Genomic DNA, 138,609 nt, shown 5'->3' with positions numbered 1-138,609 from the left:
TCTGTGACTCAATGGTGCAGAAGGAGGAGGTGGAGTTGGAATATATCTTGCTCCCCATTGCCACTTGCAGGTTCTCCCCTTTATCACCATCACTCAGTAACTCCTCCTCCTTTTTTGAGGTTCATTTATTACTAAATTAAGATTCTGGTGGCTGTTCTCTGTCAACCTAGCAGACACTTTCCTTAATGAGTTCAGTGCCTGGCTCACAGTCTTTCTCACCTCCCCAACACCTGCCCTCATAGTAGGGGACTTCAACACATATACATAGATACTCCCTCAGAAATCCCAATCTCCTAGTTCCTCACCTTACTCATTTTCCATGGCTTAGTATTCTTCCACTCCACCATGGCTACACCCAAAGATGGTCTTGGTCTTGCCATCATCCACAAATGTTCTACTTCCATGATTGTGAACCATGAAATTCTTTTAATTGATCACAATCTGTTGTCATTCCATCTTTCCTTTTGCTTTTCAACTCTTTAACCATGGTGTTCTCACCATGACCTCTAATTCCTCCACTCTTCAGTTCTTTTTGGAGGCCATCACACTTGCACTGGCCACATTCCTCCCTTACCCATCTGACTCCTTAGTAAACTAGTTCCACTATACACTGTCCTCAAGTCCATTGTCCTATCACTAATCTATCCTTCCAAGTCTCAGTCTTAGATCACCCCCTCATCCTTTGTCTTTGTTCCTACTTATGTGCCGCTAAACAAAGCTGAAGAAAATCACCAAACCTTGTTGGCTGGGTCCACTACAAATTTATGCCACATAATCTCAACTTGCCCTCACTGCTGCTAGGGAATCCTTTTATACCCTGATTAATTCACTATGTCATTGGTTTTTTCAAATCTCTTTCATTCCTCTTCAAATCTCCTGTGACTTCTCCTTCCCTCCTACCCTCTCCGCTAAGTACCTTGCCTCATATTTCACTTAAAAAATTCACCAAGAGCTCCCCTACCCCTCCCTCCTCATCACATAGTACTCAGATACCTTCCATTACTATCTCCTCCACCCATATCTCCTATCAGGGGATCCTTCTTGAAAAGCAAACTCCTCTGGGCAGAGCCAAGATGGCAGCTGGAAAGCAGGGACTTGCCTAAAACTCTCCTCCAGGACCCTCCAAACACCTATAAAAATGGCTCTGAACAAATTCTAGAACTGCAGAACCCACAAAATAGCAGAGAGAAGCAGGGCTCCAGCCCAGGACTGCCTGGATGGTCGCCGGGTAAGGTCTATCGCATGGAGCTGGGAGCTCATCGGAGCAGAGCCCAGCAAGGGCTGTGCCCGGACCAACCAGACTGGGAGCGGGGTGGATCAGGCTGTAGTGCACTGAATCAGTGAGGTGTGGCAGTTACCAGGCTTTTCAACCCACAAACACCAAAGACAACAGAGAAGGTTAGTGGGAAAAACTGCGGGGACAAAGTGAAAGGAGTTCGAGGTTGGCCACCTCAGCGGAGATGGTTCCTCTCTGAGGCTGCTTCCAGAGCTACAGCTGTAGTTGCTTCAGGCCCCAGGCCCACCTGGTGGGAGGAATTAAGTGGCAAATCAGAGTGGGAGTGCAGAGCCTGCTTAGATCTGAGTCCCAGTCTGGGTTGGCAGTTCTTGGGGGAGGAGGAGCACTGGTGTGGCAGAGCTTGCTGTGTAGAAGTAGCTGAAAACAACAGCGCAGCCCCTCAACCTTGAGACAAAGTACTCTCTACAAGCAGTCATACCCCGATGAAAAACTCAAGGGTCAAGTAGTTGGCTGGGAACATGAACAGGCAGTGAAAACAGACTCAGATTCAGACTCAGACTTTGGAATCTTTCTTTGGTGACAAGACCAAAATATACAGCCAGAAGAAGTCAACAAAGTCAAAGAGCCTACATCAAAAGCCTCCAAGAAAAACATGAGCTGGTCTCAGGCCATGGAAGAGCTCAAAAAGCATTTGGAAAAGCAAGTAAGAGAAGTAGAGGACAAATTGGGAAGAGAAATGAGAGTGATACAAGAAAACCATGAAAAACAAGTCAATGACTTGCTAAAGGAGACCCAAAAAAATACTGAAGAAAATAACGCCTTAAAAAATAGACTAACTCAAATGGCAAAAGAGCTCCAAACAGCCAATGAGGAGAAGAATACCTTGAAAGGCAGAATTAGCCAAATGGAAAAGGAGGTCCAAAAAAAACACTGAAGAAAATGCTAGCTTAAAAATTAGATTAGAGCAAGTAGAAGCTAGTGACGTTATGAGAAATCAAGATATTATAAAACAGAACCAAAGGAATGAAAAAATGAAAGACAATGTGAACTATCTCTTTGGAAAAACCACTGACCTAGAAAATAGATCCAGGAGAGATAATTTAAAAATTATTGGACTACCTGAAAGCCATGATCAAAAAAAAAAAAGAGCCTAGATATCATCTTTCAAGAAATTATCAAGGTGAACTGCCCTGATATTCTAGAGCCAGAGGGTAAAATAGAAATTGAAAGAATCCACCGATCGCCTCCTCAAAAAGATCCCAAAAAGAAAACTCCTAGGAATATTGTTGCCAAATTCTAGAGCTCCCAGATCAAGGAGAAAATACTGCAAGCAACTAGAAAGAAAATATTTGAGTATTGTGGAAGCACAATCAGGGTAACACAAGATCTAGCAGCTTCTACCTTAAGGGATTGAAGGGCTTGGAATATGATATTCTGGAGGTCAATGGAGCTAGGATTAAAACCAAGAATCACCTACCCAGCAAAACTGAGTATAATGCTCCAAGGCAAAATATGGATTTTCAATAAAATAGAGGACTTTCAAGGTTTCTCAGTGAAAAGATCAGAGCTGAATAGAAAGTTTGACTTTCAAACACAAGAATCAAGAGAAGCATGAAAAGGTAAACAAGAAAGAGAAATCATAAGGGACTTACTAAAGTGGAACTGTCTTGTTTACATTCCTACCTGGAAAAATGATGTGTATAATTCATGAGACCTCAGTATTAAGGTAGCTGAAGGGAATATAAATTATCTCACATAAAAGTGGCAAGAAAAAGCAGTTCTGTTGGAAAGGAAGAGGCAGCAGGTGAGTGGGAATGAGTGAATCTTGCTCTTATTGGATTTGACCTGAGGAGGGAATAACATACACACTCAATTGGGTATCACCCCACAGGAAAGAAAGAGGAAGGAGATAAAAAAAGGGGGGATGATAGAAGGGTGGGCAGATAAGGGGTGGAGGTAGTCAAAAGCAAACACTTTCGAAAAGGGACAAGGTCAAGGGAGAAAATTAAATGAAGGGGGATAGAATAGGAGGGAGCAAAATATAGTCAGTCTTTCACAACATGAGTATTGTGGAAGGGTTTTGCATAATGATACATATTTAGCCTATATTGAATTGCTTCCCTTTTCAAGGAGGGTGGGTGGGTGGGGAGGGAAGAGTGGAGAGAATTTGAAACTCAAAGTTTTAAGAGAAGATTTTCAAAAAAAAAGTTTTTGCATGCAAATAGGAAATAAGATATACAGGCAATGGGGCACAGAAATCTGTCTTGCCCTACAAGAAAGTAAGGGAAAAGGGGATGGGGGAAGTTGGGTGACAGAAGGGAGGGCTGACTGGGGAACGGGGCAATCAGAATATATGCCATCTTGGAGTGGGGAGAGGGTAGAAATGCAGAGAAAATTTGTAATTCAAAATTTTGTGGAAATCAATGCTGAAAACTAAGAATATTAATTAAATAAATAATAATCAAAAGAAAAAAAAAAGAAAACCGTAAAAAAAAAAAAGAAAAGCAAACTCCACTGCTGGCACAAATGATCCCATTCCATCCCATATTCCTGCCTCTATCATCGCTGCTGTTGTTCAGTTGTGTCTGACTCTTTGTGACCCCATTTGGGGTTTTCTTGGCAAAGATACTGGGATGTACAATACTACTAAGTGTCTGAGGTAAGATTTGAACTCATGAAGATGACTCTTTCTAACTCCAGGCGCAGCACTCTATCCTCAGCACCACCCAGCTGCCTTATCATCACTATCCTCTTTACTGATCTTCAGTACTCTCCCTATTGACTGGCTGCTTCCCTATTACCTACAAACATACCTACATTTCCCTATCCTCAAAAAAACCCTTGTTGTGCCTTTGGGCCCTTTGCAAAGACCGTCCCTACATGAAATGCTCTCCTTCCTTTCTTCCATCTCTTGGAATGCCTAGCACCATTCAAGGATGAGCTCAAGTGCCAACTTCAACATTGGGTCTTTCTTGATCTCCCCTCCCCCTCAAGTTGTTAATGCTTCCTCCTAAATTACGTGGTATTTGCTTTGTATATATTTTGTCTAAATCTGTGGACACATTATTTCCCTCGCTTTCCCTTCCTTGAATGTAAGGTTTTGACAGCAGGAACTGTCTCATTCGTGTTTGTATGTGTGTCTGTATGTGTGTGTTTCCCAGGACCTTACATAATGTCTGGCACAATGAGGAGGCAAGTGTCACTGGATTGATGAATACATGGAGGGGAGACAAAAAATAATAATAATAACCCTTACCCTTGCTTTTATTGTTTTCTTTCTTCCCATCCTCAGGTCAACTCTTTGAGAAGACTACCTGCATTTGTGCCTCCATTCTTTTCTTACTTAGCCTTCTGCCATCTGGCTTCTGACTCCATCATTTACCTGAAACTTCTCTCTCCCAAGTTTCTAGTTATCTCTTAATCACCAAATGTAAAGGCCTTTCCTCAATCCATATTTTTTGACCTCTGCAGCCTCTGACACTGTTAATCACCCTCTGCTTCTTGATGCTCTCTTCTCTCAAAGTTTTCATGACACTACTCTCCTGGTTCTCCTCCTACCTGCCTGACCACTCCTCAGTCTCCTTTACTCACTTTTTGTCCTAGTCATGCCCACTAACTGTGGCTGTCCCACTAGGCTCTGTCCTACGTCCTCTTTTCTTCTCATTAGCTTCCATGGATTCAGTTATCTCTCTACTGATGATTTTCAGATCTACATGTATGGTCCTAACCTCCCTCCTACACTCCAGTGTCATATCTCCAATTGTCTATTGGACATCTCAAATAGATTAAACATTTTAAACTCATAAGCTCATTATGCCCCAAATCCCTCTTCCTAACTTCCCTATTGTTGTCAAGTACACTGCCATCCTTCCAGAACCCCAGGCTCGCAACTTTTGTTTTGTCTTGTTTTCAACTTCTCTCTCACCCTTCCCCAGCCCTCATATCCAATCCATTGCCAAATTTGGTCTCTTCTGCTTTCAGAACATCTTTCACATGTGTCCTTCCCTCCTCAGACACTACTACCACCCTAGTGCAGGCCCTCATCAATCCTGGTCTATCACAATAGTCCGTGGTTGGTCTCCCTGCCACGAGTCTTTTTCTGCTCCAGTCCATCATTTGCTCAGCTGCCAGTTCTCTTCCTAACATGTAGGTCTATGTCTTCCTTCTCTTCAATAAACTCCATTGGCTCCCTATTACCTCCAGGATCAAATATGAAATTCTTTGTTTGGCTTTTAATGTCCCTCATAATCCAGTCCCTTCCTCTCCCCCACCTCTACCCCAAGTGCTCATCAATCCAGTGACCCAGGCTTCCTTGCTATGCCAAACATTATGCAAAGTCCTAGGAAAATAAAGACTCCCCCCACCCCCACCCCCGAAAATAAAACTTTACATTCAATGAAGGGAGAGTGAGAGAAATAATGTGCCCACAGATTTAGATAATACAAAATATATATACACAGTAAATACCAAGTAATTTAGGAGGAAGCATGAACAACTTGGGAAGGAATCCAGGAAAGGCTCGTGTTGAAGGTTGTGCTTGAGTTGACCCTTAAATGAAGCTAGGCATTCCAAGGGATGGAAGAGAGGTGGGAGAGCATTCCAAGGCCGGGACAGCCTCTGCAAAGGGCCCAGAGGCGCAAAAAGGATTGTCAGTTTGGCTAAAGCCTGAAGTGCATGACAGAAAAATGTGAAATAAGCCTCAAAAAAATCTGACCATGGCTTTAAATGCCCAACGTAGTAGCTTGTGTTTTATCCTAGAGACAAAAGGGAGCCACTGGAACTTCCTCAGCAAGGGAGCAACAATATTTAGACCTGGGCTTTAGAAATATGTCTGGCAGCTGTGTGGGGGATGGATTGGAGAAAGGAGACCGGAGGCAATTAGAAGGCTACTGCAGTGGTATTCCAGGGGCCAAAAGATAAGGGCCTGACGAAGGGTGGTAGCTTTGTGAGTGGTTAGAAAGGGACAAATGTGAGAGATAAGGAGGGTGAATCCACTCTCCTCCCCCTCCCTCCCCTGCCCCTCACAATCAGTTGTCAAATCTTGTAGATCCCTCCTTGGCCGTATCTTTCTCATCTGTGCCCTGCTCCTTGTTTACACCGCTGTCACCCCTAGTTCCAGCTCTCCAGATCTTCTCCCAAAACTATTGCAATGGTCTCCCAACTGGCCTCCCTGCCACCAGTGTCTCCCTCTGAAGATCCATGCCTCATGCTTCCTGGCTTCTCTCAGGTCCCAGCTAACACCCCACCTGCTCAAGGAAGCTTTTCCTGACCCTCTTCTAGTACCTTCTCTCTGTTCACTACCTCCAGTTTCTCCTGTATTGACATGTTTACACATAGTTGTTTGCATGTTGTTTGCCCCATTAGACTGAGCTCCTCAAGAGCAGGGACTGGTCTTTGCCTTTCTTTGTATCCCCGTTACTTAGCACAGTTTCTGCTACACGGCAGGTGTTTCATGAGTGTTTATTGACTGACGTATCTACCAAATTAATCTTTATAATGCATAAGTCTGTCTGACAGGGGAAAACTGCTGTGGCTTATTGTTTCCATGAGCAAATACACAATCGTCAGCCTGGCATTTAAAGAGTTCCAAAATCTGGCTCCAGCCAACCTTCTTTACAATTATAGGTCTTCACATGCATGTGCTAACCCAAACTGGATTAATTTTTTTTCACCACTTTTGCCCTATCACCTCCTGTATCTGAATAAGCAGTCTGCTCATCTCTACCTGTTGGAATCTTTCTATTCCTTGAAGTTCTGTGTCAGCTGTCACCTTCTCCGTGAAGCCTTCTCTGTTCTCCTGCAGAGAAAGTGATCTCTCCCTTGTCAAAGTGTTTGTGTGTGTGTGTGTGTGTGTGTGTGTGTGTGTGTGTGTGTGTGTGTGGGAACCATTTTATCTGGCCCTCCTCCGTCTCTTTCACATTCTTCCTTATGCATATATCATGTTCTATAGTTACATTACATTTAGTTTGGTGTATGTGTTTTATTCCTCTTAAAATAATATTTTAAACTCTTTAAGGGCAGGAGCTATCTCATGCTTATCTTTATGTCTTTCCAAGGGCCTAACATAGTGTTCTTCACATGAGAGATTAATAAATGTGTGTGTGGAGGTATATTGCAGAGATGGGAGAGGAAACTATGTGTGAATAATAGCTAGCATTTATATAGCACTTTAGGTGCTATATAAGTGCTTTACAAAAATTATCTCATTTGAGTCTCAGAACAACCCTGCAAGGCAAGTGCTATTATTATCCCCCATTTTACAGATGGGGAAACTGAGGCAGACAGCAGTTAAATAACTTGCCCAGGGTCACCCAATTAGTGTCTTGAGCCAGATTTGAATCCAGGTCTTCCTGACTCCATTTCCAGCATTCTAGCCACTGTGCCACCTACTTGCCTGTTGAATATGCTGGCACTATAATTGAAAGTGTTGATAAGTTTTGATGAATTATGTTACTTTTTTCTTTTTACAAGACATGGGTCTTTGGGTAGGGGAAGAGGAAGGGATATATTCAGAATGAATGTGATGTAAAAACAAAAGGCATTAATAAAATAAGATGACATTAGAAATATTTATGGGAGGAAGCGGGGAGAGAGAAGAGAGATGAGTAAGGGCACATCGTGTAGGAGATAAGATCATCCGCTATTATCAACTTTGAGAAAGAGGGGTAGGATTAGGGGCTTTAAAGTGGGGGGATGTTTAGAAGAACTGTATTTAATAAATACCTGTTGTTTAAGAGGTAAGCATGTCCATTGTGCCCCCGAAATACAAGGTAATTTTGTCAAGAGAGCATTGGCCATTGGCACTTTGGCTTAACTGAGTGAGCCTTGATACTGTCACCATTACCACCTGCTAAACCTATAGAATATACTGTAAGAGACTTTAGACAGCATCTAGCCAAGTTGTCTCAAACTAAAATTTCCTGCCTTGAGTTTATAGCGCTAAACTCTTTGTACTACTGCTCCTGCTCCTGCTGCTGCTGCTGCTGCTGCTGCTGCTACTCTTGCTACAATACTTATTTCTACTACTGTCTAAATCTTCATTTCCCTACACAGATTTGTTCATTTGATTAATATTAGAGCATCCACATAAATCATTAGTATTCCTACATATAAACAACAGCAGGAAGAGCTAGAAACAGAAATTTCAAATTTCATTCAAATAACTACAAAGCTACAAATTTTCATTCAAATAACTACAAAAGACGGTGGATCTGTAAATTGTTCCAGCCATTCTAGAAAGCAATTTGGAGCTATGCCCAAAAAGATATCAAACTGTGCATACCCTTGACTCAACTATGCTACTACTAGGCCTATCTATACTTCAGGGAAATCAAAGAAAGAGGAAAAGACGTATACATGCAAAAATATTTATATCAGCTCTTTTCATGGTAGCCAAAAATTAGAAACTAAGGAGATGTGCCCCTATTGGGGCTAAACAAATTATGGCTTATGAATTTAATGGAATATCATTATGCCATGAGAAATGATGGAATGTATAATTTCAGAGGAGCCTGGGAAGCTTTCTAGGCACTGAAGCCAAATGAAGTAAGCAGAATTGGAAAAACAATTTATACAATGTTAACATTTAGAGAAAAAAAAAACTTTGAATCTCTGATGAATGCAATGATAAACTAAGAGTCCCAAAGAATGAAGATGAAACATGCCAGTGACTTCATGACAGAGAAGTGATAAACTTAAAATGTAGAAAGAGACATACATTTTCAGAATGCAGCTAATGTGGAAATTTGTTTTACTGTACTATGCAACTATATATTGAGGCCTTTGCTTTTTATTTTTTTTAATTGTTCAGTGAGGGATAGTAAGAGGGATAGATTTAAAATGCTTCTTAATTGAAAAAATGAAAATAATCATTAAACAAAAAAATAGAACAAATTTTTTTTCTGTTATCTCCCTTGAACTCTTCTTGGTGGTATTAAAAACTGTCCACCACCTCCCTCCATTTTTTTCTTGATGTCTTCTTTTCCTTTGCCTTCTATGATGCTACAGTCTTGTAGTTTTAGCCCTAACTTTCTGACTCTTCTTTGTCTTCCCAACTGGTTCTTCATCATCCTTTTGTTCTTTAAATTGGAAATGTACCCTCAAGGATCTGTCTTTGACTCTATTCTCTTTTCTCTCTGCACTCTCACTGGTGAATTTATCCATTCCCATGACTTTTATTATCATTTCTATTATATCAAAATTTACATATCTACTTTCTCCCGTGAGCTTCATTTTAATATTTCCAATTGTCTACTTACGCATCTCTATTTGGATATTCCACTGGAAGCAAACTCAGCATACCCAAACTGAACTCTTTATCTTTCTAACAAATTCTATCCCTCCCCCAACTCTCCTACTTTAGTTGAAATTCTCCCAATCTCATAATCCTGGAGTCATCTGAGACTTTCCCTTCTCCCTTATTCACATATTGCTAAATCCTGCTCATTCTACCTTGAAAATATTTCTCTCTTACTTCTTCCTTTCTGTTCCCACTGCCAACACCTTAATTTAGGCCCTCATTACACTTACTTGCAATATCATAATTAAATTCAAGAAATATTTCTTAGATGTTTACAATGTTCAATGATTTCTCAGGATTCTTAGGATTCAAGTGTGAAAATCAACACAGCCCCAGACTTTAAGTAGTTTACAGCTTACCCAAGGGGATGAAGAATCAGTATAGATTATGAAGGATTGACAGAGACATCCATTCAAACTGCTTTTGAGAAATCTGAAGTGGGAGAAAACTCTCAACTATAGTGATCATGGAAGAGCTGGTACCTTAACGAAACCTTGAAGGAAAAAAAATATCAAAAGCCGTTCATCCAAAGAATTGGAAATTGAGGGGATGCCCATCAATTGGGGAATGGCTGAACAAGTTGTGGTATATTACTATAACGAAATGTTACTGTCCTATAAGAAACGATGAGCAGGCAGATTTCAGAAAAACCTGGAAAGACTTACATGAACTGATGCAAAGTGAAGTGACCAGAACCAGGAGAACATTGTACACAGTAACAGCAATACTGTATGATGATCAAGTGTGAATGATTTAGCTCTTTTCAGCAATACAATGATCCAAGACAATTCCAAAGTACTCTTGATGAGAAATGCTATCCACCTCCAGAGAAAGAACTGAGAGAATCTGAATGAAGAGCTAAGCAAAATATTTTTCACTTTCTGTATTTTTTCATAATTTTTTTTCATTTGGGTCTTCTTTCACAACATGACTAATATGGTAATATATTTTGCATGATTGAACATGTATAATCTAAAAAAAAGAGAAAAAAGGAACCTCCTTTTGCTTTGTTTACAAAACTATAGAAAAGAGCCCTCCATCCACACCATTCCACCATCTGCCCTGACACTGTCCCCACTTCTCTCCAAGTGAAATAGCAACAGCCTTTCTACCAGACCTTTAAAAATCATATTTCTAGTTCTTGGGGCAATCAATCCACTCAGTTTTGGGATGCCTTTCAACTGACCTGTTTTGGTGATTGATTGCAAATTCCATGTCTACTCTATCTAGCTGAATCCAAACCACACCAATATCCCATCCAGTTAGCCATCCAGACCCAGGCCATTTGCTCTCCTCCCTGCCGCCCCCCACCGTAGCTTTTCATCTCTTGCCTTCAACTTATTAAGCAAATCAATACCATCACTGCTTTTGGAAAAGATATATCAAGCATTCTACTAGTAGATCAGAGTGATGGTCAGGGAAAGCATAGCAGAACAAGAATAAGTTATACAATGGCAACAATACTGCGAAACCAAAAAACTATGAACAACTTAAGAACTCTGATCAATGTAAACCTCGACTGTGATTCCAGAGGATCAATGAGGAAGCATGCTATCTGCATCCTGACAAAGTGGTAATGGACTCGGTACAGAATAGATTTTTAAAAATATTCTCAGTGCTGGAATTCATTTTGCATGACTGTGCATATTTTATAAGAGTTTTGTTTTTCTTTCTTTTTTAATGGGGATTGGGGTAAGAGGAAGAGAAATTGATTTTTGTTAATTAAAAAATAAAATATAATTTTAAAAATAGAATACAAATTGTCTCTCCCCACCCCCATAGAATGTAAACTCTTTGAGGGCAAGATCTGTTTCACCACTTAGCACAATATCTGGTACATAGTAAGGATTTAATCGATGCTTTTTTTATTCATTCATTCCACAGGTAGAGAAAACAATAATAATTTTAAAAATCCAGCTGTCCTTTTGACTAGTCTTTACACTCTGTAATCCATCCTACATGCAATACTGGGCCTTTAGGTGGCACAATGGATAGAGAACCAGCCCTGGAGTCAAGAGGACTCAGACACTTACTAGCTGTGTGACCCTGAGCAAGTCACGTAACCCTGTTTTGCCTCAGTTTCCTCATCAGAAAAATAATCTGGAGAAGAAGATAGCTAATCACTCTAGTAACTTTGCCAAGAAAACCCTAAATGAGGTCACATCTAGTCAGACATGAAGGAAATGACACAACAATGCAGTACTATGCTCAGGTTATTCCTCTACTCAAAAACCTTCTTGGCTCCCCATTGCCTATTGAATATAATCTAAACTTCACATCTTGACATTCGATGATGTCCATAATACATTTCCCTTCTTACGCTCTCCTTTATAGGGCTTTTCCTCTGAGATTGTCTTCCATTTGCACTCTACATATTTTGTACATACATAATTATTTGCAGATACATAGTTATTTGCACATTGTTTTCCCCATTATAATGTGAGCTTCTTGAGAGCAGGGATCCTATTTTTGGCTTTCTTTGTATCTCCAACACTTAGCAGAGTGCCTGGTACATGTTGTTCAGTTGTGTCCAATTCTTTGTGGCACTATGGACCATTGTAACTTGCCAGTGCTGTCCGTGGAGTTTTCTTGGCAGAGATACTGGAGTGTTTTGCCATTTCCTTCTCCCGTGGATTAAGGCAAGCAAAGGTTAAGTGACTTGCCCAGGGTCACACAGCTAGTAAATGTCTTGAGGTCAGATTTGAACTCAGGTCTTCCTGATTCCTTGCCCAGAGCCTTATCTACTGAGTCACCTAGCTGCCTCACATAGTGAGTATCTGGCACATAGTAAGTGCTTGATAAAGGCTTGTGGATTGGTTGACTAATTTATCTATCCAGCATTGTCTGACACTATTCCCCTTTACGTATTCCCACCACTACTTAGGTAGGTTAGCCATCCTCCGTTCATCTCTGTAACTTTGCTCATGGCGCCCCCGTTTCTGTAATGGACTTAGCTCCACATCCCGCCCATTAATGTCTATCGAAGGCCCTTCCTTCAAACCCTTCCTTTCATAATTCCTACCCTCAGTTGAAAGTGTTCTATCATAAATTTCTCCTATCAGTTTTCTCTTATTTCATTCTACCTTGTATCATAATTTCATAGGTCTTTCTCACCTATTAGGTTATAAACTCCTAGAAAGCAGGATATGTGTTTATCCCTAGCATAAAGCACAATTCCTTGCATATGCTTAACAAATGTTTGTTTACTTGAAATTGACTTGGGTACCTTGGTGACTACCAACTCATCTGAGCAAATCGTTTTGTGTTCTCTAATCTAGTCCAAGCCCCTTAGTTTATAGGTGTGGGTACTAGGGTTTAGAGGGATGGGGTGACCTGCCCACGGTTATACCATAGGAACTGCGGGGATGAAATTAGAACTCAGACCTTTTCTCAATCTAGTGTTTTTTTTGGTTGCCTTGCCTTTGAACATCCCTGAGCCTGTGATAAAAACACTTTTTAATCCTTAATACATTACAGAAATGTCAGCTATTATTATCTATGTCAGTAATAGCAACTACTCTTGTTATGGTCAAATCCTTGAATACCTACTATTGGCTTCACACTGCCTGCTTCAGCAAGTAGCTTAGCTCTTGCCCCATGAGAGCTGAAGTGTGGTATTTCACAGGAACAGGAAAGCACGTGACTCATTGACATCCTGTGACTTTGGACGGGTAATTTGGCCTTTCTTGACCCCATGGATAAATGGGAAATGCTAATTTCTCCCTTTTACCTATTGAGGTACTGTGAAATGTTAAGTATATTCACTGTGGCATCATTTAAAAAGTAAGATGTTGCTATTAGTGAGTTTTGCTTCTAACAGCAAAATTCCCAAATGGGAGAAAATTAATAAAACAACTTAACCCTAGGTTGGGGCAGCTAGGTGGCATAGTGGATAGAGTATTGGACCTGGAGTCAGGAAAACTCATCTTCCTGAGTTCAAATCTGGCCTCAGACACTAACTGTGTGACCCTGGGCAAGTCATTTAATCCTATTTGCCTCAGTTTGCCCATCTGTAAAATGAGCTGGAGAGGGAAATGACAAACCACTCCAGTATCTTTGCCAAGAAAATCCCAAATAGGTTTTTGGACATGACCAAAATGACTAAACAACAAAACCCCAGGTTGCACACTTTGATGTAGGTAGGCACAGAATTTAGAACTGGAATATGGAGGTCATCTAGCCCAGCCTCCTCGTTTTACAGATGAGGAAATTCAAATTTAGAGACAAAAGTGATTTGCCCAGAGTCACACATCTAGTAAGCTGCATAACTGCAATTTGAACCCAATTTAATTCAATTCTAAATCTATCAATGCTCTAATTCTAAATCTATCGATCTTTTCATTATATGGTAGCAAACTGGGATTTAGAAGATATGAGTGCCATTGGCTCTCTACATAACCTTCAGCAAGGCAATTAAACTTTATAGCACTTGGTTTCCTCTTCTGTAAAACCAGTGATTTGGATTCATAGGTTCCCAAAGCGGGTGATACACTTCCTGGTAGGTGCTGCAATAATCAAGAAGGGTGGTAGTAGTTTGAAATGAAGCAAATTTCAAAACAAAACAAAAAACCCTTAAAGTGTTAAAGAAAGTAGATTTCTAGCAGGGCACTGAGTAATTTTTTTCTTTTTGAAAAGGGAGCAGGTAGGCCAAATAAGTTTGGGAACCTTTGGATGATCCAATGATCTCTAAAATCGATTTCATCTCCAAAGTACTCTGATTGTCAGTAGTTATGTTGGTTTCTTCTTGAGGTGATAGGAAACTTAATAGGCAGTTTCTATTTGAGTTTTAATTTAATCCTATGTAAGGAAGGTTTGCTACTAAAGGTTAAATTCAGGGCAAATAAGTCTGTGACTTTCTGTCAGGTGTTTTGCAATTGTTTAAGCTGATGTGAGCCTGATCTGGAAGCCTAGATCTAAAGTGAGGCCACAGGAAAAGAATGTGAGACAGCTAGATTTTAGATTTGCCAGAAAGTGGTTGACACCCGACTTTAAATTCCCTCCTTTGCAGCCCATTATTAAGAAATTTTTTTAAGTTGAATTTTCAGACTTCTAGTCTTGCTCAAAGTGGCATGATTTATCCTGATCTCTAGAATGCAGGTAATTATAGCACCTACCTCCTGGGGTTGTTGTGAGGATAAAATGAGATAATATTTATAAATCATTTTGCAAAATTAAAGCACGATATAAATGCTGGCTATTATTACTATGTTACATATTGCAGCATTGTGGTTATCTGCTTGTCTCAGAAATAGAAAATGAACTAAATCTCAGTTATTTGACAAGATCCATTTCAGAAAGTCATTCAGAAATATTCATACCTACAAAATATTAGATGTATCCTCCCACCTTGGCCTCAAAGGGCAGAACAAGGATGTGTGTAGAAGTGGGAGGCAGATTTCTGTTCAATATAAAGGAAAAATTCCTTAGAGTTAAGAGTTGTCCCACATTAACATGGCTTGCCTTGGTATGCAGTGAGTTCCTTGTTACTTAAGATGTTCTGGTAGTTGCCCTATAGCACTTATTAAGAATGATTTAAGGAAATTTCTACTTTAGACAGGGGTTCAGAATAGAGAACTTCTAGTTTCCTCTTCTAAATCCAAGGTTCTATGATTCTCTTAATTTATTTAGTATGTTCAACACTGTGGGTATCATTAAAAAGAAATATAAAACATGGAATGTTAGAGCTAGAAAGGACTTTAGATCATAGAGCAGAGGATCTTCATCTTTCTTGTGTCATGGACTCTTCTGATAGTCTGGTGAAGCCTATGATCCCCTTCTCAGAATCATGTTTTTAAATACATAAAATAAAGTACATAGGATTGCAATTATATTGAATACGGTTAGCAAAATATATTTAAAAGTTCATGAACCCCAGGTTAAGAATTCTTTTCATAGAATCGTAAGATGGGTCTTTAGAACAGAGAAATAATATGCTAGAGGGAGGAATGTGCTTAGAGTCAGTGAATGGGGGAGGGGGAAGCATTTTTAAGCACTTATGAGGTGTCACAGCACTGGGGATACAAAAATAAGCAAGAAAAACAGTCCTTGCCCTCGAGGAGCCGACGTCGCAATAGGGAAAGGCAAGACCTAAGGAGGAACAGTGGCCAGGGAAGTCAGAGGCAATGGTGATCAGAGTCAGGCATTAATGGACTGACATTGACACAGAATCAGGTGTAGAATATAGAATGTTAGAACTAGAAGAGACCTTGGAACTCACAATGTCAGAGCTGGAAAAGATCTTAGTGATCATTTAGTTTGGCTTTCATTTTATAAGTGAAGAAACCAAGACTCAGAGTGAGGAAACATGTTCTTTGCCCTCAAGAAATTTACAGTCTAGTTGAGAAAACAGAAAAGAAAAAAAAAGCAAACAAGACAATGTAACCAAGAGCTAAATTGTGAGGCGCAGATTACAAAAGTGGGGGCAGAAAGATTAGTGAGGATTATACTGGCCAAAGAAGACTTCATGGAACGGTTGGGACTTGAGCCGAATCTTCGAGTCTGGAAGCGAGCCAAAGTCACCTATTCATTCATTTCTCTTTCATCTATATTATTAGTGGGATTTTCATTTTGTTGTTGTTGTTCAGTTGTTTTAGTTGTGTCCAACTCTTTGTGACCCCAATTTGGGGTTTCCTTGGCAAAGATACTAGGGTGGTTTGCCATTTCCTTCTCCAGCTCATTTTACGGATGAGGAAATTGAGGCAAACAGAGTTAAGTGACTTGCCCAGGGTCATACAACTAGTAGGCTTCTGAGGCTGGATTTGAACTCAGTTCTTCCTAACTCCAGACCCAGCACACATCTCCTGGAGTCTCTAAATGTGAAGAGGCTCGGAAATGTCACCCATTCTCCCATTTCCATATCAGTTCTGTTATTTAGAAGGCTCCTTAGAGTGTTGCTAACATCACTTGCAGTTTGAATACAGTTGTCAGCTGGCATCTCTATTTCTTGAAGACCTGTCATTGAAATGGGACTATGTTCAAGAGATGTCTTCAAACTTATTCTTTCTTGTGTGTTATCTTTTGTGTTTCTTTTAAACCATCACAATTACTTTATGATACATCTAATCCTTGTCTTCCTTGGAACAGAAAAACAATTCAGCAAAACTGGCCACAAAGCAACTTTATTGGAAAGCAAATGCATTTCACTTATATACCTTCACTTCTCTACTGAGAGGAGGGAGGTGTGTTTTATCTTCTGGTTTTTGGAGTCAAAATTTGTCATTGCAATTGACCTGATTTTTGCTACCTTTTAGTCTTGCCTTCAACTGCTATTATAGTCCATGGATATAATCTTTTAGCTCTGTTTACTTTGTTCTTTATCAGTTCATAAAAGTCTTATCATGTTTTTCTGAATTCCTCATATTTGTCATTTCTTATATCACAGTCAGAGTCTGTTATGTTCAGATGTCATAATTTTTTCTGCCATTCCCAATCAATGGGTATTTACTTTATTTCCATATTTTTGCTATCCCTAAAATGCTAATTAGTATTTTGTATGTGGGAGAACTTTCCCTCTGCCTTTAACTTCCCTGGGATATTGGATTCTAGATCAAAGTTGTTTTACAAAAAGGTTAGACCAATTTTCAGCTCCACCAATAGTGTATTAGGATGCACAATTGCTGACAATTCCCATCTTTTATCATCATTGCCAATTTGATGGTCGTGAGGTGAAATCTCAGAGATGTTTTTGTTTGTAGTTTTCTCATTATAAATTATTTGGAGCATTTTGTTTTGTTAATAATATGCATTCCTTTTTCTGAAAACTGTTTACAAACTGTCTACTTATCTAATTGGGAACCATACTTCTTGAAAATCTCTTTCCCAACTCTAATGCCCCTAAAACCAAAAGTTTGCTTTCTTGAAACATTCTATGCCAAATCACCATCCTAAATGAGTGAAAGAAAAGCCCCTCTCTAAAAGAGAAAGATTCATCATCAGTGTTATGCACTAAAATCAGTTTTTATGCTACAGGGAGGAAGAGCTGTCACCCCTCCTCTATGGATTTCAGTTTCCTCATCTGTAAGATCAGAAGTTTGGTTGGACTAGGGTCTAGATGATCCACAACAGTGGTGTCAAACTCAAATAGAAGGAGCCACTAAACTGTACATGAAGATCTCTGCAGGCCTCATATTGACTGAGAAAACCACATTAATATTATCTGATTTCTACTGTATTTTTATTTATTTTATTAAATATTTCCCAATTATTTTAATCTAGTTCAGGCTGGCACTCAGGAATGTTGTGAGCCCAAAGGGCTGTGTGATTGCTACCTCTGTTTTACAAGTCCTCCTATATTAAAGAAGTTTTAGGAGAGAGCTGCTTTCTTTAAGACTTTGTTCGAAGGTCTGTCCTCTGGGAAAGGGCCAGGCTTTTTCTGTTTTTTTTTCCCCCAAAGAGCAGTAGTTTGAAGTTGCAGATGCACATTTTGGCTAAATGTAAGAAAAATTTAAGTTCCCCAACTATTAAGAGTTTTCTCAAAGGAGAACAGGCAGCCATGGGATCTAATGGCTTTTTCCTCATTAAGAGACTTCAGAGAAACCTAGAGGACCACTTTTTGGAAATGTTATAGATATTTCCAAATATGGACATGTCCAGGTCACTTCTAACTACCGACCATCATAAACAGGGCAGGTGAGCCAACCTTGCTAAAGCAGCAGGGCATTCTGAGGGAGAGACAGGAGGCAGCATGTGCCAGGCAAGTCAAACAGCCACCACCACTTTGGCCACCACCTTCCCCCAGACCCTGACAGGACGGGCCAGGACTCTGAATCCAGGAGCCTTGGGGACAGCAATGCTTCTAGTCCAGTGTCTGCAGCCATCATCCTAGAAAGCAACATCTGTGGAGACATAGCCTGGCAGCTGCTCCTGCAGGTGCTATGACCGCAGCTACTGAAGACCTCAAAAAGAAAGTTCTTAGCACCAAAGTCCTTGGCATTGTCAAATGGTTCAGCATCAGAAAATGGTATGATTTTTCCAGAAGTGACATTAAATATGAGGTGTTACTATAGACTTTGCCATTGCACTCTAAGGAACATGGGATTTTTCCCTCTGACTTGCAGCTGAAACCCATCTTATGTGTTGTCTCTCCCATTCGAATGGGAGCTCCTTCAGAGCAAGGACTATTGTGTTTTTCTATTTATGTGTACTTTGAACATAGTAAGCCCTTAATAAATCCTTCATGCATGCATGCATGCATGCATTCTTCTAGCTTTGAGGTCACAGGGTGATTCTATCTATGATTCATAGAATTTAGAGCCAAAAGGGACCTTAAGGATTACCTAGTTGAATTCTTAACGTTGGGTTCATGAACTTGTTTTTTAAAAAGATTTTGATAACCGTATTTCTGTATACTTGTTTTCCTTTGTAATCCTATGCATTTTATTTTATACATTTAAAAAATATCATTCTGAGAAAAAGGACCAGTGTGGACTGCCAAAAGAGCACATGACTCACAAAAGGTAAAGGACCCCCTTATTCAGTCTAACTCCCTCATTTTACAGATTGAGACACAGGTGAAGTGAGTGGCCAGTTAGTTCTAGGACCAAATTCACCCCCTTGGTTCCTTAGATTCTGTGTCCAGGGATCTTTGTATTACAACACTGCTGATTCCTCTACATCAGTCCTAGATCTGGGAAGGACAGGACTGAGAGACAAAGTCAATTCCTGAAGGAGGAGAATTGGAGGAGAGGAGAGAATTGTAAAAAACAAACAAACCAACCTATGACATGCAGTATATATGCTTGGACAGATGCTGCAAATGAACCTGGGAGTTGGGTCCAGGGTTAAACAAGAAGAGAGTAAGCTGTATTGCATTGAAATGACCCTAAACTTCTCCCTGAAACAGAGGCCCCCCTTTTTTTAATGCCAGTACCAATGTTGTTGCATGACTGTGTCATGAAACAGTAAGTAGTTTCTGAAAAATTAAAAAAATTAGTATCATTCAGAGGACAATGAAAATGTAAATGGGTGGATATGAGCAGGCTGCAACACACAACAACATTAGAATAACTGGATTAAAAGATATCATCAAAGCAGCATATGAAAAATGGACTGGTCATGTAACAAGAGCAGAGCTGACAGGCAGCTTATGTACTCCATTGGTATCCTTATATCAGGAGAAAGTGAGAAAGGCCCTCAGCATGTTGGATGAATTCCCTATGGTACATTTATGGGAAGACATAGATGAGTCACAAAGGCAAGCAGGCATGGATGGATGGGTTGTGATCTGCATTTTGAAGGGAATGTCCACATAGATAAAATCACAGATGCATCTGTGATTTGAGAGTAAACTATACTGAATGTAGACTTGTTTAATGTCAGGTTTCTTTGGAGGCTTTGGAAGGATGGGGCTGAAGGGAAATGCAGAGCCAGGAGAAAGAAGCAAGGACTATCATTTAGAGAGGTAGGTAGCTATTAGTTTCTCAATCAATCATCAAGCATTTATTAAGTACTACTATGTGCTAGGAATTAGTCTAGGTGCTGGGGACACAGAGACAAAAACAATAGTTTCTGGGCTCAAGGAACTTCTATGCTATTGAGGGTGAGGGTGGGGAACATGTAATATCTCTGTATAGCAGTACATAAAAAATCAATAAGAGTTAATTTGGGAGGGGGGGGAGAAGAGCTAATAACTGAGGAAAACAGAAGTTTCCTGTAGAAGGTGCCAACTGAGTTTTGAAAGAAAGAAAAGATTCTGAGAGGTGGAAGTGAGAAATAAGTGCTAGACACTGAGGTCTGAGATTATGGTTGGCTGGAAGGACAAGGGGAGTGAACGTATAACAAGATTGAAAAGGTAGGTTGGTGTCAAGATGTGAAGGTTTTTCAAAGCCAAATAGAGGAGTTTATGTTTGACCATAAAGGTAATGGGGAATCATTGGGGTTTACTAAGCAAGGGAGGGACTTGGTCAGACCTGCGCTGGAGGAAAATCACTTTGTCAGCTATGTTTAGGAAGAATTGGAGTAGGGAGTGACGAGGCCAAAAGACCAATTAGGACGCTATTGTAATAACTAGGTGAGAGGTAAAGAGGACTGAACTAGAGTAGTGACTTGTGTGAATAAAAAGATGAAGGGTGCCAGAGGCTGTGTGGGGTGGCAATAATAGAGGGCAGGACTTGGAATCGGGAAAATCTGGGTTCAAGTCCGGTTTCTAATACACGCTAGCTTTGTGACCACGGCAACCACTTAACGATTTAGTACCTCTATTTTTTCAAATGAGCACCAATAAGAGGAAGGAATTTCGACAGGGGGAGTTCCCAAGATAGTTTAAAATCACAGATTTAAAAAAAAAAAGGCTCTTCAGACTGATTCCAAGATGTGGGGAAGCAAAGGAACCTTTAACATTGTCTCTTCCCCTCTCCGGACCTCTGAAATGAGGGACTAGAGCAAGACGACGTCCTTTTCAGTTCTAAAATTATACTCATAGAATTTTATAATATAACAAGCTTATGCTTCCTATAGTCTCCTGACTAGGAGTCAGAAGACCTGGATTTCTTAATCGTAGCTCTGCTAGTGAACTGTTGTATGGCTTTTTGGATATGTCCCGGTCCTCTGTCTTATCCTGTTTTCCTATCTGCAAACAGAGTGTTGCAGTAGTTCTCTGGGGCCCCTTCCAGCTCTGACATTCTGTCACATTTGCCTTAGGGGGTTTGGACAGAGGGTGCCTGCCTCGACAGTTTCCATAGCTGCGAAAGCTAAGGAGCCAGAGGCGGTAAGGGAGTGTCCAGGTGAAGGGAGGAGGGGACTCGATGCTCACCGCAGGTGAGGACCTGAGGGGTCGTGGGGACTAGGAGGACCGGGAATCCGGGCGCCCTACAAACTCCGAGACTGTATTCCCAGCACCTAGAATAAGGCATGGGCTTTGCCACTTGGCCGACAAGCATCGGGACAGGAACGGTGAGCGCTCAGTACGTGCCAAGCCCGGCTCTCGCCCGCCGCACGTCCCCCGGGATTCCAAACCGAACGACAAGCACCCCAAGATTCCACACCCAAAGACGCGTCCTCGCCTCTTTCCCCACCTTTACTCTTCTTTTCCACTAGCAGTGTGAATGCTCCAAGTCCCAATCAAGGACCTTAGCAGGTTTCCCAGCCTCCAGAGGCCCCGCCCACGGGGCGCCAGCCAATGGGAAGCCAGGCCGGTGCTCACGGATTAGGGGGAGGGAGGGCCCCCCATGCGCTCGGCCAGCGCCGGGGCCAGCTCAGAGAGCAAGAAAAGCGAACCTAACCCGTCTGAGCCGCTGCTCCGGACCTCGCCAAACGCGGCCGCCGCGCGCCCGCCCGCCCGCCACAGCCAACCGCGCCGCCTCCTCTTCTTTCCCCCCACCCCCCATCTGGTACACTGTCCCAACCCGAAAGTCCAGTTCTGCGACCGGGCCGGCGGCGGCGGCAGAAAGAGAGCGAGACCCAGAGAGCGGGAGAACGAGATGACCCAGGAGTACGAGAAGTGAGTGAGGGCGAGGGGAGCACGCGCCGGGGCCCGGGGAGGCCCCAGCCGGGGAGCGAGCCTGACCGGCAGGAGGGGGGACCCTCCCCCCGCGGTTGTGCCAGGGAAGAGGTCCCCTGTATGAGGGCCTTTCTTCGTATCCTTGGCGCTTAGCATTGCGCTTGGCACGTAGTAAGAGCTTAACAAATGTGCGCTGACCGACTGACTGACCGACCGTCCTGTCGGGCTAGGGGGTGGCCCTGGCCGTGAGAGGTAGGTAGAGTGAGGAGACCCAGCCGGGGAAGCAGCCTCACCTCCTCCTCTTCTTTTTTCTTTTCTTCCTCCTCCTCCTGTCAGCTTAGCCCGGCTTGACTTCCCACTCGCGGCCCCGGGGCAGTGCAGGTGAATCGGCGGGATGCGGGGGTTGAGGCTCTGGCCGGCCGAGGGAGGAGGCTGCTCTCCGCGAGCCTCCCTCTCCCTCTCTCTCCCCTGGCAGCTTCCACTCTGCCCTGAATCGGGGGGTGGGGGCGGAGGACAGCCCGGGGGTCCTCTGTGGCGCAGCCCCGTGGACTTGGTCGGGGAACTTGGGTCGTGGTCCTGCCACCAGCCACCCTGGTGACCTTGGGGGGTTTTCTCTGGGACCCCAGTTTTCTTCTAAGATGAGGAGGTTGGACTAAGATGAGAGGGCTCTGAAGTCCCTTCATTCCCAAATCCCATGATCCCGTCGATCTCGTTTCCCCCAGTCTGGGAAGAGCCTTGTCTAGACATCTGCCCCGAGGGCACAGCACCCCCGACCTCCTTCACCGTCCTCCTCCCCCCATTCCCAGGCTCCGGTGCTCTCCGGGCCCTTTGATCCCGGAGTGAGTTGGGTTGGAAGTCGATCGCCTTAGACCGAGCGCACGCCTGGTGCCTCTGTGGCTGAAGCCAGGTGTCTGTAGGGTTGGCGGTGGATGCCTTTTCACCTTTTTGACTTCTCTCTCTGTCTCTCCTCTTCGCTCTCCCCCCCCCCCCTTCCTTATTCTTTGTTTAATTGAAACGACTCGGGAGGAGATTCTTGGCTTTGGGGAAACTCGACACCTGAAAGGCGTTGGTCCTCCTCCTCCGGCTTCTCCTTCCTTATAGTCTAGTCCTCCTTCATCTCCCTTTAAATGCTGAGTGTGGAGAACAATCAGTCTGTGTGTCCGGAGGAGCCTCTGAGTCCCAAAGCTTCCCTTTCCACTTCCACCCCAACCCCCATTAAAAAAAAAATGAAAAAGAAAGAAACTTGGCCTCTAGTTACAGGGGGACAGGCACTTGAGGCTTCTGGCCGTCCTTAAATAGAATCCTACAGCATTGCTCTCTGCGAGCCACATAGCCACCCCTCACCCCCCCTTTAAAAATAGAGTTCAGGTTAAGGCATAGTGAGAGAAGCTGGAAGATAGAAGCCTCATTACACGAGACACACCTATTTTATTCTATTCCGTAATGGCTTGTGTTGTTGTGTCATTTGAAAAAATTAGTTGTACTCAGGCCTTTGGTGATTTTAAATCGATGAGCAGGTAGGAACTGCGAAAATCCTTTCCCCTCGTGCTGCCCTTCCCTCTTGTGCTCTGTAGAAGCTAATGGATTTCTTTGAGACGCACCCCACAGCTGGACAGGTGGACTTATCCAGGTAATCTGATGTGGCTAAATATATATATTTAGCAAATGAATGGCAATAGAGAACTATTCTGGTGTACAGATATCACTAGGGATGACTTTTTTGTGTTTTGGTGGCCTCATTCCCTGGTTTTGTGAGGAAGAAACAATTGCTTAAAAAATATTTGCAAAGTGCTATGGGGCTTATTTGGTTACTTGCATCATTGGTGGTAATTACAGTTTACTCACATCTACAAAATGAAGAGCATAAAACTTCTAAATCCGGATAATTAGTTAGAAGGTACTACATTTCCAGAGATGTTTTTGGATTTCCATTGGTTAAAAAAAAAAAACAAAAAAAAACCCTTAAAAAACCTCTATATTTCTCTAAAAAAGGCAAATAGCTTTTTCTTTAAATTGCCATTTAACATAGATTTGGCACAGGCATTTTTGAAAGCTTCTCATCTTTTTTTGCACTCCACTAGGAACCCTAAGTTCAATATGTTATAATGGATTCTCCAAATTTGTCACAAAAACTGGTAAACAAATATTTCAGTGTTTTGGTGAAGTCTTTGTTGAATACTTATAACTAACAAGTAAATGGAATAAAGCCTTTATTATTTATGTTTGTGTTTATTAACTTATAGTCTCAGTCCTAATCACCAAGGCAATCATTGAGGCATTTAGCTCACATTGTTAAATGTGAAGTATTTTTTGTTAAAAATATAAATGTGAAACTTGTTTGTTTTCTGATGAATGAAAAAAAAATTGAGAAGAGGGAGAGAAAGTAGAGAAGGTAGAAAAACTAGCATTTCAGGAATGGAAGGATCCTATGCTGTCATAACACTTCTGAAAGTTATTTTGATTATTAATAATAGGCTAGTTATATAAGAATAATCACTGTAATATGTGACTTAGTTCATTAGCTGTAATCAGCTCTATTATTGCTCAGGGAAATGCCCACTCTGTACAATTTTAAAGTTTAAAAAAAAATTTTCGATATGTTTAACCAAAGTTTATTTAGAAATAGACAATACACTGCACAAACTTCCTTCCCAACTAGCTGGCAGTTCCTAGTATTTTATGCCGGGGTGTAAGTAAAACAGTGATTTTGAGATTTCTATTTCATCCCAATTCAGGAGGCAGCATTTGAACCCAGCTCTTCCTGACTCCAAAGTCTGCCCTTTATTCACACCACCATGCTGCTTTCACCCCCAGTCCCATCCCCATCCCCCAACCCCTTCAAAGATGGTCTCATTTTCCCAAATGAATCTATAGCTCTGTTTTTTAAAGGGTTTGGGTGGCTGCCAAACCCTACACTTTGTTGATAGCTTTAAAAGATAATCTTTCTACACTCACTCTTAAAGTAGGTAGGTAACCTTTAGGCCATTCACACATTTCATTTGAGTGTTGCAATGAGAAATGAGTCTTATAAACACCTGTAATGCTTAAATTTGCTGGTTCCCAGATTAGTGATTATTCAGTATAGTTCTTAGCATTTTCGCTTTTAAATTTGTTTTTCTTCTTCAAGAGTCTTCTCTTTACACTTCTGTGGGTTTGGTTTTCTACTTCTTGGATATTTGCAGTTTGTTTCCATTATTAAATAATGCCAACTGTATAATAGTTGAAAATGTTTACTTTTCAGATTTTTTGGAATCACTGGTGTTTGTTTTAATCTGCTAAAATAAATTTTAATTTGCAGTAGATTCAAAGCACAGGGAGAGAAGAAGACTTTAGTGTAGATTATTTTACTACAATATTAAAACTTTACAGCTGTTATCTGGTGTGATAAATGAAGGAAGAATTTTTTTTAAAAAGACATTTTTGTGTTAGAAAAATCTCTCAGTAGCTCTGAATGTAATGTTATAGGTTATTGAATGTTTATCTCTAAGATAGTTGAATTGTCTTGCCAGAAAATTACACAGCTTTGCTGATTTACAATCCCCTTTGGCCACATTCCATGTGGAATCTTCAGGGAATCAGCAGCATAATATAACTTTCTCATACACCCCCAAGGATTAAATGAGGTGTCTATTTTCCTTTCCACTCCTGCCCCAATAACCGTTTTGTGGGAGAGGATAGGAAATTGTTGAAGGCATGGAAATCAACAGAAAAGAGCAAAGAAATAAATTGTAGCAGTGTCTTGATAAAACTACTCAGATCCTAAGAGAATATAGTTGTGACTATATAGTGCCCAAAGGAAATGAATGTCCTATTGTTGTCATGCTATGTCCTTATGTCTGTTTATGTAGAGTATTTGAATAGCAAGGCATTCTCTTACATGGTTTGGCAAACTATCCAGTTTATGTTGGGTTCCAAGTATAGGTTAGCTACAGGTTCCCATGATGTCTAAACACTCTGTGTTTTAGTGGGTGGCCTCTGGGGCTACATTTAAGTGGGCTGTTCTGTTTGATGATATCTGGCCTTAAATTGACTCACCTGGGTTTATGGGGCAAAAGAATTTCAAGATTTTCTTCGTGATTTTTAGTTGCTTTTTGTGTCTTATAATATGCCCAGTGGTTTTATTTTTCTAATTTTTGTTTTTAAAGCAAAAGGCCAGTGTTGGTTCTTCAGAATGAAACACTCTATTCACAGCGTCGACCTTACACCAGTGAAGATGAGGCTTGGAAATCTTTCCTGGAAAACCCTCTTACTGCAGCCACCAAAGCGATGATGAGCATCAATGGAGATGAGGACAGTGCGGCTGCTCTCGGCCTGCTCTATGACTATTATAAGGTAGCTCTTTCTCCTTGTTAAAGGCTTAACAACAGCTGAAGAAGCACTCGATTAAACTGCATATAAAACAGTAATTTGCTAGTAGAATGTAATGCAAGTTGCTCTGCAGTGACTATAAATAACCTAATGAGTACTTTGAGTTAATGTGGTTCAAAGCTGAAAATCTGCAATCAGAAAATCAAAGGATTGTTTTAAAAACTTATGAAGTCACCAGCTGCCCTAGGACCTATCTTTACAAGTGAAAGATGAAGCTGTTACAAAAGATGATAGTAGGTTGGTCCTATTGATATACATTCTGCAGAAGGGAGTCTTTAGCTTTGGTGACAATTGTCAACCAACGAACAAGCATTTATTAAGTAATGTACATCAGGAGATGGAACTTTGTGGCACAGTGAAAGAGTACTGCCTTGAGTCAGGAAGACCTGAGTGCAAATCCAGCCTCAGATACTTACTAGCTGTGTGCCCCTGGGCAAGTCACTTAGCCCTGTTTGCCTCAGTTTCCTCATCTGTCAAATGAGCTAGAGAAGGAAGTGGCAAACCACTCCAGTATCTTTGCCAAGAAAACCCCAAATGGGGTCACCAGGTGTGGGACAGGACCGAACAAACAACAAAAAACCAGAAACTCTACAAAGCACTGGGGATATAAAGACCAAATAAAATTTACACAGCTACTGATTCCCTGTATATTGGGTGTGGCATGTGGACTGTATAGTCCAAAGAGGACTGTAATTCTTAAATGTGGTGTCACTTTGTTTAACTTTAATCAAGGTGACTTATTTTTTGATGATACTATGTCTTCTGTTGTGTTTAAAGGAGCTCTGGATTTCCAATATTGTCTCTGACATAGGACAGCTTTGTGATTATAGGCAAGTCATTGAGGTTACTCTCAGTGGCCTAGATCATTCTCCACAACTATGAATTACAGAAAAATTGTTGTTGAGCATTGATAGGAGTTTCTAATACTAATGAAATCACAGCTCCAGTCTAAAAACAAATTGGCATTCTACACTAAATATGAAAGTCTAATTAATCCATTTTTGTTGTTGTTCTGGGCTTCCCAATTCTTACCAATTATAGTGTATACTGTTGTCCGCATTTAAAGACATGAAGGATCCGGGGATAAGCTTAATGGCACAGTAATTCTATTCCCTGCATTGATCTTCTTTGCTGTCCTTCATCTGAAGATGATACTACTACTCATCCATCAGGAGAGCATATACTTTTAATTATTTTTCTTGCAGTGGTAATTAAAATTTTTTTTCTAGTTCAATTTTAAGCCACAAGGCTTTGACCTGAGTCCTCTTCTCTCTCTCCCTCTCTCTCTCTCTCTCTTTCTCTTTGCTCTCACTTGGTGACCTCCCTCTCTCCATGCTCTCACTTGGTGACTTCATCATCTCACGTGGGTTTAATTATCATCTCTATGCTGATGACTCACATATCTATATATCTAGCTCCAGTTTCTCCCCTGAGCTCCAGTCCTGTATCACCAACTACTTATTGGGCATTTCAAACATAACATGTCCAAAATAATCTTTCTACCACCCTTCCCACCAACCAACACATCTGAAATTTCCTATTTCTGTCCTAGGTACCCATATCCTTCCAATTATCCCTGTTTGAAACCTATGTGTCATCTGTGACTCTTCTTTTCCTTACCCTATATATCCAATAGATTGCCAAATGTAGTTTTTAACCTTCACAGCATCTCTCTCATCCTCTCTTCTCTACTCATACAGCCTACAGCTACCATCTTAGTTCAAGCCTTCATCACCTTTTGCCTGGACTATTGCAATGGCCTCCTAATTGATCTCCCTGTCATGAGTCTCTTCTCGCCTTCACATAGCTGCTAAAGTAATTTTCCTAAAACATAGGTCTGACCACGTCAGTCTTCTACTCAGCAAAATCCTCTGATTCTCTATTGCCTCCAATATTAAATAAAAATAAATTCCTCTGGCATTTGAAGCCTTTCACAACCTGGCCCTAACTTGCCTTTCCACCATCGTTATATATTCCTCCCTTTCCCATTCCAACCATGATGGCTACATCCTCTCTCACTGTGCTTTTACACTGGCTGTCCACCATGCTTGGAATGTACATTCCCTTTTAATCATAGCCTCATAGAACCCTTTATTTCATTCAAGAAGCAGCTTAAGCACTGTTGTCTACATCAGAAGTGTCAAAAACATGGCCCACGACCCTCCTAAGTGTGGTCAGAAACTGATTAAAATGGAATTGGGAAATAGAAAATAAATAAAAGCACAATAAAACATAGATAATGTTAATATGTGGTTTTCTAAGTCAATAGATACCTTCAGGGATTCTTATGTCCAGTTTTATTGGCCCTTGTTTCTATCTGAGGTTGGCACCGCTGTTGCACCTGAAGCCTTTCTTGATCCCTCGCTGCTAATGTCTATCTTGTCATTATTTTTTACTTATTCCATATATATTTATTCTGTATATACTTATATCATCTCCTCTAATAAAGTGTAAGATCTTTGAGAGTAGTAGTGGGTGTTTGTTCTTTTCATTCCTAGTGCTTAGCATAGAGGTGGGTACTTTAGTACATGCTTCAGATAGATTGAAAGAATACAAGCTTCTCAAGGCCAAAGACTTTCTTTTCTGATCTCTCCAGATGCTTACTCCTTGTGTGACTTTGGGCAAGTCACTTAGCCTCCTTAGGCTTCAGTTTCTTCACCTTGACAACGGGAGGGTGGGATTTGTTTTTAACCTCTGAGGTTCGCTCTAGCCCTAGATTTGTGATCCCAGGTGTGTGGACACCAGGTTGTGTCTCTTTATCCCAACAGAGTGCCTGGCACACAGTAGGGGAACGATGGACACTTGTCAATTGTTGGTTGTTTTTATTTATAGCAGCCAAGCCATTACTAGAACCTCAATCCCTTGAGTTCAACTCTCTATCTTTCCTCTACCCTATAATAGCTTTGCTTTAATGTTCCTATGGGTTTATTGTTGTTGTTCAGTTGGGTCTGACTCTGTGGCTTTTCTCATCAAAGATACTGGAGTGGTTTGCCGTTTCCTTCTCCAGTGGATTAAGGCACACAGAGGTTAAATGACTTGCCCAAGGTCATACAGCTAGTAAGTGTTTGCAGCCAGATTTGAACTTAGGTCTCCAGGCCCAGCACTCTTGCCATGACGGTGCAGTGGTGAGCCATCATGCTGTAGTGGCCTCACATCCTTTGTGTAGTTTTATCATCTTGTCAGTGAGTAGCAGAAGCCATGAGACAAAATGTCTTAGTGTGAAAAATCTGCTTCTAGTACCACATTCTTTTCAGTGGTAGAGTAAGATTCCCTTCCCCCACTTTGACTTGGGAAAGACTTTTTGGAGATATAAAGGTGGGGAAGTGAATTTGGAGATCTGAACATGAAATTTAATGAAATTCATTCCTGGCACCAGGTGCTGAGTCTGTCTTGTTTTCTGGATTGGAGGTTATGGATAGGGTTTTGTTGTGGATCTGGAAGAAATCTTCTGAGAAATGGTTCTTGGATAAATTTTTGCCTGGGGAGATTAGCCCAGAAGGATTCTTTTGACATGGAAGTTCATGTGTATATACCTTTCTGATGCCAAGTTTATTAATCCAGTCTGTGAGAAGAACACAAGTTGTTAAGATGGCAATTGAGTTGTGTGTTTCTAATAAGAAAAAACCTAAAACTTTAATGCTAGAAAGACTGATATGAAACCAATAATTACATGTGTGTGTATGTGTGTTTGTTTGTATATCTATGCATGCACACTTAGAAGGTCCTATAGATATTTTGAAAAATCTGTGAGCCTAGGGAAGGGTCAGGTCTTTAGTACTGCTTACTAGGCAGGCCTCTGAGGTAGGAAGGGAAGAACTAGATGCTTTTAATGACCTAACTTATTTATTCTCAGTTAACTAAATAAGCATCAATCACTGTTGTATAATATATTTCAGAGCTTTACTGAAGCTATTTGAAGAACCCACTTAAGAATTAGCACATAGTTTACAAATGGAAATCTTTTAAAACTATATAATGGGGAAAGAAAAAAGCGGAAATACAGCTTTCCATATCTTGGGTTATTGTGTGAATCTCAAGGATATTTAAGGAAATTAATCATTTAAAGGCCAGGATTTAGGCCTGAGAAGTAAATTGTTTACATGACTGACAAGTTCTACTCCTGTGCCTGCTCCTATATTTAACTTAGTCTTAGAGGAATGGTACTAGAGAAAATTAACTGAGAAGTGAAAAGTTGACAGATCTTTGGTGTGTAGAAAAGTTTTCATTTCATAGAACTTCATTGTATTTTCTGTAATTATGCCATGTCAGTAAAAGTTTTTAAATGGCATTTATGCACAGGAGGTAAAATTTTCTGAAAAAAATAGCTTTCTCTTAATAGAAAAAAAAATAAGAATATCTGCTCTGTTCTAGTGATCTGAGCTTATTTGACCACCAGGGAAAAAAATGTCTTTCTCATTGACTGGGCTCCCCAGAATAAGTAGTGCTTATACATCAGTACCTTATTGGAATCATAGTCTTATGAATATGGATGCATACCCTGTGTGCTTTTAAAAAGGGGCCTAGCATGCTGGAGGTCCTTCTCTGCTTCTTTTAGTATTTTGTGCATTCTGGTATGACTCAAACTATCCATCTATTTTTCTTTAGTCTTGAGCTAAGTATTACCTAGTATAGTGAAAAAATAATAAGCTATATTTAAGCTAAGCTATAATAAGCAGCTAGGAAGTCAGGAAGACTTGAGTTCAGATTGGACCCCAGACACTAGCTGTGTGACCCTAGGCAAGTCACTTAACCACTGTTTGCCTCGGTTTCCTCATCTGTAAAATGGGGATAAGAATAGCAGCTACCTCCCAGGGTTGTTGTGAGGATCAAATGAGGTACTATTTGTAAAGTGCCTGGAGCATAGTGGGCATTGCATAAATGCTAGCCGTTTTTGGTGTCGTTATTGTTATTATTATATCTTTGTAGAAGTGCAGTGGTTAGGAATCCAGCCTCAAGATCAGGAGGATCCAGGTTCAGGTCCTGTCTCTGACACATCCTGAAGGTGTGACCCCGGGCAAGTCACTGAACCTCTCATTGCCATAGGAAACTCTAAGACTAGAAGATCCAGAGAAGGTGCTACTTTCCTCATCTAGGAGTTCTCCATATAATGGGATCACAGGTTCCTCCCTATCCCTGTTTTGTCTTTGGATGAAGGAGGCAGCATGGCCTGATGGGTAAAGCTTTAGCCAGCCCTGGCTCAAGTCCTCTCTCTGGCCCATATGGTTGTGTGGCCACGTGGAGGTTGGCACCTCAGCAAGTCTCAAGACAATAAAACACTGATGATTTCTAATATGTTTGGGTGGCAGGAGGTTCTCTGGTGTTCTTCATACCAGTGAAATCATAGATCTGGAGAAAAAGAAATCTTTGGCTGAATCACCATTGATTGAAGACCTGAATTCTTTGTGTATCTTAATCCATAAGGTTCCCAGAGAGAGAAGATTATCCACAGCAAAGCCAGATGTTGAACACCCTGACCCGGATCACAACAAAAGGTACTTGTTTAAATTCACAACAACATATGACAGGACAGTTGAAAGATGCCCCATTTCTGTGAGAATTCTACCTTGTTAAAAGGTCACTGTTTTGGATTTGATATAGATAATAGGTGATATCTACCTGGGGAGAGGTGGGTAGGTTAGAGAATTAATGCTTAATTTCTGTTACTGATCCTCTCTAGAATGCTTCTAGCTTTGAGAAAGTTACTATTGCTATCTTTAAAATGAGATAATCTCCTCTAACAAGATATCTTTAGAATTAACTTCAATAATTTAAAAATAGGTATATTTTTATCTTAGAAGAGGGCCGAGTAAATTAAAGAAATAAATAAATAAAAAAGTAAAAATAAAAACTTGAAATACCAGCAACTCTTGATTTATCAGCACACGGGCAGCTAGGTGGCATAGATAGGGCTTGGAGTCAGGAAGACTCACCTCCCTGAGTTCAAACACAGCCTCAGACACTTATTAGCTGTTATCCTGGGCAAGTCACTTAACCTTGTCAGCCTCAGTTTCCTTATCTGTAAAATGATCTGGAGAAGGAAATGACAAACCACTCCAGTATCTTTGCCAAGAAAACCTCAAACAGGGTTACAAAGAGTCAGATATGACTAAAATATGATTGAAAAACAGTTGAACAGCAACTGAACAGCCCTTGGTTTATCAGCACGTGGGTTTATCCATAGCACATTTAAAGCTGACTTCAGCGACATATTGTAAGTGTTTTACCTTCCCATTAGTTGATGTGACCTTGGGGAGGCAGCACAGTATCCAAAGAGCATTGTTTTTGTGTCAGAGGGCCTGGTTCAAATCCAGCCTTGGGTAATCTTGGGTGAAAAGTTTTTTTAACCTTCATTTTTCTCATTTATAAAATGGGAAGGCTGGACTAGATTGAGACTAAAGTCCTAATGAAATGTAAATTCTATGAAATATGAGTTCATTTTGATAGCTGCCTAAGTATAACACATACTATATATTCCAACGCTCTGTAAAAATAATTTGGGGGTTTTCAGATATTTTCAGCTATCCCATAAAGGTGTAGTGCTTCATTAACCGAGAAAATGATGAGGTGACTCCACAGTGAACCCTTTTGAAAGTAGTTCTAATTGTTTTAATCTGTAAGATTGTGGAACTTTTTGAAATCTATAACACATCAGTCTGCAATTGAATTTTACCTACTGAAAACAAGAGTAGTGCATATTTAAAAACTGTCATCAAAGCCAAAATCTCTTAGGTACAAAGAATCAAAGTGGGATCAGCTTTCTTTTAGTTAAAATAAAGGTTAGGACAACAGGGTTGCTGATGAAAGTAATGATTGTTGGGATGTGTGACATCAACCTAGGTTAGCTGCATTTGTAGCTATGTGCTTCAAGAGAGATAGGATTGTTTTCTTTTATCAGGATGATTCAAAATAAAATGTTTAACGGGCTTGCTTAGCAGTACTTTAATTAACTTCCATCTAGTACCCTTGGGTTTAACTTATTTTGAATGATTTCATCCCTCCAATTATGGGTTTTGAGCCATTTCTAGTTTGTTTGGTCCACTGCCAAGTAAATTGTGCATGGCCTAAGAACATGTTTAAATACTTTTGGCCAAGAAAGTTGTCAAAAAAAAATAAGGTATCAAAACTGAGCTTCAAAACATAGTTTTCTTCTCTTCTCTTAAAGAAACAGCATACCAAATGTGACTGAACAACCCCTCATTTCTGCTGGAGAAAACAGAGTGCAAGTTCTGAAAAATGTGCCATTTAACATTGTCCTACCCCATGGCAACCAACTGGGCATCGATAAGAGAGGTCATCTAACTGCCCCTGACACAACGGTCACTGTATCCATAGCGACAATGCCTACACACTCCATCAAGACGGAATCTCAGCCACACAGCTTTGCTGTAGGACTCCCCCCAGCAGTTTATCACCCTGAACCCACTGAGCGTGTAGTGGTGTTCGACCGCAGTCTTAACCCTGACCAGTTCAGCTCAGGTGCTCAGCCCCCAAATACTCAGAGGCGTACTCCAGATTCTACCTTCTCAGAGACCTTCAAGGAAGGCGTGCAAGAGGTACAGGAAACAACAAATCTTCCTAATAGGGCTGTGCATAAGTATCAGGTTCTACCTTTTCCTTGTTATATAAGACTGAAATCTCAGTCTGAAATGGATTAGAAATAGAAGATTTTTTTTAAGAGAAAAGGCCCATGGGTATAATTGAGCAAAATAAGCCTATAAAACCAGAAATAACTATCAAAAGCACATGGCTAATCTTACCAACAGTTGGTTTTAAAGATCATGATTTCAGCTAAATAATTTGCTGAAGGGTAGAGGAAAAACATTTGTAATCTCATTGACAACAAGTATCTTCATATAGTCTGTTTAATTTAGACTGTGTCCGTTACTGAAACTTAGAAGTGTTTTAGAACTACATATTCTTTCCATATATAACTATATAATTCCTTCTTATCATGTATATGCTTTGTGTCTCTTGGTTGTTACCATAATTCTAAACAAGTTATTTGCTATAATCTATAAGAGGTAGTTGGATCCTGACGTTAAATAAATTCATGGTGTAAAGTTTACAAATAACTCCATTGACTTCCAAGTATTTTCTCTTGGTAAATGCTAAATTTGGTACCAGGTAAGGAACAAGAGAATGTGAGGATAAGAGCTTTGGGATTAGAAACCCAATAGCAACAACTCTTGAGAAAAAAATCCAAATTTATTTAGTCAGAATGTGTACTTAATAGTATATTTCGAACTTGGTATTCTGGAATACTTGACTTCTAAAGGAATAGGTAAATTGAGCTTCTGATTTTGAAGTGTAAAACTTCAATCAGAATTTTGAATGTGTGGAGGCAAGAGGAATAATGAATCGCAAATACTTTGTGGGAGTGCCCAGAATCAGTCTTAATTTACATGACTTGTTTATGAAAATGGATATTGGGAAGGTATGGGGTTATTCTTAAAATGCATCCTTTTGATGGTGTACCAGATCTTGAGTTTTTGCAGGCCCAGCTTAGCTTCTGTCTTTTGTAACCATGACCAGTCAAGTAATTAATTGTATCTTATTATAATGTTTGTATTTCAGGTTTTCTTTCCTTCGGATCTCAGTCTGAGGATGCCTATGAATTCAGAGGACTATGTGTTTGACAGTGTCTCAGGGTAATAATAATTTATGTAATTTTTTTTCTTCGCAACTTGTGAGTCCTTTTCTACCTGTTTTTCATGGTTTGATGAAGACTTCCCTCATTTTATTATGCCAGTGAGCTACTTAGGAAGGATGGATAGAAGTCTAATTATTTACTTGCTAGGATCAGTGACAACTGATTTTGGTGCTACTTGTGATCTTTTCAGAAGTCTTTTGCTTGGAACTGTTTTTCAAATAAGAGTTCTTAAAATAATAGAGTTAAGAACGATCTCAGCTCTCTCCTCCCTATGATTTTTTTAGGGGGGAGGCTAATGCAATGTAATCTATGAGGTAATATACATCAAACACTTTGCAAGCATTAAATTGCTCCACAAATGTTAGCTGTCATGGAGTCTAGGAGAAGAAATGGGAAGAGAGGAGGTGGGTTATAGCTAAGATTCCTTCTAGCTATAAAATTCTTTGTTTCTTTGACAATCTCAGAATAAAGTAGAATGTTGCAAATAAGTACAAAAGAAAACCACTTTTAAAATTAACCTACCTTTTTCCAGTGCATTTGCAAGGTATGAAATGAAAGCAACAGTCCTTACTCTTTCTTTACCTAACTGGAGTTGTTACTTGCATTGGGAAACTGGCTAGTTAAAATACTCTAGTGAATACTGAAGAAGCAACAAGGTTTTAGAAGATAGAACTTTTCTGGTTATGTATTGGAATGAGAAGCATATCTGCCTTCTATGTTTCTCTTCCTTCATGAGTATGTGCTTGATTTTTGCTTCTGTGAAATTTCAGTAGGCCATTTTTAATGCTATGTATTATGATGATAATGGCTGACCTTTAAATAGTAAAGTTTGCAAATTCTTTATGTACGTTACCCCTTACAGTAATCTGTGAGGTGGATAACATCCCCATCTAACAGATGAGGAAACTAAGTTTTAGAGAGGCTAATGATCTGGCCTAACAGTCACACAGATAGTAAATGGCAGGGTGGGTAACTTACACCAGTCTTCTGACTCCAGATCTAGGGATCTTTTTCCTCAACATTTTACTTCTCAAGTGGATTGAGGTTTTGTTTTTTTATTTTTAAGTGTTTCTGTGTGGAAAATTATTTCCTCATGGAAATGTTGTTAGAAAGGAGTCTTTCTTAAGATGGCAGACCCAGTTGCATTCTCCTTAGCAACTTACTATATCAATGGATTCACTGGACCTTCTCCAAATTAAACTAAAGCACATTGGTAGCCTTCCAGAAGAGTACCTCAGTCTTCAATGCCTTTTTTGTCACATAGGAACAACTTTGAATATACTCTAGAAGCCTCAAAATCCCTTCGACAGAAGCCAGGAGATAGCACCATGACGTATCTGAACAAGGGCCAGTTTTACCCTGTCACCTTGAAAGACGTGAGCAGCAATGAAGGAATTCACCATCCCATCAGCAAAGTCCGGGTGAGTGTGTGGTCACTTTTTTCTCCAGGAAGTGAGGGACAAAGATTCTGTGTTCTCTTTCTAAAACAGAACTTGCTGCAGGCCCCAAACTGTAGCCTGAGGCCTCAAATGCAAAACCTAATGTCAAGTAACACCTCTCAAAAAGATTCACCCTCTGTTTTCTCAATTTCTTTAACCTTTTGTCTTCTCTCAGAGTGTGATTATGGTGGTGTTTGCTGAAGACAAAACTCGGGAAGATCAGCTAAGGCACTGGAAATACTGGCACTCCAGGCAGCACACGGCCAAACAAAGATGCATTGATATAGGTAAGGAGCTCATAAGCCTGTTCTTACCCTTAGAATTGCAAGCACCCATATTTTTCTAAATCCAATTTTTTTTGGCAGTGTTCAGCTTCCTGACAAAACCATTTTTATTTTTTCACCAGCCACTGGCCTTTTCCAAACATTGTCCTTGGCCTCTCAGAATTGTCTTTGTCCCCACTTTCACTTCCTCCATAATGACTACTGTGTTCCATTTAAAGGTGGGGACTCCAGCTATACAGTAAGCACAAAGGTGTCTCACTCCCAACATCATTCAAGGATTTTTTTGGGGGTGTTGTTTATTCCAAAGCAAATTTCTGTCATTTGGAGAGGAAGAAGAAAAGGAGAAAATACTATTGATTTACAGTTTCCTGTAAGCAAAACAAGAATATGTTTTAATTCTAGCCTTCCTTAGTTGCAGACTGAGTTGCATTGCCAGCCCTTGATGTCTGGGACTGGAGTTAGAGATTAGTCATCTGGTTCTTAACAGCAAACTTACAAGCAGATCCATGTTTTCTGAAGTAGCTTTATAAAGAGCTATATCTTGTGTGGTCCTTTGGGATAGCATGGATGAAAGTAATAATTGTTACTCTCAGCAGTATTTTCCCCCTCTACTTTCTCTAGAGCCCTAGATTAGGAGTGAGGAGGACATGGGATCAAAATCTTATTGTGCTACTGTCCTTAGCGATTTTTGGCAAATTGTTTTACCTCTCCAGGTATCAGTGTTGTGCTCTGTAAAATGACAGAATGTTGGATTAGGACAGTGGGCCTAATCCTAATCTGTGGGCCCTTAGAGGCTAGAATTCTTTTTTTCATCTTTAATGCATTCTCTTCAACTCAAGAATATATTAGCTTCAAATGCCTTAGGGAGATGAAAAACTGTATCTTATCTTAATGAAAGTTCCATACTACCCAACTTAAACTAGAATTCATAAGTTTCTCTTTATCTTTTTCACTCCTTCCCTTACAGCTGACTATAAGGAAAGCTTCAATACCATCAGTAACATTGAGGAGATTGCCTATAATGCCATTTCTTTCACTTGGGATATTAATGATGAAGCAAAGGTATGTAGCAAAGCCCCAAAGGCTTCCTGTTCTTTTTGTTTTGTGAGGACAAAGGGGAGGAGCTGAGTGCCCTCACAGCTGACATTTTCTTTGGTGTTTCATTTTTGTACTAAGCAATAGATTGAATCACATTTGATGAGAAGGTAGGTAGGCTGTTACTGTGAGTCATGAACTTGATGAAAATGAGATGGGATGGGGAAGGGAAGAAAAGAAGTGTTACACCATCGGGTTTTTTCCCCTCTTCCCTAAAGAACCAAGAGATTCTCTTGTCTATTTTAACTTTCCCAAAGAAAGTTCATGCTAACATTTTAAGAAACAAAGCAAAAATATTTCTTCCTGTTCTCTGGCAAAGATAATTTATCTTGACATACCTATATGCATGTGTAGCATTGTAAAGGGAGCATTAGAGTTGGAGTCAGAAGCTCATGAATTTTAATCCTCAACCACTAACTCACCATTTCACTTTGATTGTGACTCAACTTCCCTCTGACTCCATTTTTCAATCTGTAAAGTGGCATTAGTAATACCTGCCTACTCCCTCACTGACAGGGATATTGTGAGGATTAATAAGACAATGTCCTTAAGGCTCATAAGTTTCTTAGAGACAGGCTTTATGTACAATGGATCATTATTTTATTTCATTTCATTTTCTCTACAAGTTCAATCCCTCATCCTGTTCTAAGTAATTCTTCTTTCTTGTTATTTTACAAGGTGTTTGAATGATTATCCCTGATGTGGATGGTCATTTGGCTAACTCTTAAGTTGAGTTCTGGTGTCCTTTAAGAAAATGTAGGTTTGACACAGGAACTATATGAACATAAACATAAAACACTTTTTTATACAAATAAACTCAGATCTAAATAATTGAAGTAATATTTATTCTTCATGAGTAGGTAAAGCCGAAATAATTTTAAAACAACAATTTTTCCTAACCAACCTATTTATTCAATGTCATCACAATTAAATTGCTAAAAATTATTTTACTGAGTTAGAAAAAATAATAACAAAGTTCATTTGGAAGAACAGAAGGTCAGAAGCTTCAAAGAAAGGGAAAAAAGATGTAAAGGAAGTAGATTCAGCAGTATTAGACTTTAAACTATATTATAAGGTGAGAGCATTATAGAAGTGTAAAAAGGATAATTTTGATGATTTTAAATTAAAAATTTCTTATATAAATAAAACTTGTGTAGGCAAAAACAGAAGGAATACAGAAAACTGGGGGAAAACTATCATAGACAATCTCTCAGATAGGATGTGATTGGGTTGGAATATTGCTGTAGTGTAGGAAATGATGAAAAATCAGGGAAACAGATGATAGGAGGAAATAAGCATAGTACAGTCTTATATATAGGTGTGTATGAGTGTATGTGTTTGTAGATATCAATGTATATGTATGTGTATACACACACATATATGTATACCTATGTATGGATATGTATATATATGTGTATATATATGTATGTGTATCTATATCTATATATATCTATATATATATCTATATATATCTATATATCTATATCTATATCTATATATATATATATATATATATATATATATATATGTATATATGTATCCACACTTAATTGTAGCCTTCTCTGGGGTGCAGGGGAGGAAAGGGGGAAAATAAAGTAAAAAGTGCACAGCAGAAAACAAAAGAAAACCAACAAGGAAGCAAAGAAAAGCTGGGCAGTTTTGAAAACAATGTGTAGTATTTATCATATAGGTTTTCTTGAAATGGAAATTTATTGTTTATATTGAATCCTCTCTTATGGTCTGTGGTGTACATGGCAATGTTTTTATTTTATTTTCTTATATTGTATTTAAGTTTAAAATTTAAAAAATTACTAAAAGAAAAAGAAAATGTAGGTTTACTTTTTCAAGGCATTTGTTCCCTACACCTCACTAAAATCTTTTCCTTTTAATTATATACCCTCCCCTAAATCACTGAAATACTGAATTTATCTCTTCATTTAGTTTAGGAATCAAGGAGTTCATATGGCATGTTCATAGGAAAAAGTATTTTGTGTTCAGCAATTTAATTTTTGTAAGGCTAGGAATGTGTCATTTTTAATAACAAAGATTGTATTCATTGTTGGAAACAATTCATTTAAGAAATATCTGAACCAAATCAATCAATAAGCATACATAAAGTATCTATTGTAGGCCAAGCATTTTGCTGGGTGATGGTGATACAGAGACAGAAATGACAATCTGTGCTCTCAGAGAGCATCTGTTTTCATTGAGGGAGACAGCATGTTCAGAACATGCAGAATAATGACAAAATAAATAAGAGCTAGTTTGGGGAAGGACAGTGGGCTCTGTTAGCAGAGGGATCAAGGGGTGGGCTTCACGTAGAAGGTGGTACTTGAGCTAAATCTTAAAGAAAGTAAGGCGTTCTAGGAGGTAGAAGCAAGGAAAGGAAGGAAGGCATTCCAGGAATGGGGGATGGCTGGTGCAAAGGAAGATGGGAGGTAGAATGCTCTGTGTAAGAAACAACAAGAAGGGCAGGTTTGGCTGCATGATCGAGTAGAGGAAGGAGAGTGATGTATAATGAGGATGAAAAGGCAGGTTGGCACCAGGTTGCGAAGATCTTTAAAAGCCAAAAGAGGAGTTTCTCTTTTATCCAAAAGCCATAGAGAGGCATCAGTGTTTACTGAAGGAGTAACATGGTCAGACCTGCATTTTGGGAAAATCATTTTGGCAGATCGATTAGAGAGGTGGTAGACTTGAGTCAGGAAAGTCATTGCAGCAGACCAGGTGAGAGGCAATGAGAGCCTGATAAGGGTGGTTTCTGTGTGAGTAGTGAGAAAGGCGATGTATCTGAAAGATGGGGTAGATGTGAAAATGGTAGTATTTTGCAGCTGATTGGCTTTGTTGGATGACAGAGTGAGAAATCAAGGATGACCCTGAGGTTGGAAGCCTGGGAAACTAGAAGGATTGTGGTGCCCTTGGTAGAAGTAGGGAAGTACAGGAAAGGTGTGGATTTAGGAGGAAAGGCAATGAGTTCTGTTTTGGACCTATTGAATTTGAATTGTCTGTGGGACTTCCTGTTTGAAATGTCTAATTAGTATTTTGTGATGCGGGACAAGCGCTCAGGAGAGATGTTGAGGTTGGATATATATAAATGTGGAAGTCATCTTCACATAGACGATAATTAAACTCATGTGAACTGACAAGATCACTGAGTCAGAGATTACAGGGAGAAAGAAGAAAAGACCCAGGACAGAGCCTTGAGATAGACTCCAAATTAGGGGGCATTATATGAAGACCCAGAAGACAGTAATGTCAGGAAAATCCATGTGAGAGAGACTATCCCAGAGGCAAGAGAGGTCAGTGGTACCAAAGGGTGCAGAGAGGTGAAGAAGGAAAAGGACGGAGGAAAGGCTGGCAAATTTGGCAAGTAAGAAATCTTCGGTTACTTTGGAGAGAGCAGTTTCAATTAAGTGATAAGATCAGAAGCCATCCAGCGAAGGGTTGAGGAGTGAGCAAGGGGCAAGAAGGCGGAGGCAATGAGTGTAGAAAGCTTTTCTTTAGGAGTTTGCCTGAGAAATGGGAGAAAGGTATATGATGATAGTTTGAAAGGATGGCAGGGGTTGTTTTTTTTTTTTTAAGGATGGGGGAGACTTGGGTATGTTGCTAGGCAGCATGAAAGGAAGCAGTAGGTGAAAGGGTGGGCTCTGGAAAGAGAATGAAGATTAGAAAGAGAGAAGTGATGATTGCAGGGCAATGTACTGAAGAAGACAAGGAGAGAGTGCATTTAAAGCAGTTAGCATTGGTGAAGCCACTTTATTGTCAGAATTTAGAGTACAAGACAAGATATTGGGGAATGACAAGGGGTGTTGAGATGAAGAGGGAGTTCATGTCGTGGCAAATGGCCTCTATTTTGTCATTAAAGTACAAAGCAAGTCCTTCAGTTTGAAAGACAGCAAGGAAGAGAAGAGATGTGGAAGGGTTTAGGAGGGAAGAGAAGGTTTGGAACATCCTCGTGGGGGGTGGAATAGGATATCAGGGAGAAGGAAAGGATTGTTTTGCTATAATGAGGGCCCAGTTGAGGTTAGATAACATACATTTGTAGTGGACCCACTCAGTTCAGTTCTGTAGCTCCTTCCAGTTCGCTTCAGTGGCACGTGATTTAAACTATATTATAAGGGTGGCAGAGACTGGATAACTGAGTACTTAGAATGTGAAAGACCATGTGCAAAAGTGAGGCACACAGAGGTGGATGACCCAGAATTCCTGCTCTGTGGAGCTTGTGGTTTGGCCAGCAGAGGCAAGATACTCTCATTTCTAACCAACTGAGAAGTTCTTCTGTTGGAGCAAATGACTAAATGTATATTAAGAGGGGCCTGTGAGAGCTGCTCTTGCCTTTTGCCACAGGCTTCTCAAAGGCACAAGTATGGCTTTGAGGGTGCAGGCTCCAGAATATTGAACAACCCACCTGGCTTATGAGGCTTTGCGACAGTGGTATGTCACACTTCTTTTTCTGGCCGTCTAGTAGTGCATGTGTGATATCAACAGGTGTCTGGTCAAAAGTTTGGTGCTTTTGCGTTAGTCTTGTTTTGATAAGTGTGCCCACTCCAATCAATAGGAAATCTGAATATTCAGATCAACCAGAAATTCTTCCATGCCAACTATGTGCAAGTACATAGGAGACAAAGACACAAATGAAATAGTCCAATAGTCCGTGCCTTAAAGGAGCTTATGTTTTACTGGGGGAATAGCACCATGACAAAATATATACAGAATAAATGTGAAGAGAAAAGAATAATGTTAACAACTGCTAATTAATTATCAAAGGCCTTTTGTAGGAGGCAGCAGTTGATTCTTGCTTTATAGGAATATGGGGGTTCTACGAGTCAGAAATGAGAAAGGTGGTGTGGGGCGCGACAGCCTGTGTAGAGGCCCAGAGATGGGAGATGGAGTGTGATCTGTGGGGACCAGCAAGGAGGCCAGTTTGGTTGGAACATAATGGGTGTATGGTGGGGGGAAGAGTAACATGAGATCCCTCTTCAAAGACAGGTTTGGGCCAGACTGTGAAGGTCTTTATGTGCCAAAAAAAAATAAAAAGAAGTTTGTATTTTGCCTAAAAGACAACAAGAAGCCACTGAATGTTTAATATCGTTCGTAACTAGATTATTTAGGTAAAGCAAAAATGGGAAGCAAGAAATGGCGACTTTTATCCCTCCGTATTTGCCCCTGTTTGGTACTTTAAAATTTACTCTTTCTTTCACTTATGAGAGCTGTGTTGTTTTCTATGACTTGATGACTAATATCTTGCTTATCTTTGTAATTTAGCAAGGACCATGAGATAAGTATAGTGAGGCTGTTAGGAAGAAATGGAAAGTTTCACCTTGTATAATTATTCTTTCTCTTATTTTAACAATTAAATAATATTTAACGGCACTGAGTTTGCTGGCCTCTTAATATTGCTGATTAAAAAAAAAATTGACCCATGCCCTCAGGAAGCGTCTGTTTTCAAAGTGAATTGTAGCCGTGTTTTCTTCTCACCACCAGGGCTAATTAAGGGACTCTGAACAAAGTTTCTGGGGAAGAGGACATTTAGGCCTGACTTCAGTCATTGACTCATCTCCAACCTTAGATGGATCCATTTGTTCCCTGGTCTTATTTCCCTCATGTGCTTCTAGGAAAAAGTGCCATACTGACCAGCTAGCTGCTCTCAGTGAGGTTTCCTCAGGATTGATGAGTATTTGTCAAAGTACTTAGATATCTTGGCTGAAAGTTACTGTGTATAGACAGAGTGGTTGTTTGGGGTGTCACTCTTGAGGGTGCAAGTCATGAAAGCCAAGGTGACAGAAAGGAATAATGATTGTCATGAGTTTCGTTTTGAAGGTCTATAGAATCTTAGTAGCATCATGTGAGGTGGGGGTGGGGTGGGGAATGGAGTGGTCTACATAGTTCTAATGGCATCAGTAAATGTTATGAGTAAATGAAGTTTGTTTCTCTTTCCAGACTCCCAAAGCTGATTTGGTTCTTATGCCTTCTATAAGAAGAGTGTTTTGCCATTGTCTAATTAGGCTGCCACCTTGTGAAACAGATATCATATATCAGCCTTAAATGTGTTGAAATTAAGCATCTAGACTTTTAGCTTTCTTCGGCCAAGTTGATTTCTCTTTTTACTCTCGAAGTAATTAATGCCCCTGGGCCGTTGGAGACCACAAATTCTACATGCATGATCCTGTGGTAATTTTTCCCCCAAGTGCCCCCTCCATGCAGTAAGATCCTTATCCTTCTTGTTCAGATTTCCACAACCTTAACATACTCATTTTATTTCAGTAGTGTCAGGATAGATAACTGGTAGTTAAGAGACTTCCAGTATATCACCTAGAAGTCTAGAACACGCCTTGGCTGTGTTCATTGGCCCTATCCCAGGTCCTTTACCTTAGAGGATGTAAGAGACTTATTCTGCTGCTGGAGGTAAATAGACTAGCAATTTTCTCCAGAGATCTAAAGCTCTCATAGCTGTTGCTTTGTTGTTTTGGGGTTTTTGGCACTAACAGGATGAGTAAAATTAGGCTCTTGACCAAAAGCCAACTCATTAAGCCACATTTTAATTTCTGCCTCCCACTCTGGAAATGGTTGTATTTCAGGGTCAGATGAGATCAAATCCCATTTCCCCTGGCTAACGTGGATCATCATGTGGAAGGATGGGGAGGGAGTCATCAACGAATGCCATCCCTGAGACTTAAAATCCAGTCTTACATATAATGCTTCTTCCTATACTTTCAGCTACCTCTTCCATGGGAAACGATGTGGAAAAAAACAACAGAAATTTTTAGAGCATTTGTGGGTTTCCAAAGTTAAAGAAAAAAAAATTGAAGTTAAAGGTTCTTACCTGGAGATAGCAGGAAGAGCTTTGATGAACTGAACCTAGAGGCAAATTCCTAGGCAAGACAAATCTGTTTGCCTGGTATTACACTCCTCCTCAAAATAACCTTCCCCCTATATGGACTGAATCTTTTTATCTAACTTTCTTGCATTGTCTCGAATTATACTGACTTGAGATTCGAGTTTGTAAATATCCTCTTTTTAGAAGCTTAAATATCTCTAGGATTTGCATTAGTTCAGTCATTACTTTCTAGTAATATTAGTAAGTGTAAATTTTTAAAAGCACATTATGTTTTATGAATGGTTTTCTTCACCACAAAAGCAGGTAGTACACGATAGGGATGATGACACTTGTGACTTCACATAGTTGTGCAGGTCTTATGATTATACATGTAAAGTGCATTTTAAACCTTAAAGCATTTTATGAATATCAGCTATTATTATTGTGGAATACCATCAGCCTTGGTATACAGATGAGGAAACTGAGTCTTAAAGCTTTAAATGACTCATCCATTGTCACTTAAGCTAGTAACTGTTGGAACTAGTTCTTGAACCCAGGTCTTCTATGACAACTTCAATGTTCTTTTAGCTCTATCATACTTCCTCTTCTAGGTAACACTTCTACTCCTAAAATGAATGAGTTATTCTGAGATTGTCCACTCTGAGAGAATGGGAGTTTTAATTGGTAGGGATGTGATATATGTAATTATAAAGCACATAAAACTTTTGAGGATGAGCAGACCTGGATGGAGTGCTACAATGGAGACTTCAAGCAACATGGAATGCCTAGGAGTTTGGGGAGTGACACACAATGCTCTTCTTCCTTCTCCTTCTGCACCTTCTGGATCCATTTCCAGACCCAGAACTTAAACTAGTACAACCAGCACTACAATTTAGCTACATATGGGTTATATAGGCTCTTGTGGGCTAGTCTGAGAAACTACCATAAATATCGTTGTTTCTATCAAAAACTGACTTAGAATCAAATTTCTCAAATTTGGACTCAACCTATTTAAAATGTAGCTATTATTAGCTTCAGTCAGTCTATAAGATTTCCCAAACCAAATGACTAATTCTGGAGTCTTATAGGCATTGTAAAATAAGGCCTCAGAGCCTTAAGGTCTAAGAAACTAAAACTCAAGCTAGTTTGTCAATACTAACAGAAAGGGGTTCAGCCTTCTTAATGCCTTTGTGTTTGCTGTCCTGTTCTTGGGATTATGGCTTCAGAAATGGAAAACAGTTTGCGGAAGTAAACAAATTCATATGATGCTTTACTAGTTGGATTCTGAATAGGTCCACAAACTCAGGCAGCTGTACATAACTTCTACTTAGGCAAACCTTTTATGTTGCTTATTAGCTGTGTGAATCCAGAAGCCGTAAAAACGGTTGAGTTTGAAAATGAAAGCAGTAGTATCTAATGATAAAATAATTCAAGGATTAAGTAATTTATTCAACATAGATAACCCAAGGAAATACTTGACAAGAAAGGAGTTCTGTTTTGCTATATTGAAAAACAAAACAACTAAATGAGCTCACAAGAAATCTGAGTTCAAAGACAAAAAAAAAACTTGGAAATGTAGTTGTTTGTCTTTTATCAATCTTCAAGCAGAGCGAACCCTTTTAGGACGTAATAGACCAAGAGGTTGCAAAAGCCTATGGTTGTTTTTTTTTTTTTCATAAAGTTAAATCACTAGATTTGTCATTGGATTTGAGTCTTCTCATATGTTGATAATGAAAAACTGAGTATTTGAAGTGCATTTAATGGCTACCTGAGCATGTACCCAAAAGAGGATGTGAGAAAGGCTGGACTTCTTAGTCTTAAATCTAATTTCTTTTTCTGTACTGGGAATTCTAAGACTTTAAAACCACACCGAGATTTGGTTAGTTCTTCACTCTGCTGATGGGAACCTGGTTACTCGTTCCCAGGTATCCATCAAAACTTCAAGAGAAAACACTCAATGATCTATTACTCACAGACAGATGGAACTGCAACTTTCTAGATGGTATGATCTTATCTCTCAGGTGACATGGCCAATTTCAACAATGAGTTGAATTTCAACATTTCCATTGTTCAGTTCCTTTTAATTTTTTTTTCCTTCTGCAAATACCTGTATAGAATAATTTCTAGGGAAGGAGAAAATAGGAGTCAAGAAGATGAGATCCTAGCATCCTGTTCCCCAGGGGGGAAAAGAAAACTGTCAAAGAAAAATACCTTGTATTTTTGCTTTTAATTGTAATCTACTGACTATAAGAAAGAAGTCCCTGGTACTCTAAAAAGCTGTCCTTCAGAGCCACATGTTTTGTGTGTCACGGAAGAGCTCATGTTACAAAGAGAGGGGATTAAAGTAGAGTTTTGGAGCCAGACTAGAGTACCACGGAGCTTTAACGGGAGGGATCCTGGTGTTTGGATGGAGTATTGGTATCTTTTCCCCTTTGTCTCCTTGTCTCAGCAAATGTATTTGGAGTTCCCAGTGAGGGATTATTGTGGCTTGCAAAGTTCATTTTCTAAAGAGGGGTGGGACCATTCTGGTAATTTGAACTTAAGACTTGTATGTGTGCTTGTGTGATGCAGGTTTATAATTTTAATAAGTTTGTTGTGTCTAAGCACAATATTTGGAATTCACTGTGAGAGCAGTTTTTAATTTGTTTGGCTTGAGCCTATTGCTTGCATTTACAGGAATTCCATTCTAGTGAAGCATCAATCGAGTGTTCCATTAAAATAAGGTGTTGCCATGTTTGGTTGCATTAAGCAGGGGCAGGTTTGGTTTGTTTCACAACTTTAAATTTCCCAGTGTGAATGAGAGGGAGGGAAGAGAGGTGAGTCAAACATCTACTTGCATTTGCAATGAAATGAAGGCAGGAGGTTAAATTGCAGAACTACAGATAATGTATGTGCTCCTTGGCCTAAATATGGTTTGTGGCTTAGGAAGGATATCAGGAGGAAGCAACTTTTGAAATTTGAGTGTTTGGCAGATGATCGAGGGAAAATTAGCACATGGGAGACTTTTAGATGGTAGAGAACAGATTTGACTAGATTTTGCAGAATTATAGCTAGATTCGAACTTTCCTATCCCAGTGCCCTAAAAGGAGCTCAAGCTGGAAGTATGGAAACTACTCAATTGAGATGACTGGTTTTTTTTTTTTAAATGCCAAGTAAAGCAAAAAGAAGCAGAGTGGAAAAACAATGTTTTAAGAACTAGAGAAAAGATGATGGCTCAGACTAAGCATCCCAACAATAGAATTCTCTTATGGAAACTCAATAGTTTTTGGAACTGGAGGATCAGATTTGGAGAGAGCAGGGACTTTTCTTGGCTAAAAATTTGTGGATGATATCATATTTATTCATTCATTGATATGGTATAAGCTATTTCACAGCTAGAGTTTTTTTAAACAAAGTATTTAGGATGTGTTTGTGTAGAGTTTTCTCTGACAAAACTATTCTCAATTTTCATTTTGAAGGGTGAGTTTTGTGGGGTTTAAACAATAAGATCTTTCCTAGCGTAGATGATTCTGAGTCCATGTATCATTGCTGGCCCAGAAGCTAGAACTTTATAATTTCCAACTAACTATAGTTTTCCTTTATATCATATGCCTTAGGGTAAAGGCCAGATGTTTTAAGGTCTTTGATTGGATAGGCAAGATATTTGTCAGGTTAAAAAAAAAAGCTTCAGTTTGGTAGTTAAACTTGTAACTCATGAAACAGATTAGCGCCAGCCATTTTGGTTTAAGCACAACTTGTTGGCCCCCTCTTGAGTTGGTTTCTCCTCTTTTCATTACCTCTACCCTCTTTACTGTCAAGCAACAAGCTCAGTCCTCTATGGAACATTCTTCTTTGAAAGTTTATTACCTTTCTTTCCTCAAATCCTTCCAGGAAATTCTGTCCAATGTGGTTTTCTTAATCTATCTTTTCAACCAGTTCTGTCACCTAAAAACTGAATCATGGAGAATTAAATGTGGCCTGGAACCATTAGTAATTCAAATGGATGTTTTTGCTGAATTTTCCCAGAGTAAGGGGAATAGCAGAAAGAAAGACAACTTCTGTGCATCCAAAACACTTAAGTGTTCTTAAGTTAAGTGATCTCTCAACATAAAGTACTACCCTCTCAACCTTATTAAATTTGTATATGTAATTCATCCTCGAGACTTCTTAGTTTTAATTTTTTAATTGAAGGAGAAAGCCTTAAGTCAAGACATCTTTCTTAGCTGGGTGTTGTCATGCCTGTTAATTTCTTCCCCTTATTAACCTACAAACTTACCTTTCTTTATTCCATATTTGGTGGTAGGGATGGAATGCAGTCTGTGTTTGCCTTGGGTCACACCTGCATCTAGTTCTGCAGATTTCAGAGCAAATATATTCTACTTATTTGGGACACATGGGTGCCAGGACTCTATATTTCCCATGTGATTGCAGTTTCCCAGATCACTTCCAATTCATACGATCTGGCAGAGTGACAGCATGAAGGTACTCCTTAGTATGGTTTATTTTTCCTGTTTTAGTCTGTGACTTTTCCCCTGGCTCTCTTCAATCTATATAGAAACTGAAGATGATGTGTGGGAGGTGTGGGAAGAGAGTACTATGGCAACATCAAGGGTGATGACTAGATACTTGTTCTTCCTTCAGGGAAACGCCCCACTAAAAGGTGAAGAGTCTTCACGACAGTCTTCCTTCTTTTCCTTCTCCCATCTTTTTTCACTCTCATTTCTTTATGATCATTTGAAGAGTAATACTTCCATGGTCACAGCACTTTGTAGTTTGTATTCATGTTATCCAATAGTGATATCAGTGGTAGTGTAGTAATTTAACTTTTGGAAAACTGAGGCAAAGTCATTTATCTAGGGCTGTTTAATGAAACAAAGACAGAGCTGGATCTCACCTCTGAGTTCTCAATTCAGACATCAGAGAATTTTCTTGTTCTTGATCAATAATCTCTACTCTCTTAATATCTAATCATTAATTAGATATGCATATGCTTACACAGGTCATCATTAATAATTGATGAGATTTTAACCCTAAAGACAGTACCATAAAGATTGCATTGTTATAGCCTGGAAACATTTGTAACATATAGAACTGATTGTAATGATGAAAAAAGTCTGAAGGGAGTTGAAAAGTGAATCTTTATTCCATGAATTAAACTAAGCTTTCCTGCTTTATTGGCTCCTATGGTATAAATGAGGTTTTCAAAATCATCTCTATATCTTTTCTAAGCAATTGTATAACACATTGGAAATATTTTAAATGAAGATAAGCTGTATGTAGGACCTTCTAGGATTTTAGAAGTTGGGAATGAACTAAGTATAGAGTTTATAGTCAGGAAATATCTACCTGGGAATAACTGGTTAGGAATTTTTTTAGCAAAATAAGCGAATGAATAAAAAACATATTAAATGCTTCCTATGTGCTAGCGATGGGGATACAAATACAAAAGAGATAATCTTTGCCTTCAGGGAGCTTGCAGTTTAAAAGGGGAAGCCAACAAGTAAAGGGAGGATCCCTCAGATCTTGTTCTTTTAGCAAAAGGTGGAAAGGAAAAGAAGAGGATATAAGCATGGTGGAATGGTGGTGGTTGTTCATCCTTCTTTTTCGAAGAGGACCAATGATATGAGGATGATGTCTTGACTTGCGTGTGAATTGGATTTAAGTGAGCCAGAGCTGCCCAGAGTTGTCAGCCTCACTCCTCCAGACTCACTGAAGTCCAGCTCTCTTTGAATCATGCCCTCTTGGAAGAACTGAAGGCTTGCAAACCCCAGCCCCCAGAACAAGCTCTGAAAAAAGGCATGGTAGTAAGATGATAGGTGAAACAAGGTTGGGTAACTGGGGCATTAGTGGTGGGGCAGTATGACAGGAAGAAGGAAGAGAAAGAATGATGACCATTTTAAGTCAAAGTTGCCCCTCATTCTTCTGAGATTTGTATTTTAGTTTAAGTTAATCTGTCACCTTGTAGTGCATATGTGTTTGGCTAGGTTGAATTTCACTACAAAGGGTTAAAATAAAGACTCTTAGAAGTCTCTGAGACTGTGTACAAGATGCCTATAAGAGCATTTTAAAATCACTGATTGGATGAATATCACGTGACTGGGTGAACTAAAGTGTAATCTTGGTATAAGGTAACTGAAGAAGTAAGTTGACATTGGTCCAGAAATGAGCAGCTATCTTATTTTGTACTTTGCAGGTCTTTAGTTTGTTAGAAGTATTGCCCAATGATGGGAAAAAAAACTCCTTTTGGCTCACAACTAAATGAGGTCACTTTTAAAATAACTTTTCCTACTCTCTTGAGCAATGATTTTCCATTAAGAACTTGCCCTTCTTCGTGTTCTTTATGATAGTAGCATGATTTATTGGCAAGAGCAATGGATTAGGAATCAGATGACCAGAGTTCTAATCCTTACTCACCTGTATGTCTTTGATCAGGGCACCTATTTTATCTGTGCTGCTTCTCACGTCAGTAAAATGGACACAACATTTTTGTATCCACATAAAAGAATTTTACGAACTAAGAAATGAGTTAAGTACTTTCTTGTAAGTTGTGATTATTGGCTCCATTTTCCTAATTGATCTCTACTGAAGTCAGGCATTTAGTTTTTAGAACTCTGCAATAGCCTTGGTTTTTAGTGTGATTCATAACAATAATTGTCATTATTTTCGAAAGTATTTATTAAATTTAACCATTTTATAGTTTAGTTGCTCACTAGGTAATAAGACAGGCAGTACTGATATAGTAAAAGATATAGTGATAAAATAAATGATATCAAACAGATACAGAAATAGTAAAAATAATATGCATTCAAGTGTAAAATATTTTTGAGGGTAGACAGAGTAATTTCATTTTAAAATTTCATCTTATCACCTCTTTGTAAGAATGTCAATAGCTACCTCTTTCCCAAAGCATCTTTCTGGATCACTTCAAGCTAATTTATTTTGTTCCTTCTCTCAAAATGTTTTGTCTTTGCTACCATTGCATTTACCAGGAATCTGGTGTTTACTTGAAATTACTATTGTGAGGAAAGCATTTGTAAACCTTAAAGCACTGCATATAAATGTAACAGTAGTAACTTTGTTGTGGTTTCAGTGAAAGAGGCAATGTAGTACAGTGGACAGATGGCACAGTAGATAGAGGGCTGAGCCTGAAGTCAGAAAGATGTCTTCAGGAGTTCAAATCTGGCCTCAGATACTTACTAGCTGTGTGACCTGGGCAAGTCATTTAGCCCTGTTTTCCTCAGTTTCCTCTTCTTTAAAATGAACTAGACAAGAAAATAGCAAACTACTCTAGTATCTCTGCCAAGAAAATCCCAAATGGGGTCCCACAGAGTTAGACATGCCTAAAACAACTGAACAACAACAAACAGTAGAAAATGAGCCGAACTTGAAGTCAGGAAAGTCTGAGTTGAAATCTTGCCTCTGATGCTTATTAACTGTACAAACAATGAGCAAGTCACTCCATCCTTCTGAGCTTTAGTCAACTTTCAGAGCCTCTAAGTTATAGACAGGTTGTGGTTTACATCGGGGAGATGAAATCACACCAATGAAATCACAAGTTTTTTTGATATATGGTCGCACTGAGGTTTTCTTTCAAACTATGCCTCGCAAAATGTCCTGCACATTATGCATATTATGTATCATGGGTGAGCATTTATGATACTCAGCTCTGTAGGCTACTGTGTAATATGATGGAGTATATGCAGTCTGGGGAGGTAGAAACAAAGCATCCAGCTCTCCTGTGGGCTTTTCTTGAAAATGTCCATTATTTCCTTACTTCTAGCATCCTTCGAGGAAAGTTCATGCAAGTCAGTTCTCTTAATTTCTTCCAAGTAATGAAACTGGTTGAAGCTATGTTAGAGAATTGACTTTTCTGATGATAATATAGTGTAGTCAGACAGCTTTATTCCATGAAATTAAACAATTTGATATGTTGACTAGAAATGAAGTCATAGTATGTGGTTATTCTGACGGTTCTATTCATGGCTGAAACGCTTTTGTTTAGATTTTTCTTATTTGTATATTTTTTCTATTCTAAAAGAGTGACGTGAAGTGGGACAGTTATATAAGGAAGCTGGTCACTTTGACATACTGAAGCTCAATTGTGAATTGCAGAGAAAAACAGCACACAGACCAACAAAATTGGAGCTTTCATTAATAAGGTGACTTGTCTTCAGCAAATATAGGAGACTATGACTCTAAGAGGCAGTCGCAGATAGCGCTGTGTCTGTAAAAAGCAGTTGAAACTACAAGCAAGGAACTGTCTTTCCAAAATCATAGTGTGGAACAAATAATTGCTCATATGCCTTCCTTTTCGGGTAAATGAAGAATAGGCAACTCTCTGGTGCATCTGGGAAAATAATTGAGATAGTAATGATGACAAAAGAGGAAAAGGACAAAATTTGGAGGGCAAACAAGTACGCGAGTGCACAGTGGGTTGTAAATTGGTCCAGACATTCTGGAAAGCAATGTGAACTATGCTCAGAAACTCTGCATAGCCTATGACCCAGCTGTACCACTACTAGGCCTGTACCACAAAGAAAGAAGAAACGGCACTATATTTCAAAAATATCTATAGCAGTTCTTTTTATGTTAGCCAAAAATTAGAGAATAAAGAGGCTTCTGAAATGAGTAAAGAAATGATGGTATATGAATGTAATGGAATATTATTGTGCCATGAGAAGTGGTGAAATGAAGAACTTTAGAGGAAGCTTGGTAAGACCTCTATGAACTGATGCAGAGAGCAAAGAGAGTAGAAATAGGAGAACAGTTTATACAGTGATAACATTATAGAGAAAAACAACTTTGAAAGACTTTAGAATCTAATCAGTACAGTGGTAAACCATGAGTCCAAAAGAATGAAGAAGAAATATGCCACTCACCTCCCAACAGAGAGGGGATAGGCTTAAAATTTAGAAGGAGACATAGATTCTGGGACATGGTTAATGTAAAAATGTGTTTTGCTAAACTATGCAGCTATATTTTGAGGGCTTTTTTCCCTTCTAAAATTGCTCAATTTTGGGGTGGGATTAGTGGGAGGGATAGATTAATAAAAATACTTATTTCTTGAAAAATAAAAATAAACTTTAAAGAAATGAAAGAAAATGTGAATGAGATAATAACTTACATTCACATCGCACTTTAATGTTTGCAAAGTACTTGACATGCATTTTAATATGATCTTCACAGGTGGATATTACAAATATTATTATCCCCATTGTACAGATAAGGAATCTAAGGCCTTGCCTGTTGTTATATGGCTAGTACTCCAATATAATATATGTGAAATAATAGTTCATATTTATATAGCGCTTCAAGGTTTTCAAGGTGCTTGCCTCAACGGCCTTGTGAGGGGCATAAGACAAGTACTATCATTCCCTTTTGAGGTGAGCAAACTAAGGTCACAAAGTGTCCGAATCTGAGCTTGAACCCCAGAGGCTCCTGATTCTAAGAACAGTCCATAGTCATTATATCATGCTGCCTTTTATAATGGAAATGTTCTAATTAATTGCAAGCATTCTTATCATAAAACCATTAAACTACTGTAGAAATTTCCATCCTAGATTTGGCCATGGCATAAGCAGGTCAAGTCATGTTCCATGAAATGTGATTATTTATATACATTAATACTTCTGCTGTAACATGGCAAGCCTAGGAGGCCAATGTTAGCCCTGACCCCTACCACCATTGGCCCAGAGGTTACACTCAAGTTTTTCAAAAGGTTTCTCTTCCAGGCCAACTGAATGTACACAAGTCATTCATTCAGCAAGTATTTTGTGTCTGCTTAATGTGGCTATATAATGGTAATATGGGGTTGTAGAAATGAAAAATGGACCTGCTTTTGGCACTTACTAGCTGTATGACCATGGGCAAGTCACTTAACTGAACTTTAAGTTACTCATCTGTAAAATAAGGATAATGATACCGTAGCCTCTACCTCATAGGGTTGTTCTATTAACGTATGCAAAGTGCTTTGTAAGCCTTCAGTGTTACAGCTCTTATCTCTCTATTGGCTAGCCTCTCAAGGATCATGCCCTCAAAGAGCTTACAGTGTAATAAATGAGAAAAAGCATGTACATGCCTATAGTTAACAAGGAAGAATGTGGTAAGGATCTTAAGAGGAGTACAGTCATTGAGTTAGAGGAGTTCCAAGCCGAAGGATATCACTTCCAGCCAGGGTGACTGAGGAAAGCTTCAGAGAGGTTATGGTATTTAAGCTGAGATTTGAAGGATAGAGAGGAGATATAAATGGTGGATTTCCAGCAAATGGAGTTGTAGGGGCAGCTCTACAAAGGCAGGAGAAAGCAAGTTGTATCCGGTAAATAGTGAATAGTTCAGTTTGGCCCGCGTGTGGGATATTCAGCTCAATAAACATTTATTAAACCCCTACTATGTGGCTGGCACTGTGCTAAGCATTGTTGGGGTGGTAAATTGGAGAGAAAATGAGAGATAAAATTGGAAAAGGTAGGTTGGGATCAGATTCTGGAGAACTTTGGATGCCTAGTGAAGGAGTTTGGACTTTGTTAGGTACTGAGCTATTAAAGAATTTGTTGTTACAGAAATTATGGTCAGAGTACAAGCAGGAATTCAGGAACTGATCACTATTTGGGAATTAATGATTTTCTTAATTTAATTCTTTTGGGGGGGGGAAGGCAGGGCAATTGGGGTTAAGTGACTTGCCCAAGGTCACACAGCTAGCAAGTATGTCATGTGTGTGAGGCTGGATTTGAACTCAGGTCCTCCTGATGCCAGGGCCAGCACTCTATTCACTGTGCCACCTAGTTGCCCCCCCTTAATTTAATTCTTGTACCTGGTCATTTCTCTGTTCGTCTTGACCAAAACTAAGCAGAATGTTGATTAGGCGAACATTTCTCCTGCCACCGCAGATCCTTGGGCAAGTCTCTCATTGATTGCCCTCCGTTTCCTCATCTGTAAAATGAGGACGTTTTAAAGTCCCAATTTTAATATTCTAATTTTCTATTAGTTTTTTTTTTGCTTTGACTGTTGGTTGACGTGTTTGTGTGTTTTGTTAAAGTTTGAGTAGAAGCTGAAACAGTTTCTAAAATTAAGCTTTTATGTGATCTGAATTTTATTTTGTCAATATTTTTCCTTTTTATCATTATCAGTAGCTGAAAGTTTGGAGGGTTCTTTTTTCATGAGCTCTTTAATAATATAGCTCACTGTTATATAATGTTGGGGGCAATGAGGTGGTGCAGTGGATAGAGCTCCAGTCCTAGTAAGATTCATCTTCCTGAGTTCAAATCTTCCCTCAGACACCTATTAGCTATGTGACCCTGGGGAAGTCACTTAAGCCTATTTGCCTCAGTTCCTCATCTGTAAAATGAGCTGGAGAAGGAAAGGTCAAACTATTCCAGTAACTTTGCCAGAAAACCCCAAACAGGGTCAGGAAGAGTCAGACACGACTGAACCCTGAAACCATATAATGTTACGTATATTATCTCATTCCATCAAAGCAACTTTTTCCTCCAACTATCAAGATGATAGTCAGAAGACCAAAGATTTAGAGCTGGAAGGGACATCAGAAGTCATCTGCCCAATCCCCTCATTTTATAGATGAGAAAACAGGCCCACAAGGGGGAAATGACTTACCCAAGGTCACACAGGTAGTAAATAGCAGGCTTATCATTCAAGCCTAGGCCTTATGGTTCCCAATCCTGAGTTCTTTCCTTAGGTTTATATCCTTACTAAATAAAATCTTATGAGTTCCTGTTTATTCTCACATGCAGAATATTTATTTTGTTGTCAGTTTTTCTTTGTATGGATTTAATTTTTAATTTCTTATCCAAACAATCATGTGAATACCTCAGTTGCGGATACCTAATACACAATTGACCTACATTTTTCCAGTAGAAGACATCAAGAACTTATTGAAGGGGCAGCTAGGTGGCGCAGTGAGTAGAGCACTGGCTCTACTCAGGAGGACCTGAGTTCCAATCCAGCCTCAGACGCTTGACACACTTACTAGCTGTGTGACCTTGGGCAAGTCACTGAACCCTAATTGCCCTACCGTCCCCCCTCCAAAAAAAAAGAACCTATTGAAATAGGGATGTGTTAGATTGGATTTTGCACAGAATGTTAGTGGATTAAAAAAGATTATCTTTTTAAAGTTGTGTTTAGTCTGAAAGGCATAGAATATTTTCAGGAACTAATGAAAATGCTGATTATAGTGTGCTCATCAGGAAGCTTAATAATTTAGGCTTCTGACTCAACTACTAATAATACTACGTGATGAAGAATTCAAAGTGTTGTATGCTTTCTCTCTGTGAATTAGGTGGGTGGAAAGTATTTCTGTAATTTCCCCTATGGGTAAATTGAGGCATAGAAAATAACTGACTTGTATAAATTCACACAATTGACTGTGTGCTTAGAACCAGACTGAAAAAGTCCCATGTGCTATCATATATGGAACTAAAGATAATGTTTTAAAAGATTGAATTGAGTACACAAGACTTATACTTAGAAACTTTTACTTTATTTTCAAGGAAATAAGATTATAGCTCTGATGTATGTTTTAGATATAATTCTTCCTTCTCCCTTTCCCCTACTCCTCTTTTCCTTTTTGAGAAATAACATTGGAGAATACAACCAATTCTAAGAGCTATTGTGTGGCTTTTGTAATGCTTCCTGGAACAATCATTATAAATTAGTTCAAGATCTTATTTCTTGTTGGTTTCTGGGTTAGCAAGCACTTGGTATCATAAATTTTATAAAAGTTAATCCTATGAGAAAGTAAACCACATTTATATACCTTTTAAAATTTCTTCTCTTTTTCAAACTGAGACTTGAGAAATAAAATTAAATCTTTTAAAAAATAGTGAGTACATTAATTCATGGCCAAGAATGAGGAACTAGACTTAGAAAAATGGGTTGGACGTTTGAAGAGGAATCCAGTAGAGCATCTTTGGCCTGTTTAGCAGCTATTTTTTGTGGTTAGTTTTTTTTCTTCTTCTAGTAATTTTAGGGGTGGGGACTAAATGGGTTACTTGCTCATCTTATGTGATTTTAAATCTTAGTACTTTATGACTTGATTCAAGGTTGCTGTCAAATGTGGTGAAGAAATCTTAAAACTGGAAGAAAAGAAACATTTAACACTCTTAAGTAGTTCTTTTTTTTATTTTTATAGGATGTTGGGCAAGGAGGTGTAAAAAAACAACACCCCAATTGGTAAGGGAGACAGCACTCATAGTTAAGCCCTAGACCCTTTTCCTGTAGGGTTTCTTTACTCCCTAATAAGCCAGACCACAAATCTGGTGGGCTGCCAACTCTAGTTTTAGCTGTCATCTGTTCCTCCTTGGTCATCTGTAGTGTTATTTACAAATGATTAACAATGGTGGAATTAAGGGAAGAAGGGGTTTATTTTTGCTTTTTAAATTTTTGTCTGGACCAAGAAAACTGGGGAAATCTAGATAGCCCAGCAGGTCAGAAAAAGACTAGTACCCCTAAGTTAAAACACTTCAAGTTAAAACAGAAGCCAGGAACCCAACAGATGTAAGATGCAAATCTCTTTAGAGAATAAAGAAAAACCATACAGAGAAGAGTCTGAGAATCAGCTCTTTGTACTATTCCTGTATATGTCTGGAACATTTCTTTACCCTGGGTCAATTATCACTGAGTTAATTCTCAGACTAAAAAAAATTTTTTCTTGTGGGAGAATAGGGGTGGGGGTGAGTAGAGAGAGAGAAATTCATCTTTCTTTTAAAATCCTAACATTCCTCTATTCTAATACTTTGTAAGAAAGGTTGGTGGCATTTTTTGTTTAATTTATGTCTATAGAAACTATTTCTCTAAAATATGACAAATGGACTGAATGTCTCCATTTTATAGCTTGTGGACACTGACTGACTTTGCCTAAGATTTTGTCCTGTTTGGGACGTGGCATACTATTTCAAAGTATATTAAGTGATTGTCTACTGAGGGAAGTTAAAAGAAGAGTAATTCCTATTTCTTCTCAAATGAATCTAAGATTGCATTTATGGTCCCTTTTATGCCTTCTCTTCTTCTTGGTGCTTTTGCCAGAAGAATGCCATTTTTTAAAATAGAAAACCTGGCTACCAGATGGATTCACATGCAGTGCTGATCCTAGTGGTTTTTAATAGATTTAATCAAGTATGCTGTGTAGAGCTAGATCATGCCACCTTGGAAGAACCAAGCACTTGCAGATCCCCAGAACTAGCTAAGAAAGTACTAACAACTAAGAGGATGACGAACAGCTTCTCACAGGAGATGGTTCACGAGCTAAGCCTTGAAGCTAGCCATTCTAAGATGTAGAGGTGAGGAGAGGGAATATGTTACAAGCCTGAGGGGCAACCTGTTCAGAAGACAGGGAGACAGGCAAGAGGTGAAGTGCTGAGTTCAGAGAACATCAGGTGGTTCAGTATGGAGAAGAGAGATTGGAAGATGTGTTAAAGTCCATTACCATCATCTACCATCTTAATGGTAATTCTGTTTGAAATATTAGGATTTACCCTAAAATTCTTCAGTGATTTTTGCTGTTAACTCTGAATATTATGAAAAGGTTGCTTGTTTTTCCAGTGGACCAATCCTTATCTAAAGTAAGCCTTCTTTGCCTATTGTCTTTGAATTTAATTAATCTCCCAACATTGTACACAATAGCAAAAAAAAATAATGCTTGAGCTTTTACAAGGCACTATATATTTATGGGTACCCAGCTTTAAACAAGCTAACAGAATTAAAGAATTTTAGAGTTGGAAGGGATTTTAATTTTTTTTCAATTACCAAGCACTTATTTCTCTCCTTGCCACCTCCCTTCTATATCACAGGAAAAAAACCAAAATCTTTATAAAAAAATATGGCAAATCAAGTAAAACATTCCCATATTTCCCATGCCCAAATGCATATTTATTCTGTGACCTGTCTGTGAGCAGAGGGGTAGTGGTATAGCTGGATCAAAGACTTTGAGGATGTTTCATGCAGAGTACAAATGGAAGGGGTATTAACTATAGTTTGAGTAGTAATCTGGGGTGGGTGGTGGGGGGCATACTTTCTGATTGCTTTCCAGAATGGCTGGACTAATTCACAGCTCCACTAACCGTGCATCAAAGAGCCTATTTTCCCATAGCCCCTGAGTTGGAAGGGATCTTAGAGAACTTTGGTACTTAAATGGCTCCATGGCTTCCCATGCTACGTTACCTGCTCACATGTTTTATTGGTCATATAGCTGAATGTCTCATGACATCCTCCGTGTTCTTCTTCTGTACATTTCTTCATAGTAATAAGTAGCTTGATTTGCAATTCTTTACATACATCTTATGCCTCTTTGTCCTTTTAATTCATGTAACTTTGTCTTGGAAATTTTGATTCTGTGATTCACAGAATACAGAATCCCTAGAAGAATACTGATAATAAAAAGACAGGCTTTTGTTTTAGGGAGAAGTATAGTGTTTTGAAAACATTGCATGATTTTCCAAAGGTAATCCATTCTGGTTAGATTCCTTGGCTCCTATTCTAGGCCCAGGTTATTGTCTATTTGTACTCTCTGTCTAAGGCAGGTGTACTGACTTACCAACTCTCTAAGAAATTCATTTAACTGTATGTTATCATCTGGACAATAGCTGTTCTTCACCCACTTAAGTTTTCTTTTATAGATATTTAGGCCAAACTCTCTTGAATGATTATGGATCTTGTTCAGGAAGCTTTAAAGTGTTGTGGGGATTGATGTAATTATCAAAATGTCATCCTCAATAGTAGCATCTAAAGGACCTCATCAACTAGAGTTAATCCCTATTCCATTTGTAATCTGTACGAGACAACCTCAGTGATAGTGCTGAGTGACGAGCTCAGGGCTCGGTGATGAGCATACATCTTCCCTTTTGGTATGATTTAGTAAGCCACAAAAATTTAATCAGAGGATTGCCAGCGTTCTGTCTTTCATGTCTGTTATTTAAGCAAATATAAGGGAGGCACCAGGTTGGAGAGCCTTTAAGATAACATTTGGTTTACCTAATTACATTCTTTTTCAGAGTCAACAATTAACACAATGGGATTCTATATTTTCTGTATATTTAAGGCAGTTGTGTGACTTAGTTTTACAAAAAGATTTGCCAAAATATTCCTTAAATTATAAGCTCTCATGTTGCAATTAAATAATTATGTTTACAAAATCATTTTATGTTTATTGCATAAAGTGAGATTTATGCCATTAAATACCAAGTAGTAGTACAAGAACCATCAGTCTTCAGCAGTTGTGCGGCATGGTAAGCCACCTCATTTGCAGTGCCAGCCTTTAAATAGGGCTTGAGCAAATTGCCTTCATATCTATCCTGGTGCCAGTACTACTTTCCCTGGCTTTTCTGCCTACCCCTGCCTTCCATGAGGAAGCAGCTATAGGCAGTTGTGAGGAAGTTCAAGGAGTCCATTAATACTTCTGGCACATGCCCAGAAAGCCCTTTGTTTCTCCATTTTCCTCATTTAATGCCTTCTTCCTATCCTGTCCCTCCTTCTGCAAACACTCAGACTATTATGTCAGTGTTTCCACAGTATTATTACTTGTGGTAGTCAAAAGTCTGCTAATAACAAAATGAAATTTAATGCTGAGGAATTGAGGTTGTTACCATAATCTTCCTTTAAAGTGATTAGAAATGCGACAATTTTGGAAATAAATTTATGTAAGTTATGGGAGTAAAAAAGCTGTAACTAAATAGATCACAAATAATTATGAATAATGGTGAGAATAAGGTTTTTCTGAAGTCTCTGTTTATTTGTATCCTAACATTTGACCAAAGCTTGTTTCTTTTTTGAACAGAAGCTCTAAAATTGTGGGGAGGGCAGGACTATACTTTGTGTTGGATTTCCACAAAATTCTAATAGGAATATGATCAGATGCTTTCTAGAATTGATGAGACTAAGATTAACTTTCCCAGGCAAAATCTGTTCTGTTTGGGAAGTGAACTACACAATCTTTATTGACAGAGGGTAGTTTTGTTGTTTCTTACTACAAAACTTTGTCTTGGCTAGTCTTCTAATGCATGCCTATTATATAATGTAAAGGAGTAGTCTACACAAATCAAGTTTTCCTTTCCTGCTTTCCTCCCCATCCCTTTTTTCTAATTCTGGTCTTCAACTACAGCCTGCATCCTTAACTCTGGGCCTGCTGATTACAGAAGATATTGGTGAGAGGGAATGCTTCAGGACAGACATTCTGAATATGGACAAAACAATTCAAATTTTATATTTTATCGATAATGGATTTAATATCAGACAGTACATTTTTATATACAACAAGAAACAAATGAACTCAATGTAAACTTGCCAAAGAAATTTTAAGGTTACTATATACCAGTGTTTATTTCTATAGTCTATTATTTGAGCAAATTACTTACCCATCACCTGGAAACTAGAAATAATTGGGGGTAAGGGGGCTCACATCAGTCAATAAATGGCAGAATTTTAGATCTAGAAAGTGTTAGAGATTATCTAGTCCAATACCACAGATTGAGAACTTGCTATATTCAGGGGACCTTGCTGGATATTGCAGGGGAATACAGAAAACTTACTATACAATGTAAGAGAAGAACCAGGCCCCTTAGGAGCAGCATGCTATAATGAACATTGGATTCGGAGTCAGAAAATCCAAGGTTTTAAATCCTGGCTCTACTGTCTGTTTGGCCTTGGACACAGACTCTTCTTTGGTTCTTGGTTTTCTCACCTGTAAAGTGAAGGGTTTGGACTAGATGATCTCCATATCCTGTATCATATTATATATATACACACACATACACACACAGAGGCAATATCCTATATATGTGATCTATATAGGATATATATAAGACATATCCTATTTAGGATATAGATTTTATATGTAGAATATATTTGTGTGTATGTGATCTATAGGATATATGTGATATTTGTGTGATCTCCATATCCTGTATCATATTATACATATATATGCATATTTGTGTGTATATACACACACACATGCACAGAGGCTATATCCCATATATATGATCTATATAGGATATGTGTGTATTCTATAACCTATATAGGGTATAGATTTTATGTGTAGAATCTATATATGTGATCTATAGGATATATGTGATATGTGTGATCTCCATATCCTGTATCACACACATATATAGTCCAACCCCTTCACTGCATAGGTGACAAGAGCCTATAGATATATATCATATCCATATATCCATATACGATATATCTTCATTGCTCTATATCCTAGAAAGCTTAGAATCTAACTTGGGATACTAGACATATTCACATAGAAGAGTAACAAACAGTACTAGGCAATTGATGTGAAGTGCCGAATGAATGGTACAGATAAGAAATGCTATAGGAGTTAAGATCACTATTGTCTGGGGTGTTTAGGAAATATATTAAGAAAATAGTGCTAGATCAGGGTATGGAAGGTTGGGGGAAGAGGAAGACACTGTAGATAAGGGGAATATTATGAGCAAAGGCAGGACTGCATGAAGCATGTGTGAGGAAATTTTAGACTGGTTTAGTTGGCACAGAGGGGCTGGGGAATGGTGGGAGATAAGTTGGGAATGTTTATCCTAAATTAGGATTTAAACAGTTCAAACTCTGAGACACATAATCCTCTCCCCAAAATGCTTTTGGTATAGTTCCACTTCAAAGTAGGATATAGACTAGAACAGAGGTGGGGAACCTGTGGCCTCAAGGCCACCTGTGGCCCTCTAGGTCCTCAAGTGCAACCCTTTGACTGAACCCAAACTTCACAGAACAAATACTTTTGGATTCAGTCGAAGGGCTGTACTTGAGGACCTAGAGGACCACAGGTGGCCTTGAGGCTTCAGGTTCCTCACCCCTGGACTAGATCATGGCTCTAGTTTGTTCATCTGTTAGATAAAGGAATTAAATCAAATTATCTCTAAGGTCCCTTCCAGTTCTGTAATTTATGAATATCAAAGTGCAGATGTCATTGAGAAACCTCTTCTACTGAGGCATCTTAAGTAATATTAGGAAAGTAAACCATTCTTCTTCCCACTCCCCCCCCCCCACTTTCTTCATGGTATCTTAGGGCCATAAATTTAGATAGAAGGGATCTTAGAGACAATTTAGTCTAATTACATCCTTTTATAGATGAGGAAACTAAGACCAAAAGAGGTGAGGTGACCTGCCTAAATTCACATAGGTAACAACAGAGGTGGGAGATTTGAACTCAGGTTTTCTGACCCTAAATCTAGTGTTATCTTCACTCCATCTACTTTTTTCTCCCCATTTCTTTCTAACTCTCTCTGATTTCCTCCCTTAACATCCGATAATCCTCAGATCTGCCAGTGTCATCCAAAGACATTGTTTTACTACTGACATTCAAAGCTCAAGAAGGTGTTAACCCTTAAGCTGAACAATCTTTTCTTCCTTAAGACTCCCCTGAACCTGGACCATAAAACTTCAAAGCACTCAGGATGCTGAATGCCAACATTACCCACTAGGTGGTGCTCCCTTGCTGCAGATAAATCCTGAACCAAAGCTAACTACTTGAAATCGGCAGTTTGTTGTGCTCTGAAGCAGTGCATTTAAATGTAGTGAGGCAAAAATCACAAAAAAATAAAATTAGGCAATGATTTACTTTCTAAAACATTCACCTCATGGTTTCTTTAAAGATTAAGCTGTTCCAGAACATTTAAAATATGGTTCAACTTACAATGACCATTGTTTAGGAAGAGTCTACACAAAGTTAAATGCAACTGTACTGTACTCCTTTAGGCCTTCCCTGTGTGCATGTGCTCACATGTATAAAGTACATAGTAAAGATATAGCAAGGTGATAGGATATCTTACGTTACTTTTAATGAAATAGAATGAATTCCACTTGGGGAGTAGAATCCTAATAACTTGGAATGTGACTGTTCAGATCATTTGCTGTTAGCACAAACTTAGCACTGAATTACTATTGAAGCATTATCTAATTCATTTTGGGGGATCCCTAAAAAAAGATTAGAACTTTGTTGAAGCAACCTTGAACTCAGTAGTTTGTAACTTTATGTAACAATATTCCCACACCTTAAAAAAAACCCCAACTCATCGTGCCTTTGTCCACATTTTTTATAAAATAATATGTAGAAATAATTTTCTTAGCTCAGATTCTATTCAAACAAAATTAAGAATTTATTGCAATTTTATAATACAGAAACATCTTAAAAATACAATAAAATAATGTAACAAATATTTGTGGAATTCTTTGTTAATATTTATAACTTGAAACATCACCCTTAAATATGATTATTAATGTGATATATGGGCTCATTTTTTGGGCATGAAGTTTCTCAAAACAGGGAAAATATAATTGCAATTTCTATTCATAACTATCTTTATTAAATATTCAAAAGTGAGTTCTTTATCTTTCTAACAGCCATATGCATTAAACTCACACAAAGTTGCTACTGACAGTTAAAAAAATTGTGTTTTTAAATGGCCAAAATATAATTAGATTCCCATATACAAATGGTTGTTTCAGTGTATCATGTCTATTCAAATATATTGTACTTGTCTATGACATTTGGGTTTCTTGTTTATTCATATTTAGAATATCAGAATTTTTAAGATGAAAATTGCTTCTGTAGATTAGTCATAAAATCACAGAATCTGAGAGATGAAAGAAACCTCAGGAACCATATAGTCCAACTAATACATGAAAGATATACCCTGTATGACAAGTCTGACAAGCAGTTAGTTATTCAGCTTCTGCTTGGAAACTTCCACAGAGGAGGAAGCACTCCATCATCTCTTGAGTCAGCTTATCTAAAGTGAGGAATTTTTTCCTGACATGAAGTCTAAATTTGCCTTTGCAAATTCTGAAACTTTGTAACTTTACATTCATCTTTATTGAATTTCATCTTATTAAATTCAGACCTGTTCTCCCCAAGATTCTCTTGGATCCTGACTGTTTTCCATTGTTAGCCATAAACTCTGAGTCTGGCCATTGTTTTTGGTTCTTCCTATTGGGTCTATACAGACAAGTCTAATTCCCTTTTCTCAGGGGGGAAAACCTTCAAATACTTGAACACAGCTATCATGTCTCCCATGATTATTTTTTCTTGAGTTAAACCATGCCCAGTTCTTCAACCAGACCTCATATGTCATATACTCAAGGCCCTCAACACTTTGGTTGCCCTCCTTTGGACACTCTCTAACTTGTCCTTTGCAGAGAACTTAACCTAGTCCTCTCAAAGAGGGTAAAGGGACTATTGCTTCCCTGTTCCTGGAAACTATGCCTCAATGTATTCCAAGATTGCATTAGCTTTTTTTGGTTGCTACATCACACTGCTGGTTCATATTGCACTCATAGTCCACTAAAACCCCCAGATCCTTTTCAGAACAACTACTATATATAGTTGTGCCTTCCCCAAATTATACTTATGAAGCAAAATTTTTTATGTCTAAGTGCAACAGTTTATATTTATCCTTTTAAAATTTCATCTTATTAAATTCAGCCCAGTTCTCTACCCTTTAAGGAATCTTTTGGATCCCAAACCTTTTTCCCAGTATGTTAGCTATCCTTCCCAGCTTTGTGTCATCTGCAGATTTGATCAGCGTACCACTGATGCCTTCATTCAAGTCATTATAGCACAGAAGCAAGCCTAGAGCCCTGGGATACTCCACTGGAGACTTCTTGCTGCTTTGACATTGAATTGTAAACTTTGAGTCTGGCCATCTAACGAATTCTGAACTCATCTGATCATATTATTGCCTAATCTATATTTTTCCATCTTCTCAAGAATATTATGAGATAGTTTGTCAAAAACTTTGTTAAATCTACATAAACTAGATCCACAGCATTCTCCTCAGTACTAGTTGAGAAATTTTATGGAAAAAGGAAATGAAGTTAGTCTTTCGTGATAAAGCTTTACTGCTTTTTTGTAATCATTGCTTTCCTTTGTAGATAGATATTCACCAACTTTTTAATGAACTTTTCTAGAATTTATCTCAGGAATCAAAGTAAAGCTCTTAGCTTATAGTTTATAGACTCTGTTCTTTTTAAAAATTGGGACATTTGCCCTTCTCCAATTTGTGTCACCTCTTCCATTTTCCATGATCTTTCAGATATAACTGAAAGCAGCTCAACAGTCATGTCTGACAGCTCTTTCAGGATCTAAGTGTATATAGGTCATATAAGCTAGGTAAATTGAATAAATCAATGGTATCCAAGTGCTCTTTTATTATTTCCTTATATTAGGTATTGACTCCCTGTAGACAAATGATTAATAAACAGGTCTTTACTTTTTTCAGTTTGATTTTTAAGATGGATTTTTTTTAAGTTGGGAAACAAATATTATTTTATAAATGCATTAATCATAGCTTTAACATTTGCATAAATTCAATCACTGTATCTTTCTTGACCAGAGCATGACTGATTTATTTAGAGGATTTATTTTATTTATGTATTTAATTTATATTAGTCTATTTAGAAGAGTCAGTTTCCTGCCCCCAACCCCCAAATATCCAACATATATACAATTTTCAGAAGAGGAAACTTTTATTATAAAATGAAATTGCTTCATTTTTATTATGACTAAGAAATTTAGCAATTTCTTCTTTTAACTCACATATGCTTCAGAGTACTTTAGCAGAAGAAAGCCAACGTGTTTTGAAGTAATAGATATTTCCTATGCTCTATTCCTGTATCATCACTTCCTGAGTTCAAATCTGGCTCAGACACTTGTGTGTCACATGCTGAGTGACCCTGGACAAGTCCCTTAACCCTGTTTGCCTCAGTTTCCTCATCTGTAAAATTAACTGGAGAAAGAAATAGCAAATCTTTGCAAAGAAAACCCCAAATGGGTTTACAAAGAGTTGGACAAGACTGAAAATCGCTGAACAACAGCAATTTCTATACACAGCTTTGTACCGATTTTCCTTTTAATGGGATGCCTTTTGTGGTGTTGATTACTCTTGCTACAAGTTGAAAATTTCATAGCTCCTCATTCATATTCTTAATGCAAATGATTGTGAAACATGCAGTTTATCCATATTTTGTGAGAAACCATAGCTTTAACTAGTATATATAGCCATGTAATTTTTCCTGAGATGAACTGAGTTCTATCATTGTCATTCCAATATAACTCTATTATGTCATATTCATTAAAAATCCATTGGTCATTCTGAAAATTTCTCATCGTTTGGCATTGTAAGAAATAGTCTTGCAAAATAACACCTCCCCTAACAGTCTCAACATGTTGTACATATATAACCAAATGAGCATCTCTCACCACAGTTATTGCTGCAATCGCTTTTTCATTGTGAAATGGGAAGATTTCAGTTTCTCAGGTAATTGATCAAAAAGGTTTTCAGGCGCATGGACAATCCTCCTTCCCACTGTGTTATCTGCCAGTGCATCCATTTAAAACTGCTTTGCCCACATTTCACAGAGCATCATTTTGCTCATATCAGTAGGTGCAGGTAGTGCTGATATTTCCTATCGAATGAGGCCTTTTACAGTTAACAATTCTATAGGCAACCCCTAAATGATGCAAGTAATCCTCTTGGTATCACAGACATGGTCTTCGTGGGAAAAATTGTTTTTGCTTATTAAAAGCATCCTCTGGAAAAAGTTTTTCTCTTGCCTATATATTCTGCACATATATTTATCCTACCCTTAAGAAAATAATCTCTATAGACATTCTAGCATTACTTTCATTTTTAAAAATTGTAGTTCAAAAAAAACCCAGCTTATTGTACTTACCAGATTGTATGGTATATACCATATCTGTGGTAAAATAAAACAATTTTCTGTACTTTTCATTTCTGCACAAAGATTGTTTAATTGTGAGTTTGCTTACACATTTCACATGAAAATACAGTAAACAGCATGTTGACAACCCATCTCTGTCATGAGCCTAAGTCAGCTGACAGTGGCAGATCCCACTTATGTAGAATATTAGGGCCACCCATTATAGCAGTTTGAATGAGGGCTTTCTCTGTGAGTTTGAGAAATTTTCAAAGGAAAAGGATATTTGATATTTTTCTCCAACACATTTTAATTCCTACATTTAGCAGTAAGTGCCTTTCAGAATGAGGGCTCATGTGGTAACTCAGTTTCGCTGCTACTGAAGAGAAAAGGAGAAGACTGATGGACAAGACTGTCATGTGAAAATGAACTTTAATGCTGTCTAGAGACAGGAATGGAGAGGGCTGTGGCCCTTCCAGTCTGCAACTAGATTGGGGCAGGAGATGATGTGGCTGCTCCCACAGATGACTTCTCAATTTTCCCCATTTGTACAGGAAAAGTTTCCTCTCTGACACGTTTTAGGGATACTTTGCTATTTTAGGGGATGCCAAGATGGTGATTTAGTGTAGAGCAAGGTTTTATCTGTTATCTCTACTTTCAGAGTTACCATTTGGGAGATGAGGGTATGGAGTTGGAATGTTTCCTAATCTTCTAACAGTCAGCTAACAAGGGGATATAGAGCCATCTCATTTGTAATCTCAGGCACTATGGAGACATTTGGGCCTGGGGGACACTTACCTATGAAATGATAATTGAATAAACTGGGGCGAGAACTTCTTGACTGGATTTGGGGCTGAGTAAAAAAGGATGAGAAGCAATTACAATACAGAGGTCTACAATATATTAGCCAAGTAATATGGATAAGAGTCTTCCCCAAAAGATTTTCCTTTAAATTGCTTGGCTACTGCCAAGAGTGTGATTTTTGGGATGTCCTCTCAAGCAAGGATCTAAGGCCCTCTGACAGGGCCTTTTATAACTTTTTTCCTTTGGCAATCTGTGCTAACTTGGCATATGAATGCTAACTCATGTTCTATAGGGGAGAAAAGAGATTAACAAAAGGGGGGAAAGCCTTAATTATTAATACAACTATGTATTAATGTGTGTATGGATAGTACTTGCAGTTACAAAATTCTAAGAAGCAAATATATCCCTGTACACTTCATAAGTTCATATAAACAATAAGCCAAAAAGTATAAAGTGGATCATGACAGTGTATATACAACACCCTGTTGAGTTTGGGCATACCATATTAAATAATCTGTGTTATAATAAGTCATTTATACTACGGATATGAGTTATTATGGTAATTCCTTTGTTTCTATGTCTCCCAAAGTGAGAACATAAGAAATGGCAAGTACACTGGTTGTTAATAGTAATTGTAACTAACTCCCACTAATATTCAAGGTTTGATTCGCCATGTTAGTTTTGCTTTTGTTGTCTTTGATTTTTTTTTTTGCTACTTTGATTTTAACTTCATTAAGGGTGATTTATTTATGTAGGATTGTATTTTAATACTTTTGGCTATTGCTTTGAATATCCCCATCAGAGTTTGCACAATAGGTTGGAAAACTCTCCCTCATCTCATTAAGGGCTAGTTGGAGATAGTATGGATTGATGTTTGTTCCTTCAGCATATCACAGGCCTGCATAATATATGGCCTGCAGACAGTATGTTGTGCAAGCCTATTTTACATCCTTTACATTTTTCGAGGGCTGTCCAAAATCCTTTACGGCCCATGAACCATATGTTGTGCAGGTCTGCCATATCAGGTCTTTTGAAAGTTTTTTTTCTTTTTTCATGGCATTTGAGACAAATCAGTATGAGATCCAGTGCCATTCGGTTGTCTAGAAGATTTCATATCCATTTTGGTAGGACTACCATGAGAGAGGAGTCTTTGGTTTATGAGGTACCTTTAATTTCATGGCCTTACTTGTTAACAGACTATTGTTATATCGTTTTTCATCTGAGTTTCCATGACATTGCAAGTGCAAAGTCATAAGAATCCAAATTCTTTTCCTCATTTTTCCAAAAATCCTCCATAGAGAAACTATAGAATTTGCTTAAGGTTTTCTTGTTATTTTGGTGTTTTTAGAGTGCCACTATGAAAACCAAGAGGTACATATGTTGTCTTTCAGACTTTAACTGGCTTTAGTTCTTTTCTGGCCTTTCATGTTCTCAATAACATCTTTCATACCAGTTCTTGAGAATAAGTTGTCATTGGAAACATCCCACAGTTTACTTATACCTAACATGCATGTTTCTCTTGCATTTTAGTTTATTGTATTTTTAATTCTTCTGAGATTGTTGTGTTCATTATTCCCAGCCCCATAGCATCAGGGAGGAGAATATTGGTTAGATGGGATTTTTTTAAATTTTCAATTTTTTGCCAAGGACAAAAAAATCCATCCTATATATACATATGTATATATACATATACACATACACACACGTACGTATACACATACACACACGTACGTATACACATACACACACGTACGTATACACATACACACACGTACGTATACACATGTATATATACATACATAGAAAATTAAGCATGGAGAAGCTTGTGATGGATACCAAAGAGATGACTGTTCAAATTGCTATTAGAACTCACACATGCCTTCAGTTGGGTACACTTTTAAAGACTGTCCCATTGGAGACTCATCAGGTGATGAAAGAAGTTTAATCCAACTGACCTAATCGACAGTATATGGCCTGAAGGATTAAAGTAGTGGTATGCAGAACCACTTGGAATTTTTCCTTTTCCCTTCTATCATTCCTTTGACTAATGAATATGTTAATACTAATTTTTTAAAAGAATTCCCTCCCCCATATTTTTAAAGCTGCTTTGTAGAAAGCTAATGAGGCATAGTTCTTTAATTTAAAATTAACTTTCCTAGCTATGTCACTGAAATTAATTCTATCGTGGCTTGACCTAAGCATGGTACTTCAGTAAGCTGTTCTAATTGTGACAGTATGACTTTGTATATGACTTGTTGTTTATGGAACTTTTCCTTCTTTTTGTAGGTTTTCATCTCTGTGAACTGCTTAAGCACAGATTTCTCCTCTCAGAAGGGTGTGAAGGGGCTGCCCCTTAACATTCAGATTGACACGTACAGCTACAATAACCGAAGCAACAAACCTGTTCACAGGGCTTATTGCCAGATTAAAGTCTTCTGTGATAAGGTAAGATCAGGTGTGGGAGAACTTCAGAGTACCTGTTGAGCTTCCTTTGGAAACCAAGCTGCCAGTCCAAAGTCCCTTTCACTTGTATGTTGGATTTCACAATATTAAAAAGAAATCCGAGAACCAAGTTAATAATATTTAAATGAATGCACTGAGGACCCTTAGACAGATAGCTGCTGTTTTCTACTTCAATAAGTCAATTTTTTCTACTCCAAAAGCCTTCCTTTTCCTTTCCCCTTCCCCAGACACTTTTTACCTTAAAATGAAGTGCAGAAATTACAGTAATTTAGAAATATTTACATGTCTACTGTGTGCAAATGACTATACTGGGTGCTGTAAGAATATATAAAGAAGTAAAACATTTCATGGAGCAAGAAATTTTAGCTGGGTCTTGGAGGATAAATAGTATGTACGTAGAGTCAAAATGAAAGTAGTGATTTACCTTAGTTGTCGATAAACAGGAGCATAATTTCTCATCTAAAAAGTTGGAACGTATACATTGCCTAGCATAGAATATGTTAGGAGTTCTCAACAAGTGTTTGCTGTTTGATTTTTTATTAGCATCAGTTTGCTTCAAGGACTATGAGATATTGATCAAGACTATTTCAGGAGCGATGATCGGATAGCTAAATGCTCTCAGATTTACAAGGCATTTTGGCAGTTCCCTTTTGATAAAACCTCCTTATATAAGATTTTCAGAGGGTAGAAGATTGATCAGTCAACCAACAAGCATTGATTGAGAGCTTTCTAACTGCTAGGCATTGTTCTAAGTACTAGGGATATACAGAGACAGAAGTGAAAAAGTCCAAGCCCATAAAGAGCTCACCTTCTAATGGATACCTAAAAGCTTTTATTGCTGTCAGAGATCCAGGCTCTCAAGAGCCGTATAAAGAGATGCTCAAAATCGTTATTAGGGGACTTCATCAGCTTCCTTCTCATTCCTGAGAGAGTATTCTGTTTTTAATTCATATAACATGATTATATGATTTTATTTTGCAATGGACCTGTAAATTCATTAGGATAGAGAACTCATAGTAATGAAATTCCCCCTGCTAATGCAGATCAGGCCCTTCTCTGCAGCTTATGGTCTTAGAGTTACCTCAGATACCAAGAAGCTAAGGACTGTGCCTAGGACCACATCACCCTAAGTGTCAAAGGTGGGACTTTGACACCAATTCTAGTTGAGGGCAGCTTTCTCTCTCTCCAATGCCACGCTGTTTCTCACCGTTACTGTAATCATATGTATTATAGCTTATGTGCTTGATTCTGTTTATTTGTATGTGTTTGGTTGTTGGGTCATATCTGACTCTTCATGACCCCATAGACCATACTTGGCAAAGATACAGGACTGTTCTGCCATTTCCTTCTCCAGTGGTTTAAGGCAAATAGAAGTTAAGTGGCTTGCCCAGAGTCATATAGCTAGTAAGTATCTGAGGCTGGATTTGAACTATTTTCCTGACTCCAGACCCAGTGATCTATCCACTCAGCAGCCCAGCTGCCCCATTTATTTATTTGTTTGCTTGTTTATTTATTTATTTATTGAAGGATAAACTTTGAGGGCAGGGACTGTATTTCATTCATCTCCCCAGGCCAATCCAGTTTCCCCACCTTTGCCAATGCCCATTTCCTAAAGTACAAGTCTGAATCTATTCAGTAAACTCCAGGGGCCTTACCTCCTCTGTGTGGCATTTATAGTGCTTTGAATCCTGTTCCTCTACCACCTGTCTCGTCTGCTTACACACTGCTCTCATTCACACACTCCTTGATGCAATAATTCAGGCCTCTGCCACACATGCCACACTCCATCTCCTTTGTCTGGACCTTCGCATGGGATGTCCTCTGTTTCTCTTGGGCCCTCCCTCCTCCCCCAACTCCTGGAATGTTTCCCTTCAACACTCCCCTCCTCTACCACTTTCTGAAGATCCCCCACCTGTTCATGCCCCACCTCCCAAAAGTTTCTTTGACTCATCTTGTCCCTCCCCTGTAAAGTCTTATATGTGCATGTATTGTCTTCTCCATTTGACCAAAAAGTTCTTGACAGAAAAAATAGTCACCCTTTTGTAGCTCCAGCACCCAGCACAGTGTTCTGTACATGGTAGGTGCTAAATACTGCTCCAATGAGAGATTGAAATGAATAGACCAAGAAAATTTAAGTTTCATTATTTGTCTAAGATGACTCCTAAATGAGTGGTAGTCACAAGATTTAGAAAGCATTTTTGTTCATTGTGTATGTCATTCTGGGGCTACAAGGGTAATGACTCTAGAATGTAAAAAAAAAAAAAAAGGTATCCTAACCAACCAAACCAATGGGTTTGGAACAACTGACATGATTTTATTGCAGCCTTACTGCTTTCCAACTTATTTGTTTATTTTAATCACATGTAATAAGAACTCGATAATATCCCAAATCTTGAAAAGCATTACAGATGTTTAGCTAAGATTGAATTATTGTAGTTACTAAAGAAAACAGCAGACAATTTGATATGTAGGAAAATGTGTGGTTTGCTTTTAGTGGTGCTTTATGGACGGTACCCCTGGGGTTTCCTGTTACAAATACCAATTTAAAAGATGTGAATTAAAGCTTGATTTAGTTTTTTGTGTCCCATTTCCCCCAAAAGAGTACAAAATACCTTTCAAAGAAATTTTTTTTCTTCTTTCCCACATCTCTCATGGAAACCTAGTCCCATTTGTATCAGGAGAACTACACTGGACAGGTGGGAGAGAGGGGAGGAGGGAAAACAAGGGGAAAAGATGAGACTTATAGTCCCCCATTACCCTATTTTATGTTATGCAAGCAAAGTAATATGATCCTTGAAATTATAGGTCACAACATAAAAGATGGAATCGTTTTCTCAGAAGCTTTCATGCCCAGTTTTGTAATCTTAGGTCACTGAGGTGAAATCCTTAATGAAAAAGAAAATATTACATTTTCCATGCTATGGAACTTATTTCCCTAATGTCACCATAAACAGAATTTGAAAATATTCTTTAGGATGTTACAGGTATCTTTCTGGTTTCTTTTTGTTCTGATTTTAGCTCCTATGTAACTCATCCGATAGACACTCGACAAATATTCATTATATTTTCTGGACATTTTGTAAACATTAATTGATGATTAAAGTTGCTTCCTTTTATTTTAGGTTAATTCTATTATACCTCCTTTCTTCTATGAAATGATCTAAATGCCTCCTTGACTCTGTCTCTTGTTGAGAATTAATTCATCTCTTGTTGCGTGCTTATCATCCCACCTCTCCATGTTCATGCTGACTCGGTACACATTTTGTGCCTTCCGCCTCTGTTTTTAATGACATAGACAAAATGAGTTTCTTTCATCCTATAGAAGTACTTTGTTTTTCTCCTAGGATTAAAATGTCTATACATTTTTTAATATAGACTACTTTGTTAATGATTAGCAAGTCAAAATTGGAGTTTTTTGTTAGTAGAGAAACTACTTCTTTGAAAATATTCCTTTTAGCTATATAGTACTTTTCTTGGATGGAACATTATTATTACAAATCTGTTCTTGCACCAGAAGAAATCAGTGTTGCAGAGAATATTGAAAAAAATTTGGACCCCCAACAAGTAGAGATTTGGCAGGAGCCCTCTCTGATGAATTTATATGTTTTCCTAGTGCTCCATAAGTGAGAAAAACTTTAATGAAGGCCATTTACCACAGAGAGCTTTTCCCTGGAGTCAAAATTGAATTGAATTAATGTAAAATTAAGTTGCAGCCATACAAGAAGATCTTCAAATTAATTTCTTGAGCCATGTAATTTTAGATAAAGAATTGATGTAATTACCTAAAGATGTGTTTGTTTTTCTTAACTGTCAATGTTGTAGTAGGTTGGATTTTTGAAGTTTTTTCTCCCTACTACTTCGGCCATCCATGAATTTGATTTCTCCCCAAAATAATTATATCTCTTTTGCTTTTGAAATCCTTGTAGTACTCCCATCTCCATTCTAATCAGGTAACCTAAAGCTGGTTTCAGACATTGTCCGTCTCTCTGGGTAGTATGATAATTAAATGCAGGCATGAAAATTTCCTACATTGAGCTTCTGATTTTTGGAGGGTATGATTAATCAAGTCCTGGCTTAGTCTCCTACTACTAGCGTGGCTTTGGGCAAATGTCTTGAGTTCTTTAGCCTTTAGTTTTCTAAACTGTGAAATGAAGGGTTTGAACAAGATACCATCTAAGAATCTTTGGTCTATGGTCCTATCATAAAATCTCTGTGCCAGAAGCGATTCAAAGGTCATCTAGTACATCTAGTACAACTCATATCTAAGCAGGAATCTTGTCTTACAGCATCCATGATAAGAACTCCCTGGTGGGGAACTCATTACCTTTTGAGGTAGCCCATTCCACTGAGTATGTTGTTAGCCACTCACCCACACCTCACATTACAGGAGAAGGAGACTGGTTTCACTTGACCAGTCTGAGCCTTAAAAAATGACTATTCCATTCATTAATAACTCATTACAGTTATACCCTAAAGCACCTTTTATTTTGAGAAAGCCTTACTAGTGGTTTCTTTCTATTTTATCATATTTATAGAAAGCCCATATCTTTTTTCCATTTCACAAGATATTTGTCCCAGAACTTCAAATATCAAATACAGATTTACCTACATTTGAATTTTCACTACCCTTAATCTGCTCTAAAACATTTAACAAATTCACTAATGTGGCATCTAGTGGCCAAGTAGGAAACCATAGGCTATTTTTTTTTAAGTTGAGAGCAATTGTCAGGTCAGTTTGATAGTTTTTAATGAAGCTCATTACTTCAGGAATATTTATCTAGACAAAAAGAAGATATCAATTTAAAATTCACAGGATGCTTTTTGAAAAAGGAAACCTGGTTGGTTCCCTTTAAATTGCTATGTTTTCAGATCTTTTCAATGTACGGATCAATTTAATTTTTTGTCTCTTCTTTTAAAAACAGTTTGTTATGCAGGATTTCTGATGATGTAAAAAACCAAAAATAGAAGTTAGAAATAAAGTTACTTAAAAATAAGTTTCAAGGGGGCAAACACAATTTTTCTTAAGTATCGTGAAGAACATATTCATTTTAGACCAGATTTATTATAAAGAAAATTTTTTGGAGGGAAAGAGGATTATATACATATGTATATACATACATACATACACACATACTCTCTATTTCTATGCCTCTTATATATTCAGTATGTATAATATAGTTGCCCACTAAGCTAGTAGCTCTGATACTAACTTACCGTGTTACCTTGGACAAGTTACTCTTCTGCAACTTCCTTTTCCTTCTCTATAAAATGAAAATGTTGGACTAGATAGTCTCTTAAAGTCTTTTCCGTATTTAATAATCAGATTCTGTACATATACAATCATTCTGTACAACTTAAAACTTAACTTTACTATTCTAAATGGTGACACTTTTCTCCAAAGAAGAAGTTGTATTTTCCTTGGTAAGAAATAAAGTCAGACTGTTTTTGGAGAAGACTGGACAGACAATAGCACTTTCTATCTTCTCTGATAGGGAGCTGAACGGAAGATCAGGGATGAAGAGCGAAAACAAAGCAAAAGAAAAGGCAAGTGTACTGACCCCAGCTCCCAGTTGAATGCCTGTAAGTAGAAACGTTTCCACCAAGAGTTTAAGACTTTTCCCATTTCCCATGCAGAACCGTGGCTACAGTTATCAGCCCCTAAAAAACAAATGTCAACACAATTGTGGGTGGTTTTACTGGTTGAGAATGAGGGTGCTGTTGTAAAATGCTTCTTTCTCCAGATAAGGAAACTGAGGCATGCACATCAGCAATTTGACTGGGACCCACGGAAAAGATACATACATACATACATATGTGTGTGTATAATCTTTTCCTGTATATGAACATATTTTTATTATTTTTTAAACTAACAACTTTCAAAAATTTCTTAACTCTTAATGGAAATTTTAATGTGCTGACACCTGTAGGTTCCACAGTTGTTCTGCTTGGGCATTTCATGAGTAATAGTAATGATCATAACAGTACTATTAGCTCACCTTTATGTAGCATTTTAATGTTTCACAAAACACTTTACTCACAACAGTGCTTTTAGTAGATATGATGCATGTGCTATTATTCCTTTTTGAAAATGAAACAATCAAAGCCCACAGAGCTTAGGTGATTTACCCAGGGTCACAAAGGTAGTGTCAAGGCTCAAGCTTTGGTATCCTGACTCCAAATCCAGTCTTCTTTCTACTAGTCAATCAGTAAATACGTATTTACTAAGTGTCTACTATGTACTAAGCACTATTTTAAGTATTGGAGATACAAAGTTAAAGACAAAAGACAGTCCCTGCCCTTGAAGGGCTTACATTCTGGTGGGGGAGACAACATGACAACAGGCATGTATGAACAAGTCATATAGAGGATAAATAGGAAATAATCAACACAGGGTTGGGAGAGGCTTCCTATAGAAGATGGAATTTAAAGGAGGTCAATAGGCAGAGGTGAGGAGGGAAAGCATTCTAGGCATGGGAGATAATCAGAGAAAATGTCTGGAGCCAGGAGATGAAGTATCATGTTTGGAGAACATCAGTGAGGTCAATGTCACTGGATCAAATAGTACGTGGTGGGGAGTGACTGGTGTTAGGTTTAAGAAGACTAGAAAGGTAGTGGGGGCTAGGTTATAAAGGGCCTTGGATGCCAAAAAAGATTTTATATTTTATCCTGGAGATGATAGGGAGCCACTGGAGGGGTGTGTGTGTATATGTGTGTGTGTGTGTGTGTGTGTGTGTGTATGTTGTGTGTTGTGTATTCATGTGTGACATGGTTGGACTTGCACTTTACAAAAATCACTTTGGCAGCTGAATGGAGGATGGACTTGGTCGGGAGAGACTTGTAGCAAGAGAGCAAACATTTTGTCTATTACAGTAGTCCAGAGTTGAGGAGATGAGACTCTATGCTAGGATGGTGGTGGTATCAGACGAGAGACAGGGACATATCTGAGAGAAGTTGCAAAGGTGAAATCAACAGGCCTTGACAACAGATTGGAAATAGGGCTGGAGAAAGAGAGAGGAATTGAGGATGACACCTGATTTATGAACTTGAGGGAGTGGGAGGAAGGTAGTGCCTTCAGTAATAATAGGGAAGATTGGAAGAGGAGAAGGTTTTGGGGAAAAGATAATGAGTTCAGTTTTGGACATGTTGAACTTAAGGTGTCTACAGGACATCCAGATTAAGATATCCAAAAAGCAGCTGGAGATGTGAGACTGGAGGTCAGCAGAGAGGTTGTGGGGGATAAATAGATGTGAGAATTATCAATATAGAGATGATAATTGAATCCATGGGAGCTGATGAGATGACCAAGTGAAGTAATGTAGCAGGAGAAGAGAAGAGGGCCCAGGACAGCCATGATTAGCAGGTGTGAACTGAATGAAGGTCCAGCAAAGGGATGGTGAAGGATAGGTAGGAGAACCAGGGGAGAGTGGTGTTCTGAAAACTTAGAGATAAGAGAATATCATGGAAAAGAGTGTGATCCATAGTGTCAAAGGCTGCAGAGAGGTCTTGGATTTGGCAGTTTTGGAGAGAACAGTTTTGGCTAAAGGATGGGGTCAGAAGCCAGACTGTAGAGAGTTAAGAAGAGAGTGAGAAGAGAGGAGTAGAGTGCCTTCTGAGGTTGTTTAGCTACAAAAGGCAGAACGGATACTGACATTCGATAGCAGGGATGGAAGTATCAAGGTGAAGATTTTTTGAGAATGGAGGAGACGTAATATGTTAGTGGGCAGTAGGGAAGGAGCCAGCAAAGGGAGAAATTGAAAAGGGAGAGGATGACAGAGGGGGCAGTCTGTTGGAGGAGATGGGATGGAATGGATCCCTTGTGCCAGAAGTAGGGCCACCTTTTTTGTGTGAAACAAGGGTGAAGGAGATAGTGACAGAAGACATCTGAGTGATGTGAGATGAGGAAAAGAGGAGGAGAAGGAGCTCTAGAAGAATGTCCTCAGCTTTTTCAGTAAAATATGAAACAAGGTTCTCAGCTGAGAAGATGAGAGGTTTCAAGAGGGGTGCAAAGGTTTGGAAGAGGCTCTGTGGAGAGCGGGATGGTACATCAGGCTTTCTCTTCTATTTGTTTTATACAACTAGTTTTCATTTTCACACAACTTTTTAATCTACCTATGGAAAGGAAAAAGAACCATTGCTACTTCCTTGCTGCTGTTTTCCATGCCAGTATGTGTGTTTTTAAGCATTTTTTTTTATTTTGAACAGGCTGCATGAATCAACACATCAGTCAAGATATTCTTATTGCAACCCCTCAGTGAAAGTTCCTGATGCCACTTTAGAGGACAGCTGTGTATATGGCTAGGATTATTAGGGATGGTTAGTAATAGGGAAGTTATAGAGAATGCTAGATTTAACGTTTTTGAAGCAGGAAGAAAAACTTGTTTGCTCTCTTTTGCATTTGGTACATTTTGGCGGTGAAGAGCCATATGCTAATAGTAGGACAGCTGAGGTTAAAGGGATTTTCTGTCTTATTTTCAGACATTTGCAACAATTTTTAACGGATAGTTTTCAGACTAGAACTAAGTATGCTTGGTCTGTGTTCTCTTTTGTTGTTTTTGCTATTATTTTTTCTCTTAACCTTGATAAAAGTCACACTTTTGGTTTAGATTTTGGATACAGCACATTCCCTTATATACAAACCAATTTGTCTTAGTCCCCAGAATTGAAACTTATGCCACAAGCTAAGTATGAAAAGCCCTATGACCTATATCTCATTTTGCTTGTAAGTGACTTAGAATATTGTGCAGTGTACATCCTGGTACCAATTTTTATATTAAAATTTGCTCCCTGCACCTATTCTGTTTCAGGTCTTGATGTTAAAGTGCCTCTGCTTCCATCCCACAAAAGAATGGACATCACAATTTTCAAGCCCTTTATCGATCTTGACACTCAGCCTGTTCTTTTTATCCCTGATGTGCACTTTGCCAACCTTCAACGTGGGGCTCATGTAAGTGACAAATCTTCTAATCTTCGAAGTGTCTTAGGGTGTTGTTTGATTCAGTTATTTGTGCTTTCAGTGTTATTATAAGTAGGCACTTTTCTAGTCCAGTTCATTCATATTAAGTAGAAGCTCAAACTAAAAGGAATTTGACTGCCTTTTAAGAGTTAGCCCTTCAGAATATTCAGTGGAAATAATATGACACCCTCAAAGATACTCATATATCTTAGAAATCCAGGATGTATTTCACTTAATTTTGTTTCATTAGTGTGTAAATTTGGATTCTTGTTTTGTGTCTAGCTTATTTTAAAAGATCGTATATCATCACATTGGGTTTCTAATTAAATGGATGGAAAAGAATGCAAATGGAGAAGAGGCCCATAAACACATGGTTCTGGGGAGAGTTGACTGAATGAAATTTGGTTCCATTTAGTCAGAAATCCAAAGATATTTACATTTTGACTTAATAAAAAACCATTTAAATGCATATTTTTGAGTGTATTTTAAGACAATCTATTTTGTATTTTCTAAAGGTTCTTCCCATTGCCTCAGAGGAGCTGGAAGGTGAAGGGTAAGTTTTGCTTTTCAGTATTATTAAGATTATATGCTTTAAAGTTAGAAAGTACCATTGAAATTATTTAGTCCAGTCTCTTCATTTTATAGATGAGGAAATTGAGTGCCAGAAAGGGGCTATGATTTACTCAAATCTTTTGACTCCAAATTCAATGCTCTTTCTACTTCTGGGCCAGCTTTATCCTACCTTTTTGAGTTCAGACCACTTTTAGAATTAAGAGCAATATAGATATCCAAGATGATAGCCTTTCTCTTTTAGTGGGGCAGAAGTTTCTTATTACTAACCATCTAATCATTAGCATATAAGCTTTAGGTCTCAGGCTGCATTTGGCTTTTCCCAGATGTGATAGAAAGTAGTTCTTTTTAACCAGAATTTTATGTACTCTCCATTCCCGAAATGGATAATCTGTAAGAAAAACTGAGAAATCAGAAACTTCGGACATTACCACTTATTGCTAGATGATCAGTAACTGCTGGGTTTTTGGAGCCAGTGATCTCAAACATTTGGGAATTGTTCCCTTTCTCCTGGTTTTTCCCTTCCTCTCACTTCTACCTCTGAACTTGGGCTTAACTTTTTCCAGTGCATCTGCCCCCTGCCACCCAACTCAGTGAGCCCAGTTATAATGCCCTTTTGACCAACGCTGTTTACAAAAACAAACACATGATACGCACAATTACAACATTTAAATAGTTCTGGGAGAAATGAAAGCATATAGCACAGATTATTATACAAATGCACAAAAGCTTTTAGTAATCTTTAAATTACTGTGAAGAGTATGATGTCTTTATTATTGCTTTTGATAGCAAGGCTTCTGGAATAATAGCAACTACACAGATAGACTTCCAATGAGTAGTCTATTATCTATAACTTTCATTTTTTTACTACCCCTCTTGTTAATACCCTTCAATCTCTCTTCCAATCTACTCTACAGAAACAAAATAGCTTTTTATTTATAAATAGTATGGCTCTTTCTTAGTCCTGATTCTCTTTAACATCTTTGCAACATTCAAAGTTGTTTACTGCCCTCTTCTTCTTCAAATCCCTTTCTTGGCTTCCACAATGCACGCTATTCAGGTTTTCCTCTTCCCTCTCAAACTTTGTCTCCTTTACTGGTACTTCTTCCTCCCCATATCCATAAATGTAGATGTTCCCTAATCATCAATTTTTGGCTCCCTCCTTTCTGCATTAGGAAGGCAATATGATATAGTTGAGAGGACACTACATTAGAAGTATTAAGATGTGGGTTTGATTTCCAACTATGATGCTAATTAGCTGTGTGACTTCAGAAAAGTGATTTCATCTTTCTGAGCTTGTTTGCTCATATACAACATAAAGAGTTGGACTAGATGGTCCATGGTCTCAGGTCATTTTGAACTCTAACATTTTATGATTGGTCCCTTCAGAGAGCTCATCTCCTATGACTTCAACTGCCACCTCCATCTTTCTGTCTCTCCTTGTCTATTCATTCTTCCTCTGGTGCCTGCAAGCACATTTGAATCTCCTCCATCCTTAAATCCTTTATTATATTCTGCTATCCCTACAACTGTCATCCCAAGTTATTCTTCCATTTCTTGTCAAAACTCTTTAAAATAATTATCTACATGCACTGCCTTTACTTTCTCGCAATTTTTTCTACATTCTACCTTCCAACTTTATCACTTCACTGAAACAGCACTTTCTAAGGTCACCAATGATTGCCTTTTCTCCATCTCCATCTTTTTTGACCTATCTACATACAGTTGTTGGCCACTGATGTCAAACTCAAAGGGAAGTGGGGATCACTAATGTGTACGTGAGTATCTCTGCAGGCTGCATAGTGACTTACTTTTAAAATGTAACATTATCTAGGCTTTATTGTATTTTTATTTATTTTGTTTAGTTATCCCTCTTGGTGATGACTGTCAGATTAATATTTTCAGCCCTTGTTTCTCCTGAGCTCCAGCCTCTCATTGCAATTCTCTATGGGGCATTCCAAAGTAGATATCTCAAGTTCCAAATGTCTAAAACTCTCCCTCTCCAAATCTACCCTACTTCTGAGCTTCCCTATTTCTGCCAGGGCTGAGTCATCCTTCTAGTCACCCAAATCTTTCTCCTTCTCTCTAGTCACACAGTCACCACTCTGGTTCAGGCTGTCATCACCTCTTTCTTGAAATTTCAATATTCTCCTAATTGATATCCTTGCTTCAAGTTTCTCCTGGCTCTAATTCAACTTTCACTCAGGTGCCAAATTGATTTTCCTGAAGTACAGATCTGACTGTGTCACTTTCCAACTCCATAAACTTCAGTGATTTTCTGTTACCTGAATGATGAACATAAGCTCCTCCATTTGGCATTTAAAGCCCTGTACAACCTGGGCCCATCCTATCTTTCCAGCCTTATCATATATAACTTCTCTAACATACACTGTCGTTCAGCCAGATTCGCCTTCTTAGTGCTATTCCTGTGCTGCACTCCATCTTATGTCTCCATGTATTTGCACCGGCCGCACCCTGCCTGGAGCGTCCTCCCTCCTCGCCACCATCTCTCAGAATCTCTCGTTTCCTCCAAGGCCCAGTTCAAGCACCATCTTCTATGTGATGCCTTTTCTGAATCTCTCCTTCCTCCCTCTCAAAGCTGGTTCTGTACTGTCTTCCCCAAATTATCTTATATCTGTCTGTTTTGCATATAATAATACATGTAAGTGTTGTCTTTCTTTGCTAGACTGTAGGGTCCTTGAAGGCAAGGACTACTCTCATTTCTTTCTTTGTATCCACACTGCCTAGCACAGTGCCTAGTACATAATAGCTGCATAATAAATAGTGTTAATTATTCCCAAATCAATCTGTCAGTCAATCAGTAAACATTTATTAAACTCCTACTACATGCCAGGCATTGTGCTAAGTGCTGGGCATACAAAAAGAGGCAAAACATAGTCCCTGCTCTTAAGGAGCTTACAATCTAATGGAAGAGACAACAGGAAAATATGTGTGTGTGTGTGTGTGTGTGTGTGTGTGTGTTCACACACACACACATACACACCCACAAGCTAAATACAGTATAAATAGGAAATAATTCAAAGAGGGAAGATGCTGGAATCAAGAGGGTTTGGGGCAGCTTCTTATAGAAGGTAGGAGTTTAGATGGGACTTAAAGGAAGCCAGGGAGGTCAGGAGAACAGTTGAGAAGGACGAGCATTCCAGGCGTGAGGGATAGCTCTGGTCTCTCTTCTAAATCTAGTCCCATATTCTCAGCTTCCTGACTAATATTTTCATTCGTTTATCAAATAATCTGTATGACTATGGGCAAATCATGTTCTGTTGCTGGGCCTTAGTTTCCTCATCTGTAAACTGAGAGGGTTGTGCCAGATAATAGCTAGAGCAGCATCTTACTCAAAGTTGGTAATCCTATTTTTGGCATGCTTACCATATGCCAAGCCCTCTTCTCAGTACTGTGGGGAACACGAAGATACATAAAGTGCGATCCTTTCCCATAAAGAATTTAGCCTTGGATGTCCTGCTGTCACTTCAAACACTTGCTTAAAATGAACTTTGTCTTCTACCCCAAACCAGCATCTGATTGCCCTATTTCTTTGAATGACATCATAGACTCCTGGAATGTTAGAGCCCAAAGAGGCAGAGATAATTTAGAGTAATCCCCTCACTTTACTGGGGAGGAAACAGAGGTCAGAGTGGTTACATGACTTCAGTGCATCCTAGATTTGATGCTGGAAGGGACCTTAGACATAATCCAGTCCGACCGCCTCATTTTACATATGGTAAAACTGAGTCTGAGGGAGAAGAAGCAACTTGCCTGTGGTCTCACAGGTAATAAATTTGCAGAACCATGATTCGAACCCATTTTTTTGTGTGTGATTCTGGATCCATTGCCCTTTCTTTTCTTCTTATAAAGTTTTATTGATGCCTTTCACTTTTTACAGAGCCATCATCTCCTGATTACCACCCTTAACCCCTGCATCGAACTCTCCCTTTTAAGAAAGAGAAACACCTAAACACAACTGACTGGCAAAACCCCTGCCCCGGTGGCATATGCATTGTGCTCTTGTAGTCACATGCCTCCCTGTGGTGAGAAGGGAAGTGTGTTTCATCCAGACCCACACTCTGTTACCCAAAGTCAAATGGCTGTTGAGTAGCAGAGCTACTTCCCAAACTCCAAACTTTAGTCATCTTTGACTCCTTCCTTCTCACTACCTATACCTAATCATTCATCGGATCTTAGCAATTCTGCCTCCACAATGTCCCTCCCCTCCCCTCCATTCCTTTCCTTTTGTCACCGTTTTAGCTTAGGCCTCATCACCTCACCTAATAGGACCCCAATTGGTTTCCTTGCCTGGGATACTCTGTTGACGACTCTTTTTCAAAAACTTTCAGTGACTCTCCATTAAGAGGATAAAGGTCAAATTTCTTAACCTCACACTCAAGGCTCCTTATAGTTTGACCTCTATCTACACTTCTAGCCTTAAACTCATAGAATCATAGATTTAGAGATGGAAGACACCTTAGAGGAGGTTGTGCAGTCCAACCCTCTCATTTTATAGTGGAAGTAATTGAGCCCCACAGAAGTCAAGTGACCTGCCCAAGGTCACAGAGATGGTAGCACATGGTAGAGCTAGTCTCTGAATCTAGGTCCTCTGGCTCCAAACCTGGTGCTCTTTCCACTGTACTACACAGCCTCCTGGATCTGTTGCTAGTCCTTTGCTGAGCCACTCACTTCTGCCAAAGCACCTGGCGTGTTAGCCCTTCTTTGTGCCCTTTCCCCTTCCTAGAATGTCTTTCCTCAGGCAAATGTCCATCCTTCAAGGTCCAACTGAAATCTTACCTTCTCTAAGAAATCTCCACTGACCACTCCACATAGATGTGGTCTTTCCTTTTAAGGGAGTCAGTGTTTTTGTGGTAATAAAGAGAGCTGGACTCATTGTCACGATATTTGGGATCTAGCCCCAGCACTGAACAATTGGGTGACTTTGGGTTCTCTGGCCTCAGTTTTCTTATCTGTAAATTGGAGGGTTAGACTAGACTCACTGGAGTTAGAGCTATAAGAGGCTTCACAATCTCTTCCAGATCTAAACTTCTATAATTGTGTTAATCATTTGTTCTCTAATATTGATTATCTCTTTTATGCATATAAATCTCATTTTCCTAACTGTATGTTAAGTTCCTTGAATGCAGGAACCAAATTTCTTGCTACTTTGTAAGTGCTTTGCACATGTAAAGCATTCAGTAAATTATTGTTATTTATATTTGTTTTATTGCTAAGGGCACTAACAACATAGTTTGGGTTAATTTCAGGTCTAACATGAAAAGGGGACCATATGGAACTGAAGATGACTTTACCAGCACACCTCCTGCTAAACTGACCAGGATAGAGGAACCTAAGAGAGGTTTGTTTACACTAGACATACGTGCAGCACATTTTGTGTTGGAAGAGAGATTTAGCCAACTGATTTATGTGTTAATGTTGTCATTCTCTGATGGGGATGATAGTTTGAATTTATATGGTACTTTAAGCTTTGCAAAGTGTTTTTTACAGATGGCATGCGATTTGAAGATCCATTGATGTTTTAATTATAATAATAACAAAGAAAGTTACATGCCATGGGCATGACGGGAACACTTAGCCCACTTCCTTGAACCTGGAGCTGTCCTCTGTAGATTCTTCTGAGCATATCAAACTGAAATTTGGTTCTTTAGCCAAAATATCTTGTAGTTCAGCAATGATTTATTGCTTAGAAGAAGAGGGGTCTCCCTGGAGGCAGACATTAAGTCATGACCTTGCTTTGGTATTTAAATATGAACATTTCATAGTAAGGCATAGGCTTAACAAGCCAGATGCCTGCACAAAATAGGATTGGGCACCATGAGAGCTCCAAGAATAGTAAATCATTGACTGTGCTGATACAGTCATGAGAATGGGCATCATTATTATTGAATATTAGATAAGTTAAAGCCCTGCAGAGAAGAATGCTATGTAATCAATCATTCAGTACTAAGACATTCAGTTGAAATGTTGATACTGAGATTAGTCAATAAACCAGAGTAATTAAATTCTTGCTTCAGATTCACCCATGCAATGGCACCAGTTTGGCTGTTCCACAGCTGCAATCTCTGCAGGGAATAATCACAGGGGCTGGGACACTCATTTCAATGCTTTATCATTTTAGGTTAATTAAAGGAAAAGGGAATGCTAAGATTAGAAATTTCTCTGCATTTCATTAGCTCCTTTTTTTCCCCTTCTCTCCCCATCTGCCAGAAGTTTTATGTGAGATTATGGGAAAGGATATCCATGAGTGTGAGCATATTTCATATTCTTAATCCTTAAATAGTGAGACTTTTCCCTTTTTAAATACTTTCTGTGAAAAATATAAAAAAACTTAATATATACTTCTAGGGCAAAACACTAAACTAGAAGATAGAGAAGAGTAATTTATGGGCTAAAACTAAAACAGAATATATTCACTACCACAGCCAACACACATTAGAGAAGGAGAAACTGAAAGACTTGGGAATGTTGTGGATGTGAATATGAAAATAGAGACTCATGGAAACTCATAGGACTAAAAGGAAATGTAAGAGAATCAACTAGGCCAGGCCTCTCAAACTCAAACCACATGTTTGATTTATTCATTCAAAATTAATGAGTTGCTTTCTTTATGTAAGGCACCATATGTGACATGAGAGATAAAAACCAAAAGAAAAAAGAGAAACATTGCCCCGCTCCTAAGGGGCACATGGTCTATTGGAGGAAATACGACATATACATAGATAAATATAATAGAGGGTAGAGATTGCTAGGTGGTGCAGAGATTAGAGTGCTTTTCTTGAAACCAGGATGATTCATATTCCTGAGTTCAACTCTGGCCTCAGACTGTGTGACCTTGGGCAAGTCACTTAACCCTGTTTGCCTCAGTTTCCTCATCTGTAAAATGAGCTAGAGAGAGAAATGGCCAACCACTCCATTATCTTTGCAAAGAAAACCCTAAATGAAGTCACACAGAGTCAGACATGACTAAAAATGAGTAAATAACAATAATAAAGAGATGGGATGGAAGCAAATGAGAAATCAAGACAAGGTGATCTAGTAATATTTAAGGACAGGCTACATGGAGGATTTGGTACTTGAGTCTTGAAGGAAAAGAAGGATTTCAAATTTCTATCATTAACCAGTTTATACTTCTTTCTAAATGTTTGTTCCTCCCACCTTTACTCTATAATAAATGATAAAAAACTTATCAATCTAAATTCATATTCAGTCAAGCACACGGAGAAAGCAGCCCTTATAATTCTTTAGCTTAGAGGCTATAAGCAGCCATCTATGGATTTGAGGGTTTTTATCTAGTTTATTGCCAGCCTTTTATTCTTCCCTCTTCCAGAAAGACTCACATTGATACATTCCCATTGCTTTTGTAAAGCTGTTCCCCCATACCTAGAATTCACTCTGCCCTGATCTCTGCACTCTTAGAATCCCTATTTCCTTCAAAACTCAAGCACACCCTTCAGTATGACTCCTAAATCTCTCCCCCTCCCTGCAGCTGTTAGTATCTGTCTCCCAAAATTACCTTTCATTTCTTTTGCATATACTTATGTGTACATATTTTCTCTCCCCATAGAATATACGTTCCTTAAGAATAAGGACCAATTTATTTTTGTCTTTGTAACCTCAGTGCCTAGCATAGCACCTGGTATACATAATAAATGTTTGTTAAAGAGTGATTGATTTGCCATAATGAAGACCTGGGAACAAGGGAGGATATTCCGTATTTGTTCTGTGGTTAGGGAATTTTTTCCTCAAGTGTTTAGAAAGTTAAAATAAAAAGAAGTTGAAAATTGAGTAAATTAAGGCATATTTTGTGTGAGTTAATGTGTGTCAGCTAACACACATTATTAAATAAGTTTTGTTTTAGTTTTAGCCCATAAACACTTTTACTTTCACCCATATGTATTTTGGAGGAGACATCAGTGAAATTCATCTTTTCTCTACTTGCCTTCTCCATGTTGACTTTTAGTACTGCTCTATGTTCGAAAGGAGTCAGAGGAGGTTTTTGATGCACTGATGCTCAAGACTCCGTCTTTGAAGGGCCTAATGGAAGCTGTAAGTAATATTGTGCAATAACAGTAATACTAGAAATTGTTTTTTATCATGGGCTTAATAATGATAAAAAACACAAATATTTCAATATAGAAATAACAAGAAAGAGGACTGTATAAGAAATTTTGAACTCTGTTACATATTGTGTGTGTGTGTGTGTGTGTGTGTGTGTGTGTGTGTGTGTGTGTGTATCCGTGTGTATCCACAGGTAGCTTTGGGCTTACAGACTCTAAGTCCCAGTATTCACAAGTATATATATACTTTAAGAAGACAGTAACAAAATTGCTTTTTGTTTGTGTCCTTTTGTACATTTTAAAAATTTTCTTCTTTGTGTTAAAAATGCTTTAGTGATAACTCTTCTTGCCTATCACTTCCACTAACCTACCATCCACCTCCAAGTAGAAGTACTCCCTTGTAACAAATATGTATAGACCGTCAAATATGGAATATTTCCAAAACCAAGCTTCCTTTTACATTTTTTCACTTAGTTGTACCCATGTTAGCTTACAAGATTCTGAGAAACTATTGAATTTTTCTTAATTATGTTTTATTGCAATAATTCTTTAAGTAGCTATCTATACAAATTGGCCCTAAGTCTGGCCTCAGACACTTACTAGGTGTGTTACTCTGGACAAGTCATTAACCCTATTTGTCTCAGTTTCCTCATCTGTAAAATGAGCTGGAGAAAGAAAAGGCAAAGCAGTCCGGTATCTTTGCCAAGAAAACCCCAAATGGGGTCATGAAGAGTCAGACATGACTGAAATGACTTATCCACAAAAGGCTAGTCCCATAAGGACAATAGCAATGTCTCAAAATTTTCTGCTGCTACTAGAGATTTTTCTTATATGACCTCAGTAGAGAAAATCAAGGCCTCATCTGATCATACTTTATCTTAAATAGTTTTCTATTTGTGTCATATTTATAGCATAAGGAAAAACTAACCTGGTGATTGCTTACCTCCTTCTTATATTGTGGTGAGGTTTAGGGGATCAGTGTTTATTAATAGCTTTTCATCAAGCCCAGATTATATCAGTTAATGGAAATAGTCAAGTGCGCATGCAAGCACACGCGTGCGCACACACACACACACACACACGCACGCACGCACGCACTCTACCACCACTACCACACTGAATTGGTAGTAATGGGACTCATCTATAACCTGGAGGTTGGAGGAGGAGGTTGGAGTAGATGGCCTCTATGGCCCCTCCCAGCTCTAGATTGAGAATCCTACTTTCCTTAATCAATAGAGAATTAACATAGGAGAGAGTCTGGAAAGCCCTGTATCAGCAGGAAGCAGGTAGGGGAGAGGATGAAAAAGGTTGAGAACCACTGTCTTTGAAACCTAACCCTCTCCTAGTCACAATAAAGTCATTAAAGTTTCTTAAACCCCCCAGAAGTAGGCATTTTATAAATATAGTATTATTCATTATTAAATAACAGGAAAAAACTAGGATCATAAATCTAGAATTGGAAGGGATGTTAGAGTTCATTCTAACCTGCTTACTTTATGGATGAGAGGGTAGGTAACTTGTCCAAAGGTAAAAGGGGGTAGGGATGGAAGAGATTTGAACTCAAGACTTCTGGCTCCAGAGCCAGAGCTCTTTGCCCTGTGCCATTTCAGCATTGAAGTTATACTCAATTTTTGGAAAATCTATGTTTTTATTATATTAAGTGAACAAATAAGGAGGTGTGTGTGTGTGTCTGTGTGTATCCATCCATCCATCCATCCATGTGTTCATATCTCATTTCTCACCAGTGATGTGGGGATAGATACCTTGGGACTGGTATGGGGAGTAGTCACAGATAAAATATTTGAATTAAAATATCCAAAGATCCTAATAGAGTTGTCTTTGTCTTTGGAGTAACATTTAGCTCCTCTCTTTTAAACACAAAGCAAGCCCTCAGCCCTAAAAGGAAAACTTTAATAGTTTTCCCTGTTGTAATCTCACCACCTCCACTCAATGGCTTATAGAAATAGAGGGAGTGAGCACCGACTGAACGCTGAGCATTCATGGGTACAGCTTAGTCTGGCCATAGACTTTCAAGACCATTAAAGCATTCACAGAAACTATAGAAAATGTGTCTGTGGGTCCGGCAGAAGAATTCTTGAGTTTGCATCTGGACAATACTGCTTCTGAACTTCAGGGAAAGCATGTAGAAAACAGTTCTAGTTGACAGCAAGTGGTGACCTTTTTGGTCTTGGCTCTACCTCATTGTTCATAACTAGTTGCCAAGACTTGTTGATTTTAGCTTCATGATATTTCTTATTATCTGTCATCTTCTTCTTTACACTCACATAGCCATCACTGTAGTTCAGGCCTTTATCACTTTTTGTCTAGGTGATTATAATAGCTTTTAATTTAGGTGCTTAGGTGGCACAGTAGATAGATCACTGGACCTGGAGTCAGAAGCTGTTGTTGTTCAGGTGTTTTTCAGTTGTTTCTGACGCTTTGTGATCCCACTTGGGGTTTTCTTGGCAAAGATAATGGAGCGGTTTGCCATTTTTTTCTCCAACTCATTTTACAGATGAGGAAACTGAGGCAATAAGCTTAAGTGACTCGCCAAGGGTCACACAGCTAGTAAGTGTCTGAGACTAACTCCAGGCCCAGTGCACCACCTAGCTGCCCAGAGTCAGAAGACCTGAGTTCAAATGTGGCCATGGACAATTCCTAGCTGTGTGACCCTAGGGAAGTCACTGAACCTCTCTTTGACTCAGTTTATTGAATTATAAAATGAGGATAACAATAGGAGCTATCTCCCAAGGATCAAGTGAGAGAATATTTGTAATGCACTTAGTGCAGTGCCTGGCACATAGTAAGCACAACATAAATACTAGCTATTAATTGATCTCCTTGCTCCCTGTTTGTCACCTCTCTAATACATCTTCCACACAACTGTCAAGTGATAGAGCACAGGACTGACTTGACACTCCCTTGCTCAAAAAGCTCTGTTTCTAGGATTGCTCATTCTAGGAATGCTTCTACACATTCCCCTTGCTTCTGTTTGCCATTTAAAGCCCTTGCAATCTTGCCCCAACCTAACTCTCTAGCCTTACTGAATATTACTTCCGTTCATGCCCTTTTGAATCCAGCCAAATTGGTCTCTTTGGTGTTCTTTATAAACAGTATTCCACCTCCAATCCTTATACCTTTTTCATAGGCTGTTCTTCATACCTGTGATACACTCGCTTTTTCTACTTCTACCTCGGAATCCCTAGCTTCCTTGAAATCTCAGATCAATTGACATCTGCTACATGAGGTCTTTCTTGGTAGCCAATAGTCAATAAATATTTATTAAGCACCAACTGTGTGCCTGGCACTGTGCTAAGCACTGGGGATACAAAAAGAAGCAAAAGGCAGTCCCTGCCCTCTAGGAGCTTACGGCCTAATGGGAGAGACAAGCAAACGTGTACAAACAAGCTATATACAAGGTAAACAGGAAATAATTGAGAGGGATTGGAAAAGCCTTCCTGTAGAAGACAGTATTTTAGTTAGGATTTGAAGGAAGCCAGGGAAGCCAGTAGGCAGAGATGAGGGAGAAGAGCATCCAGGCATGGGGGACAGCCAGAGAAAATGCCTGGAGCTGAGAAATGGAGTGTCTCGTTTGTGGAATAGCAAGAAGGTCAGTGTCGATGGATGTAAGAGTACGTGTTAGGGAGGAAAGTGTAAGAAGACTGGAAAGGTAGAAGAGGGCTAGATTATGAAGGGCTTTGAATGCCAAACAGGGTATTTTGCATAGGATGCGGGAGGTGATCTGGAGCCACTGGAGTTTATTGAAGGAGAAAGGAGTGATGCGATTTCTTGATTGGCCCCTATCCCCATCTCTAGTGCTTCCTGATCTTGAAAGTACCTTGTATCCACTTTGTATATATTTTGCACTGAGTATGTGTGTTCTCTCCCCCTCCACAGCCCATAGAAGGTAGATTGCTTGAGGACAGGGACTATTTCATTTTTGTCTTTTTCTCTCCAATGCCTAGCACAGTATCTGGTATGAAAGTGCTTAATAAGTGTTTGTTGACTGGTTTTCCTTAAATACACATGAAGCTGTTTGGTAAAGATAAGATTATCTGTCCAATACTTACCTAGACAAAGGACATTTTCATAGTTCTACCTTTTAAAAAATCAATATGACTTTCTGACCCATATAGCCTAGGAAGAGAGCATAGATCTCTAGTTTTATGGCTATATCTTCTTTCTCCAATTAGATTGTGTCCTTCTTAAGGGTAGATGCCATGCCTTACACTTCATATTCTCCATGACATCTGTCATAGGGCCTTGTTACATAGTAGGCCCTCCTTGAGTATTTTTTCTTTACAGTCAGAAAGAGTGTATGTATTTGTATACATACTTTGTAAATGCCATTTCCTTGTTCATAAACTCTGAAATTCCTTTATAGGATCAAAATGTTGTGTACCCCCTTTCTCTTTGCCTTGTAACCCCAAACCTTGTTCTTTGTCCTCACCATGACCTCCAATCCTTCAACTCCTACTCTCCTGGGAGAGTTCTCTTTGGAACTCCCTGGAACCTAGGCACTGTCTACGCTCTCCTCCCTTCCCATCTTGACCCACTAGTGAAGAATTTCAGCTCGGTACCATCATCTCCTCGAGTCCCTTGGGCCCTCCTCCCCCCATCCTGTCACTGATCTTGTCCTGCCAAGTCCCAGCTTTGGACTACGACCACTATTGCTCCCTTCACTCCTACTCATGTACTTCTGAACAGAGTTGGAGAAAACCATGGAATTGTGGTGACTGGGTCCACCACACATTTTTCAGCTGGGCCCTTACTGCAGCAAGGCAATACTTATATACCTATCTAATTGATTCAATATCTCACTCACCGTAGGGCTTTTCCCAAACTTCTTGACCCCGCCCCAAAATTCCTAGGGTTCTCCTCCTTCCGTTCTTTAAGCTAAGAATCTTGACTCATTTCACTGAAAAAATTGAGGTCATTCCATTAGTAATCCTTTTTTTCCTTTCCTTCTCACCTTATAGATACCTTTTCCCACTATCTCCTCCTTCACTTTTGTCTCACTTGAAGAGATGGTCCTTCTCTTTGCCAGTTAACCCTGCTACATTTTCAAGTGATCCCATTCCATCATATATTCTCCAACAGATTGCCTTTTCTATCATCCCTATTCTTTCACTAATCATCAATCTCTTTGTCTATTGGCTGCTTCCCTGCTACCTGCAAACACCCATGTCTTCCCCATTAAAAAACTCTCACTTTATTCATCCTTGCTATCTGTCATCCTGTGACTCTCCTTCCTTTTGTGGCTAAACTCCTTGAGAAGACCATTTATAATTGGTGCTTCTACTTCTTTCCTCTCACTCTTAATTCTCTGTAGTATGACATCTTGCCTCGCCACTCAACTGGAATTGCTCCCTCCAAAGTTGCCATTGATCTCTTAAATGTAAAACATAATTAGCTTTTATCAGTCCTCAACTTTCTTAGCCTCATTGTAGCTTCAGATACTACCAATCATCCTCTTTTCCTTAGGTTTTTGTGATAGTTTTCTCCTAGTTCTTCCCCTAGATGCTTGACTGTGCTTCAGTCTCTTTTGCTGAATCTTCATCTAGATCAATCCCACTAACTCTGGGTGTCCCCCAAGGCTCTGTCTTGGGCCCTCTTCTCTTCTGTCTCTATGCTATTTCACTCGGTGATCTCATCAGCTTTCATGGATTCACTTCTTATCTCTCTATACAGGTAATTCTCAGAACTGTTTATCCTGCCCTAATTTCCCTGCTGAAGACTTTCACTCTGTCATCTCCAACTGCCTTTTGGATCTCTCAAACAGAACGTCCTAGAGACATCTTACGTTCAACATGTCCAAAACTGAATTTGTTTTCTTTCCACAGGAAGAAAAAGCCCCCTTTTCTTCCTAATTTTCCTATTACAGTCAAGGGCACCACCACCCTTCCAGTCACCAAGATATATTATCCTCACTATCAGTCCCCCATATAGGATCTGCCACCAAGTCCTGCTGATTCTACTTTCATAACATCTCTTATGTATTCCACTGCCACCATCTTGATACAGATCACTTTCCCTAGACTATTTCAATATTCTTCTAGTTGGTGTCCCTGCTACAAGTCTCTCTCCACTCCAGTCTATACTATATCTTCCACTCAGCTGTCAAGCTGATCTTCCTAAAGCACAAGTCTGACCATGATGGCTCCAACCTCCCCCTACCCCAAGTACTCATTACATTCCAGTAGTTCCTTGTCACCTCAAGAATCAAACATGAAATCTTGTTTGGTGTTCAGAGCCCTCCATAACCTGGTCTCCCTCTTATCTTTCCAGTCTTTTTATATCTTTCTAACTCCATATACTCCATTCCCTATGATCCAGTAACACTATCCTCCTAGCTGTTCCTCATACAAGATACCATATCTCCCAACTCCAGACATTTTTACTTGCAGCCCTCCATGTCTGGAATTTTCTCCCTACTCATCTCTAGCTCTTGTTTGCCCTGATTTCCTTCAAGTTCCACCTAAAATCCCAACTTCTACAGGAAGCCTTTCCCAATCCCCTTTAATTCTACTGTCTTCTGTTTATTATCTCCAATTTATCCTGAATCTATTTTATTGGTACATAATTGTTTGTATGCTGTATCTTCCATTACACTGTGGGACCAGTCAGAGGAGGGACTGTTTTTTGCCTGGCTTTGTATCCCTAGCACTTAGCATATGTAGAATCTGGCAAATAGTGTCATTTAATCAGCACTAGAGGACTGACTGACTGACTGATACTTTGATGTGATTTCATTGATTTGGTCACAGTCCTTCTGTTCCTTTTCAGCCTCTTTGATTCTTATTAATGGGTTTTAATTTTCATAAAGGATCTACCCAATATGCTGAGAGCATTTCATTCTTTTATTGCCTCAAGGTTGTAGGACTCAGGTTGTTCAACCATTGTCTTCAATTTTTGGTAGATGGCCGTCCCACCCTTTTTCTAGCTATATATTTCCTTGATTTTGTCTTTTTTATTTCTTTTGTCGCATACAAATTATGCCTAGTAATGTACTATAGGCATAGACTGCAGTATATATACCTATGTGAGTACGGATATATTTACATATGTATGTATACATATATATGTTTATAATAAGTATAGATATTGAGTATTCATCTGGAATGAGTATAGTGCATAAAGTGCTAGATGTAGAGTTAGGAACACTAGAGTTCAGATCCTGTCCCTCAGAAATTTACTAGCATTATGTCTGTGGAACAATCACTTAACCACTCTGATTTTCTCTTTTGTCATTTGCAAAAAGGAGAAAATTGTATCCATAGCACAGGATTGTTAGGAAGCTCAAATGAGACAGTGTATATAAAGTATTTTTCAAACTAATGACATAAAATTATATAAAACAGTAGTGCTCTGTAATTGATAAAGTTTTCTTCTGTCTTAGATATCAGATAAATATGATGTCCCTTATGATAAAATTGGAAAAATCTTCAAGAAATGTAAAAAAGGGTAAGTATTAACCAACCTCTTTAATAATAATTTTATATACACTTGCTTCAGATACACATAAGGAAATACTAATACTATTGGCTATATTTTTGTAAGGAATTAAATATAAAAGATTTCCATATGGTTACTAAGGCAACTTTGCTAGTAAAGTTTTTTTTTGCTAGTTAGGTTTTTTAAAAATATTAACTACATCCTTACATGTAGAAAAAAAAAATATAGTATTCATTTTTATTCAAATGAAATAATGCATATAAAGCTATTTCCAAACCTTAAATGGTAAATGTGTCATATAAATGTCAATTGAAATGATAATTAATGATAGTGTTAAAAATCATAAAAAGCAGAACCATATAAAGGGAGGCCCTTCTTTAATATGATCAGAGAGTAGACAAATCAAGAACTAACAGTTTTTGCAATACAAAAATACTGGAAGCTTTCCTGATAAGTACAGGAGTAAAGCAATACTCTTCCCAGTATTTGTTATAGTTCTGGAAATGCTAAAGATAATATGGGAGAGAAATTAAAGGCACACACTTCAGCAAAGAAGATATAAAACTAGACCTGTTTGCAGGTGACATGATGTATAAAACTAGACCTGTTTGCAGGTGACATGATGCTTGATTTATCATAAATAATATAGAAATGAATAAAAATGGTTAATAGCTTCATCCAGGTAGCAGGATTCAAAATACTTAGAGAAATAATCAGATTTCTATACAATACTAGCCAAAAAATAAAATAAATAAAACAATAAAAAAACCAGAAATTTCATTCACAATCATTACAAAATACATACAATAATCAAGTGGTAATCTGCTAAGAACACAAAGTTTATATAAACACAACTACAAATGCCTTTTTATAGGAATTAATGAAGACTTAAATAAATGAAGAGAGAATCAATGTGCATAGCTGGGCCATACTGATATAATAAAAATGATGTTATTACCTAAATTAATTTATAGACCTAGTGCTAGAACAATCAAACTACCAGGAAATTATTTTCTAGAACTAGACCAAAAAAATCATTTGGAAGAACAAAAAGGAAATAATGAAAACCAGTAGGAAATGAGTAGTAGCCAAAACTATTTGCTTCTGGTTAAAAGATAGAAAAGGAGAGCAGTGGAACAGCCTAGATAAACACAACCTAGAAACAAGGAAAAACGGTAGCCCAGTGTATGACAAATCCAATAATACAAACTACTTGATGTGGGACTCCCTAATCAACAATAACTAAGAAGTTTAGACAAGTACCTTATATTACATACCACAAACTCCAAATGGATATGTGACCTAAATATAAAAAGTCAAATTATTTTTAAAAATTAGAGGAGAACATAAGAAGGTACACTCAGATCTATGAGGAGGAGGAGAATTTTCAATCAAATGCGATGATCATAAAAGATAAAATATACAATTTTCATTACATAAAATTAAAAAACTTTTACATGAATCATTATCACTAAGCTAAGGGGAAATACTGTCTAATGTGGAAAAAAAACATATCAAACATCTCTATTATAAATCTGGATGTAGGGGATTGAAATACACAAAACCAAAATTTATTCCTTAATAAATGAGTGGGCCTAAGGATATAAAGAGTTTTTCAGAAAAAGAAAGGCAAATCATAAACAACTGTTTGAAGAAATGCTTCAAATCACTAGTAATAAAAGGAATGCGAATTAAAACAACTCTGGGATTCACCTCACATTCATCAGATTAACAAAGAAGATCCTGCTGGAGGAACTGTGGGAAGACTATTGTTGGTAGAGGTATGAACTGGTCCAACCATTCTGAAAAACAATTCAGACTTAATCTAGAAAAAGTCACTAAAGTGTCCATGTCATGGCCTTTGGTCCAACAATCCAAATATTGAAATTTATTTTATCACCAAAGGGAAGATAAAAGATTCCCTATATGCCAAAATATTCATAGCAGCATTCTTTGGGGTAGCAAAAAAAAAAAATGAAAGGGAAAGACATGCTTATCAACTGAGGAATGGCTGAACAAACTACGGTAAGAATGTAACAGAATTCTGTTGTGCTATAAGAAAAAAATAAATATGAGGAATTCTTAGTGACCATGAAGAAAATTGTTTGATTGGTACAGAGCTAAGTAAGTGAATTAGCAGAACAGACTATGCAACGACTAAAATAATATAAATGAAGACAATGCTGTAAGCTGCTGAATCTAGACCAGTTGCAATGATCAATGCAAAATACTCCCTTCTCCTAGTAAGTGACTAACCACTATCAGAACAAACTGTTATACATACTCTGTCAGACATGTTCATTTTGTCAGTTGGTTTTGCATAATTGTTTTTCTTTGTTAAAAGGGGATGAGGGTTACATATTGGGAAATGACTACAATGAGGAAGACAAAAGCACAGATTTTTTAAAGCAATGAATGAGACAAAAATAAAATAAGTTTTAATTTCTTATTATTAGCCCTTTCCACACTTAGCATTTAAGGCAAACTGAATTCCAATGCTCAATTATAATATCTCAGGAATCTAGATATTATTTTTTTGTTTATATAAACATGAATTTCCTAGAATTTATTGCCCTTTAATTCTACAATACTTCAGGATTTTATGCAGCTATATTTTTGGCATGTTTATGGTAAGTTACCTCTAAAATATACGGTGCACTTCAGTTTTAAAGAAGAAATGATAATTATATCTTTCTAAGTGGTTCTAATGAAATGGTTCAAATTTGTGACACCCTGAAAAGGATATTAGATTTTAAATCCTGTACAGATTTTAAAACATTAAATTTTAAATCTAAAAAAATAGATTTTAAATAAAGACATAGGGTAATATCCCAGTTCTTCAACCTTGAGTAAACCATATCCCCTTTCTAGGCTTCATCTTGGAAATGAAGAGGTAAGACCTTTACCTCTTAAACGTTCCTTCTAGCTCTGAAAATTCTGATAAGTATAACTTGATGCACTTCTAGGGATGGATGGTTAAGAATGTCCAGCTACTATAGATCTGGAGAACAAAAAGCTGTCCTTATTAACACATTTTCTAATGCCAGATTAGTAGGAACTTTTTTAGCAATAAAATTTTGATATTTGTTTTTATATCACCTATATTTCCCAATGTACCCCTTTTTTCTTCCCCTTCCAAAGAGCCATCCCTTATAACAAAGAGTTAAAAAGAGAAAAAAAAATCAGTTCAGCAAAATTAAGCAGCACATAGAAAATGATGTCTGCCATCATATACAGTGTTCCCCATCCATAGACCTTGACCTCCCCAGAAAAGGTGGGTGTGCTTTTTCATCTCTTTTTGATGCCAAGCTTTGTCATTATAATTTCATATCACTCAGTTTCATTTGTTTTGTTGTTCTTATTCTTTTTATTTACACTGTTGTAGTCATTGTGTATACTGTTTTCCTGATTGTGTTGACTTCACTTTATATGAGTTCATATGTCTTCCCATGCTTCTATATTTATCATTTCTTATAGCACAGTAATACTCCATTACATTCATGTACTTCAACTTTGTATAGTCATTCCCCAGTCAATGGATAACTACTTTGTTCCTAGTTCTTTGCTACAACTAAAAGGGCTGCTATGAATAGTTTGGGGTGTGTGTGTGTGTGTGTGTGTGTGTGTGTATACATATACACACATATACACACATATATATAATTCATTTTTATCCTCGGAGTATATGTCTAGCTATATAATATATGGTATCTATGGATCAAAGGGTGTAGACCAGGGGTGGGGAATCTGTGGCCTTGAGGCCATATATGGTCCTCTAGGTCCTCAAGCATGGCCCTTTGACTGAATCCTTAAGGGGATTTGTTCTGTGAGGTTTGGATTCAGTCAAAAGGTAACACTTGAGGACCTAGAGGTCCACATGTGCCCTTGAGGCCACAGGTCCTCACCCCTGGTGTAGACATTTTAGTCATTTTCTTCACATGATTTCAAATTACTTTCCAGAATAGTTGAACTAATTCACAGCTCCACTAAGAGTGCATTTGTGTTGCTGTCTTCCCACAACCCCTTCAACATTGACTATTCTTATCTTTTTTCCATCTTTGCCAATATGCTGGTTGTGAGGTGAAGCCTTAAATAAATTTAGACTTGCATGTTTCTTAATGATTTAGAGAATTCTTTCATATAGTGGTTAATAATTTGTAATTCTTTTGAAATATTTTGTTCAAATCATTTGAACATTTATCCACTTGGGAATGCCTTTTAAGTCTTATTTATTTCTTGTAGTTGTCACATATCTTTAATATCAGATTCTTATCAGAGATTTTTGATACAAAGTTTTTTTTTCCTCCAGGCAATTACCTTCATATCCTACTTGCATTCATTTTGTTCATGCAAAAACTTTTCAATTTCATGTGATCTAAATTATAACACTTTATTCTGTTGGTTCTTAAAATTTCGTGTCTAATGCAGCAGTAAATAACCTTGACCTTTCCTCCACCCTTAGAATCCTGGTGAACATGGATGATAACATAGTGAAGCACTATTCTAATGAAGACACCTTCCAGTTGCAGATTGAAGAGGCAGGGGGATCATACAAACTTACTCTTACTGAGATCTAAAGGCAAGCAAAGCCAGAACCCTACATGGGTTAAATGAAGGTGTGAAATGGACCTTTTTGTCAAACTGCAGGTACAGCAATGATCTACTTCCCAAAGAGGGACGCTAGTGGAAGTGATTCATTTGAGTTCTTGAAGGGGAAAGAAGAGCATTTGGATTGCAAATAATAACATTGATATATTTTACATTGGTCTTCTTCAGATGACATAGAATCAGTATGTGAAATTTATAATAGTTTACATTTATAGAGCATATGATAGCTACAAAGTACTTTATACACATTGTTCCATCTGGACCTCCTGATAACTCTGTGAGACAGATGACAGCAATTACTATTATCCCAATTGTATAGATAAGAAAACTAAAATTCAGAGAGAGTTAAGTCATTTACCCCAAATCACACAATAGGTGGTAAAATTGACATCTAAATGTATACTTTAAGTCTACTGCCCTTCCCATTATACTATACCACATCTAAATTTAGAACTAAAAAATATTTATCCCATGGTTTAGTGAACCAGTAGACTGCCATTTACCAATTTCTTATCTGTTCTGCCTGCCTACTTATGGAAATTTAAACAAAGAGCAACAGATTTGGGTTTAAGCTTTTCTCACCCTCAACTGTCTTGAATGTCTGGTGAGATTTTCTCATGCTTGTGAGAGTTAGACTGGAAGACCATTTATTCTGTAACCTCTTATCCTCAGTAAGTGTTTACTAAATAGGTATGATACTGAAATCCTTCTTTGTAACTTTCTTAGACATATAATAATGGCCTTATGAAGAACTGAAATAGGTTATAGTATAAAATCATTTTAGATAAAGCTGTATTGTATATAAGTGCAATATATTTTTGAAGGTTCTGTAAATGTGTGTATATATATGTCACATAAATATATAATATATAAATATGGCATCCATGTACATATAATGATGAAATACAATGAAAGCTATCTCAAAGAAATTCCATAAACCAAGGTAAAATTATTTTTGATGGCATACACCAAGATGATCAAATACAGCATTGAAATGTTCCTTTGATAATGTTTTCCCAAAGACATGTATTTATTCCATAGCATAGTAATACCTTTTAGTATTCAGCATAAGGTGGCTATGTCCAGGTTTCTGCACTACATTAGTAAGAGAAATTTAAAAACCAACACTCATACTCAAATACATCGTGTATATACCAGACAAACATGCCTCTGTTAAGTGAACAAAAAATGAATGAATAGGCTATAGTTAATATGCACTAAATGATAAAACTTAACTCAAACTGGAGTTCCTCTTAATCTACTGCCTTGAAGATGAGAGAAGTTTTATTTTAAACTGTTTAGAAGCCTCAGGCTTTGGTTCTTTTCTATTGCAATTTTAGGAAACATTCACAAATTTATGACTAAGTTACTATAGCAGGGGAAATTTTGTATACTTATAAATATATCCAACTCCTAAAAAATGTAAATGTATAACACAAATACAATCACGGGTATTTCTTAGGTTCAGGGATATAGCATAGGCCCTTTGTACAAGTAGAATTAATAGCAATATTTTTGTGTTTCAAATATTTTAATGAAGTATGTGAACTAAATTGATGATTTGTTTTCTAATATAAGATACTGTGGGACACGGGTCATATAACAATGTTTTATATTTTGTTTTATGAAACTGATTTTTGCCTTGTGTGCTGTTTGTAATTGTATCATTGAAGATGTATTTTAAGCCAAAGGGATTAAATTTTATATGTCTATTTCTTAATATGACTTTCTTTTATATGGTCTCCTAATTTGACTTTGTCTTGGCATGAGCCAGAAAACAATATTGTTTTCCTAATTCCCACTTTCTTGCCATAGGTAGATGGGCCTGGAGTCAGGAAAAACTGAATTCGAATCTAGCCTCAGACACTCACTAGCCATGTAACCCTAGGTAAATCATTTAAACTCTGTCTGCCTCAGTATCCTCAGCTGTATAATGGGGCTCTTAATGGCAACTACTTAAAAGGGTTATTGTGAGAATCAAATGAGATTATCTATAAAGCACTTAGCACTATGACTGGCACATAGGCTCGCTTTCCCTCCCCTTCCCCATACATCCAGATAGTTGTCTAAATGCCACAAAAATGGAACAGAAATAAATTATACTTTTGGCTGAAATATTAACAAAATATGACCATTAAATGCCCTTCAGATCTAAATTTCTATTTTTCTCCTTCCCTTTTCTTTTTATAGCTTAGGTAAAAAGGAATTTTAGGTCAGAATTGTCCTTAAGCTTACAGTTTTGTTGAAACCAGAAGCTGCTCCAAGATTTTGCAAGTAAAGTGATATTTGTCACACAGTGGCTATTCAACAAATGTTTGTTAAGTAAACTGTTGTCCATGTTGTCCCTGGTATATATAGATTCTTAGTCTACCCATTTCTTTTTTTATATATCTTTTACTTAAAAGTCGGGAACCTTTACCTATAGAATGTAGTTTATAGAATGATAAGATCTAAGGATGTAAAGGACCTTAAAGATTATCTAATCCAACCCCCTCATTTTACAGAGGAAATGAAGGAATTGCTTGCTGAAGTCACATAGGATGTTGTCTTGTAGGCTGGCTCCAATTCTTCAGTCGCTCAGGGCTAAAAATATCCCTACTACCTTTCGGCTTCATATAGCCAGAATGCTTTTGGATGTGGGTCAGATCAACAAGTGGCAAAGTATTGCTAATGTGCAAGATTCACCTCTTATAGTCCAAGGCTTTCCATGGCCTGGCTGCTGTCTCAATATGTGGCCAGTAAAGAAGACATAGGATTCCTTAGCAAGGACACATTTTTGTTGGTGGAATGACATGAGAATCTCTTAAGGATGGAATGATGAAATAACAACAGGATATGAAGAGAGATGGTGGGACTGGGACCAGAGGAAGGGGAAATTGGAAAGTGGGAATCTGTAGAAATTCAAGATGTCACCGTAGTTGCTTTGGGTGGCCCGTTTTTTTTTTTCTCAGATGTAAAAAAAAAACTTTACTAATTACAACTTTTTTTGGACATAATTCTTTATATTCTTTGTCCAGTCAGATGCAAGAAATAAAGTAACTTTTTTAAGAGGTTGGGCCAGATAGGCTGATTTTTTTTGTAAAACTATACATCAGATGTCCTTCTAAAAGAAACCCCCAAAATGAAAACTAGGAACAATCATAGCCAAAATCCAGAGTTTTCAGGTCAAAGATAAAATAAAAATAAGGACTATACAAGACTTGGCAGTTGCTGCCATAAAGAGAGAAGAACTTGAAATATATGCCAAAAGGCAAAAGATAAAGGCTTATAACCAAGAATAACCCATCTAACAAAACTGAATATAATTCTACATGGAAAAAAGTGGATCTTTAATGAAAGGGATGATTTTCAAGCATCCCTGTTGATAAGGCCAGAACTGAACCTACACCTTAAAGTGGAAATACAAGTAAACAAGAGAAAGGAATTAAATAAGGCTAGTCAAAGGGAAGCATTGCCCTCTTCAGAACTGGTTTTGGCCTGTTTTGATATTAGGAGAAGGAAATCATAGGGAAAGGGGACAGCACTGGGGAGGAAAACTCAACATCTCATATAATTGAGGTGCATCAGATGAGTATATAAATGTGAAAGAAGGAGTGGGAAGGAACAAGCATCCTATGAACCTCACTTTTATCTGAACTAGACAAAGGAAGGTTGAACACACTCACATAAAGTGACGTATAAAAATACATTAGACAATAGGGAAGTAGGTGGGGAGAGTGTCAAAGGAGAGAGATATTTGAGGGAGGAGATGAGAGGTCTGGTAAAAACAAGCAAAACACACTTCAAAGTTGAAGTGGGGAACACAGTTAAAAGGAAGAAAGTAAAAATCTCTGATCAGAGATGTGATAAGAAGAGAAGGAAGTAATGAAGTACAAACAGATTGTGTCAATTATAGATCATAAGTGTTAGGCAAACTCTTCTTCCACTACCTTTACAATGACTGAAGCAGCACCAAACAAAGGGGAAAGGAGAGAAGAGAATAAAGAGAAATACACAACTAGTCACAACTAGGAACATGATTGAGATGAACTGACCCATCAAAAGAAGATGATAGGAGATTATATTAGAAAACAATTCAATAATATAGTGTTTAGTAGAGACACATTTGAAACAAAGTTTTACATAATGTAAGTAAGGGTCTGAGGCAGAATATTATGCTTCAGATGAATTTAGAAAACGAGCGTAGCAACTATTATTTCAGACAATACTACAGCAAAATAGGCACAGCTGAAAGAGATAAGCAAGGAAAGGATATTAAGCTTAGAGGTATCATAGATAATGAATCAATATCAATATCAGTATCTATCTGTATATTGCTATTGGAAAGTGAGGCAAATAGATATACACAGACACACAGAGATATATCTATATAGATATATGTACCAAACAGCAGAGCATCTAAGTACTTAAAGGAAACGTTAATAGATTTATAGAAATAGATAGTAAAAGTATAATAGCTGAAGACTTCAATATACTTTTCTGAGACCTAGATAAATGAATTTAAGAATTTAAGGAGCTGGATAGAATTTTAGAAAAAAGAGAGCTAATAAATCCCATGATTACTAAGTGAGAACACAAGGGAGTTTATATATTTGTCAGCTATGCATGACATTTACAAAAATTGACCATGTAGTAAAAGAATAAAAACTTCATCAACAAATGCTTCAAAACAGAAATACCACATCCACTGGCAATAATACAATAAAAATTATATTCAATAGTGGGCCTTTAGATAAATAACTAAATTTAAGTAGAGACTATATAAATTAATCCTGAAGAATTTATGGGTCAAAAAATGATAGAAACAATAGAAAATTTCACCAAAGAATATTAATACAAGATACAATATGCCAAAACTTGTCAGACAAAGCTCAAATAGTCTTCAGTGTAAGATTTATAGATCTAAATGATTTCATCAACAAAAGAAAAAAAAATGAACTAGACATGCAGCTAAAAAACAAGTACTACAATAAATGTTTTAAAACTTTCAAAAACAGTTCTGAAAGTCAAAGAAACTAACAAAACTGACAGCAAAACCAGCATTGAATTGACAAAGAAGACTATAGGAATATTTTTAATAATTTTTTTATTTTAAACTAAAATAGAAAAGAAAAAAAGAAACTTAAATACTAAAACTTAAATACAAATAAGCAAAGGAAAAAAAAAACCATTGCCATGTGCACAGCAGAACATGAGAGGATTCAAAATATAAAGCAATAAATGTCCATTTCAAGAAAGCCTTTCTAATAAATACTACACATTGTTTCCAGAGCTGTCCATCTTTTCTTTACTTCCCTGTAGGTTTTATTTTGTTCTCTACTGTGCACTTTTTGCTCTTTTTCCCTCCTTACTCCTTCCCTTTCCTCCAAGAAGGCTACAATTAAACATGGATACATACACACACATATACATATATACATACACATTCATATATATACATATATACTCATACACACATAGACATACATACACAAACATATCTATAACCATGCCCATATATATGCGTATACATTCATATGCATCTATGTAAGACTGTACCATACTTGTTTGTGTCGTTTCTCTGAAGGTGGATAACAACTTTCTTCATAAGTTCAAGTCTTTCCATATTTTTCTAAATCTACCAACTCATCATTTCTATAGGTGTATTTTTAAAATTAATAAAATAAACTACTAATCTTATTATAAAAACAAAAAACAAACTGTTGGCATCAAAAATGAAAACAATTCATAACAACTAAAGCAATAAAGGCAACTATCTGAGACTATTTTACTCAATTATATATCAACAAACAAAATGAATATCATATGAAATAAATACTTCCAAAAATATAAAACAACCAGATTAACAGAAGAAATAGATTATTTAAATAACCCAACATCAGGACAAGATACTGAACAAGCCATAAATGAATTCTCAAAGGAAAAAACCTTCAGGAACAGAGATACTTACAAGTAAATTCTCTCCAGCATTCAAATAACAATTCTAATATTACATGAACTGTTTGCAAAAATAGTAAAAGGAACCTTTTCAAACTGCATACCACAAATGTGGCCTTGATACCTAAATAGGAGAGAAAAGTGAGAATAAATTTTCAGATCAATAACAGTGAATGTTGATAATATATTAAATAAAATATTCACAGAGTATGGTAACATATTAAAAAGATTATTTGTGATGACCAGGTTAGATTTGTACTAGTAATGAAGTATTGGTTCAACATAAGGAAAACTATAAACATCAAAGGCCATATTAATAATAAAAAAGATAAAAAGTACCTGATTATATTGATAGATGCTGAAAATGCTTTTGAAAAAAATCCAAAACTTGTTTCTATTTAAAACACTAGAAATAAATGGATTTTTCCTTAAAATAAAATATCTAAAGCCAAGAACAAACATTGTATGTAATAGAGAAAGGTAATTGAACACAGTAGTGTTAAATAAACCCAAAGACCACAGCTACAAGTTAAGAACTCACTATTTGACAAAAAATACCAGAAAAAAATGGAAAGCATTGTGGTAGAAATCAAGTTTAGAGCTGCAAGTTGCACTACCTGCCAAGATAAGCTCCAAATAGATACATTACTTGGACATAAAGGTTAAATAATAAATTACAGGAGCAAAGAAAAAATCTTGTAGATTGATAGGGCAAGAATTCATGATCACAAGGAAGAGAGAGGGTCACAGAAAATAAAATGAACAATTATGATTATGTACAATTTAAAAATAAAAAGGACAATTTTGATTATATTAAATTTATAAGTTTTCTATATACATTTTTTAAAAATAATGCAGTTTAAAAGTAGAAATGAAATAGTTAACTGGGGTGGGGTAGAACTTTGCAACAAGCTTCTCTCATAAAAGTCTTCTTTCCAGGATATATAAGAAACTATTTTAAATTTGTAAGACTAAGAGCCATTCCCCAATAGATAAATGATAAAAGAATAAATGGTGAAAACAGGAAGTTTTCAAAGGAAAAAACCTGTTATCAAATAAATGAAAAAATGTCCCATATCTTTAATAGAGAAATACAAATTAAAGCAACTCTGAGTTTCTACCTCATACCTATCAGATTAGACAAGCTGGTGTCCTTATAAATTGGAAAAAAAAATTTTAAAAGCCCATAAAATAAATCGTTAGCTAACGTGATGGGAAAAAATAGGAAGACAAATTACCAAAAAGGTGAATTCACCATAAATGAAAAAGAAATAAAGAATATTATTAAAAATTATTTTGTTCAGTTATATACCAATAAAACTGATGATCTAAATGAAATGGATGAATATTAACAAAAATATGAAATGCTCAGATCAACACAACAAAATATAGAAGATTTGACCCATTCTCATAAAAAGAAACTGAACAAACCATAAATGAACTCATACTGAAAAACACCTGGGACCGAATGGATTTAAAAGTAAATTCTATCAAACAACAAGTAATTCCAATGTTTACAGAAGCTTTTTGGAGGGGAAAAAAAGGAAAAGAAGAGGCCTTACCAAATTCCTTCTATGACACAAATATGGTGTTGATAACTAAATAATTAACAGTCAAAATGGAGAAAGAAAATTATAGACCAATATCCATAAAGAATGTAGATGAAACACTTTAAGTAAAATATTTACAAGAATAAAGAACCATCACAAAATTATATACTATGAACAGGATAGATTTATACCAGGAATGCAGGATTAGTTAAATGTTAAGAAAATTATAAGTGAAACTGACTGTTTTAATTATGAGAAAAACAAAAAAAAAATCATGATTATTCCAGTAGATGCAAAAAAAAAAGCTTTTGACAAGATGCAACACCCATTTCTTTGAAAAAAAAACCAATAACAAAAACAACACATACATTAGAAAATATAGTAATAAATGCACCTTTCTTTACTATACTAAATGCTATTTATCTAAAAAGCAAGAGCCAGAATTATATGTATAAGGAGATAAACTATGGTTCTTACTAATAAGATCAGGAGTAAAGCAAAGATATCTATTATCACCATTATTTGGCATAGTGTTACAAATGCACACACTACAGACCCTGAACACAATTAGGAGAGGAATATATGCAATAATGACAGCATTTAAAAATCCCAATAAACAACTAATGAATTTTGAAAGACTTCAGAATTCTAATTAAATTAGAGATCATCAAAGATCCCAGAGGATTGATGATGAATGCTACAGAAAGACTGAGATATATAGTTTATTTGTTTTTTGCTTGACTGAATATTTGTCACAAGGGTTTTGCTTCCTGCTTGCCCCTCCCCCCCAACAATGAAGAGCAATCAGGAGCATCTGTCAGGAGATGAGTAGCATTGTTCAACATCAATCCTCTGGAATCGGGCTTCATCTTCGTTGATCAGAATTCTTAAGTCTTCAAAGTTGTTTATTTTTATAATGCTGCTGTTATAAAATAAATTGTTCTCCTAGTTCTGTTCACTTCACCAAACCTAACATTAAGACTGGAGTACATTAATCTCTAACGTGCTCACTTAGCAGCACTGTACAATATACCCTCCTCCCCACCCCTCCCACCCCCAACCAGCCTACGTGCTCTGGCAGAGCACAGTACCTGACTCATCAGGTTGTGCTATTGGACCCACTCAGCAAATTTCTCTGCTCCTGCTGCAGTCTCTGCCAGCACACTCTGTCCTGTCAGTGAACCTCAATTCTCCCTAGCCACTTGCTGAGGAGGAGGAGGCATAGGAAGACAGGACCACACTTAACCTGGGGTAGCTGTATTGAGCCAAATTACTAAATAACTGAAGGTTCTGGGGATAGGGTGCCAGCAATCAGAAATGCACAGATCCAGAAGGGCCAGTTAGGGACACTTCTTTCATCCCCTGAATTTACTTAGGGCAGAGACTGAGGCTAGTAAAAAATGAATCCCCCAACACAGGAAAAGGCTAAAATAATGTTGAGGTCCAGGACCAGGGATAATCCCATCATAATAGGGGAAAAAGTTAAAAAGTGAGTGTTAAGGGGGTGAAGCCAAAATGGAGGAGCGAAGACAGAGACTGGACTAAGCTCTCCCAAAATTCCTCTCAAACAACTTAAAGTAATGTCTCAAAATGAGTTCTGAAGCAGCAGAACCCACAAAAGGATGGGGCAAAACAATTTTCAAGCCCAAGACAACTTAGGAAGTTGGCAGGAAAGGTCTGTCACACGGGGGTGAGAACACAGTATAGTACAGGCTATGCCAGTGCAGGCTGGGCCCCAGCAAACCAGCAGCAGTCCATGGCAGTGACTGATTCAACAGGAGCAGTGGTGGCTTCTGGAGCTTTAACCCCAGATAGTAAGGGGGTCAGACAACTGGCCAGAAGATCACAAAGGTCCTTTTCCTGACTGGGTGCAGGACTCTTTTGCATTGCCATACATGTATCTGGGTCAGTCTGGTGTTACAGTCCTGGGTTGCAGTCCCAGGGCAAGGAGGAACACTATCACACCAGAGCCTATGGTGACAGGGACCTTGGTCACAGTGCCAGGGTGGAAAAGAGTGCTTGTGGTCACTAACAAATCAGAACATAGGCCAGGAGAGCAGTAACTACACCTCTCTTTAGATCATGCTACCTTGGAAGAACTGATAACTTACAGACCTTCAGAACTAGCTCTGCGAGCAGCAGCAGAAAGGTCTGAAGCTTGGGACAGTATATCTTCCATCCCAGGAGCAGAGACCCACTTTAACATAGACTTAAAAGTCAAGAAATAGGCCAGAAAATAAGCAAGTAAGCAAACAAACAAAAAGAACCAAATCATAGAAAGTTACTATGGTGACAGGGAAGATCAAAGCACACGCAGAAGAAGAACACAAAGTCAAAACTGCTACATCAAAAACCTAAAAAAAAAAAAGTGAATTGATCTCAGACCCAAAAAGAGTTCCTGGGATAGCTCAAAAAGGATTTTAAAAATCAAGTAAGAGGTAGAGGGAAATTTGGGGAAAGAAATGATAGCGATGCAAGAAAATCATGAATAAAGAATCAACAGTTCAGTAAAGGAGGCACAAAAAAAAAACTGAAGAAAAGAACTCCATAAAAAGCAGAATTGGCCAAAGAAAAGATAGGCAAAAATTTACTGAAGAGAAGAACTCTTAAAAAAAAAAAACAGAACTGGCCAAATGGAAAAAGATGTACAAAAATTTACTGAAGAAAAGAACTCCTTAAAAAGTAGAATTGACCAAACGGAAAAGGAGGTACAAAAGCTCATTGAAGAAAATAATTTTTTAAAAATTAGAATTTGGCAAGTGGAAGCTAATGACTCCATGAGACATTAAGAAATAATAAAACAAAATGAAAGAATGAAAAAAAATAGAAGAAAATGTGAAACGTCTCATTGGAAAAACAACTGACCTGGAAAATAGATCTAGGAGAGATAATTTAAGAATTACTGGACTATCTGAAAGCCATGATCAAAAAAAAAAAAGCTTAGATATTATCTTTCAAGAAATTATCAAGGAAAACTACCCTGATATTCTAGAACAAGAGGTAAAAATAGAAATTGAAAGAATCCACAGGTCACTTCCTGAAAAAGATCCCAGGATGAAACTCCCAGGAACATTATAGCTAAATTCCAGTTCTCCCAGGTCACAGAGAAAATATTGAAAGCAGCTAGAAAGAAAATTCAAATATCATGGAGCCACAGTCAGGATAACACAAGATTCAGCAGCTACTACATTGAAGGACTGGAGGGTTTGGAATATGATATTCCAGAGGATAAAGGAGCTAAGATTACAATCAAGAATCACCTAATCAGCAAAACTGAGTATACTCCTTTGGGGGGGGGGGGAAATGGATATTCAATGAAATAGAGGACTTTCTAGCATTCCTCATACAAAGATCAGAACTGAACGGAAAATTTGACTTTCAAATGCAGGAATCGAAAGAAGCATAAAAAGATAAGCATGAAAGAGAAATCATAAGGAATTCAATAAGGTTAAACAGTTTACATTTCCTGCATGGGAAGATGACACTTGTAACTCCTAAGAACTTTCTCACTATTAGGGCACTTAGAAGGAGTATACATAGATGGAGGATGCAGGTGTGAGTTGAATATAATGGAATATTATATAAAAAATAAAATTAATGGGTAAGAAGAGGAATTCACTGGGAGAAGGAGGAGAGGTAGAGGTAGAATGGAGTAAATTATCTCACATAAAAGAGACACAAAAGAGCTTTTACCGTGGAGGGGAATATGGGGGAGGTAGAGGGGAGTGCTTGAACCTTACTCTCATCAGAATTGGCTCAAAAAGGGAAAAATGTATACACTCAATTGGGTAAAGAAATCTATGTTACCCTATGGAAAAGTAGGGGGGAAAAAGATAAGAGAAGGGAGGGGACTGATAAAAGGGAGGGCAGACTGGGGGAGATGGTAGCCAGAAGCAAAACACGTTTGAGGATGGGCAGAATAAAAGGAGAGAGAGAGTAGAATAAACCAGGAAAATAGGATGGAGGGAAATACACAGTAATCATTATTGTGAAAAAAATTTACCTTAAGTTTCTTCAATAAAGGCATCATTTCTCAAATATAGAGAACTGAATCAAATTTATAAAAATAAGAGCCATTCCCCAATTGATAAATGGTCAAAGGATATGAACAAGCAGTTTTCAGATGGAGTAATCAAAGCTATGTATAGTTGTATGAAAAAATGCTCTAAATCACTATCAATTAGAGAAATACAAATTAAAAGAACTCTGAAGCCCACCCTACACCAAAAGATTGACTAATATAACAGAAAAAATTAAAAATGTTGGAGGGATGTGGAAAAATTGACACACTAATGCTTTGTTGGTGGAGTTGTGAATTGATCCAATCATTCTAGTGAGCAATTTGGAACTGTGCCCAAAAGGCTATAAAACTGTGCATACTCTTTGACCCAGCAATACCATTACTAGGTCTGTATCCCAAAAGAGATAAAAAAGGGAAAAGACTTTTATGTACACAAAAATTTGTAGAAGCTCTTTTAGTGGTGGCAAAGAATTGGAAATTGAGGGGATGCCTCTCATTTGGGGAATGGCTGTGGTATATGTTGTGGTATATGATTGTGATGGAATACTATTGTACTATAAGAAATGACAAGCAGGATGGTCTCAGAAAAACCTAGACTTACATGAACTGATGCAAAGTGAAATGAGCAGCACCAGAAATATACAATGATCAACTGTGAATGACTTAACTTTTCTCAGCAATACGATGATTCAAGACATTTACAAAGACCTTATCATGAAGAAGGCTCTCCATCTCCAGAGAAAGAAATGATGGAGTCTGAATGTAGATCAAAACATACTTTTAAAAAACTTTATTTTTCTTTTCTTTTTCTTTTTGGCTGTGGGTTTTCTTTCACAACAGATTTTGCATTACTGTATATGTCTAACCTATATCAAATTACTTGCCTTCTCAAGGAGAGGGAAGAGGAGGAACGGAGGGAGAGAACTTGGAACTCAAAAATTTTTAAAAACATATGCTAAATTTTTACAAGTAATTGTGGGAAAACAAAATATTAAATATATTTAGGGAAAAAAGAAAGTGAGTGATAGGGGAAAATAAGGAAATAATTAAGAAAAAATCTACCATGTATCTCAAAAGGAAGAAAACTCAGTTAAAAATCTAAAACACAAGCATAGAAACAGGGAAAATATTAAAACCAGAAGAGATGTCAACCATTTCATCTAAAAGATTAAAAATATCTCTAAATATGTATTGCTAACATAAATTTTAAAACCCCAATTGAAACAGAGAACCTTATAGATTCTGAAAAAATCTGGAATGGTTGATGAAATACATCGGAACTTTGAGAGAAAATTTAGAAGAGAACAAATTGAAAGATTTTTGGCCCTTTAAAAACAGAAACAATTAGAAAAGAAAAACTTGAATCCCAGAGTAACAGTCCCTTCAAGGGAATCTTGCTCTCATCAGATTTGACTTGAGGAGGGAATAACATACACACTCAATTGGGTATCTTACCCCACAGGAAAGTAGGGGGAAGGTGATAAAAAAGGGGGAACGATAGAAGAGAGGGCAGATAGGGGGAAGAAGGAATCAAAAGCAAACACTTTTGAAAAGGGACAGGGTCAAGGGAGAAAATTGAAAAAAAGGGGGACACGATAGGATGGAGGGAAGTATAGTTAGTCTTTCACAACATGAGCATTGTGGAAGTGTTTTACATAATGATACACATGTGCCTATGTTGAATTGTTTGCCTTCTTAGAGAGGGTGGGTGGGGAGGGAAGAGGGGAGAGAATTTGAAACTCAAAGTTTTAAAAGCAGATGCTTAAAAAAAAGTTCTTTTTGCATGCAACTGGGAAATAAAATATACAGGCAATGGGGCATAGAAATCTATCTTGCCCTACAAGAAAGTAAGGGGAAAGTGGATGGTGTGGAGTGAGGTGACAGAAGGGAGGGCTGACTGGGGAACAGGGCAATCAGAATGTATAACATCTTGGAGTGGGGGGGAGGGTAGAAATGGGGAGAAAATCTTGTGGAAACCAACGCTGAAAACTAAAAAATATTAAATAATAGAATATGGAATTTAAAAAAAACTAAAAAAAGAAGAAAAAGAGAAATGAAAGAAATATGAAACAATAGAAGTAATTGGTCAACTATGGCCATGGTCCTGATTTTGAAGAGACTAAATTGAATTACTTGTGGCTAATTGCTAGAGAGTATAGGCAAACATCTCATTAGTTTTTGGGAATAAGCAATTATAATAAGGTCTTGTTTTATTTAATTGGTTCCTCAAGATTTCATGTGGAATTTTCGACCAAACATTTGTATATTGTTTTGGAAAAGTCATCTTACTAGGCCAGGTGATACACACCTATAGTCTCCAAAAATGAGGAGGCTGACACTGTTGAATCTCTGCAGCTGGGGAGTTCTGAGCTTCAGCGAACTAAGCTGATTAGATTCTCCTACTAAGTTCATTTTTTGAGAAATGGTGAGCCTCCAGGACCAAGATTCAGAGGTGAATTAGGCCCGTTAGGAAATAGAGCAATTGGGATCTCTCAGGACAATCAGAGCATGGGCAAAATAGGGAAACCCAGTCTTTCAAAAAAAAAAAAACACAAACAAACAACAGCAACTTTTTGATTGTAAATAAATCACTGAATATAGAAAAAACCAAAAGTCTGGCCCTCAGAAAAAATATAAAGTTTGTGAACACTATCTTTGTTGCACCCTTTCTACCTAGTCGGCGCACCTTTCCTCCCTCTTGGCATAAGGACTTCCCCTTCCAGATACCAGTCCCACTCTTGATAAACTTTGATAAGATATTAGCTCATACTAATGATAATTGATGACCAGGACTCAAGGTATGATCCTATTCAGGGTTACCAAAGTTTTAATACCGATTTTTAGAGTTCACTGTTTCCTCTTCTAAGAAAGACAGAGCTGCATTAACTCAGGTCTTTGCGAAGATTACAGGGGCCATTTGGATTAACTTGAACTCACTTCATTGCCCTACTCTGCTTTGAATTTCCTTTTTGGGGCTGATCTCCCAAAATGAAATACTCCTTGTGGGTAAGAACTTATGGCCACCTCAGGGAGTTTGGGATTCATGATATCCTCTGGGGGATGGATGTATTGGTGGACCAGCTGCAAAAAAAAAAAAAAACAACAATGGTTTTGTTTCCTGTCTATATTTATTCCCTCAGCTGCTTTTTCTTATTTTAATATTTTATAGTTAATATTTTCTTTGTTGTTATTATTGTTGTTCACTCATGTCTGATTCTTTGTGACCCCATCTGGGGTTTTCTTGGCAAAGATACTCAAGAAGTTTGCCATTTCCTACTCTAGCTCATTTTACAGATGAGGAAACTGAGGCAAACAGGGTTAAGTGCCTTGCCCTGGGTCAGCTAGTAAGCGTCTGAGGCTGGATTTGAACCCAGGAAGATGAGTCTTCCTCACTCCAGGCCCAATGCTCTCTCCACTTCACCACCTCTTCTTATTGGAAAGGCTTTTTAGCATTTCTTTATTGCACATAATGCAATGACGATCCTTTACCTACAATGTTAGCTCTTTATTTTAGATAGAATCTGTTTTTATCAACAAAGAACATAAGTTCTAGTAGATCCTATCAAGTTAGAAAGACTTTCAATATAATCCAAGTGACATATTGTACCTGCTGCCTAAGGATCAGCCTAATGAGGTTAATCAGCAGTAGGTTATTCATACACATGGAAGTAGCTGATAAAGTTTTATAACCTTCATTAATCTTGTGGCAAAAGGGAGGGATTTCCTTTATCTCTTCTTCTCTACTATCTTTTATCACAGACATTCATTCTTAGAATTTAGAGCTGGGTGGACCCTTAGACCTCATCTAGTCCAACAGAGAAACTGAAGCCTAGACAGGAGAAGATATATGCTCCCAAGGTTACACAGGTGATAAGTTGCACAAGTAGGTTTCAAAACCATGTCCTCTGACTTAAAATCCGATGCTTCCTCCTCTATACCACACTGCCCATCCCAACATCACTTTTTCATGACTTCTTTTCCACGTTCAAGGCTTTCCTTAGTAATCATTGTAACCTGACAACATCTGAATACAGCTGATGGGAGTGAGGTGGGAGAAGAGCACACAGGGTGATTTGCTGAGGCCTGGCAACCCTCTAGAAATGGCCCACCTACTAATTACCATAATAAGGAAAGATTTATTTGTTTCTATAGTTTTTAGTGTTTTTTTAATTTTGCCAGAAGGTTTTTCAGCATCGATTCCTATGATTTTTATTGTTATTAATTATACAGTTTGTTGTGTTTATATTTTCCTCTAATTGTAACAACTTTGAATTTGTGGTATAACTCCAACCTGGTCATAATGTACATATAATCTTTTAAAAATAATTTATTATTTTATAATAAGTCTCTTTAATTAGTTGTCCCTCCCTCTACTCCCTACCACTGCCTGCTGAGCAAACTTTAAAAAAGAAACTTGAAAAAAAAACTAATCCATTGATACACAGTCTGGAAAAACAAATTCCCACATTAACTGTGTCTGAAAATAGGTCTCTTTCTCCATTCTAAGATCAACACCTCTGTCAGAGGAGTGGTGCATTTCATCTTCAATCTCATGGTTTATCATTGTGCTTATCAGAATTCTTAAGTCTTTCAAAGTTGTCTTTTCCTGTTGCTATTATTGTATAAATTCTCCCAGTTCTGGTCACTTTGTTCTGTAACAACAATTCATAAGGATCTTTCTACTTTCTTCTGAAATTGTCCATTTCATCATTTCTTATGGCATAATAATATTCTATTACATTCATATACCACAATTTTTTAGCCATTTACCAATAGGAAGACAGCAGTCAATCAATAAACATTTATGAAGTGCCTACTATGTGCAAGACACTATATCAAGTACTGGGGATACAGGACAGTCCCTGCCCTCAATTTATCATCTAATGTGGGAGACAATATACAAACATACAATATACAAACACTCATAAAACAAAGATACAGGATAAATAAGACATCTCCTTAGTTTCCCATTTTGGGGCTGTCAGAAAAAGAGCTATAAATATTTTTGTACATATAGATCCTTTCCTCTTTCTTTAATTTCTTTTGGGGTATAAACCAAGTAGTATTGTAGCTGGGTTAAACAGAATGCACAGTTTGGTAACTTTCTGGGCATAGTACCAAATCACTTTTGGGAATGGCTGGACCAATTCACAGCTCCACCAAGAGTGCACAACTGGACCTGTTTTCCCATGGCCCCTCCAACATTTATCGTTTTCTTCTTTTATCATCTTTGCCAGTCTTATGACTATGAGGCAAAACCTTAAAGTTGCTTTGTTATATTCTCTAATAATTAGTTATTTAGAGCATTTAGAAATACGATTATTAAAAAAAGAAAAAATAAATAAAAATATGATTATTGATAGCTTGGATTGCATCCTTTCAAAATTGCCTGTCCTTATACTTTTACCACTTATATAGTGGGAAATGGTTCTTAGTCATAAATTTGAATCTGTTCTTTACATATTTTGGAAGTGAGATTTTTATCAGAGAAACTTGTTGAAAAGATTTTTCCCAGTCATCTATTACCCTTCTAATTTTTCCTAAATTAGATTTATTTATGCAAAAAACCTGAATTTTATATAATCACAATTATCTATTTTATCTTGTATGATTCTATAAATACAACAAACCACGTTAACAATATAAATTACAAAACCATATATGTATTATTTATATTGTTAACATGATTTATTATATTTTCTTTTATTTCTATTATATTTTCTTCATTATATTGAACTAACCTTGATTTCTTGGTATAAACTGAACTTAGTTTTTAATATACCATTGCAACCTACTTGATAATATCTTATTTAAAACTTTTGTGTTGATGTTCATTAGGGAGAGTGAGCTATAGTTTTCTTTCTTGGCTTTGTCTCTCCTTGGTTTAGGTATCAAGACCACATTTTTATGATAGATAGATAGAAAGGGTACCTTCTTTTCTTATTGCAAACAGTTTATGTGGTATTAGAATTAATCTTTCTTTAAGCATTTGAGAGAATTCACTTGTGAATCTATCTGATCTTGGAGGGCTTTTTTTTGTTTGGGGGTTCTTCTGGATTATACATATGTATATGTACACACATACGTACATAATGCATTTATTCTTTTATTAATCTGGGTATCTTATGTTTTTGTAAATTTTCATGTATTTTTGCTGTTAGTTTTGTTAGCATATAACTGGGCACAATAGTTTCCAATATCTTCCACTATTTCTTCTTCTATTATTTTAGGTTCTCTTTTTAAATTTTTGATATGAACAGTTTGATTATCCTCTCTCTTTGAAAAAGATCAGATTAGTTATTTTTTTTCTATTTGATAAGTTTTTTAAGCTAGCTTCAATTTTAATTATCAATTTATTAATCTTTTTTTAATTTTCATAATTTCTATTTGTTATTTAATTGGTGAGTTTTTAAATTTTTTTTCATTGATTTCTTCTTTTTCTTTTGTTATTGAAAAAATGTAGAAATAAAAATTTTCCCTCAGAGCTACCTTAGCTGCATTCCATAACTTTGGTATGCTGTCTCATTATTTTCATTTTCTTTGATAAAACTTTCTATTGTTTCTTTGATTTGTTCTATGATCCACCAGTTCTTTAAAATTGTTATTTAGTCTGGAATTACTTTTCAATTCTTTTCTTTAAGAACCCTTTATTAGACATAATATTTATGATCAGTAATGAGGTGTTTGACATTTTTATTCTATGAAATGTTTGTTAGAATTCACTTGTGAAAATGTCTAGTCTTGAGGCATTTTCTTTAGGAGTTCATTTATGGTTTGTCCAATTCTTTTTTCTGAAATTGGGTTACTTATTATTTAACTTCCTTACTTCTTGTTCTGTTAATCTGGATATTTTTTTAAAAGATATTGATCTAAGTTATCTATTTTACTGGCAATATAACAGGACAAGAATAATTTCTGATAATTTCCTTTATTTCACCTTCACTTGTGAATTCTCATTTTTGTTTTTTATTCTAGCAATTTAGTTTTTCTTTCCACTTAAAAAATCAATTTAGCTAGTTGTTTCTGTATTTTAATAGTTTTTTTTAAATAGTTCCTAGTTTTCTTTGTCAGTTCAATAGTACTATGTTTTTCAAGTTGGTTAGGCCCTTCTTTGATTTTCAAAGTTTTTGTTTTGGTGTTTTGCTTGGCTTTTTGATGTGTTGCTTTTTCTAGGTTTGTTTTTAGTTGCATACCTAATTAATTCATCTCCTATTATTGATTAAGGCTTTTATTGTTACACTTTTCCCCTAAGGACTGCCATAGTTGTATCTCAAAAGTTTGACATGTTGTATCATTATTATTCTCTTTCATAAAATTGTCTATTGTTTCTATTTGGTTTTTCATCCTATCAATTCTTTGGAATTAAATTGTATCCAATTAATTTTTAATTCATTCTTCAAAGGCTTTGTTGAATATAATTTTATTGCATTATAGTCAGTTGAGGATGTAATTACTATTTCTTTTTCCTGGATTTGTTTGTGAATCTTTTATACACTAATACATGGTCAATTTTTTTAAGTTGTTGAATACAATTTAGAATATGTGCATCCCTTTCTAGTCCTATTCAATAATCATATGATATCTAACCCTAACCCTTCCCTTTTATAAAGAAAAACCTAGTGACAATATTCAACACTTGGAAGCAATGTTTCCTTCCCACTGTTCCTCTTTTCTTCTCCTTGCCCAGATCCCAATCACATGATTTCACTCATTTTTTCTTTCTTTTTATTCTCACTTCGCAATCCACCATCCAAAACTGAAATTTGTTTTGCTTACAGTGAATCCCTCATTTAATCTTCCCTCTTAAAATGGCCTTCTGCTTTCTTTGTTATTTCCTATTTCCCTGCTGAGTTTAATGTTTTTCTGTACCGAACTCTGCACATGTGTGAGTGTATATTTCATCTGCTGGTTCAGATGAAAATGAGGCTCATGTGACACTTGCTTTCTCCACCTCTACCTCTGTATAGTCTTTTTCTCACATGATTACCAGAAATATAAAATAACATTGGATTTGAAGTTAGGAGGCCTGGTTTCAAGACCTGGCTCCAATATCTGCTCACTGTGTGACAGTCGATGAGTAAGGGTTTCAATGTCCATGCTTGTCAAAAGGACTTGCCTTCACCACTTGCCTCACAGCTTTGTTACGACTAAAGTGCTTTGTGAACCTCAAAGAGCAATAAAAATGTGACCTATGATGATGATTGTTCTGTGGGGTGCAGGACCCCTATTATCCCAGAGACTGTAGCTCATGGATTGGTTTGAGTTCTTGTCTTGATCCCTTTCAATGTAATGATTCCTGCTAAAGCTCCACCCACCCACCCATCTACCCTTTTGGGGCTCGGAAAAAGCAGATTTGCCAACGTTTTGCCTTCTTCTGTTCCTCATGAAGTATTCTCAGTGACATATAACCCTGTGGAATTTGGGAGAAGGAGGCACACACCAACAGACAGAGGGAAAACTTGGGCTAGAGAAGAAACATAGGATGCTGGAATGTCAGAGTGGAAAGGGACCTTATAGATCCTCTAGTCTAACCCCTTCATTTTACAGATGAGGAAACTGAGGTCCGGAGAGATTAAGTGATTTAACCAAAGTCAAACAGAAAATAGCAGAGCTGAATCCCAGTTTCTCCGATCTTCACTCATTGGTCTCTGCCTTTATCATTCCCTTCCACTAAGAGATCCCAGCTCTCAAAAGTTTCTTAGTCCCTGGGAGGGCTAAGTATGACAGAAGGTAGCACTGCAAGTATCATCTGGGGTCCCTTTTATCTAAGGAAAAGTGGCATGTTAACACTCACCTTTCTTTCTCTCAGGAAGTTTTCTATGCTGAAAGCACTGGAGCTTAGGCTAGGGGCTCATCCATAGGGTCTATTTCTTCTTATATTCCTCAGACAGTCCTGAGGTCTGCACTACTATTGCCAAGACGAGAGAGGAAGAGGTAAGAGGAAAATATATCACCATTCCCTCTTCTGGATGGTAGAAGTAAAGAATTTACACATGTGTATACATACACACATGCATGTGTGTATATGTACATGTATACACATGCATAAGTATGTGTTCCCATACAAATATATATGTACATAGATAAAAACATGATGTTCACATATTTACTAATATAGATTATAGTATATAATTATATTAATGTGTAATAAATTATATAAAATATGTACTTATATATAATAAATCACATATTTCCTCATGTATAATAAATCACAGATACATATATACACATGCATATATATGCACAATACATATATAGGCATGTGTGTATATATGTATATATGGAACACCTAGTGATATAAATATGTACATACATACATATACATATATATCTGTATTTATCTATATGAGACACCTAGTGTAGTATATATGTGTGTGTATAATCACCTAGTGCATAAGCTCCTTCAAGGTCTCCTCCACTTATCTGTTCCCTACACTGATGAAATTACAGATCCAGACCAAAATACCCCAAACCCAATGACTCACATCTCCACAGCACTTCTAGCTTACTAAAGCACTTTCCATCCTTTATCCTCATGGTTTTGATGATGATGATGATAATGACGATGATGAATTTTTATAGGACTTTCAGATTTACAAAGCATTTCCCTTACAAATAACCCTGTGTGGTAAGGGAGAACAATACTTTTTACAGATTGGGAAAGTGAGACTCAGCGGGTCACATGCCTTGCCTACCATCACACAACCAAATACTAATAATAATAATGGCCAGCATTTATATAGTCCTCTAAGGTTTGCAAAGTGCTTTACAAATATATCATTTTATCTTTATGATAACCCTAAGAGGTAGGTGCTATTATTTTACTCATTGTTATCGATGAGGAAACTAAGGCACAGAGAAGTTAAGTGACTTTCCCAGGATCATTAGTAAATTTCTGAGGCCAGACTTGAACTCAAGGTTTTTTTGACTCTAATTCCAATGCTTTATCCATTCTGCCACCTAGCAATGGCAGAACTGGAATTTGAACCCTGGTCTTCTGACACCAAGTCCAATGCTCTGGCCACTAAATCCCAGCTGCCCCTGCAGTGTGGATTTAATTCATCAAACACCTACTATGTGCAAGGCACTATACTATACAAAACAGCTTCTATCCCTAAGGAGTTTACGGTCTCCTAGGTCAGGGATTCTTCACTTGGGATCCATGAAATCGTTTATAAAAGTATTTCAATCAACTGTGTTTCAATATAATTGGTTTCCTTTGAAATCCTATGTATTTTGTGTTACAAAGTTTTGAAAAATTATTCCAAGAAAAGGTCCAGAGGCTTTGCCAGACTGCCAAAGGGGTCCATGAGACAAAAAGGATAAGAACCCTGAATTTATGAGAATGTAACATATGCACAGAAAAGTATAATGCAATAATTTGATGAGGGAAAGAACACCATTAGCTGGGTATGTGTTGGGGATGGGGGCAGCAGGATAAGGGAAAGTTTCCTGCAGAAACTGGAACTTGATCTAAGCCCTGAGGGAAGATAAGGATTCTGAGAGCCAGAGGGGGAGAAGAGAAGTCTAGCTTGAGGGATGACTTGTGGGAATGTAATCTGATGGAAGATGAAATGATGAAGTCAGGGAACAGCTAGCAATTTGGTTTGGCCACAGCCTAGGATGTGAAATCAGCCCAGAAAGGGAGACTATAGCTCAATTGTGGAAGGCTTTGAATGCCTAGTCAGAGACGTCTAAATGCCACTGAAGGCTATCAATCAGGAGAGTCACACACTCAGACCTGTCCCTTGGGAAGATGATTTCAGCATCTGTGTGAAGGATGGCCTGAAGGGGTAGGGGGACCAGTTAGGAGTCCATTACAGTAATCTCCGCAAAAACTGTTGAGGGCCTACAGGTAGTGGCAGAGAGAATGCCAAGAAGGAGGCAGATATAAAAGCTGTTGTAGAGGAAAATTGGACAGGATTCAGCAATTGATTGAATGTACAGATTGGAGGGAAGGGACAAAGTTTGAATCTGGGTAACTGGACTCCTTCCTCCAGCCTCACATACTTTTCTTCAAAAGGCAGCTAAGTTCCATAGTGAATAGAACCATGGACCTGAAAAGTCAAGAAGACTTGAGTTCAGAAAGACTTACATGAACTGATGGAAAGTGAAATGAGAAGAACCAGGATAACATTGTACACAGTAACAGCAACATTGGGAGATCAGCTGTGAATGATTTGTTTCTTCTCAGCAATGCAGTGATCCAAGACAATTCCAAAGGACTCATGAGGGGAAAAGGTATCCGTATCCAGAAAAAGAACTGAAGGAGTCTGAATACAGATCAAAGCGTACTATTTTCACTTTTTTGTATGTGTGTTTTTCCCTCTTTTGGTCTGTTTCTTCTCTCACAACATGACTAATATGGAAATACAATTTACATGATTGTACGTATATAACCTATATCAAATTGCTTGGTACATATATAACTTATATCCTTCATTATCAAAGAGGACCAAAATGGCATCACTATGTTGGAGTTAAGGTACAGTGTGTCCAACTGTGGCTGATCAGACCAACATGAGCCCAGAAGGCTCTACCACAGGTTGGGCACAAATAGTCCATACGAATATTTGGAATGGAGATGTCTCTAAATTTGCACATCTCATGTTTCTTTTGAGATTCTGCAATTCTGCTTTGCTCATAGAGCACAGTGCCTTCTTTGATGTGGGCATGCCATGTGGGGCAGTCCTTTGTCAGTGTCTGCCATGTCTCACAATCAATTCCAAAGTTCTTCAGAGAAACTTTGAGAGTGTCTTTGGAACACTTCTCTGACCTCTGCCTGAGTACCTGCCTTGCATGAGTTCTCCATAAAATGGTCTCTTAGGCAAAAAAACATTTAGCATTCACACAATGTGGGCAGCCTGTCGGAATTGTGCTCTCTGTAGTAGTTTGAATGCTTGACAGTTTAGCTGGAGAAAAGACCTCAGTGTCCAGACCTTATTCTGCCAGGTGATTTTCAGACTCTTCCTAAGACAATTCAAATGGGACCGATTCAGTTTCCTGGCACAGCGCTGGTAGACTGTTCAGGTTTCAAACAATGCACATAACAGTGAGGTTAGCACAACAGCTCTTTGGTAGGCAACCTAATACTATCTTCTCTCCCACACTTTCCTTTGGAGCTTCCCAAACACTGGCCCAGCTCCGGCAGCACATGCAGCAACCTCCTCATCTATGTGTACATCTCTGGAAAGTATACGCCAAGGGAAGTAAATTTATCCACAGTATTCAAAATTTCTCCATTTGCTGTAACTGATACTAAATTGCTTAGTGTTTTAGAGAGGGGGAGAGGAAGGAGGGAGGAAATTTGGAACTCAAAATTTTTTAAAAACTAATGTTAAAAATTATTTTTACATGTAATTGGAAAAATACTATTAAACAAAAGCATGAAAATACACAAAAGTTAGCCTTTTATTTAGAAGAATAAGAAGACCTGCCTCAGACACTTACTGGTTGTGTGAATCTGGACAAGTAACTTAATTTGTCTTCCTCAGTTTCCCCATACATAAAATGAGGAAAATAATAGCACTTACCTTTTGGAGTTGTGAGGGTCAAATGAAATAATCCTCGTAAAGCCCTTTGCTGACCTTAATGCATCATATAAATGCCACCTGTTACTGTCAGCATGGGACACTTAGTGTCATAGGTCTTGATAAGATTTTACCCCACTCCAAATTAGGATGGAATGAGCCGCCTGGAGAATGAATGCACATGTGCCTCAAAAAAAAAATCTTCCCCAAAGCACCTGTTTTCAGCTTGCGTGAAGCTATCTTTCCCTGGTCACCTGGAGACAGAGAGCCGAGCAGCCTCCTCCCCAGCTGCTTGGAGCCATATGGAAAAGAGGCAAGGTTCTGGTAGGGCAGGAAACTAATGACCATACTTGGTTTCCCTAGCACCATCATTATTTGCCCTGGTGTTTAAAGACAGTGGGAAGTGAGGAAGAAACCCTCTGTTCCAGGCTACCACACTGTAATTTCCATGATGGCAGAGACCAGGTGTTATATAAACTAAGCATATCCCTCCAGTTCTCATCATGGCGCTCTGGATACTTATATGCCAATTCTCCAAGAATCTGTGATTTTATCAGCATGGATACTCCCTCTATTGATGCTGATTCAAACCTCTCTATAACTTAGGGACTGGATTTAAGAATCCCTCAAAGAACCAAGCTGCTCTGCATTTTCACATACTTGACATAGTAAGATGAATATTTTTATTTTGAACGCACATTGCAATATTTGCTTATAATTATTTTTAGGTAAGGAAAATTTATATAGGAGAAACTATAGTAACATTAAATATTATTTTTAAAAGCATAAAAAAATTTATAGACAATTATTGACAGGTCTGGTATACAATTCTGTGAGCTGTTGATAGAAAAAAAAATTCACCCTTCCCTCCCTTTCTCCTCAGTGAATGGACAACCTGCTGGTGATAAACCTTTCTAAACCTAGCTTCATTGGTCTTTCACCAAGAGAGACAGTCTATCCCTTGACTGATACTCAAAGCCTTTCCAGGTTGGTGTAGGATATACCAGATCTTGTGCTATCCTGGCAGTGCCTTTGATAAGTGAGAATCACTTCCACACCAAGAAGAGGCATTTGGCAGGAGGGCATTAGCAGAGGTACTGAACAAAGGTACTTAACTGATGCCTGCTGAATTGAGTGGAATATAGTTTGGAATCCGGGATCCAGCCAGCCATGCTCCTCTTTACAATGGATATGACATAACTGTCCCTGCTGAAGGTGGGGACAGAATGGAAAGATGCCTCTCCCTAATGCCCTGAAGGGTGCTGTATAGGACCTGCAAACTTCCAGTGGAGCACTGAGATGGAAGGAATACATCGCTCAAGATGGAATGGGCACATCTCCCTCCTGTTGCAGGTTGGTAACACTGGCCCAGCTCCCATCTCCTCTCCCAGGGGTTGGGCACCTCTGCAATGTCAGGACCATTTGGCCACAATCCTGCAGTGGAGCTTTGTCAGCATTCACTCACACACACAAACGCATGTGAAGTGAAATACCTGTGCAGAGAAATACCTGTGTCTTGGAAGGAAAAAAAAAGTCAAAAGAAGGCTGTCAACAGCTTGGGTTTCCCCAGCCAGCTCAGCATCTCTGGCAGCAAAGCATCCATGCCCAGATGCTCCCTCCCTCCTCCCCACGGATTTCTCTGGGTCAGAAAGTGTCTGGCCCCACATTCAAAGGAACATTGAGATTGTCTCAACAAGCACATTTCAGAGCAGCTGGTACCTCCCCAGGCTCACAGAACATGGCATCCTCTGAACATGGAATGTGGAGGGTGGGTAGCCCCCACGCCAGCCTGCCATGAGACAGGCCACACTCTCCCCTCATTCCTGTTCAGCACTGGGTAGGGACTGCTGCGTTTGCTGTTTCCATTGACCTTTTCCCCAGTTTCCAGCTCCAGGCCCACACTGATTTAAGTTTACAAGAATCACATGTTTCTGGTGGGTTGGCCTTTCCTCCTTTGTGATTTCCATCCTGGGTATCCTACGTTTCTTATGTCACCCGTTTCTGGTTATCTTGGAGGTAGGTAGATGGCAGAGCTGAGTTGTTCTAGACCTTCAGAGACCAATTCTTTCAGACAGGGGCCTGGTGTGACAATGGTAGGAAATGAAGTGGGCATCTGCCTGTGACTTGAGGGGATTTGAAAGCCAACCATCTCCCCCCTTTCCCCACCTCCAATAGTTCCCCTTGCCATAGTGCCTGAAATTCCCTCCATTAGAAGGACTCCTATGGGGTAAAGCAGGGCTGGACAGATCCCGGGCACCGGTTTGTCGTAGCCTCCAGTATGTTTCATCACTGTTTTTGGTATAGTCTTACCAGAAAACATATTTCATTCTTCCTGCTGCTGTGATCTCTTGGTCTGAATCAGCTGAACTAAACAGCTCTGTCTTTAGAACATATCCTAAAATTTCCCACCTGCTTGCCTTTACCTATCATGTCTTATCTTCTCCCTAGAATATCCTCCCGCCCCCATGTTTGCCCTTTAAATTCCTAACGGTCCTTTAAAGAAGCCCAAGTCACTTGCACCTCTTTTTGGTTGGCCCTGATTTCCTACCCGCCTCCACTAAAGAAAACTGTCTTTAGATCTCCTCTAGCACTACTGTACACTTCTTTAATATGCTTATGATTGTAATGTTATATATGATAATTGTCTGTATTTTGGTCTTTTTTGTTGTTCTGGATCTATGACTTCATTGGTGTAGAGAACCCCTTGGAGAGGAAGCTCCCTCTATCAATGCAGGTTAAGCAACTGTTCCCCAACTCTAGTCACTTGGCCACTGAATAATTTAGGTGACTTGCCCAGTGAGGTGACACAGCCAGCATGTGTCAGAGGTAGGGAATTTTTGTCTTAAATCTCCCACTAACTCTCCATGAGAGCAAAAACTGTCATATGTAAGCTTAGTATCTATTCTAATGCCCTACACACAGGTGGCATTTTTAAAAAAAATAAATTTTGCTTGAAATAAATGAATCGGTAATTTCAGATCTCAACCAGTCTCAGGTCTCTAAAATGTCATGAAAATAGTCAAGGGGGTGTAATGATTAGTGGATCAGATTGGTAATCAGGATACATGATATGTAGGGGGGGGGAAGAGAGAGAGAGAGAGACAGAGAGAGAGAGAGATAGAGAGAGACAGAGACAGAGACAGAGAAACAGAGAGACAGAGTGTGAGCGAGCTCCCATTCACTAAGTGCTTACTATGAGCCAGACACCAGGGCTAGAGATAAAATTACAATAATTAGAAACAATCCTTACCCTCAAGGAGTTTAGATAGGGTTAGACAACATATAAGAGGGATATGGTAAGGAGGAAGGGAAGGAGGTGGGGCTCTGGAGGAGGCACAAAGAATAAATAATAGACTTGAGAGTAATGCAAGCATAGCCTGAGCACCTCATGAAATGGTGGCCCAGACCAAGGACTCACCAATCAGAAGAGCAGGCTGAATAGCAGAAATACCTGCAGTAAGAAAACTTTCAGTAAGTAAGGAGGTGGAAAAGTCTGGAGACTGTGGCCTGGAGCTGTGAGTGCAATTCACCGATCCCAGCATTGGCTGCAAATTCTGTCCAAGCAGATTATTCGTTAAGCACGTCAAAGAGCCAGACAAGACTCCAGCCATGTCATGGGACCTCGTCACCTGTCTGGGCCTCAGTTTCCCCATATGTAAAATGAGGTGGCTGAACAAGATGGTCTTTAAGATCCCTTCCAACTCTAATGCTCTATGTCATCTTTTCTAAGGTCATTTGCAGCTCTAACATTTTATGTTAATATTCTAAGGTCTCTTCCATTAGATGCATCCCTTTTAAAATGCAGTTCAAAGCCCCTTCTCGTTCTAAAACTTAATGACACTGCAATACTGCTCATCACTCTTCAAGGCGTTTCCCAGACAGCTGATTGAAGAATTCCCAACTTACCTGACTTCTCCTGAAGACTCAGGCTTCCTGATCACCTAGGAAAATGGAGTCATTAAGATTGTGCTTATGAGTTCCCAGACGGAAGAACATCTCTAAAGTCATTCAATCCATCCTCCTATCTTCAAAAAGAGAGATTATAGCTTCCCTTCCAGAGTCATAGAAGACAGAACTGTTATTTGAGGACATGAATACCAAATACACCCTTTCTGGGCTATTTGTTGTAATTTTCTATTTTTATTAAATGCTTACCTGCCTGTCCTCAGCCTGATTTCTTTTAGGTTAGTCCTAATTTCTTTCCAGCTGGAAATGTGGATTCTAATTAATTTGCATAGCTGCTATACAAATATACATAGTCAAAAGAGTTTTTTATTTTTTTAATTAATAAATTTATTTTTAATTTTTAGTTTACAACACTCAGTTCTACAAGTTTTGGGGTTCCAAATTTTCTCTCCCTCCCTCTCCTCCCCCTCCCCTCAAGACGGCATGTAATCCAATGTAGGTTCTACATATACCTTCGCATTGAAATTATTTACAAAGAAGTCCAGTTGTAAAGAAGAATTATAACCAATGGAATGAATCATGAGAACAGAGAAAAGAAACAAAAAAGGAAGGAAACAGAGCAAAAAGCAAAAGAGTTTTTTTAAACCTTAAAGTGCTATAGCTATGTGAGTTATTATTTTATTGGTCCTCAGTTATTCAATAAATGGTTATCTGTACCATAGATACTTTTTGTGTTTTCAAAAAACAAAATAACTTAAATATAAGGACACCCCTCATAGCATCGTTAGACAACTTCTAGGAAAATACTACAGGTATGTGAGTAATTGATTTACTGGCCTCATTTATTCATCGAATGATTATCTACTTTGTGGATACTGTTTTTCATAGTTAGTGAAAGGAAAAATAGTTTAAACATAAGTACACCATCCATAGCATTGTTAGAGAGTTCTAGGAAAACGCCACATTAAAGGAAACAACATTACATGGGATAGTCAGAGAGTAGAAATAATGTTTTAAATGGGTGGGGTTTAGTTTTACTATATTATTGCATCATTAATGAAATAACAGGGCAACATTTCTTTGGAGTACAGCTTTGTTCACTTTGTTAAAGCTGTGCATTTGTGAAGATCTAATTATCCATTTGGGTTGTGAGATTCATAACAGACTTATTTAATACAAATATATGTTTAGTGAAGAATACATAGAATTTGTACTACAGATGACATCCAGAGCTAATCCTGAATTTGGCATCTTTCAGCTGCTGAAGTTTACTAAAAGGAGCCTCTGGCTGCTTGCATATGAAAGATAGGTTGATTTTTTCTTTCTCAGAGTCTTACACAAGGATCCCAGTGGGCCGTGGGGATGGGGAGGCGGGGGGGGGGGGGGGTGGGGGGGGGGAGGGGGGGGGGAAGCAGCCTAATGTAGAGCAAGAGTTCCCAACCTTTTTCATTCCATGGATCCCTTGGCTTTCAGTAAATTTTTTCATACCCTTGTTAAATAGGAAAGGAAATAAGTTCAGGAGTTCACCATTCATATGCAGGGGGGCAGATAGGTGGTACAGTGGATGGTATGCCCCAACTTCCTGGAGTTAGGAAGACCTGAGTTTAAATCTGGCCTCAGACATTCAGTAGCTGTGTGGCCCTGGGTAAGTCACTTAACCAACCCTGTTTGCCTCGGTCGGGGTGAGATATTTTTCCAGACTAATTTAGGAGGTCAGCAGGAGAGATCAGTGACACAGAGTGGAGGCTGGCCTGGAGCACATGTGGCGGCAGCACCATCCAGGGGCTTTGGAGGTGGTTGCAACAGTGGTGGCAGCAGCAGTTTGGGGAGTTTTCAGCCCAGAGACAGGGAGGGGATCAGGGAAGTTGTTGCTGATTGGCAGATCTATTGCCCATACATAGTTCTGGATCACAATTCCAAGGTGGAGAGGAACATTAGTGCATGAAGCTACAGAGGAGCAGAGGAACAGAGCTAGCACTGACTCTCATTCATATAACTATAAGCTTTATTTTTCCAACTCAAGCTATCTCATTCTGCCTGATACCCAAAAAATGGATAGAAACAGTAAATGTAGATGAAACCTATGAGATTCTCATAGAAAAAGACAGGTGGGCAGCTCTTTGAGGAAAAGAAAAACAAGACAAAACAGAAAGGCGGATTTTTCCTTACTAGATTTAGCTAGATGCTTGCAGCGTTAAGGCACATGGCTCTGAAGGATCTATAGAAAGATCTATAGAAATCTATGGCTCTGAAGGATCTACAGAAAAATCTATAGAAATCTATGGCTCTGAAGGATCTATAGAAAGCCCACGAGCTTTCAATTTAAAAAGCATGACAGTGCCCACTCTTCTTACGAGGAAGAGGCAGCACCATAACCAAAGACTCTAACTGAAGCTGAGGCAAAACAAAGGCAGAAGTTCCACAACCATGTGTTCAGCGAGGAATATCCAGCAAAAGCTGAGGCAGCTAGGAGGTTCAGTAAATAGTCTTTAACCTGGAGTCAGGAAGACCTGAATTAAAATCTGGCCTCAGACACTTACTAGCTATGTAACCCAGGGCATGTCACTTAACTCCTTTCTGCCTCAGTTTCCTCATCTGTAAAATGGGGGTGATGGTAATAGCACCTACCTGCCAGGGGTGTTATGAGGATTAAATGAGACAGTATCTGTAAGGCTCTCTGCACACCTTAAAGCTCTTTATAAATGCTCGTTATTATTAAGACTATTTGGCCCGAGACTGGTCTGCAGACACAATGTGTCCACTGGAGCAGCATTTAGGGAACACCACATGGCTGGCAGATTGCTGTCTGTCGGTCACTAGGGGCCCTGCAGAGTGAGAAATAAGCAGAAAGCATCAGTGGCCCTGTAGCATCGGAGGCTTGCATTGCCTTTCTGTAGCTGTATCCTGCGTGTATTCTGTTCATAGTGATTTCTCTACGTGACTTCCTTCTCACTGATGGCATGTGTATTTGTGGAAAAGCGTGCCCAGTGTGTAAAGAGGAAATATCTAATTGCTATTTTTATTGCCGTGCTATTTTATTAAGTGCCTTTGCTTTGAACAGATTATGATCTCTGGTTATTAAAGACAAACACGTTAGTGGGGGCTTGTGAGCGATGATTTTCAGTATATGTGGATCCATAGGGTACCTGGAATCTGGGCAGCCTTGTCTGGAGGACCCACTCTATGAGTTGAGGGGTACTTCAAGTTGTTAAAATAAAAGGATAACAATATTTGGATCGTTATATAGGATTGTGGTGAGGGAAATAATTTGTAAAATTTTAAGTGCAAAAGAACTGAGAGTTATTATCATAGACTAGGAGAGAGAAACCATAAAGGAAAGCACTAGAGACTGGGAGCCGTTTTTATTGGTAGTAATAATAGTATTGTAATTAATTGGAAAGATTTTTCTTTTTTTCTTTTTAATTTCCATGCTTTCCTTGGCTGGGGTTGAAATGACACCTTGACTGTAGGGCAGGGCAGCTTTTTCTTCTCATTCTTAAGCCCTGGTGCCCAGTTCAATATTTTTTGCAAATTTAATGGGTTTAGTTTTCAAGCCAAGTGCTGATCTGGAGGAAGGGCCCTTGGCAAAACAGTGCCTTTGTAAGCTGCCATCCCCTCTGGCGCCTCAGGATCCTCACCATTCCAACACCAGATTTTTTTCTGATGAGGAAGAGAGCAAGGCCTCCTGGTCCCTGGACTAACTTGATGGGGCTGGCTCCAAAATCATCAGGATTATTGTTTTTCCCCTTTTACTTCCTGCTGCCATGTAGTCTATACCACTCCAGGTAGTTTCTGAAAGACTGATGATTATAGACTTTTTTTTTCCTTCAAGTTTTAAAATACTATAGAAATGAAAGTTATTATTGCTATCGCTGATGGGGTGGTGGTTGTGATTGTGGTTGTTGCTATTGCTCCTTGGCTGGCATTCATTCCATTCAATGTCAAGAATGTGACAACAGGTACTTCACATTAATGTGCTAGAAGCATTCACAAAGCCCAGGAGATCTATGCCCAGAGGGCTCTGCAGCCTGCTGGGGTCACTTGTCTTAAGAACATCGGAACAAGGCTTTTCTAGTATTTACTTTACCACAGTATTTACCACATCCATGTTAAGTGGGAAACCTCAGCTAACCACTGACCAGTATTCTGAAATATCAGAAGATAGAAATTTGTATGCCCATGACCAAGAGGTCATCTGATGGAGAGATGGACTAAGAGAAGTCTATGATCAAAATGGCTTCCTTGCTGTACCCTTCACCCATGACATTCCACACTTCCCCTTGACCCCCGTCTCTGCACCTTTGTGTATGTTTTTCCATGTGCCTGGAATGTACTCCCTCCTTACCACTGGCCCTTAGAAGGCCATCCCATTCTATTATTCCCTTACCTTATAGATATTTTATACATATTTTGAATATACATTTACTCACATTTAGGGCCAGTAGGTGGTGCAGCAGTTAGAGCGACAGGCCTGGAGTTATCTTCCTGAGTTCAAATCTGGCCTCAGACACTTACTAGCTGTGCGACTGTGGACCACGACTTAACCCTGTTTGCCTCAGTTTCCTCATCTGTAAAATGAGCCAGCGAAGGAAATAATGAACTGCTCCAGTATCTTTGCCAAGAAAATCCCAAATGGGTCAAGAAGAGTAAGAAACAACAATCAAATCCATATTATATACATGTGTGTATATGTGTGTGTATGCATATATATATATAATGTATATGTATACATATATATATATATATGAGTAGATAATATCCAAGGTCCTTTTCTCTGCTAATCCTATAATTTTACGATTCTATGATTAAGTATAGGGAATCAGAAGAGGCAATCCTTATCTATTTTGGGTCATTTAAGAGGTGGAGAGGAAGGAAGACATAAGCATCAGTTTAAAGGTTCTATAGTGTTTCTTTTTTATTTATTCATTTTCAGAGCAACAGAGGGCACTTTGCATACTCAGATGGTGGTACAGTTCCTTCTTGTGTTGAAGCAATACCAGAATGATTCATCTAGTGTCTTTCAATATTTTTGTGTCCCCTGTGACTGGCTGCATCAAATGTTAATCAGAATCTGTCTAGATGTGATGGCATAACAAATATTTTTAGCTGTCACTGATGGCCTGGTGGTGACTAACAGTTATACCAGCTAATGAAATTGGTAAAGAAGATTCTGGAAAGATGGCGGAGTAGGTCAGAAAACTTTTGCCTGTCCAAATTTCTTCCACAAAAAAAGACAGAACATGGCCTCACAGGGAATGGAGAGCAGTACAAATTTTACAAAGTCAGGATAAAGCAATTATTCTTCTAAGACAACTTGAGAAGACACCAGGAAAGACCCAACCTCCAGGGGCAGGGGATTCGCCTGGGTGAAGTTGAAACACCCAAGCTGACTCTGTGGAATCAACAAGCAACAAACACTGGGGGTAGCTGGGGTTGAGAAGTGGCCTCAGCCTTAGAAACTTTCAACTCACAGACAGTGTGGGGGTGTGACAGCTGAGTAGAAGATTGAAGGACCTTCCATGATTGAGGGATGCCAAGCACAGCTGTGCTGACCAGACTCATCCTGGTTTGGGCTGCTGCTGTCGGGAATCTAGCACATACCTGGTGAGTGCAGTAGCAGAGGGGTGGGGACCCTGCTGTCTGTGGGCATTTGCAGGAGAGCAGAGTCCCTGGTTTCAGTTCCTGGGCAGAGAGGACACTATAATTTGCATGTAGTCTGCAGACACCAGAGGGACCACAGGGAGCAAGATTATTTGTAGGACAGCATGGGTAGGGGCCCTAGCCATGGCTTAAGAGTGAAGAGGAGAGCCCAAGATTGAGCCCCAGGAAAGACCTCAGAAAATAACAGTAAGCAGGACCTGAGGCTTGGGGTGGCATTATTCCTCATGCCTCAAGACTAGAACTTGATCACACTAATAGCTGCAAAAGTAAATAAGTAAGTAAATAAATGTATGAATGAATGAATCAATAATAAATAAATAAATAAATAAATAGGTAGATAAATAAATGAATGAATGAATGAATAAGTAAATAAATAAAAAATGAGTAAGCAAAGGAGAAAGAACCTAACCATAGATAGCTACTATGGGGATAGAGAAGATCTGGGTTCATATTCAGAGAAAGATAATGGAGCTAAAAAAAAAACCCTCTTTTTTCAATGAGAAATGTCCAATGGTCCCAGGCACAAAAAGAGTTCTTGGAAGAATTTAAAAATGACTTTAAAAATCAAATAACAAAGATCAAGGAAAAAGAAATAAGAGCAATCCAAGAAAATAAAGAAAACTATAAAAAGAAAATCAACCAACTTGAAATAGAGAGTCAAAAACTTAAGGAAGAAAATAATTCCTTAAAAACTAGAATTGGGCAAAGGGAAGCTAATGATGTTCTAAGATACCAAGAAATAGTAAAAACAAAATCAAAAGAATGAACAAATAGAAGAGAAAGTGAAACATCTCATCAGAAAAACAATTGATCTGGAGAACAGGTCAAGGAGAAATAACATAATAGTTGGACTACTCAAAAATTCTGATAAAAAAAAGAATGTAGATACAATATACAAGAAATTATCAAGAAAATTGTCCTAAAATTCTAGAACAAGAAGGAAAAAAAGAAATAGAAAACAATCCACCAATCACCATCTAAAAGAGAGCCCAGGAGAAAAACTTATAGGAATATCATAGCCAAGTTTCAAAGCTCCCAGATTAAGAAGAAAATATCATGAAACCACAATAAGGATTACATAAGACCCAGCAGCTATACATTGAAGGACTGTAGGTCTTGGAATTCTATATTTCATAGAACAAAAGAACTGGGGTTGCAACCAAGGGTAACTTGCAAAGTTAAGTATAATCCTGAATAAAAAAATTGACATTTAACGAACTGAAAGACCTTCAGATATTTATGACAAAAACAGCAGAACTTAAGAAAAAATTCGACATACAACATCCAGGAGAAATAGAAGGTAAACATTAAAGACCAATTATAAGGAACTCAATAAGGTCAAATTGTTTACTTCTTATATGTGAAAATATCAGCACTCATGACTTGTTATCATCTTCTGAGTATTTTGAAAGAAAGGCTTGGGCTGAGCTGAGTATGGTGGGGTGATTCTAAAAAAACAAAACTATGTAAGGAGAGATAAAAAGGAGTAATTATCTTATACAAATGAGGCATAAAAGGAAAAATTGATACAGAAGAAGTTAGTAGGGGGGAGCGTGGGTAGGGCTGGAACCTTACTCTCATAGGGAATGGGTTAAAGAGGGAACAACATACATATCTGAAGGGTATAAAAGTCTTCTAAATTCAGAAAGAAATAAGAGGGCAAGAGGATAGGGTGGAGGGAGAAGATAAGGGAGGGACTCTTGAAAGGGTGGGCAAGTTAAGGAATATGAGGACAAGGTAGCAGGTAAAAGTATAGCAGAGGAGTAAGAAGGGATAGGAAGGATAGTGAGGAAAAACAGGAAAGATGAAAATACATAACAAGTAAATATAGCTTAGAATGCTGTAATAGTAATTAAGGTGGGACTTTTTGCTGTTGACCTTTAATGATTCTGGCCTTTGTTTGAATGGGGCAGATAAAGTGGGATGTTTTTGTATTTCTCAGCACTGAGACAATTGGAAGTCATTGAATGATTTGTGTCTGATGTGATATTGGGGGTAGGGAACTTTTCCATGCCCAGCCTGGGTAAGGTCTGGGCCCTTGGGGCCCTGAACAGGATATATAAGCACAGAGGTTAGCAGTCTCTCTTGGAGCTCTGAGCTACAGCAGGAGTGGCACCTGACTCTGGGCCAGCCATTGTAATGAGCTCCCCAGCTGAACACTCAGATGCTGATAACTATGACTTGTATTTGGTCTGTCATTCAGCGTGCTGGTTTTTTTCCCCTGAACTAAGTAAATGATATTTGTATGCTGCATTAAAGTAAGATTGTTAACCCCTTAACATTGCTTTCCTTAGGAAAGCAGATCAAAAGGACCTGGGCTTGCAGCATTCTGTGAGCTGGTTGTTGTTGGTTTTACACCCCCACGGCAGCTGCTAGCCAGACTGTTGAAACAAATGTTAATGGGATGAATTTACCCATAAAATGGAGACTGATAGCAGATTAAAAATTTGAATTCGATAATATGTTGTTTTCAGGAAAACACTAAAAAAAATGAGAGATAAACACAAAGATAAAATAAATGTCAGGAGTAGAATTTATCATGTAAAAAAGCAGGGGTGGTAATTATGATCTCAGACAAGGTTAAAGCTAAAATAGATTTAATCAAAAGAGAGAAATAGGGAAAATGTACTATGTATGTATTATCAATAGTGTTTTAGACCATCTAAAATAGCTAGACAACATAAACTACTTGAAAGTATACCTGCCAACACAGACGCATGAACTATATGAACATAAACATAAAACGCTTTTTATACAAATAAAAACACATCTAAATAATCAAAGTAATATTTATTCTTCATTGGTAGGTGAAACCAAAATAATTTTTAAAATGACAGTTTTACCCAACTAATTTTAACTTAATCCCAATTAAATTACTAAAAAATTATCTTACCAAGTTAGAAAAAATAATAACAAAGTTCATTTGGAAGAACAAAACGTTAGGAACTTTAAAGAAACCAGGTTAAAAAAGATGTAAAGGAAGCAAATTTAGCAGTATCAGACCTCAAGCTATACTATAAGGTGAGGGCACTATTAAGTGTAAAATGGATAATTTTGATTATTTTAAATTATAATTTTCTTGTATAAATAAAACCTATTCAGCCAAGAATAGAAGGAATACAGAAAATTGGGGGAAAACTTTCACAGATAATCTCTCAGATAGGATGTGATTGGGTTAAAATATTGTTGTGGTATAGGAAATGATGAGCTGGTTGATTTAGAAAAATATGAAAAGACTTGGATTTAAGAAGGAAGATGCCGCCCATCGTCAGAGAAGCAGATGACAAGTGGAAATAAAAACAATATAGTCTTACATATAAGTGTATGAGTGCATGTGTATATATGTGTATGTTCATACATATCTATGTATATATGTGTGTGTGTATCTGTTCTTAATTGTAGCCTTCTTTAGGGCAAGGATAAGGGGGAGGGAGGGGAGAAAAAAGTAAAACTTTAGAAAAATCTGGAAAGTATTGGACTTATAAAGGAAGAGGCTATCCATCTACAGAGAAACGGATAAGTGGAAATAAGCATAATGTGGTCTTATGTATATGCATTTGAGTGTATATGCGTATATAAGTGTATGTTTATGGATATCGGTGTGTATATGTGTGTATACATACATATATACATATATGTTTATGTGTGTGTACGTGTGTATATACACAATGTCCTTGCTTAATTGTAGCCTGGGGGGAGGAGTGGGGAAGAAGAGGAAAAAAAATAAAGTAAAAAGTACACAGCAGAGGACAAAAGAAAACATTCAAGGAAGCAATGAAATATGGAGAGCTTT

General features: G+C 38.0%; 1 protein-coding gene across 1 annotated transcript; it reads left to right on the top strand.

Annotated features, from left to right (window-relative positions):
• The first annotated feature begins 21,952 nt into the window (after positions 1-21,952).
• GRHL1 (grainyhead like transcription factor 1) lies at positions 21,953-101,180 on the top strand. Its single transcript, XM_036751804.1, has 16 exons — positions 21,953-21,972; positions 26,118-26,304; positions 31,762-31,832; positions 33,503-33,893; positions 34,915-34,988; positions 36,255-36,411; positions 36,605-36,716; positions 37,681-37,775; positions 71,368-71,526; positions 77,037-77,088; positions 80,349-80,488; positions 81,013-81,050; positions 86,338-86,429; positions 89,052-89,137; positions 96,548-96,612; positions 101,066-101,180. The coding sequence occupies exons 1-16, from the start codon at positions 21,953-21,955 to the stop codon at positions 101,178-101,180; spliced, it is 1,854 nt and encodes a 617-aa protein (XP_036607699.1).
• Positions 101,181-138,609: the final 37,429 nt, after the last annotated feature.

The sequence above is a fragment of the Trichosurus vulpecula genome, chromosome 3 (genome assembly GCF_011100635.1).
Source record: "Trichosurus vulpecula isolate mTriVul1 chromosome 3, mTriVul1.pri, whole genome shotgun sequence".
In the NCBI taxonomy this organism is placed as follows: Eukaryota; Metazoa; Chordata; class Mammalia; order Diprotodontia; family Phalangeridae; genus Trichosurus; species Trichosurus vulpecula.
Note: the sequence above shows the minus strand (reverse complement) of the source record. Positions and strands in the feature narration are given on the sequence as shown.

What these genes read in the sequence shown, in the direction of transcription:
- GRHL1 (XM_036751804.1), top strand. Translation starts at nt 21,953, where the DNA reads ATGACCCAGGAGTACGAGAA. An exon ending in TGCTCTATGACTATTATAAG is followed by an intron (nt 26,305 to 31,761) that starts GTAGCTCTTTCT and finishes TTAATCCATAAG; the next exon opens with GTTCCCAGAGAGAGAAGATT. An exon ending in TTCAAGAAATGTAAAAAAGG is followed by an intron (nt 96,613 to 101,065) that starts GTAAGTATTAAC and finishes CTCCACCCTTAG; the next exon opens with AATCCTGGTGAACATGGATG.